At 42.4% G+C, this 144,179-nt stretch overlaps 1 long non-coding RNA gene across 1 annotated transcript; it reads left to right on the forward strand.

The window, feature by feature from the left end:
• Positions 1 to 5,371: 5,371 nt before the first annotated feature.
• On the forward strand, positions 5,372 to 93,000 carry LOC120516696. The gene is made up of 3 exons (XR_005630889.1): positions 5,372 to 6,102; positions 25,939 to 25,993; positions 92,873 to 93,000. It is a non-coding gene; the product is annotated as an uncharacterized LOC120516696 (long non-coding RNA).
• Positions 93,001 to 144,179: the final 51,179 nt, after the last annotated feature.

Consider the following 144,179-nt stretch of genomic DNA (forward strand, 5'->3'; position numbering starts at 1 on the left):
TTTGGTGCTGCCACATTACAGTACCTGGGCTGGGGGGGTGTATTAAGTGTGGGGTCTGCATGCTCACCTGAGGGCTGCTCATTTTTTTTTTTTCTGTGGGCAGACACATTGGGCAGAGTGGTGGCTCTGAGGTTAGGGATCTGCACTGGTAATCGGAAGGTTGCCAATTCAAATCCCGTAAACGGCAAAAGTGACTCTACTTCGTTGGGCCCTTGAGCAAGGCCCTTAACCTGCAATTGCGCCATCTGTCTTGGGTATGACGTTAATCTGCATCCAGCCCTGCATGTAGGCCCTCAAAAACCTGGGGGATGGTGGCAGAATTGGCACTCCAGCATCTGAACTAGTGTGATGCTGAGGTGTCACCCGTTGCATGGGTACACTCGGGTCCTAATCTGGGATTTGGAGGTGGTTTGTCATGTGGTGGGTGCAGCAATGCGTCGTATCAGTGCCTGCTCCTAACCTCTCTCCTCAGATGCATTGCCTTCTTCCTCACCCGCTCCTCAATGCCACTCAGGTTTTCTGTAGATCCCCCCACGCCTGGCTGCTTTGTCCCAATTGTCCACACATATGTAGTGGATTCACAAAGTATTCAGACTCTATCAATTTTTTTTCAGATTTTGCTATGCTGCTAAAATGATTGAAATTCATGTTTCCCCAAATCAGGTATCACCCAACACCCCGAAATGTCAACAGGATTTTAGAAAAGTTTAAAGATTTATTAAAAACTAGTTGTGCTACCGCCTAAGGTGAGATGTAATCCAAGTAATCAAAGTAGACTTCAGTGTTAGGGTTTGCAGTGCACCATACAATGCGTATGTCTCTGTTATATGCCACGTGGCATGGCATTCGTTAAAGCAGTGTTAATGTTTGTGGTGAACCATCTGTTGGAATGACAAATGCAATGCATTTTACTACCAAAAATGTTTGTTACTCACCACCCAAGGTCTGTAAGTAAAACTTTTCTTTATGCAGTGACTTTAAACAAACCAGAACTTTAAGTTTAAATACTGTACATACATTTAAGTTCTCCCACAGATAAGTCGGGGCTTGATTTTACCGTATAATTTCCGGTATTTTATAATGTCGGAATGCGGAAAAGCCCAACTATTGGTCCAAGAGATTATGATATACTAACGCCCATCTGAGAGAGTAACCACGGAGTACACGGCCTTTATTTGCTATGTATTGTGCCTACGTGACCACACAGTAATACTCAAACTTTTCCGAAGTGACGTTTGCACTGATTTGTGCTTTTTGTATCTCACACCCTCATACACCTTTATCGTACGAACATCCCTTATCTACGATGGAGCGTTTGAGCAGAAGAAAATATGAAGCTGGTTTTAAATGAAAAGTCATTGAAGTGGCGAAAGAAATTGGTAACTGCGCTGCTGCAACAAAATTCGATGTGTCTGAGAAACTGGTGCGAGATTGGAGGAGGCAAGAAGTAAAAAAAAAAATTAAGTGTCATATTTTTGAATGGCCGTACAAGTCGGGGTCTGATTTTATGATCGATTATTCGGGTTTCGAGACCCGACTTATACGCGAGTATATACGGTAAGTGTGTAAAATTTTCTGTAGCTACTGGTGAGTAAGGCAGGATCAAGTACAGACTAAAGGCGCTTTTCCACTGCATAGTACGGCACAGCACGGTTCAGTACAGCTCACCTTGGTTCGGCTCAGTTCGGCTCGGTTTGCGTTTGACTGCAGTTTAGTACCGCTTTAGAGTGGGCGGGATTATTCACGTGTCGTTATAGTAGCACCGCCTCTACTGCCGTGACACCGTGGAACTTTTACAACACGCAGACGCAGACAACGACAACACTTTAGCTCGACGACGCGCAAGGGTAAGCATCTAAAAAAAGCACATCACTAGCTAACTTTTATCACTGTTGCAAAGCATAAAATGAACTTAACTGCCAGTGTAATATTAAAATGCTGATTCTGTATATTACAGATCTTCCACATTTTGCAAAAAAGTCGCCACAACAGACCATCTGTTTGGACATTTAACCGTGTCTCAGAGTGGTGGGATGTGATTGTTCCCGGTTTTACAAACACTCAGTGGCTGGAGAACTTTCGAATGTCTGAAGAAACATTCATCCACTTATGCAACAAACTGCGTCCAGCGATGGAGAGACGCAACACAAACTTCCGCGTGTGTGTACCTTTAAAGAAAAGAATAGCCAGTGACGCAGTGATGACGATTTTCTCCGGCCAATCAGTGACCAGCAGAGTTTACACGTCACGTTTTGGTAACGGTTCGGCGCGCTTGGAACCTCGGCTGAGGTGGTACTAAAATAAGGACCAGGTACCAGGTACTGTTCCCAGTGGAAAACGCCCCAAAAGTGAGCTGAACTGAACCGTGTCGTGCCGTGCCGTACTATGCAGTGGAAAAGCGCCATAAAAGCGTGCCAAAAGAAATCTCTCAGTCCCTAAGTTTATTTTAAAAGATTTAGTGAAAATTCAAACATGAGAATAAAGAAAAAAGGTTGTTACGCATGTAGAATAAGACAAAATAAAAGGGGGAAAAATGGTTTTTCTATAAACTTAGCTTTTCTTGTCTTTTCTATACTTAAAGATGCTTTACTTTGCCTTCAGTACGCTATAAAAATACGGCGCTGCTCGTTCAATAGAGTGTGTTGCGTCACATACTATCGGGCACATTAAGGCACAGTTTAAAACCATGTGCCCTCCATGCCTTACCATGCAAGGCAGGTCACTAACTGAGACTAATCTGTAGTCAGAGGAGCAAAAAGTAGTTAGAATATAGCAATTCAATTCAACTTGTGAGGGTTGTAAGAACCTCCCATAGACTTTTTTTTGGCTGCTCCCATTAGAGGTCGACACAGCCGATCATCTTCTTCCTGTCCTCGTCATCTTGCTCTGTTACCCCCATCACCTGCACGTTCTCTCTCACTACACCCATAAACCTTATCTTAGTCCTTCCTCTGTTCCAGTTACCTGGCAGCTCTATCCTTAGCACCCTTCTCCCAATATACCCCTCATCTCTCCTCTGCACATGTCCAAACCAACGCAATCTCGCCTCTCTGACTTTGTCTCCCAACTGTCCCACCTGAGCTGACTCTCTAATATCCTCATTTCTAATCCTGTCCATCCTCGTCACACCCAATGCAGATCTCAACATCTTTAACTCTGTCACCTCCAGCTCTGTCTCCTGCTTTCTGGTCAGTGCCACCGTCTCCAGTCCATATAACATAGCTGGTCTCACTACCATCCTGTAGACCTTCCCTTTCACTCTTGCTGATACCCGTCTGTCACAAATCACTCCTGACACTCTTCTCTACCCACTCCACCCTGCCTGCACTCTCTTTTTCACCTCTCTTCCACAATCCCCATTACTCTGTACTGTTGATTCCAAGTATTTAAACTCCTCCACCTTTGCCAATTCTACTCCCTCATCCTCACCATTCCACTGACCTCCCGCTCATTCACACACATGTATTTTGTCTTGTTCCTACTGACCTTCATTCCTCTCCTCTCATATCTCCACCTCTCCAGGGTCTCCTCAACCTGCTCCCTACTATTCCTACAGATCACAATGTCATCAGCAAACATCACAGTCCACGGGGACTCTTGTCTAATCTCGTCTGCCAACCTGTCCATCACGATTGCAAATAAGAAAGGGCTCAGAGCCGATCCCTGATGTAATCCCACCTCCAACTTGAATGCATCTGTCACTCCTACCACAGACCTCACCACAGTCACACTTCCCTCGTACATATCCTGTACAACTCTTATGTACTTCTCTGCCACTCCCGACTTCCTCATACAATACCACAGCTCCTCTCCTGTCACCCTGTCATATGCTTTCTCCAGGCCCACAAAGACTCAATGCAACTCCTTCTGGCCTTCTCTAAACTTCTCCATCAACATCCTCAGAGCAAACATTTTATCTGTGGCGCTCTTTCTTGGCATGAAACCTTCCTGCTGCTCACTAATCATCACCTCACTTCTTAACCTAGCTTCAAGTACTCTTTCCCATAACTTCAGGCTGTGGCTCATCAATTTTATTCCCCTGTAGTTACTGCAGTCCTGCACATCCCCCTTATTCTTAAATATCTGCACCAGTACACTTCTTCTGCACTCCTCAAGCATCCTCTCACTTTCCAAGATTCCATTAAACAATCTGGTTAAAAACTCCACTGCCATCTCTCCTAAACACCTCCATGCTTCCATAGGTATGTCTTCTGGACCAACAGCCTTTCCATTTTTCATTCTCTTCAAAGCTGTCCTTACTTCCTCCCTGCTAATCCGTTGTACTTCCTAATTCACTATCTCCATATCATCCAACCTCTGCTCTCTCTCGTTCTCTTCATTCATCAGCCTCTCAAAGTGTAATATAATAAAGCTTACCCGATAATTTTTCTCTCTAGGTGGCCTTTTCAAACCGAGACACCTGTTTTTATTGCTTCCTTTCGGCATCTGTCATCGAACTGACCTCTCTTATAGTCGAAGTGTTTTGCTGGGAAAATGCAGTGGTCGTCGCTACCTTATTGGACTAGTTTAGCGACTCTAACTTAGTCAAATGAGGGCTTTAGAATCCTGACATGCGTGTCAATTTATTGTATTTTCCCTTATCCATTGCCTAGCACACAGAGTTACGTATCATTAGCATTACAGCTATAAAGCTCGTTACCACTACTCGAGCGAATTCAAGAAAGTCACTAGCACGATGCTGTTGGCAGCATATAATTTTGGATAACCGCATAAGAAAAATATTTAGATTTTTAGTCCCTTATTTGGTATTTTTATTATCATTTTAGATATTTTTTGTCTCTTACACATGTTTCACCAATTTTAAAAATCTTCTTCCTAACCCTAGCTACCAGACAGACACAGAGATAGACAAACACTTATCCTTTTATTAAGGCCACAGTAACTGTGGCCTAAAAACAAATGAGGAAATAATACCCATTTATTTGAAACTTATTTTACTAACATACCTTTAAAGTGGAGAAATAAGAAACTAACCCAGCCTGATGCTATGGGGTTTGGAGTTTTAACGTCAGTCAGCTTAAAGCATGATATGTATGGCAGTTGAACACGTCATTTACATTCTAATTACAGGACGATTCCATATTCTATAGAACGGATGACAACACTTCTAACATAGAGCATCTTTTATGGGGGCCAGGCTTCTTAAACTCTGCCCATGATAGCCGGTGTCAAAGGTTGCTGAAGAAGGGGACCAATGCCTTGTCAGGGCCTCAAAGGCCTATTCACTTGGGATCCCTGACTAAATTAAAAATCACCAGGATGGTGTACAGGAAGGCTTTTTTGCGGACAGCATCTGAATATCTTGGTTAGGCTCGGTTTGTGATGGCTGCAGTACGTAAAGAGGGGCGAAACTGAGCACGTTTGCACAAATGTAATACCAGGAGATGGCCTCCAAATACAATACCGTCGTTGTCTGTCTACCTGTCAATAAGGAATTTAAAAACAAGAAGGGCTCCACGTATACTTTCGCTTTGTCGTGGTGCTCCAGGACCCTCGCTGTCCTCTGTCGATCACTTCGCGTCCGCTTTGACAGTTCGTGAAGGCGCCGCCGCTCCGAGGGAGTTCCCAGCTAGTTCCGGGGGAAAGCTTCTGGGGCCACGCCCCTCCCCCCTCTCTCTCTCTCTCTCTCTCTCTCTCTCTCTCTCTCTCTCTCTCTCTCGCACGCGCGGACCGGCTTCGACAGTTCAGCCTCACTCTGGGACGCGCTGGGGGGATCCGATGACGTCACCGACAGGCTCCGTTTTTTTCTATTCTGGGAAGTGGTGCCAGGAATAACCCTGTCTGTCTCCAGATCACAGGCTGCCTCTGAACTCTGGCTTTATCCAAAAAAACTTCGCAGCGGGTTTCCACCCACGAACAGCCCTGCCTTCCTTTCAGAGGGCAAAAGCACTTTTATCGGATCCGCAGCGCGGACAGGAGGATCCTCTCAATTTTTGTGGGGGGCTAGTTGTGGGCAGCCTCGTGCCTGTCATCTGTCACTTCGCTGTGAGTTTAGCTCGTAAGAGGAAGGCTGACAGTGTGCGCGCCTGGATCATGCAACCGGCTGAGCACGAAAGCGCTTAACGCAAATGTGACGAAATGGTAAGCACTGCGCTTATTTGTTTTGGTCGCTGTTGTGTCTTTTCTTTTGAAACTGTTCGAGGAAGGCGAGTGACATGGCATCTAGTGGCCGAGCACCGATGTTTGCCAGGTTATTGGGATAGATGGGGAATACCCAGCCGCTTGCATGCAGATTAGCGTCGTTGCGTAACATCCTGAGGAATTTGCATAGCTGCCTTGGTGATAAGAGGCTGCGGGCGAGATGCAGGAACTCGGGCGGCACTTCTTAACCTGAGCCAATAATAATAATAAAAATAATAGTAATAATAGTAATAATACAGCAATAAACCCCAATGCGGAGCTCCCGTCAGCGTAGTGCATGCTTCTGCATTGCCAGGCGGACCTTTGATTTGGGATGTCACAGTCCCCAGTAGCAGCGCGCGGTCACCGGTAGCGGCGGCATTTGATCTTGCGCGTGCGTGCACCGGCTAAACGCTGGGAGGGGGTGCCGCTCTTACGCGCGCGTGCTCGTGCACATATATCTGTGTGTGTGTGTGTGTGTGTGTGTGTATATATATATATATATATATATATATATATATATATATATATATATATATATATATATATTTTTTATATATAATATGTGTGTGTGTGTGCTTTCGTGCGCGTGTGTGTGTGAAAGTAGGTGGGTGGAACGTTGGCCCGTTCCGGGAATGTTCCATGACGTGTTTGACTACAGGAAGGGGGTTAACAGGGGGTTCTGCATGCCATCAGATTTGAAGGATGTGCACGCATAACATGCCGGGTCGACTTCTATTTTTTTTTTTCGTTCCCTAAATGTAGTAGAATAAGTGTCATCAGTACGGTGCATACGCCTTCGGACACGCACACATCCATTCTAGCACGCTGGACTGGGGATCGGGTGTCTCCCGTCTCTCAGGATCCATTGGTAATTTTTATTTATTTATTTATTTATTTATTTTGTGCTTTCCCATTGCATAATCATCAGCGTGAAATGCGTGAAAGCTACGTCAGCGGAGCAGGCACAGACACGCACTGGCAGGCTGGCGACATTGATCTGCCAGATTCAACTAAAGTGAATATGCACGTATCCTGTATAATCATTTTTCACAGGAATTTCGGAGCCACTTTTATTATGCTTGCGGTGTGGCGTAAACCTTGAGGTCTGTGGTTTCAAATCCTGCTACTGACTCTGTGCCACCCTGAGCAAGTCACTTCACTTGCCCGTCCTCCGATTAAAAAAATATAACTAATTGTATCTCAAATGTTATTAGCCACCTTGGATAAACAATAATTATTGTTTCAAGCACCCAGTGACCCCAGCAGCTCAGTTTAGATGCTGGATCTCTTGTGGTGTTTATAGCGCCCCTTCTTCACCAGCGTATGAACCCACCAAGTTCAATTAGCGTTCCTCCAAGGAACTTCTTTGCCATTTTCAGGTGGTTTCCCGTGGGCAGGCTGTCCTTGAAGGCAAGGTGGCATAATGTTTAGTGCTACTCCCTTACAAATCCAGTGTCCTGGTTTCTGTGTGGCGTCTGCAGTGTTCTCTCCATGTCCCCATGATGTTTCCTCTGGGTATGCCACTTAGTTCCAACTTAGCCCCTAGTAGTAGAGAGTATGGGTGTGTTCCTCTCCAGTGCTGGTTTCTGCCTTGCAGCAGGTGTTGCCTGATTTGAGTAAGCAGGTCTGAGGATTTTATGTTATACCATACGAGGTGGGGCCCAAAAATTCCTGGAATTGTTAAAAAAAAAAATCCTTTATTATAAAAGCCACAGTATTTCCCTTTCAACCACCTTTGAAATGCTCTCCTTGTCCCAGCGCTTCTCCGATTCCTAGAAACATTTCCTGTACTCATCTTCTCTTACTGTGTCTAGAGACCCCTGCATTTTTTTTTTCCTGGATTTCTTCCATGGTAGCAACCCCTTCATTCTCAATTTTAATATTCTGCAACAAAAAACAAGTCCCAGGGGACGTGATTCGGTGAATACCCAGAGTGCACAGCAACGGCAACGGTGTTTTTTGATCAAAATCCGTTTGACTGATAATGTGGGGTGTCATGGATTCATCACTTCTCTGGAAGTTTTTTTGTTGATGCTTTCTCATGGCCGCCTCAGCAGTTCAATGTAATGTCACTAATTAACAGTCCGTCCACGGGGAACAATGTTGAAAAACCTGATCATTGCTGTCTCTTGAAAATCTCCCATGGTGCTTGGAAAAAATCACATCACCCAAGTCACCTTCATGATTAAATATGCACTCGATCGACTGCCTTTCTGCTTTTTGAAGACCAAGTAACAAATCAACAGCCACCTCGCATTTCTCAGAAAAGTCAAACCGGAAACTGATGTGAATACACTGAAGTGGGAAGTTGAAACATTACAAGTCAGAGCTCAGAAACTGCGATACCGTGTAATTATGACATAGGAGACATGTTGCATATTGATTAACACACACAAGTAAGAATTTCACTCTACTCTGTATATCTGACAATATTGTCCCCTGTGGTGCCTATAATACTGCGTATTGTGAGAAAGAAAGGCACACACACGCAAAGATGAAGACTTGGGGCACCAATGGCGAACCCTGTATAACTGAAAAAGCTTTGTAGAAAACTGCGGTGGGTTGGCACCCTGCCCAGGATTGGTTCCTGCCTTGTGCCCTGTGTTGGCTGGGATTGGCTCCAGCAGACCCCCGTGACCCTGTATTCGGATTCAGCGGGTTAGAAAATGGATGGATGGATGGATGGCTTTGTAGAAAACTATGGTGACAGCTGGCGTATTGAGAAGTCTTTTGCACGACTGGCTGCCATCTTGTTGGCGGCTCATTTAAGTTTGTTAGCAGGAAGAGGCAGATTCAGTTTGGAAGTGACATCAGTGATCTTCTCATTGTTGTTCCTTGGGTCTGGAGGCAAAAGGAAAGGAGAGGCATTAGGTGACAGCACCAACCCTTGACTCGGGGTGGAATTACCATTAGATACTGTATATTACATATCTAATTACATATTCCATATAACAGCAACATTTATTTATATAGCACATTTTCATACAAAAAGTAGCTCAAAGTGCTTTACATAATGAAGGAAAAGAAAGAAATTAAAAGAAGACAACATTAGTTAACATAGAAAAGGAGTAAGGTGGTCCAGTGGACAGAAAAAACAAAAGAAAACTCCAGACAGCTGGAGAAAAAAATAAAATCTGCAGGGATTCCAGACCATTAGACCACCTAGTCCCCTCTGGGCAGTCAACTCACATAAATGAAACAGTCGTCTTTGTAGTTAGGGTTCGCATGAAGTCACTAGATGTTGATGGTCATACAGACTTCTGGCTTTTAATCCATCCATCATTGTTGGAACATCACAATGCTTTGAGTTGATGGTGGTGGCTTGGGACACCGGAAAAGGAAACAGAAGAGAGAGTAGGGGTTAGTACAGTTTTTAGAGCCACCATGAATAGTTATTATAATGAGTTGGATATACAGAGTATCAGGATTTTAATTACGGTGAAGTTCTGAGAAGGCCATGTTAAATTATATATATATATATATATATATATATATATATATATATACCAGTAATGTCGCGCTGCAGAATTCACTTGACTTGAGCATTGCTAGCTCTTATCGTCTTTCTCTGTACATTTAGTATTCATTTGCTCAGAGGTTAATGCGCTTGCTGCTTCCTGAGCAGCTCTTCTTTTCTCCACCCTAGTAGCCTGCTTCTTCTCTTCTTTCGTTGGCATCTTTTTGCGTTAAAACTGATTAAGTCAGTGTTTGTGTTGCAATTAGTAATGTATGTTTTCCTTAATTTTTTTAAAAGTCTTTAATCTGCCTCAAGAATGATTTAAGATGTAAAGAGGTTTGGGAAGTGATGGCGAGGGTGGTAGGGATGAGAACGGCGCCCAAACGCATGCACAATGCAAGCTGCTGCCGAGAGATGATTCTACGATAAAATAAAATAAAATCAGGAATAACCTTGGCAATCAATCATCACCCTGAAAGTGGACAGTAGATGTCACGTAGTATATGTGTACAACAACAACAACATTTATTTATATAGCTCATTTTCATACGAAAAGTAGCTCAAAGTGTACCAAATTTCAGGTCAATCGGTCAAACGGTTTGCGAGCTACGGGTGATTTAAAATCCCGGACAGACAAATGGACAGCCACGGTATCGTATTATATTACATATATATATGTGTGTGTGTGTGTGTGTGTGTGTGTGTGTGTGTGTGCGCGTGCATATATATGGGGCACACCAATTCTTCAAACCAGACACAGAAAGACAAAGACACAAGATCACAAGCACAATACAGGCTTTATTCTGCTGTGGGAAATGCTTCCCAACTGATTCCCACCTTTCCAACACAGTACAAGTAAAGCAGTCAGTACTTTTCTTCATCACTTTTAATCTGTCTCTGTCCTTCTGCCTCCACTGCTCCTCTTCCAGTAAACTTCATCCCTCTTCCTTCCAGCTCCTTTTATCCTGCACCCGGGAGTACTTCCGGTGGCCTGTTAGTGTGAGGTGGTAGCCCAACAAAGTAGGGCTCCGTAATCCTTGCAGCAGCCCCTTGGTGGCACTTACAGGACCCAACAGGGTTGTGCCGAACTCCATCTTCCATGAAGACAATCCGCCACCACATACACACATACACACTACCGGTCAAAAGTTTTACAACACCTCTTCAGTGTTTTCAGTTTTTCTTTCGGTTTAACCAGTTGAAAAGTAATAAATGACCTAAGATGATGAAACGTAAGCAGTAAACTGCCAGAGCTTTAAAATTAAAGTTTAGGTTAGGAAAAAACTGATAAAAATGTTAGAATATTACAAATGGGCTATCATCAGAGAACAGCTAATAGAATGCAACCTACAGATGTTGTGCAGCAATTCAAGTCAATGAAGCCTTGCAAGTTGAAGCAAACATTTGCACAGGTGTCGTAATGTCTTTTGGTTGCTTAAAAGCCTCCTGGTGTCTTAAAGCAGAGTTAGAACAGACAACGGTGTTATTACACCCTCTGAAGTAGCACTTGGACAATATCCCAGTGATAATGGCAAGAAAACGGAAATGAACAAATGAAATTAGACCATTATTACCCTCAGACATGTAGGCCTTTTATTAAGAGTAATCCAGTGGTATGTCGTGCACAATCCAAAGGAAACTGGAATCTGAAGGAAACTCTGATAGGAAGAGAGACAAAGTCACAAGCCAATCAAAAGACAAGTTTTCTGAGGGTCACCAGCTCATGTGACCACAGGCGCCTCATAGCATATCAGCTTAACAGCGCGCGTCGAGAAAAGCAAGTGTCAGTTTGTAGTGTGAAGAGGAGACTTTGTGCTGCAGGTCTGACAGGGCAAGTGGCAGGAAGAAAGCCATTCCTTAAAGGACACCATAAGCCTTATAATAGCGGCTGTGGACTACTGCAAGCTGGGCAGAAAGTCTTATGGACCGATGAATCCAAATTGGAAATCTTGGGTTCGTTTGTACACCGCCAAGTTGGTGACAGGATGAGCCCTCAGTGTGTGACACCAACTGTCAACATGGAGGAGGAGAAGGTGTGATGGCCTGGAGGAAGAGTTGGTGACTTGCACAGAGTGACTGGCATTCTGAATCCAAACAGTTACCTCGGTCTGGCTGTTAGATCAGCAAAAGGTGAATACAATTTTATACACTTAATGATTCATTGACTTACTTTTTATTTGCCATTGTTTATTTTTTCTATGCCTTGATTGATTTCATGAGACATTAAGACACTAAACTGGGTGCATTTCCATAAAATCGGAAAAAAACTAATTGTCCTGAACCCTGTGACCGGCGGTGTATATAAACTGTATATCTATATGCAGTACCCACACACACACACACACACACACATATTTATTATATGCACAGTACTTTTGTTAGCTGAATCAGTGAAGCCGCAAGTTGCTAGATTTTACCACAAGTAGCATGTTACTTCTGCAAATAAGCACACCTGGTATTTGTTAGTCCATTTTTGGCAACATTTTATAAAATTCAGAATGTTCAGAGAACAGTGATTATTTGGAAACTTTCATTGTTTTTTTTAGTGTACTTATTTTTCTTTGGGGAAGAATTCTCCGCTATTAAATCACACCTTATCTTTCTCAGTTGCAGTGGGTTGACAAGCAGCATTGTGTAAATATTTAAAATGCTTGTTTTATGAAGAGATTCTAAATATAATATATATGTGTGTATATATATATCTATATATATATATATATCTATATATATATATCTATATATATATATATATCTATATCTATATATATATCAATATATATCAATATATATATATATCTATATATCTCTCTCTCTCTCTCTCTCTCTCTCTCTATATATATATATATATATCTCTATATATATATATCTCTATATATATATATCTACTGTATATATATTGTGACGTGTCTTGCCATTGCATGGGCTGTAGGGAATGGAAGCAGTGTTAGGGTGGAGTCTTGGGGGAACACTGTAAGGGCTTGGGGCACCTCCCTAGAGAGAGAGAGAGAGAGAGAGTTGAGTGACAGGGATCCGGGTTAATTAACGGTGCGTGATGAAAAGGGGAGGGGGTGGCCAGAAGTGGTAGTTGGGGAGGCTGGAGCAAAAAGGAGGACAGCATCAGGTGGTAAAAGGAAGTGAACGGTTTAAGAGAGGTAGATAGGACGAAGATGATTTGTCTTTGTTATTTTGGAGGTGTCTCTGTGACCCAGACAACGGGCGGCGGTAGGGCACCGTTTATATCTCGGCATATTCAATAAAAAGCCAGTCGGCATTTGGAAGACTTCCACGGACAAGCGGCTCCTGAGTGAGTTTATTCGAAGGGACGTCACAATATATATCTATATCTATATCTATATCTATATATCTATATATATCTATATCTATATATCTATATATATCTATATCTATATATCTATATATATATATGTCCATATACACTGCTCACAAAAATTAAAGGAACACTTTAAAGAAACACATTAGATACATCAGATCTCAATATGAAGTTGGATATCTATACAAATAACGACAAGTCTTTTAATGGAAATAAAAGTTTTCTGCCTACAGAGGGCTCAATTGTGTAGACACCCTAAAATCAGAGTGAAATGAAGATGTGGCAGGCTAGTCCATTTTTCAAAAACGTAATTTCTGCTACTCAAAATGCTTTTCAGTATCTTGTGTGGCCCCCACGAGCTTGTATGCATGCTTGACAACATCGGGGCATGCTCCTAATGAGACAACGGATGGTGTCTTGTGGCATTTCCTCCCAGATCTGTATGAGGGCATCCCTGAGCTGTTGTACAGTCTGAGGAGCAACCTGGCGCGCCTAATGGACCGAAACATAATGTCCCACAGATGTTCTATTGGGTTTAAGTCAGGGGATCGTGAAGGCCATTCAATTGTTTCAATTCCTTCATCCTCCAGGTACTGCCTGCATACTCTTGCCACATGAGGCCGGACATTGTCGTGCATTAGGAGGAAACCAGGACCTACTGCACCAGCGTAGGGTCTTACAATGGGTTCAAGGATTTCATCTCGATACCTTATGGCAGTCAGAGCACCATTTCCTACGCAGTAGATGTCTGTGCGTCCCTCCATGGATATACCTCCCCAGACCATCACTGACCCACCACCAAACCTGTCATATTGAACGACGTTGCAGGCAGCATATCGTTCTCCTTGTCTTCTCCAGACTCTTTCACGTCTATCACGGCTGCTCAGGGTGAACCTGCTCTCGTCTGTAAAAGTACAGGCCAGTGGCGGACTTGCCAATTCTGGTGTTCTTGAGCAAATGCCAGTCGAGCTCCACGGTGCTGGGCAGTGAGCACAGGGCCCACTACAAGACGTCGGGCCCTCAGGCCATCTTCATGAAGTCTGTTCCTGATTGTTTGGGTAGAGACATTCACATCAGTGGCCCTCTGGAGGTCATTCTGTAGGGCACGAGCAATGCTCAGCCTGTTCCGCCTTGCACAAAGGAGCAGGTATCGGTCCGGCTGATGGGTTGAGGACCTTCTACGGCCCTGTCCAGCTCTCTGAGAATAACAGCCAGTCTCCTGAAATCTCCATGTTCTGGAGATTGTGCTGGGAGACACATTAAACCTTCTTGCTGCAGCACGTGTGGATGTGCCATCCTGGAGAAGTTGGACAACCAGTGCAACTTCTGTAGGGTTAAGGAATCGCCTTATACTGCCAGTAGAGATAATTACTCAAGCCAAAACTAGCACGAGTGGTAAACCAGCCAAAAAAGATCAAGAGGGAGAAACTTGAAATGACCTCCACATGTAAAACCAGTCCTGTTTTGAGGGTTTTCTAATTGTTGCCACTTTAGTGCACCTGTCGTTAAGTCCATGAACACCAATACAGCTGAAAGTGATTAACAATGACCTCAGCTGCTTAACCAACCAGAAAATTATCAGACAGGTTTAATTGATTTCATGCCAGGCCCAATAAAAAAGTGTTCCTTTAATTTTTGTGAGCAGTGTATATATATATATATATATTTATATATATATCTATATATATAAGGAAAGATTGAACTCTTTGGTGTGAATGCCAGGCGTGACGTTTGGAGGAAACCAGGCACCATCCCTACAGTGAAGCATGGTGGTGGCAGCATCATGCTGTGGGGATGTTTTTCAGTGGCAGGAACTGGGAGACTAGTCAGGATAAAGGGAAAGATGACTGCAGCAATGTACAGAGACATCCTGGATGAAAACCTGCTCCAGAGCGCTCCTGACCTCAGACTGGGGCGACAGTTCATCTTTCAGCAGGACAACGACCCTAAGCACACAGCCAAGATCTCAAAGGAGTGGCTTCAGGACAACTCTGTGAATGTCCTTGAGTGGCCCAGCCAGAGCCCAAACTTTAATCCGATTGAACATCTCTGGAGAGATCTTAAAATGGCTGTGCACCGACACTTCCCATCCTACCTGATGGAGCTTGAGAGGTGCTGAAAAGGGGAATGGGCGAAACTGGCCAAGGATAGGTGTGCCAAGCTTGTGGCATCATATTCAGAAAGACTTGAGGCTGGAATTGCTGCCAAAGGTGCATCGACAAAGTATTGAGCAAAGGCTGTGAATACTTATGGACATGGGATTTCTCAGTTTTTTTATTTTTAATAAATTTGCAAAAACCTCAAGTAAACGTTTTTCACGTTGTCATTATGGGGTGTTGTGTGTAGAATTCTGAGGAAACAAATGAATTTAATCCATTTTGGAATAAGGCTGTAACATAGCAAAATGTGGAAAAAGTGATGCGCTGTGAATACTTTCTGGATGCACTGTATAGATATACTGTATATATACATATATCCATATCTATATCTATATATATCCATATCTATCTATCTATCTATCTATCTATCTATCTATCTATCTATCTATCTCTCTCTCTGAGGACACTCATTTTTACTATACGTCTAACAATTTTAAAGTTTTAGGTTTTCTTTTCTTACAGCTTGGCTACTTTTAACTTGAGAGCTCTGGCGAGGTCTGTTATTTAAGACACACAGCTCAAGGTTTTTAAATGGAACTGCACATTATATGAATAAGTGGAAGTGAACAGAATTTACTTTGTTTTTAACTGGGGTGGCACAGTGGCAAGTGCTGCTGACTTGTGGATCCACAAAGTCCTGGGTCCACAGCCTGTGCCCATTTATTATCTATGAGGATTTGGCGCATTCTCTATACTTTTGTGTTAATTTTACTTGGGACACCATTTACTTTTTAGGTTTTCGATCGTTCAATCACAGTGGTATAAATGATGACGCCAAATGCTTGGGGTGCCAACCGGGCAGAACTACTCTGAGCCTCATGTTGGTGAAATAAAGTTTTGTGGTAAGAAGAGAACAATGAAGGTTATTTGCAGGAAGGAGATTATGGGTTCTCTTTCTGGGTGGAGAACGTTTTGAGTCGTGAGAAATGTGCTGTATAAATGTAAAGAATTATTATTATTGTAGTGCTGACTATAACTCTGCTGGGGCCTGGAGCTGACATGATGAGCATTCGTGTTTGAAAGATAAATGGAAGGTGCCTAGCAAGTACATTGGTTTCCTGGACCTCTTCAGGTTAAATGTTTTATGTTACCAGTATGTTCATAATTAACAATTTAAAAACAGCATAAGTAAAAAAAATCATGAAAACTGTTAAATCCAATTCACGATCATCGTTTAGAGAAAATTCAGCACTTAAGTCCCATAATTTGGGTTTAGATTACCATCAAAAACCCCGATTAGAAACAAAAAGAGCCTTACAGAATCATAATTAAAACAAACAAAAAAAAAAAATTTAAGATTTATTTTTGACAAGAAGCCAAAGAAGCACTGTGGAGCACAAAAAAATCCAAATCAAAGTAAAAAATCCAGTAACCACGAAAGCGCAGCAAAAGAAATGAACCGTGGGGGACCCGCCAGATTGATTGGGCAGAGGGCAATGATTGGCAGGCGGCTCCACCTTGTTGGGGGATCACCCACAAAACACGTGGGACGTAACCAAGGCATTTTATAGTCACAGACAAAACCAAAGAATCATGTGTATAATAAACTAAAGAAACGTTAACCCTTAAACTGCCACATACTTGGGTGGGGGGTTAATGCACAGCCACCACACACACCAAATACTTTTTTGCTGCACTTTTTAAGGAAACGTCACAATTCACCAAGAGAAAGTGAAATTTTAATGGAGCACATATTTTGTTTTTCATGCAAACAGCATCACAAGAACTGCGTAGCTGTAGATTCCGTGTCAGGTGGAGTATAAATCTGGCCTTATACTAAACTGCAAGGGCAGCAGGTTTGCCAGACAGAACTAGTCACATGACACTCTCAGACACGCCCAATCACTATTCCTCCCGCCTTCGCCATTTCCAACGAAAATATACAAGTGTGGAAACTTTTTGTTCCTCGTATTAACCTAACATGCCCAACGTAACCTCCACAAGGACAGAACTACTGAGAGTGGGTTCCACTGATCGGGGGGCTTGGTCTGCTTCTGTAGTGTAATGTTGTGACACCTTAAATACTTAAGGGACCAGAATATAAGGAGCCACATCGCCTCACTTAGTATGTCAGGAGAGATGGGAGAGGAGCAGGACAAAGCTCACCTGGGGGAGGTTTGAAGAAAGAAAGGCAAAGACTGGTACATTGTGTGTGCTACTTCGAAAAAACCTATTGTAAGAAAGAACACAGACAACTGTGAAGCATTGGGGCACCCATAGTCAAACCCCATCTTATATATAAACGTCTACACGTGGAAGTGTGTGTGTGTCTGTCTGTCCGTCCCGGAAGTGCGAGGCTACAGCATGAAGCTCAAAGAAAGTGACTCTGTCACCATAGTGAAACCGCCGAGAAAAGAGAACTCGCTTAGCCGCTAATACACAAGCGAGGTGAGCACATCGGCAAAAAAAAAACCTCAGAGGAGAGAGAAACTCGCTTAGCCTCTGATAGACAACGGAAGTGAGTACATCAGCAAAACAAAACTACCAAGAAAAGAGAAACTTACTTAGCCGCTGATACAGAAGCGAGGTGAGCACATCGGCAAAATGAAACCTCCGAGCAGAGAGAAACTCGCTTAGCCTCTGATAACAACGGAAGTGAGTACGTCAGCAAAATGAAAGTGCAGAGAAAAGAGAATCTCGCTTAGCCGCTAATACACAAGTGAGGCAAGCACATCGGCAAAACAAAACGACAGAGGAGAGAGAAACTCGCTTAGCCTCTGATAGACAATGGAAGCAAGTACATCAGCAAAACGAAACTGCAGAGAAAAAAGAAACTCGCTTAGCCGTTAATGCAGTACCGAGGCGAGCACATTGGCAAAACGAAACCTCCAAGGAGAGAGAAACTCGCTTGATTGACCACAGAGGCGAACACATCGGTATAACAAAACCGCCTAGCCGCTAGTGCACAACCGATGCAATTGATTAATTGAAATGCCAGAATCCATGGCTTTTAGGAGCCCGGGCTTTTTACAGCACATGCTAAAACAGCTAATATAATATAAACAAAACAGAAGTTTAAAACTCATTGAAAGGAAAAGAAGCAGATACGAGTCTCCAAATAGACTGCCTCAAGATGGCGGAGCTTTTGGTGATGAGGACTTCAGACAGGAAGAGGTGGATGCCAGGGTGGTAAAGCCATCTTTCTTCCGGTCAACACAGGGATGAAGAGTTAAGGTGTTAGTTAACAGCGCCCTCTTGTGGTCCAGCGGGAAACTACTTCTATCCGAGCCCTTAAACTGCCCCCACGGCGCACGTGGGTGACACTATAAAGGAACTGCCTTCCATATAAAAAGGTTATTTAGTAATGCCAAGGACTTGAGGTTTTGTGACGCCCGCTAGCGGCCACACATGTTATAAAGCCGGAGGTGAAGAATGAAAATTGAACAAATAACAACAAAGAATCAAAAAAGGGAAAAGAAGACAAGCATCTCATGTGTATACCATATATATTCGCAGATAAGTTCTCCCGCGAAAAAGTCAGGACTTGATTTTACCGTATAATTTCTGGTATTTTATAATGTCAGTCGTATAAGTCGATTGCGGAAAACTCATGCTATTGGTCCAAGCGATTACAATATGCTAACGCCCACCTGAGAGAGTAACCACGGAGCACACTGCCTTTTTTTTCTCTTTATTGTGCCTACGTGACCACACGGTATTTAATACCCAAACTATTCCGAAGCGACGTTTGCACTGTTTTGTGTTTTGTATCTCACACCCTCATACATCTTTATCGTAAGAGCATTCCTTATCTACGATGGAGCGTTCGATCAGAAGAAAATATGAAGCTGGTTTAAAATTAAATGTTGTTGAAGTAGTGAAAGAAATTAGTAACTGCGCTGCTGCAACAAAATTCAATGCGTCCGAGAAACGGATGCGAGATTAGAGGAGGCAAGAAGATGTAAAAAAAAAAAAAAATTTAAGTGTCATATTTTTGAATGGGCGTATAAGTCGGGGTCTGATTTTATGATCGATTTTTCAGGTTTCAAGACCTGACTTATACGTGAGTATATACGGTATTATGTAGCATATTACATAAAGTAAATGAATCAAAAAGAGACAAGATACCCACCATGATATTTTGTTTTCCCCGGGGGAAAAATATTTCTACCCAATGAAAGAAGTCCGCACCATGCTCATGGCGTGTTTATTGATGTGTTTAGTTTGCTTGGAAGTTTGCAATGTGAAACGTCCCTGAACTAAATGCAGATTGAAACAAACGAATGAAACATCCCCTGATTCGGAACAAAACAAATGGATTAGCGGTGTGAACAGGCCTAAAATGTTCAAGGACGTCAACACAGTATGATAATTGTGCAGTCCAAGTATGATCTGCAAGTGACATGAAGAATTCTTATTTCTGAAGGCCATAAAATAAATAAATAAAAAGTCATTCTTCACATCCCACCCTTGGGACTACACTTTGTTTTTGTTAGAGACCCCACTTCCTAGTGAAGAAAACTGAAATATTTTGCTCTAACATCTTGGCAAACGGATCTGATTTATGAGGATTACTTTTTATATATCAGGTCAGCAGCCATGCATCAGTGCTTTTTTTTGCAGATGATGTTGTCCCGTTTGTTTTATCGGGCTGGGAACTCCAACACAGATTGGGACGGGTTTGTGACTGAGTGTGACGCGATAGCGATGAGGATCAGCACCTCCACTTCTGAGTCCATGGTCCTCAGTAGAAAAAAGATGGACTGTCCTCTTGGTGTATGGAAGCGAATTAATACCTCTAGTGGAGGAGTTTAAGTATCTTGGGGGAAAGGGATGGTGAGATCGACAGATGGATTTGGGCAGTGAGTGCAGTTATGTGGTCGCTATACTGATCCGTACTGGTGAAGAAGGAGCAAAGTCAGAAGGTAAAGCTCTCGATGACCTACATCCCTACCATCACCTATAATCATGGGTAATGTCCAATCACGCGTACAATCAGCCGAAATGGCTGTGGCTCTCCCTTAATGATAGGGTGACAAGTGTAGTGATCTGGTAGAGGTTCGGAGCAGAGCCGCTGACCCTCCGCATCGAGGGAAGCCAGTTGAGGTGAGTCGGGTATCTGATATGGATGCCTTCCTGTAGAAGTTTTACGGCATGACCAGCAGATAAGAGACCCCATGGAAGACATAGGGTCCCCAAAAGGATTCTGTCTCCCTTATTGCCCTTTAGTGTCTTAGGATCCCACAGTATAAGTTGGCAAGTGTGGTTGGGGAAAGGGATGTGTGGGCCTCACTGCTAAGACAGTTTCCCCTGTCAACACGGTCTTGGATAAGTGGTGGAAAAAGAATGAATTAACTTTTTATATATTTAACCATTATATTTAACCATTATTCCATTACTGAGTTGTTTTCTGAGGACTTCACGATGGTTAAACAATGTCAGTAGGATATCTCTGCTTTTTCTTCACTAAAGATACAAATCCTTTCACTGAACCGGTCACCGAGGAAGCTCCACTCCTATCAGGGAGGGAGGGATACTGCGCAATGGCAACGACGCATAGAGAAGTGGGCAAGCTGCAGCACCTCAGCCTCACTGTTTGGTTACTATCAGTGGCTTTGAGCTTACAGACAGGAACTAAAACACCTTAATTCCGGTGTCAATAAAGGGAATTTCACTGATGTTTTCTGAAGTGAAATACTATGCTTTCCAAAATAAAGCCCATACTAAACCACAGTTGACGCGCAACCTCCGACATGTTGTATTGTGTCATGTCATTTTCTAACCAATCTAATCCAGACCAGGGTCCCCTGGGAGGGGGGCTGGAACTCACCCCAGCTAGGATTGGACACATGGCAGGCAGAAACCCTGGAAAGGACTTCACAGTGCAAACACTCACACCCACACTAACAATTCACCCAACCCGAATGTCTTTGTACTGAGGGAGGAAACCCATTCAGACATATGGAGAACATGCAAACATCTCGCAGGGAGGACCTCCTTACTATGAGGTGGCAGCACAACCACTTCTTCATCGTGACACTCCATGCTCTAATAATATACATATTATCCTTTCTTATCCGTAATTAGTAATAATGATTCATTATATTTATGTAGAGCTTTCCTCACTACTCAAAGCGCTTTACACAGTAAGTGGGGAGTCACTTCAGCTACCACTAATGTGCAGCATCCACCTGAATGATGTGACGGCAGTCATTTTTGCGCCAGTATGCTCCCCACACATTAGCTGTTAGGTTGTGAAGAGGTGAGAGATAGTTAGCCAATCATAGACAGGGAATGACTAGGCCGTGGTGGACACTTTAGCTTAGACATCGTGATAAACCCTACTCTTTCTGTCCAGGGATCTTTAATGACTACTTCGGTTTTACGCCACTTCCCAAGGAAAGCGCCATTTTTATAGCACATTATCCCTGTCACTGCACTCTGGCAAGTGATCTATTCATTGGTATATAGGAACTACGTATATTATTGCCAATAAATCTGATTATTGGCATCTAGAACTGTGTCTGTGCTGTTGTGTCCGGGGTCTGGAGTACTGCAACTCCCCCTAGTGGTTCACAATAGACAGCATTCAAAATAAGTTTAATTGATATTATAGTCAATTCTCGTTATCCACGGGGGTTACGTTCCATTAAAACGCTACAAATATGGAAACCACAGAAATTGAAGCATTATAGAGAAACCACCAAGGGAGACAGGATTAGGTGGACCTTCCGGCCTTCCACTCTCTCCTACTTGAGGCTCAGTAACGATCATTCCACAGGTTAACCAACAGAAACCTTGTTATGACTTCTACTTCATCGATCACCTTCTTGGGATCCACATTCAAATCACAAGGTAGGCCACCCCCTGCTGACCTCACCAACACCTCTTCCAGCAGCAACCCAAGGTTTTCCATGGTTCGTCTCCTGTCCAAGTACCGGCCTGGCCCGAGCATGTTTAGCTTCAGGGGGATGACGTGTTCTGGAGCACATGAGGTATGGCCGCTGAGCTATGCTGATGGCATATCCTTCTAATCATACCTTAATTCAAACTCCCAAATACAGTAATCCCTCCTCGATCGCGGGGGTTGCGTTCCAGAACCCCCCGCGATTGATGAAAATCCGCGAAGTAGAAACCATATGTTTGTATGGTTATTTTTATATATTTTAAGCCCTTATAAACTCTCCCACCCTGTTAACATTATTAGAGCCCTCTAGACATGAAAAAACACCCTTTAGTCAAAAGTTTAAACTGTGCTCCATGACAAGACAGAGATGACAGTTCTTTCTCACAATTAAAAGAATGCAAATAGATCTTCTTCTCTTCAGGAGCAGAGAATTTCAGAGAGAGAGAGAGAGAGAGAAAAGCAAACAATCAAAAAATCAATACGTGCTTTTGTGCTTTTAAGTATGCCGAAGCACCGCGACAAAGCAGCATTTTGTTGAGGAGCAACAGCCTCTGTGCAAACAGCCCCTCCCTCAGGCAGAGAGTGAGAGAGACAGAAAAAAGCAAACAATCAAGCACCGCGCGGGAAGCATATCGTATATCATTGAGGAGTTTTATATAATACGTAATACATGCTCTGATTGGGTAGCTTCTAAGCCATCCGCCAATAGCGTCCCTTGTATGAAATCAACTGGGCAAACAAACTGAGGGAGCATGTACCATAAATTAAAAGACACATTGTCTGCAGAAATCCGCGAACCAGTGAAAAATCCGTGATATATATTTAGATATGCTTACATTTAAAATCCGCGATGGAGTGAAGCCGCGAAAGTCGAAGCACGATATAGCGAGGGATCACTGTACAGTCTTGGGTGCCCGTAGCATTCATATCACAACAAACTCTGGCTTGAATAGTTAACACATTCTCCTATGGCACCCGCGGACGATTGTTATGGCACTCTGGTTGAAAACCCCTGTTGTAGATCCTCAGATCCTGATTCACAGGTTAAACTAGTTGATTGCTATTTCAGGTTCTGCTTTGGATTGCTTTGCCTGTTATCTTCAGGACAGGAGCTTCTCTCTTTCAGTTGGAAAATTTGTATCTGATACTTTTGCCGTGTCATGTGGAGTTCCGCACGGTTCTATTTTGGGGCCTGTTTTGTTTTTTTATATATAATGTAGTCCCACTGGGACAGGCTATTAGCGGTTTTAATAAGATGTCTTATTCTCATGCCGATGATGTCCAACTTTGTTCTTCCTTTGAACCTGATGACCTTGAGAAATTGTAACTGAATGTTTGACTGCAATGAAGTGTTGGATGGCCGATAATCGTCTTCAACTAAGTGAGGATAAGACTGAGGTGTTGCTAGTTGCTCCAGAAAATTTGTTCTTTAAGACTAAGCACAGGCTTGGAACCGTTCCTTTTCCTATGGAGATAAAACAAAATCAACGGGTGCGGGATTGCAACGTTGTTGTGCAATGTGCCCCAGTGAGATTTCGTTGGGCAAACAGAGTGAGATCTGTTACAGTTCACGAGAGGATGGGCTAGGAGGCCCTTAAATGTCTGGGGCTGCATGCACGTATCACTGAATTAGGGGCGAATCTCCTGGGGAGCTTCGATTGTCATGTGAACTTGTAGTAGAAACCCTCGAGGGATCTGAAGGGGACCAGGAAACAGCTTACTGCTAGCCCACCCTGTTGATTCCTGACCCACCCATTTTGCAATTACTGGCGTTTCCAATTCACAAAATGAATCACAGTGTGTGTGGTGTCAATCGAGGGATGTAGGTATAAGCCATCAAATCCCAATCGTTGGGGACCGGGCCTTGCAATTGTTCCCCATGAATGAGGAATTCCCTACTAAGTGTAGATCTGCTGAAGTCCCTGTACTTTGTACATACCGCCTGTCTACATACTGTACCACTCGTTGTTCTTTCATATAGCATGGTGTAGTGAGGTCTTCGGATCGGTCCTGCTGAGGTCACTCACAGCCTCTTGTGCAGTGACTAGAAGGCGATCAATGAAGTAGAAGTCATAACAAGGTTTATATCGGTGAACCTGTGGAATGATTGTTACTTAGCCTCAAGGGGGGGAGAGTGAAGGGCCGGAAGGTCCACCTGACCCTGTCTCCCTTGGTGGTTTCTCTATAATGCCTCAGTTTCTGTGGTTTCCATATTTGTTGTGTTTTAATGGAACGTAACCCCCATGGATAATGAGAATTGACTATAATATCAATTAAACTTATTTTGAATGCTGTCTATTGTGAACCACTAGGAGGAGTTGCAGGACACAACAGCACAGACACAGTTCTAGATGCCAATAAATAGATTTACTGCCACTAATATCTTAATACCAGCAATATGATTCTGCCTTTCTCCAATCCACCCAGGTGATCTTTTTCCGACTCCTCTCTAAACTCTGACTCTCTGGGTGAAGCAGAGCAGCTTCCTTTATACTGGACACAGCCATACGTCTAGTACCATCACATTGCATCCAAGAAGCGCTTCTGGGTCAGGCTGGACTTCCCCATAATAGGAGAGTCTGCCACCAGTTGCTCCCTCTAGTGGCACCCGAAAACCCCAACTAGGCTCCCCACCAAAACTACAACTCCCATACAGTCCTGCGGGTGTTCACACAGGATGCATGTCCGAGGGATGTGGCCACCCAGTGTACTGGGGAAGCAGTCTCCCCCTGTCCATCCATTATAATGGCCTCCCAATCAGGAAAGGTACCACTAACCAACCTGGTTGGGATGCCTGTCCACCCTCATCCTTCTATTTAAAAGGCCTCCTGGCCAGATAAAGAAGCCATCCCTCCCAGCGAGGATGCCAGCCAGCCCATGCTGTCTATTGCACTATGAAATAAAATAGTAATAAATAATATACTAATAAAATGAAGAGAAGCGAATTTGAGATGAGGTCCTTTCTTACTCATTTTGTAGCTACATTGTCAGATGTATTGCAAGAGACTGAACTTTGTCCCCACGGCCTGAGGGAGTGTGAATGCATTGACGTGCTTTCTTACTTGAGCTGCACAACAGGAAACACTCATGGCCTCCCCTTCTTCCTGCATTGAGAAAGTAGTAGTCTGTGTCTTGCTCACTCCCTCACTCCCCTCTCTCTCTCTCTCTCTCACTCACTCTCTCTCACTCTCTCTCTCTCTTTCACAGTTTCTCACTCCCCCCTTTTCTGTTTCTGCAGCAGCACTGCCAGCTGAGACCTACTTTCATCTCAGCTCCTCTGCAAACAGCTTCTTTAAGCGCCGCTGATGCGGCGACTGATGTTTCCATCTCTCTCTCTTAGCCGGCCAATCACAAAGCAGGGCTTACAGATGCTAATGAAATATGATCAAATATATAATATATGTATATATTTTTTTTTATTTTACCCCGCTGAAATGACTGACGAAATTGGAATAGCTCTCTTTACAACTGCCAACGGGGCCCCGGTGAAACTGGATGGTAGACCACTAGTGTTTCTTGGGAAGGCCTATATCCCGTCTCTTGCTAGCAGGTGGGAAGAAAGCACGCTGAGACCCTCAAAGCCTTTTTTTTTTGTTTTTTCTGTAGCAGGAATACCGCTGAATAATGATGGAAATAAGCTGTGGTGGGAATCGATGGGGTGGTGGGCTTAACTCTTCATGAGCTCTACATGTTGTAGAACTTAGTTGTTTATAGATATGTTATTTGTTCTTCGCCCAAATGCCCAAACAATCCGTGGAAGCTTTTCATTTTCTGAAAGTACCCTAAAACAATTGAGCCCCTTTTTGTTCGTGCTTAACCCCATTATTTGTGTAACATTCCAACTGGCTTTACGTGCAGTGGCATGTTTGAAAGTGTGCAGCAGCCGAGGTGAACTGTGAGGAACTCTTTGCCGTGTGTGAGGGGGTGGGCTTGGCGCCGGGGGAGTTGACCTCTTCTATTTAATTAGTAAAATTTTTGTTGGTTTGTTTTTATTTTGTAGGGTCAGCCAAGCGAGGATGAGCTCTGATTAATTTGGGACTGCTGGCAACAGACAGGTGGGTCGCAGATCTGTATTCTTTTTTTTTTTGTTTGTTTTGTTTTGTGGTGCTCTTATGTGGTACCAAATACCTTTTTTGGATTAAAAAAGGTTGGAAAGGTTTGATGGAATGATGAAAAGGTGGTCTCCCTTTTTGGTGGGCTGCACACCAAAAAGAAAACTTATGATCAAATGTAAACTTTGGTTGATGTGATTCTTTGAAGAAAAGCATTGTGCTTATAATCGCCTGTTGACCATACTGCTTTGTCTCCGGGCCTTTAGCTTTAGATTCATTGCTTTAAGTGTGGATGGCAGATTTGCCTAATAAAAAAAAAAAATGAACAGTCTGTGCAGTGTAAGTGTGTTAGGATTGCGGCCTGTGTTTCGGTAACGCTGAAGCCTCAGCTTTCCGTTTCTACTGCCTCTCCTGAAAGAAAGGAGTGAGATGAATAATCCTCCACAGTGTACTACTGCTATGCTGAGCCCTCTCCATTCACAATGTGACGGCCTGCCAGCTGATCAAGTCGCCCCGCGAATCGCATCGTAGTCAGAATACAAAAGTGTCACACAGGTGGTTGGCTCATTGATTCAGCAGCAGTGTGTGGGAGGGCATCTTTTTTTTTTTTTTGAAGCAGTGTGTAAATGTCACGGGTTGCAGAATGTGGAAGAACAAGCTGCTTAACAGGAACTGCAGTCAGTTCTGATTTATTACATAAGTGCAAGATATATTTATACCTTCTGTGTACTGGATGGAGGAGAGAAAAAAAATACATAAAAATTCAGTCAAGCAGCTAGTGCCGGTGCTGCGACACCTGATTTCTTTATCTCTCAGTTTCTTCTGAATGTTTATAATAGCTAGTTTGAGGATCTGAGGCAATAAAGTCGCTCTCAGCCTTGGTTCCAGTTTGCTTTGTTTCTCGGTTTAGTTGTGGCACCTAAGGCCAGATGGTGGTGTGGCTTGTCCAACCTGAGGGGCTTTCAAAATGCAGGGCCATTTAAGACGGGGTTGACTCTTTTACTTAGGGTCCTTACCTACTGAGCTGGTTATGGATGGGTTGACTTATGGGATTAACACTAGAATCCCTGAAGCCTACGAAAAAACTCGTAATGCCGGGCCACCTTAAATTCCCTCACACCTCCTTATCAGCGTCTTTTGTTTTGCAAATGCGTCGATCAGCTCCGGCAGCAGGCAGCCTGCTATCCCATCCATCCCACCGACGCAGCTGAGGTTTTCCCAGCTTAAGTGTGTTTATCTGGGTGTGAGCTGCCTGGAATTGTAAAGGGTAAATAATATCTTGTTATTTGGAATACATACATTTCATGTGTGTTCCGTGTCTAAAACGATCTGCGTAGGTGTAGGATGACAGGAAATGTCAGGCAAGAAATGCTAAACACCTCACTAAAAGAGAAAGTTTTATCATGTTATAGTAATATTTGACAAAATTCCGACGTGAAGTGTATAATGTGTGAAGACTGAAATCCTTGTGGTCCGTTTGCTGATACCATTCAGTCCGTTTACTTGCACAAGCATAAGGTGAATAACCCAGTTAATAATCCATGGTCACATGTGCAAGTAATCCTCTGTAGTTTTCATTTGGCAAAACACCGCAACGTCATTAAACTGTGCAACAAACAGTTAAAAATCGTTAGCGGCCCGAGTGAATTTGAAATAAGCATGACGTCTGTGATAATTTTCTTGTGTTTAACACATATGTTTAGTCAAATTGATGCTTCATTTATAGGATTCTGTTACCTGGATTGCATGCAGCACATTTCCTTTCTGCTTGACTGTGCGACTGAGCCCTTCAAAGGACGCAGTGCGTATGCATCTTACCTAATGCTGCATTCCATTTATTTCAGATGTCAGAGCTGGGAATGACGTCACGTCTGAGTAGAACGCTTTCCAGTAAAACATTTTGAAAAACAATACAGATGCCTCCAGGAAAACATATGTTGTACTCATTCTTTTGGATTACAGACAACTACTGAACAACACATAATATGGTATTTTGCACATCCAGCCACCATAGAAACGTGTCCACAGGTAGAAGTTGGATGGGACTCTGTGTGACTGATTTAAGGAGACACAAATAGGTAGAAGTGCTAATAAACACTTTAATGATGCGGCTTCCACTAAACATTGCAGTGTACATCGCCATTTTGGATTGACATTATAATCTGACGTTGGACAAGCTCAGGTTTGAAAGTCCAGTAGGAGCAAATCAAACTACTGGCGGCATTCCAGTTGAAAATTCTGTCTAGGAACTCAAATTCCAACTTTCCATTTCAAATGGAACGCAGAAACAGATCAGGGCTGCTGGAATAATAAGTGTGTAGGTATTGTTTCCTTCATTAATCTCCTTAGCGACTGTAGAAACAGTGGTAAAAGTATTAGCCCCAAGTGTCACTCAGACAATGGTATAGACACATCTCGCATAAGCGTCAGGCCTGAACGTTACCTGGGAAATAGTGTAGACGTGTCTTCTCTTAGCTTCATAATGGCGTCTCGTAAGAAAAGCCTGTCATCAGCAGTGACGACAAGGTGAATCGATCTTCAGGCAGTGAAACCAAAAGTGACATCTGTGTCATTCGCAATTGTGCAGTGCGCTATTCATAATATTATTATTATTATACTTTCTACACTTCTGACTTTTGTGTATTTTACAGTAGAAATATGAGATTTAATAAAGATGTAATTTTTCAAGCCAAAAAATGCAATGCTTTTTACACATTTTTTTGAGAAAAAATGTACCGCTAAAAAGGTTAAGATATGCGTTAGGTTACTTGTTACTTTAAAAAGTAATCGGACTGCTTAGCGCACGTTACCCTACTGCCTTCGAGGTTGTGTTACTCAATCTAGCACTGTACATTCAGCTTATCAAGATAAATTTAGCAATTTCTAAAATATTGAGGTGGATTGTTTCAGCAAGGAGAAGGAATAATGTGATTGTCTGAACATTTGACTCTGGAAATGTATTTTGTGGACGCTTCTACCCGTGGCCACTGTGTGCGAAGCAAATACATGTTCAGTCTGGTAGAGTTCAATGGACATGTGCAGACTACAAAATTCTTAGTAGTAACCTGGCCAAGGGTTTACATGGTCTCATATCTGGATTTTTGGTCGGGAAATTTACCTCTGTTAATCAAGTTTGTCATAGACCAATAACCCAATTTCTCTAATCGGAATAAACATTCACATGGCATTTTAAAAATCCGGTTTCTGTGAGTAATCAGGTTATTGAAGTGCACGTAAACATAATACTTGTGTTGTGCTGCACCAGAAAGAAGGATGTTGGAAGAATGGAGAAGGTATTTGGAAGACAAGGCATGGACGATACATAAGAAGAAGACAGAATATTTGAGGTTTAAATGATGATCAGGATTCAGAATTTATCTTGCAAGAAGAGCTATTGACAAGAGGATAAGTTTAAATATCTAGGATCAATGGTAACCCAAGATGGAGAATGAGATGAAAAGTTTAAATATCTAGAATCAGTGATAACACAAGATGGAGAATGAAATGAAATCCATCCCACAGAGTGCAGTGTGAATGGAACTATTGGGAGAAGGTTTTGGAAGTATTTCAGGATCAAAGAATTAAGGTGAAGGTTAAAGGTGTGGTGGTAAGACCAGCAATGATATATGGAGCTGAGACATGGGCAGTAAAGGGACCGCAGGCGAAGAAGTTGGATGTGGCAGAAATGAGAAGGTTGAAATGGACGTGTGGAGTTACAAAAAATGACAGAATAGGAAAGGAGGTGATCAGAGGTACCATAAGAATCTAAGAAAGCACAGGAAAGTAGGTAGACATGGCATGGACATTTGATGAAGAGAGACATTGAATCTGTGATGGGAATGGAAGTACAGGGGAAGAGAAAGCGAGGGAGACCAACACAGAGGTAGACAGATAAAGCAGAAGAAAATCTGATGGAAAAGGGTTTAGCCAGGTGAGGAGGTGCAGGACCTGAGCTGTAGGAAAAGGCTGATCGGGCACATCGACCCCACATAGAAGTGGTGAAGGATAATGAAGAAGAAGATGTGGAGCTAAGAGTCAAATGCTTAAGATCTTATATTCCTTGTGTTCACTAGGCTTCATGCCTAGTATATATACTGTACTGTATATGTGTGTATGTGCATGTGTGTGTATAAATACTGTATATATATATATAAGACTAGCTGTGTAAGCCCTTGCTGTAAAACCCTGGGTTCCTAGAAACCATGGATTCTGGCACTTCAATCAATCAATTGCATTGGATGTGTATTAGTGGTTAAGCGGTTATGGTTCTCTTTTTCCGGCGGGTTTGTTTTGCTGACGTGCTCACCTCCGTTGTCTATCAGCAGCTAAGCGAGTTTTCTCTCTCCTGGGAGGTTTCGTTTTGCTGATGTGCTCGCCTCGCTTGTGTATTGGCAGCTAAGTGAGTTTCTCTCTTTTCTCGGTGGTTTCACTTTGGCGACAGTGTCACTTTCTTTGAGCTTCATGCTGTAGCCTTGCACTTCTGGGCCAGAGACACAGACACACACTCTTCAACGCATCGATGTTTATATATAAGATTATGAAGTTTGGTCTTAATGTCTGATGACTGTTACAAAAGCTAATTACTGGTGGTCTTCCAAATCCCAGGACGAACTGTACTAATCATCTCAACGGCTCTCATTATGCAGAATGTTTTTGTCGTTTACTTTTTTCGTGAGCAGGGTCGATGTTTTAGTTTTGTTTTCATGGGCGCCGACTCTTTATAAACATGGCGATGGGGGATTGCAAAAATCTTATAGATAATAATAATGCTCCTTAAACTGGCATAGTGTAGGACACACAGACGTGGTAAAATAAAATTAGATGATCAAAGTGACAACAGGACTGTCGATCTTGAGCGCATTGCTAAAGGCTGATTTAATTTAAACTATACTTATCTCCCAAATGGTTTTACATTATAGCTTCACAAATGTAGTTCTCCAGTACATTCGCTAAAAAGAAAGCCCCGTTGAGAAGGGGATTAGTTTAGTGATGGGAATGTGCAACACATGACATCACTAGCGCGAGCACTTAACTAAGTTTGGATTAATTTTAATTTTAGGTTTGAAACTCTTAACATAAATTTTCTTAATGGTTCTCTGATATTCTCTGGCTTGTAATTTTTGATTTATGTTTAACTTTTTTAGCTTGTCAAGAAATTGGTTTGTCTCTCTGTAGTATCGACCTTACAGTATTACACATTGCCTTCAGGGGATTTTTTGGATTTATTTATTTATTTGAATTATTTATTTCATCATCATGACTTTAGTTTGTGTCATGCTGAGTCGTGTCATGTGACGGTACCATTTATGGAGGATCTGCTGCAAGTATGGTGACGACTCCACGTAGCATTACTTCTCGCTTGGATAAATCTTTAGTTCTTTAGCGGTAATTAGTTTGCTTATCAAGTAGACCAAGCGTTAGTTTTCATTGTGGGTTTTTGATCTCTTTTTTGACTTTGGTACTTTGTTCACAGGTGTATTGTTTTGATATTCCGGTTTTGACCCTGCCTTGCCTTGATTCTCACACATGTTATGATCTCCTGGTCTTATTTCTTCTCTCCTCAATGATCCCTGGAGACACTGCCTCATATCAGACCTTGCATGTACAGTATGTGTGACCTCGCTTCATCTCTTGACCCCTTTCATTCCAGTTTTGTTGCTGTCTTCTGCTGAGACAGAACACTCAGGATGTTGTGACAGCGCAGACTTCCTGCCCGGTTCATGCCAGTGAGTCATCGCCTCACACTAAAGTTCTCAAAAGCTGTGTGTGAAACCTTTAAAGGAACACTCCACCCAAAGATGAAATGTTACTTACCCCATGTAGTTATGGTTGAAAAGAATTTTATTCTCATCTTTTCGTGCAGAATGGAGATAACACATTTTCCAAAAGATTAGCAACAATGTCGACCAGTGTTGGATGACAATATCAGAAATAATCTCACATAATCCACATGTAAGCATTCCTGTCATAGACTCACCAAACACATGCACTTTTACTAAAATGCTCTTAAATAAACCACAAGCTGTCGTGATCGAAAATAGGATGCTTGCTAATGCAACTGAAAATGTGAATAGAAGACCCACCAGTCAATCAAATACCCAGTGATGAAGACAAAACTATCATCACACTGTGGCATCTTCTTCTTCATGGACTTAGACATGCACTTTCTGGCAAATTTTAAGTCAAGTTTTCACGTGAGCTTTTCTTCATGCTGGTAAATCGTGGAGCTTAATGCTGAACACTTGGTTTTGAAGAACATGTTTCCTTACACAGTTTCGCTGTGGTGGCCGTGTAGCATCCATTTATTAACAGCAGGCAATGCTGCCTTACGGCTCTGGAGTGCTGGTTTTGAATCGGTTTCTTCAGGTTTTCTGGTGGTTTTGTTCTAACATCCCAAAGATAAACTGTTAGGTGTGTGTTACGTAAATCAGTGACTCTGAACTGCACGCCTTACATCTGGGTGCTTGGCTTTTCATTTACAGCCCAAAGACATTCTGGCATCACGTCCAGCGCTGATCCCCCAACTCATACCAGTAGATGGAGTGCAAGGCTTTGGCTCACCACAGCAAAGCCTGTGTAAGAATGAATGAATGAATGAATGAATGAATGGAGGGAGGAAGAGGAAAAAAATAAATAAAACTGATAAGCAGAGACAGCAGTCACCACAGGTGTACACGGCAGCACTTCTCTACAGCCCTGGTTGATAATCTAATATTAAAAGGATTTGTAACAAACGTGTAATTGTTAAACTAGATTAGGTAATTCAGTCCTATTTCTAAAACGTACAGGAGTTCAAGTCGTTTTTCAATATGCTTTGAGGATGGGTATTGATTTTTTTTGTAATGCGTTTAAAACCTCCTTCACTTTTTTGTCACTGCTGTAGACAGACCACAACAAACAAACATGTCTCCAGTCTATGTTGTGTTGTGATGGCAGCTTTTACCATTCCTTTCTCTTCTTCAGCGACTTACAGAGAGCCCTTATATTATACAAAGGTAAAAAACAAAATGTTGCAGATGCATCTTGTAGAAATGCACACACACACACACACACACACACAAACCTGTTAAACGGTCTCAACTAGAATGTGTAAGTGTACAGAAATACAAACTCGGTTACTATGGAAACCCTAAGTGTGGTCGTGCCCTCCTCTGAATCAGCCGCAAATGAAAAGAGTTGAGGCTCTGAAATAAGCCTGAGTTGGAGAGATGGCTGGATTTTGATTCTTTGACTTTAAAGAAACCTACAAATGGTAGAAAAATTAAATTTAATTTAGGAATGGGGAGAATTGCATGGGAAGTAAGAAGATAATGAGAATTAACATCATGTCTAAGATGTGATATTCTGTTTTTGTACAATGTTTCCAGTAATGTGGGAAATTAGAAATGTGTGGCTGCACGTGGCACTGTCCTATTTTTTCTTTATATTTAATATAGATTGTAGTTCATATCATTCTATTAAATACTGTAATTTCCATCTATTCATTATATAGTGCCTTTCATATCTATCTACCTATCCATCTGTAATATAGTGCATTTTGCTATCTATCTACCTTTCCTGTCCTTCTATCTATAATATGGTGCCTTTCATTATCTATCTATCTATCTATCTATCTATCTATCTATCTATCTATCTCTATCTATCTCTCTCTCTCTCTCTATCTATCTCTCTCTCTCTCTTCTCTATCTATCTATCTATCTATCTATCTACCTATCTCTATCTATCTATCTATCTATCTATCTATCTATCTATCTATCTAGACCATTGGGGCACACAAATGAACTCCACCTGATTTCTTTAAATTGTGAAAGACTGCACTCTTTAGTGTGACAGAGGGAATGATAGAGGGACTGCAAGGGTCACATACTATGCCAATTTTTTTGTGGTTGGGGTGCAAATTACAATATGATTCAGGAAAACTGTGAATTTAATTTTATTCTTGGAAATTAAAAATTATCAATATAGAAAACCCACACAAATAAGATCAATGAGGGGACTCTTTTGAAGGTTAAATAAAAATACTGGACAGTGCTTAATCCTACAGCAAGATGATAATCCAAACAGACTGCTGAGGCAACAAACAAGTTTATCAAAGCTAAAAAAAAATGGAAAATTCTTGAATGGCCAAGCCAATCATTCGATTTAAATCCCATTGAGCATGCAAAGAAAACCTAAGGGGACAAGCCCCCCAAATCAAACAGGAACTTAGGTGACAACGTCCTAAATATGACAACGGCTTTAGAAGACCTACCATTGCTGTGCCTGCAAATCCCCTCAAATGAAAGTCTGCAATGTGCACTTTAATCACGATGTCTGATCTGTTTGATTTGTAATTTGAAACTGTGGACCCACGGGGGGGGGTAGGGGGGTGGGGGTTTGGAATCAAGATAAAATGGGTCTTTGTCCCAAATATCATGGGGGGCACTGTATATGTTCCTGCTGGTTCCTAACTGCTACTGTGAGGGTCTCATGTGGCCAGAATTAGGCCTGAAAGGCATAGATTATCCTAAAGTTTTATTTCATACAAGTGTTTTTACACTTATTACGTCACTTTCGGATAACTGAGATTAACTGGCACCCTGTCCAGGACAGTTGTCAGCTTTGTGTTCAGTGCTGCCAGGGTAGGCTTCAGCCCCCCACCATTACCCTGAACTGAATCAAGTGTGTTTGAGAATATTTGGTTATTTTTGGATTCACGTCCAGAAACACCATCAGCAGCTAAAAAAACTTGCACTGCTAGATTAAAGAAACCTGTCCTATCCTGTAAGTACAGTCGTGTGGTCGAGTTGAGAGCAGAACATGAAGAAGCTGGCACTGCTGATAGCTCAAAAGAATTCATTAAAAGATATTTGAGGCCACATTCAATCTTTTTTTCAAGCCTGTTACTAACTTAGCCTAGAATACAAAGTTGGTGTCCTCAGTGTATCTTCTATTCAATAATAGTAAAGGTTCACGTTCACGAATATCACATCTTTTCTTCTCCCATATATGCTTCTCTTCCTCCATCATCCAAAATGACCTCACACTTAGCAATGCTGCATGGAGCCAGAAACATTGGCAGCAAGCAATGGGGACGCTGAGGAGAGCGATGGCACGTCTTGCTTTAAATAGCTGCTCAGTTGACTGGGGCTCAAAGTTGGAAAAACTCGCCAAGTCCGTACTGAAGGTGTGCCCAGAGCTGGACCTAATGCACCATCTGTCCATTTCAGGGCTGCTTTGATTTGCCTGGCAGCCAAAGTTAAAGTGGCAGAAAACTTGCTTATTTTTTTTAAAGACCTCATATTAATGCTGTTCTTGTGTAAATAAATAATCTGAAGGGAGAGGCAATTTTAGAAATGTAGTCATATTTACTCATTTGGATTTATGAACATTTGCTCCTACTTAATTTTTCAGATTTATGAATGCGTATTTCTTTATTCATTCTCTGATTGGATTTTGTGAGTAGGCCGGAGCCTGTCCTCCTGTAAACTCATGCAAGAGACAGGTTCTCGCCATCTAGAGCAGGGGGTCTTCCAACTCTGGCCCTGGACCACTGCTGTGGCTTCAGGTTTTCATTCTAACCCTTTTCTTAATTAGTGACCAGTTTTTGCTGCCAATTAACTCCTTTTCCGTTCCTTTTAATTCACATTTTTGTTTTTTTTAAGATTCATTCCTCTTAATTACTTCATTTTTTTTTAAAAAAGAAGCGAGATGTAACGTGAGACATAGACAAAAGAATCAAAATTGAACAAAACACACATTAAGCGAAAGTTAGAGTCCCAGCCAAGGGGAGGATTCCTGTCAGAAACATAACTGGGAAAAGGGTTAGGGTTAGGCATGTTAGGCATTACAAAGAATTTTGGCAGCCTAAAGCTTGATGCCCTGACATCGTTTTGGATGACCTTTAAACCCATCACCATTTTTAGACAATTTCAATGCCACGTCTCCTTCTGAATAATTGCATAAACCCATGGGCATGGGAGACACGAATAACACAATACTCGTGCGGGTCAGGAACAAAGACAGCATTGTGGTAAACAATAATATCTATCAAAACAGCATCTATGTGCATGTATTTTGTGTGCTTTGTTATTACCGCTTCTGGGCTGTTTACGTTTGTATACTTAGATCGATTTTTCTTTAGGGTTTCGGTGGTGATGATCAATAGCACAGATCTCGGTTTTTGACTTTGGTTGACACCTCCTCTCTCGATCATCCCAATTTTGTCAATCAGCCTTTCCTTGTGCAAGGTATAATATGGCTTGTCACAGAGTGGACGCTTGGTGGCGCTGTTGCTCACCTTTACCCCAACAGACAGAACGCAAGACACGGGATAAAATCACTAAGAATCAATTTTAATTTCTTCTTTTTTTCAATGTTGTGCCCCAAAGCACCACAACCACCACAATGAACAATAAATCAATAATCCCTAATATAATTCTCTCCTCCCAGCAGCTCTGTCACACTCCCTCCCAACTCCAGCTCTCCTGCTGGGTCTCCACTAGTCCTTTATATAGTCCTTGACCCGGAAGAGCTTCTGTCCTTCCATCCATGTGATTCACCAGCACGTCTGTGTCAGATGGAGACTATATTGGAAACAGAAGTCCTTGTGTCTCCCTGCAGCGTCCCCTGGCGGCACACACGGTACACAGCAGGGCTGTGATGCCGAACTCCATCTCCCATAGTGCCTTGTGGGAATCCAGAGCACCGCTAAGCTGCAGGGAAGTCACCATCTAGTGTCCTGGGGGTTTCGGCCGGGTTGAACTGCCGGCCGTCCATCACAGGCCGTTTGAGTGTGGATTTGGGTGAGTGAGTGAGTGTGTGTGTGTGTGTGTCTATGTGTCTGTGAGTAGTGCACTTTTGCCCACCCTAGCTGTCTCCTGCCTTGTGGCCTTTGTTGGGTGGATAGGCTCCTGCTTTCAGTAATCCTGAATTAGATGAACCAGGTTTAAGAATTTTGTGCTAATATGAGGAGGAACCATATGGATGGGAAGATAGATAGTACTTTATTTGTCTCCAAGCTTCAATATTGGTGACTGTGGGATGATGAACATAAGAGTTCTATCACTTCTCCACATAGTCTCCATGCAGGTTGTTGCACTTGTATTGCTTCACTATCTTCCTTATTCCTTTGGAGAGGAAGCTGTTTGGCTGCTCCCAAATACAAGTCTGCACTGCCACCCTAATCTCATCATCAGAGGTGAACCTGCGACTACATAAAGCCTCTTTAAGTGGCCAGAAGATGTGCTAGATCAGAGCAGTAAGGCAGATGTGGAAGATGTTCTAACAACAGCTGTTGCATTGTCCCCACCAGGGCATCTACTGTACTGGGGTCTTGCATTGTCATGGAGCAACAAGTCTGTTTTGGGTTACAACTTCCACACTCTGTTGCTTGTGCAAATCAGAAGGCTGTTTGGGTACCCAAAATCATCAGTCACTATGCCTTGTGCAGATCCATAGCTGATCTCCAAATGTCAACTAATAGTGGGCACCATGATATGTCGGTCTTCTCTGATGAAGGCATTCTCCATATCAAGGTGGGCTTGTGTGCACAATGTTGATGAATTCTATCAGATCGATCTTCGTGCTTTAAACCTTTCTAACTGTTCATAAACTTTTTATTGAGTCATTTACTTGCTCAGTGTGCTGGACCAGGAGTTGGTTCATTTGCCAGACGATATCCGCAAGATGTGCTTGGTCAGACATCCTGCCGACTACACTATCTATGGTCAAAGTAATGTACTGCAGGTCCCTGAAGAAATACTGGGGCTTCAAGCCAATTGTCCCTGTTTGAGTACCCTAAATGAAACAAATAGAGACGCTATGTGTGGCTCGGTTACAAGCAATTGCAAAACAAAATAATTCAATCCATTCTGGCAACAGTTTTTGAGGAACTCCATCCTTCAGCTCGGTCGAGTCAAAACTGACTGTCACTCTCTGGCAGCAATGGGATTTCGATCGACCAGATCGCTCTTCGCTGGTTACACTTGCGCTTTAAATCTTTCTACCTGTTCATAAACTTTTTATTGAGTCATTTACTAGCTCAGTGAGTTGGACCAGGAGCTGGTTCATTTGCCAAATCACATCCTTTAGATTTGCTTGGTCAGACATCCTGCCGACTACACTATCAATGGTCAGAATAAGGTACTGCAGGTCACTGAAGAAATATTAGGTTTTCAAGCCAATTGTCCCTGTTTAAGTACCAAAAGTGAAACAAACAGAGCCACTATGTGTGGCTTGGTTACAAGCAATATCGAGCAGATCGATCTTTGCCGGTTATACTTGTGCTTTAAACCTTTCTACCTGTTCACAATCTTTTTGTTGGGTCATTTACTAGCTCAGTGTGTTGGACCAGGAGCCAGTTCATTTGACAGATCTCAACATTTAGATGTGCTTGGTCAGGCATCCTGCCGACTACACTATCTATGGTCAAAGTAATGTACTGCAGGTCCCTGAAGAAATACTGGGGCTTCAAGCCAATTGTCCCTGTTTGAGTACCCTAAATGAAACAAATAGAGCCGCTATGTGTGGCTCGGTTACAAGCAATTGCCAAACAAAATAATTCAATCCATTCTGGCAACAGTTTTTGAGGAACTCCATCCTTCAGCTCGGTCGAGTCAAAACTGACTGTCACTCTCTGGCAGCAATGGGATTTCGATCGACCAGATCGCTCTTCGCTGGTTACACTTGCGCTTTAAATCTTTCTACCTGTTCATAAACTTTTTATTGAGTCATTTACTAGCTCAGTGAGTTGGACCAGGAGCTGGTTCATTTGCCAAATCACATCCTTTAGATTTGCTTGGTCAGACATCCTGCCGACTACACTATCAATGGTCAGAATAAGGTACTGCAGGTCACTGAAGAAATATTAGGTTTTCAAGCCAATTGTCCCTGTTTAAGTACCAAAAGTGAAACAAACAGAGCCACTATGTGTGGCTTGGTTACAAGCAATATCGAGCAGATCGATCTTTGCCGGTTATACTTGTGCTTTAAACCTTTCTACCTGTTCACAGTCTTTTTGTTGGGTCATTTACTAGCTCAGTGTGTTGGACCAGGAGCCAGTTCATTTGACAGATCTCAACATCTAGATGTGCTTGGTCAGGCATCCTGCCGACTACACTATCTATGGTCAAAGTAATGTACTGCAGGTCCCTGAAGAAATACTGGGGCTTCAAGCCAATTGTCCCTGTTTGAGTACCCTAAATGAAACAAATAGAGCCGCTATGTGTGGCTCGGTTACAAGCAATTGCCAAACAAAATAATTCAATCCATTCTGGCAACAGTTTTTGAGGAACTCCATCCTTCAGCTCGGTCGAGTCAAAACTGACTGTCACTCTCTGGCAGCAATGGGATTTCGATCGACCAGATCGCTCTTCGCTGGTTACACTTGCGCTTTAAATCTTTCTACCTGTTCATAAACTTTTTATTGAGTCATTTACTAGCTCAGTGAGTTGGACCAGGAGCTGGTTCATTTGCCAAATCACATCCTTTAGATTTGCTTGGTCAGACATCCTGCCGACTACACTATCAATGGTCAGAATAAGGTACTGCAGGTCACTGAAGAAATATTAGGTTTTCAAGCCAATTGTCCCTGTTTAAGTACCAAAAGTGAAACAAACAGAGCCACTATGTGTGGCTTGGTTACAAGCAATATCGAGCAGATCGATCTTTGCCGGTTATACTTGTGCTTTAAACCTTTCTACCTGTTCACAATCTTTTTGTTGGGTCATTTACTAGCTCAGTGTGTTGGACCAGGAGCCAGTTCATTTGACAGATCTCAACATCTAGATGTGCTTGGTCAGGCATCCTGCCGACTACACTATCTATGGTCAAAGTAATGTACTGCAGGTCCCTGAAGAAATACTGGGGCTTCAAGCCAATTGTCCCTGTTTGAGTACCCTAAATGAAACAAATAGAGCCGCTATGTGTGGCTCGGTTACAAGCAATTGCCAAACAAAATAATTTAATTCATTCTGACAACAGTTTTTAAGGAACTCCGTCCTTTAGCTTGGCTGAATCAAAACTGATTGTCTCTCTCTGGCAGCATTGGGATTTAGAGACTGAAAGGGGCGGAATCATTTGCCCTTGCTGGGCAGAACTAAATGAATGAAAGAGTTGGGTAAGCTGAAAGCAGTCATAATTATAATTGCATTTTCCTGTCTGGAAAATTATAAAAATGCTACCCATTTTAAAATTTCAATAACAAAAATAAGAAGAACGAGTTTAGCAATGACCCTATAAGACCTGAAAACACCCACCATTTGAACGGTTAATTGGAAAAGTACATTTTGGCCTGAAAAGTTGTCGCACACTTAACACAGAAGAGGAAATATGAAATGTCCAGCATGACTGTCAATGTACACACACACACACACATACGTACGTATGCCTGCAAGACCTTTCATTAGCTCTCTGTTCAAAGCTGCCCTCTCCGTCAGCATCCCCTAAGGTCTACTGTGCCTACCGAGACCCCTGTGCTTGGGTTTCTTGATGATTGCTTGCTTTGTTTCCACACAATGCGGCCCTATTATATAACTAACACAGCACAAAGGATTCCAGTCGAGAGCTGCATGCCCTGTTTGTCCTCTCATGAACTTCTGTACATTAAACACCACCCATAGGGATTATATTAGCGACTGGAGGAGAGCGGGAGACTGGCCACGTCGTACATTTTAAACATGTGCGGTCTGTTGTGGGATGATGGGGATCGTAGCCAGGACTTTGGCAAACTCCCTTCCGCCCGCAGGTATCCTTGGAGAACGTTTAACTGGCCTCTTCATATTTGCAACCATATGTAAAGCTTATTGATAAATGTGACAAAATGCAAACTGTGTGTGTGTTTGTGTGTGTGTGTGTGTGTGTTTGTAGTGCTGGCATCTGCCTCCCCGCTTGCAATGGAGGACTTGAGGCTGCCCATACAAAGCTTAATTCACAGGGAAAGTTTTGGGCTAAGCGGAACAACTATTTCCTTTTACTTCGCAGTGGCATCTTTAAGGCAAGTATGGATGTTTTAATGCTCCCAGTGCACTGTGGGTACAGCATTGAGCTAACAGAAAAAAAAACTGAGCTTTAAAACCAAACAGAGGAAAAAATAAAATGATCCATAAGCTTGCGCATTCAACTCTTGCCCACTCCTCCTCATGCATTTCTTATGCACAGTTTATGGGTTTCAAGTTGAAATGATGATACCTACGATGGACCGACGCCATGTCCTGAGTTTGTTCCTGCCGTATGTGGGGGATAACTAGTAGCCCCCAAACACCCCCATACCCCACAACCCTATTCTGAATTAAGCAGGTTTGAAAATGATATGATAATAAAATCGGAAGTCATCTGTCCATCCTACTACCCACGTTTAGAGTTCCCTGCAGCATCAAATTCAAGATGGGCACGAACAACGTCGGCTGCTCTCATTAGGCCAATTTAGAGCTATCCTTTGTCCTAAACTGCACATTTTTGAGATTTGGGATTTAATTAGATGAGGGGAAAATCAACATAGACACTGGTGAGATGTACAGTATAAACTCCACCCAGGCAGTGACCAAGCATGAACCTGACCCATAAAGTAGCAGCACTAACCACTGTGCTGAAGAAATACTGGGGCTTCAAGCCGACTGTCCCTGTTTAAGTTCCAAAAGTGAAATAAATAGAGTAGCTATGTGTGGCTCGGTTACAAGCAATATCGACTAGATCGATCTTCACCGGTTACACTTGTACTTTAAACCTTTCTACCTGTTCATAAACTGTTTTATTGAGTCATTTACTAGCTCAGTGTGTTGGACCAGGAGCTGGTTCTTTTGCCTGACCATGTCCACTAGATGTGCTTAGTTAGACATCCTGCCGACTACACTATCAATGGTCAGAATAAGGTACTGTAGGTCCCTGAAGAAATTTGGGGGCTTCGAGCCAATTGTCCCTGTTTAAGTACCAAAAATGAAACAAACAGACCCGTTATGTGTGGCTCAGTTACAAACAATATCATCTAGATCGATCTTCATCGGTTACACTTGTACTTTAAACCTTTCTACCTGTTCATAAACTGTTTTATTGAGTCATTTACTAGCTCAGTGTGTTGGACCAGCAGCTGGTTCATTTGCCTGACCACGTCCGCTAGATGTGCTTGGTTAGACATCCTGCCGACTACACTATCAATGGTTAGAGTAAGGTACTGTAGGTCCCTGAAGAAATTTGGGGGCTTCATGCCAATTGTCCCTGTTTAAGTATCAAAAATGAAGCAAATAGAGCCGCTATGTGTGGCTTGGTTACAAGCAATTGCAAAACAAAATAATTCAATCCATTCTGGCAACGGTTTTTAAGGAACTTCGTCCTTCAGCTCAGTCGAGTCAAAACTGACTGTCTCTCTCTCTGGCAGCAGTGGGATTTAGAGCCAGAAGACTAGAAAGGGGTGGAATCATTTGCCCTTGCTTGGGGGTCTTCTCGCTGCTGTGGACTGAGAAGGAGAGTAGAAGGTTAGCACAAGTGCCCCCTCTCAGCCGAGGGTGGTATTACCTGTTTTAGACGAGCCTGGAAGGTAATCCACAGACACACATCTTCTAATCATTATCATCTCAATGCACTTTTGACAAAATAATGAAAGGGAGAAGAATATACTCTGCGTGTGACACTCTCTTCTTTACGTGGAAGAGGTGGAGGAGGCAATTAAGTGCTTTGCCCTATTTCTCCCTAAAGCAGAGAGAAGGGCTGGCAAATTGAATACAACCACAGGTGCCAGTCAACATTTCCAGTTTAGCAAGGCCTTGAGAAAGAGCTTCTCCCAGAAACAGACCATTCATACATTGCTAGGGAAACTTTCAGAGGGTGGGTCGCTTCAGAAAAAAAAATTGGGGGTGGATTTTGGGGTGGGGTGGGACGAACTGCACTGTCAGAGACGTCTCAGCCTTGGAGGCAGCTGCGGCAAATTGCTTCACCAGAATGTGGAATCAAGAGAGGAGGATCGTGTGGGTGGAGGAGAGAGAAATGGATAAGAGAGCTGGCTGTGCGTGCATGTACCTGGTGGAATAAACAGGTAATTGTACTGCGGAAAAGAACACAGGCTGCCTTTGTTGCAGAAAGATGTTAAAAAAAAAAAAAAACCACGCACACTCACACACACACACACAAAGTGTCTGCTTATTTATCAGCTAGGGAATGGTGTAAAATAACAGGTCTCTGTCTTACTTTTATTGTCTTTGTTTTATTATCTAATGGACTGGATGACTTCTGACTGAAACTCTGTGCCCTTTTCCTAGTTGTTCTCATGAATGAGCTATTGTAGTTTTACCTTGGTTAGGAGATGGCACCTGGATGTATCACCGAGGTGTGGATCACATTGTGCTGGTCATAAAGAGGGTGGATGCAACACCCTCGGCTGGTCAATATGATCCTACCTGATTATAAGGGCATGCAACTTGACCAGTAGTGGAGCCCCGCGGCTATGCAGGCAAAGCCTCTTCCTTGCAGCCGGTGTTATTTATTATAAATTAAGAGTGCTGTCCTGTCATCTTCATGGTGTACATTTTCTCCCCGTGCCTCACTACTGAAGCTTTCCCTTTCACTGATGGACAGTAAATATGCCACTTGAGAACCATCGATAAAAGCCTGTGGACAGGCAATGTCATCTGTCGGCCAAAGGGGTGGGCTTGAAAATGTGCAGGATAAAAGGTCACTGATTGCCACTAATGATGTGGAACGTCACTGCTCGACTGCCGCTATGGTTACAGCCGTACCAGAAGTTGTCAGTCAGTCATCTTCTAACCTGCTTAGTCCTGAAAGGGTCTGCTGGAGCCTATCCCAGGTAGCAATGGGTGTAAAACACGAACAAACCCTGGACAGGGCAGACCCACACACACCAATCACAGACTAGGGCCAATTTCGGCTCGCCAATTCACCCAACCAATTCAGGTAGTTGTGAATATTCTGTCATGTGGGCAGGGGACAATAATTGTAGGTCATCTATTTATTTTTAGCTATTTCCAGAAGTTACCTTTAAGTACTGACATCATGAATTATATTAAACCTGTTTGTGGTGTGTATACTATGTTGGTGTACTTCATCCACAAAGTAGACTATAAGCTAATCTCTAAATGGATTATCTCACAGACTTCTCTAATGTCATTAAATGTATAGTGTAATTCTGTGTAAATAAATAAACAGAATGTCATAAAGGATTTGGGACCAAACAAGTAAACAGAATGTTATAAAGGATTTGGGACCAAACAAGTACCCCGTATAATAAAGGTAATTAAATAAAAAGGAGAAAGAAAGTCACAAGTAGGACATTGTGGGTCCTTGCAAGTGTCAGTCTCGAAAGATATCTCGATCTCGAAAGTATGTTACCTAAGCAAAGATGGAACAAATAGGGGCCAACCTCCGGTGCCTTCACAGTTCAAACAGTTCTCTGAGCAGAAGGGGTCTTCCATATCAGAGCCAGGTTGCCGCTCTATGTGACTTGCATGTATGACATTGTCCATGGCCAGATACAGTGGGTGCAGAATCCTTATTGAGAGCAGGGTCGGTAATGACTCCGGACTTTTGGTCACGTCTCATCTTATGGGGTTACCACTGTGAAAGGAGCATGGCCAGTGTTGAGGATCTGAAATTAGCATCATAGTTTGTCCCAAAAATCGTTATCCAGTCTTAATGGGATTTAGTTAAGGATGGTGTAATAGTCTCATCTTTCCACATACCTTCCGTATCAGAGGCAGGTAGCCATTCTAGGTGACTTGGATGCGTGACGCTGTCCAAGGCCAGATACAGTGGGTGCAGAATCCTTATCGAGAGCAGTGTCGGTAATGACTACAGACCTGTCTCATCTTATATAAGTCCTACGGTGGGTGGAGCACGGCCGAATTTAGCATCATTGTTTTGCAGTCCGAAGGGGGTTTAGTTAAGGACGGTGTAACTAACTCATCTTTCCACATACCATCCATTATCAGAGCCAGGTAGCTGCTCAATGTGACTTGCGTGTGTGACACTGTCCATGGCAGGATACAGTGGGGGCAGAATCCTCATTGAGAGTGGTGTCGGTAATAAGTCTGGAATTTTGGTCACGTCTCATCTTATATAGGTACCACTGTGGGAGGAGCATGGCCAGTGTCGAGGGGCCGAAATTAGTAATATAGTTTGTTCCAAAAATCATTGTCCATTCTGAAGGAGGTTTAGTTAAGGACAGTGTAACAGTCTCATCTTTCCACATACAGTACCTTACATTTCAGAGCTAGCTAGCCGCTCCCTTGACTTGAGTGGATGATGTTGTCCATGATACTGTGAAAAAGTATCTGCCCCTGCCTGATTTTCTCAATTCTTACATAATCTTCAGAGTAAATGTTTAATTAATTACTTTTATAAAAGCAATCATAATAATCAGACCCCAACTTATATGCCCGTTCAAAAATTCAACACTTATAAATATTTTTTTTTACATCTTCTTGCCTCCTCCAATCTCGCACCAGTTTCTCAGACGCATCGAATTTTGTTGCAGTAGCGCAGTTACCAATTTTTTTTTCGGCAGTTCAATGACTTTTAATTTCAAACCAGCTTCATATTTTCTTCTGATTGAACGCTCCATTGTAGATAAGGGATGCTCTTACGATAAAGGTGTATGAGGGTGTGAGATACAAAAAACACAAATCAGTGCAAACGTCGCTTCGGAATAGTCCGGGTATTACCGTGTGGTTTCGTAGGCACAATACATAGAAAACAAAAGGCTGTGTGCTCCGTGGTTACTCTCTCAGGTGGGCGTTAGCATATCGTAATCACTTTGACCAATAGTGTGAGTTTTCTGCATTCGACTTATACCACCAACATTATAAAATACAGGAAATTAATGGTAAAATCAAGCCCTGGCTTATCCGCGGGAGAACTTAAACGCGAGTATATACGGTATATTAATTTGTTAAAGAAAGTTATGCAATGCTTAATGGGAAAAAGTCATGAAAAAATAATGACCACCTTGAACTCATTCAGTGGTTATTCCCCCTTCAGCAGCAATCACGGCACACTGACATTTCCTGTCATTATTGATCTGCCCAATTGTACCTGCTGCATGAAATCTTCCAGGGCTTTCCATTATAAGTAGATATTACTGAAGCACTTGATCACATTAAGAGAATGCCAAATGGGGCCGGGTGGTCTTTTGGCCTTGGAACCTCTTGAGGTTGATTTTCTTCTTCTTCCTCTTTTCTCTGGCCACCTCACCACAGCATATGCTAATATGACCGATCACACTTTAGGTCTTACCAATTCAAGAATTAAGAGGCTTATAAAGTAGGGATTGTTTATCTGTTATAAACTGTTTTATTAAATTTGTGCTAATTGTAATACACTTTGAGTTACACCTGTGTATAGAAATGTGCTCTTCAAGTAAATATTCTTGTAAGTGCAGCCACAACATCTCAGTGGATATGGTCTGGATTTTTAATAGGTCAAAATTCTAATGAAGACTTGTTTGCATGTCTCAGATAATTGTTTTTCTGCATTACCAAGCTGCACTTTAGCTCAAGGATGCATAGCGAGTTTATATTTCTTCAGTGATGGCAAGTTATTTAGGTCCTGAGATAACAGCGCATTCCCAAATAATGACACTACCATACCTGATTGATTAGATTAGATTCCTTTATTATCATTGCACAAATTACAACAAAATGAACTGCCAAATCTTATTGGTACTTTCACATATGAAAAGAATAATTTACAATATACTGTATATTGTGGAAATGAACACAGATACCATTGTGAAGGTTGTGGGAAATACCAACGCGGTACCCCCGTATACTTGGAAAAACAATAACCCAAATACAATGTATTTTCAGATGGAGCTCATGTATTGAACCACAAGTACTAAACAAAATGGGGGTTAGATAGTTCTGAGACAGGAAGGGGCGTGATCAGGAGAGCCGGATCAGGAAGTGATGTCATCAGGGTGGATATCCTTCTATAGGTGTGCAGGGAAAGAAAGAGAGGAGGTGTTAGCTGACAGTGCCAACCCCTGGTCTGGCAGACAGTTACAATCATTCAAGCCCATAACCGCCTCCCATGCACTCGTGTGTGACAATATGTATATATACTGTGGACTCTGGCCCGGACACAGGCAGACAGACATCATATTTTCACCACACACCGTTTATTTACAATAATATTTACAATGTAACGTGCACTCACAACCCCAGTGCCTCCAGCACCGATTCCCCCAATGTCCAGGCCACACAGTCCTGTGCCTTTCTTTCTCCTGGCCGCCTCCAGTCCTCACTCCAGCTCCGTCCTCTTCCACCCGACTTCCGCCAATGACTGGAGGGAGGTGGCCTCTTTTATAGGAACCCGAATGGGCTCCAGCTGCTTCCCGGCAATCAGTCCTAGCCACATCCTGTTGTGGCGGAAGTGCTGGGCTCCAGGGTTCCTCAGGCACCTGGGCGCCGCCTGGCGGTGCAGGGTTGGGCTTCCAAGCCCTCTACCCGTGGCCCCCAACATAACCAGGACGGACGCCCCCTCGCAGTCTGGAGGAGGCACAAGCCCTCCTCTGGTGCCCCGGCCGGGGACCACACGGGATATTACGGCATCGGGGCGCTGCCTGGCGGTGGCCACGTGTCCCTACAGGGCTGGGCTTCCAAGCCCTGTACCCGAGGCCCTCAACATAACCAGGACGGACGCCCCCTCGCGGTCTGGAGGAGGCACAAGCCCTCCTCTGGTCCTCCTGGGCATCCCGGCCAGGCTCCTGCCCCGGCTGGGGACCACAATACATACACACACATACATACATATATAAATAAAAAATAGCTAATAAAGTATTGCACCACCAGTTATTGCACAGATAAATGAATTAATAAAATTGCCATTGAAATTTAAACTTATGCTCGATGTTCTATTAGTGTTATTGTGCTCTAGTGATGAAAATCACCTTTGATCCAAACAGATTATTGTTTTCTATTTATATTGTTCAGTTCACATATAGCTCTACAATTAAAGCCTGTTCTTAAATCTGTGAGTCCTTGCTATAATATATTGCTCGGGTGGGATATGTCTCTTAATATATTGGTTGCTCAGCTGAGACAGTGACTGCTGAATGGACCCTACAGTGAGGGCAGAGAGCAGCCAATAATCCTTTGGGCACTGTTGATGACTCTTTGAAGGGCTCTGCTGTCTGCTGCTGCGCATCTGGCAGACTGTACAGAAGTGCCATATGCCATTACATCATTGTGTTGTGATGTGGACTTCCAAACATGTCAGGTGGGTGCAAGACCTCCAAAATGCTTCACAAAAGGCAGGCCAATCCAGAAGAAGCTCACCCCATTCCAGCTAGTGTTTAACTGCTACCTGGAGGCTTCGGAGCTAAGCAGGCCTCAGAAATAGATAGATAGATAGATAGATAGATAGATAGATAGATAGATAGATAGATAGATAGATAGATAGATAGATAGATAGATAGATAGATAGATAGATAGATAGATAGATAGATAGATAGATAGATAGATAGATAGATAGATAGATAGATAGATAGATAGATAGATAGATAGATAGATAGATAGATACTTTTTTAATCACAATAATCTAATTACATTTTTTAATTACATAATCTAGCAGCAGTATACTGATACAAAAAAAACAATATTAAATTAAAGATTAATAAAAAAATGCATGTAAAAACAGACAATAACTTTGAAAATAGGAGCAGGCTTCTAAAATTCAAAAATACTATGAAAGTTTCAAAACATATAAACTACCCTACAAGAATGGGGATAACCTTAAACCCCTAGCTTGTAGAAAAAAGGGAAACACATGATCGTTGCAAGTGGAAGATTTATTAATGAAAATACTCCAAAAGAGCAAGGAAATAGCTGCCTAAACGGCAATCCTGTAACAAGCATTTACATTTATTTGTTAAGCAGATGCTTTTATTCAAAGCGACTTACAAAAGAGGTCAACATATTCGAGTAAGCATCAGTCTGGGGAACTGTTTAGGAAACAAGCGTGACAGGACAAGGGTGTGAAATTGATCATAACAAGTGAAGGAGTCAGACCAAAATACAAGCGAGCTACAATTCCTAGGTTATAAAAGCTTAACAAAGCCATTGTCAGGTTGACAGAAATTCATTAAATAAAAGAGTCTTCAAACACTTCTTAAACACATCGAGGGGGTTAGAATTTTGAGTCATAGTGGTCAGCTTGTTCCACCAGTTAGCAGTTACACATATAAACAGTCTGGATTGAGATTTGATGAGGCGTCGTCACAAGATGCTGTTCATAAGTAGACCTGAGTGGTCGAGAAGAAGCATAAGACCTCACTAGGGGAAAGATGACTGCAGCAATGTACAGAGACATCCTGGATGAAAACCTGCTCCAGAGCGCTCTTGACCTCAGACTGGGGCGACGGTTCATCTTTCAGCAGGACAACGAAACCTAAACACACAGCTGAGATATCAAAGGAGTGGTTTCAGGACAACTCTGTGAATGTCCTTGAGTGGCCCAGACTTGAATCTGATTGAACATCTCTAGAGAGATCTTAAAATGGCTGTGCACCGACGCTTCTCATCCAGTCTGATGGAGCTTGAGAGGTGCTGCAAAGAGGAATGGGCGGAACTGGCCAAGGATAGGTGTGCCAAGCTTGTGGCATCAGATTCAAAAAGACTTGAGGCTGGAATTGCTGCCAAAGGTGCATTGGCAGAGTATTGAGCAATGGCTGTGAATACTTATGTATGTGTGATTTCTCAGTTTTTTTATTTTTAATAGATTTGCAAAAACCTCAAGTAAACTTTTTTTCACGTTGTCATTATGGGGTGTTGTGTGTAGAATTCTGAGGAAAAAAATGAATTTAATCCATTTTGGAATAAGGCTGTAACATAAGAAAATGTGGAAAAAGTGATGCGCTGTGAATACTTTCCGGATGCACTGTAGCTCCCCTGGTGGGATGTAAAGGACCTCCTGAGTCATGATGTTTATTGACAGTCCTGGGACTTGTCCTCTGGTCTACGAGGAAGAGGTGGTTAGCGATCGCTTTCGCCCCTGTCATGTGCTCGACAGTCCTACCTTGACAGAGTTGGTTAGGTGCTCCCCAAGCACTCGTGTGCAACACCAGCAATACTAATTATTCTTTTGTAAAATGGGTGACTTTCATCCTCTTAAAAATTATTACCAGGAAAGAAATAGTAAACATTTTTAGAAATATTTTTTTTCTGTTTTGTGTGGTTTAACTAATTTAATCTTTACGAGCTGAGGGCCTCAGTTTATCTCTCAGACATTTTGCTGCAGACTTCAGGTACCAGTTTAGTTGTCCTTGTGTTAAAATCGTCAGTGCGACTGTTATTACGAACATTATTATTAGAAATAACTTTTATTATTATTAGATTAGATTATTATTATTAGAAATACATTTTTCTGTTTTGTGTGGTTTAACTAACAAAATCTTTACTAGCTGAGGGCCACAGACATTTTGCTGCAGACTTCAGGTACCAATTTAGTTGTCCTTGTGTTGAAATCCTCAGTGCAACAGTTATTACGAACATTATTATTAGAAATAACTTTTATTATTATATTTAGGTTATTTTTATTAAAAATATTTTTTTATGTTTTGTGTGGTTTAACTAATTCAGTCTTTACGAGCTGAGGGCCACAAACATTTTGCTCCAGACTTCAGGTACCAATTTACTTGTCCTTGCGTTAAAATCCTCAGTGCAACAGTTATTACGAACATTTATTATGTTAGTCTTAGAACAGTTGTTATGTTGTTACTCAGCTGATTTGCTAACAGACTAGAGTTAGTATTTATCATAAGTAGAATTCTTCCGGAACATTCCATGTTTCCTTTCTAAAAGCTGATTTCGGTGTCACTCTATTGGAGATCCCAAAATAACATTTTCTACACTATCTGTTTCTGATAAGCGTCGAACTCTAAATAAAGATTGCGTCATACTTTTCCCCACAGAATGGCAGTGTCTGTTGCACACATTTCACCAGCTAACATGTGTTTGGCTGTAAAAATACCCTCAGTTTACAAATGCTGGGCGTAAGACTGGAACACACTCTGAGACTGAGGCCAATCCATCAATCAGTCTTTATTTTACATGCAGCATTTTACAGTGGATGTGATTATCAAGCACTTTAAAAATGAATTTAAGATACAATACAGATGGGGGGCTGTGATGGTGCGGGTCGGATCCACACTCCAAGTTGCTCTGGGGGTCCTTGAATAAAAGCTGCTCCAGAGAGCACACCACCTCAGACTGGAATGGCCGTTCACTTTTTCCAGAAACATCCAGCCAAGACAATGCTGGAGTGGCTTTGGGACAAGTCTCTGACTGTCCTTGAGTGGCCCAGATTGAAACCCCATAGAACATGTATGGAGAGGCCAGAAGATGGCAGTTTACAGATGCCACCCATCCAATCTATTGGAGCTTCAGAGGATCTGCCAGGAAGAACTGCCCAAATGCAAGTGTGCAAAGCTTGAAGAGCCTCACCTAAGAAGACTCAAAGCTGGAATGGCTACCCAAGGAGTTTTTACAATGTACTGAATTAAAGGGGGTGGCACGGTGGCGCAGTGGTAGCGCTGCTGCCTCACAGTTAGGAGACCCGGGTTCGTTTCCCAGGTCCTCCCTGCGTGGAGTTTGCATGTTCTCCCCGTGTCTGCATCAGTTTCCTCCCACAATCCAAAGACATGCAGGTTAGGTGGATTGGCAATTCTAAATTGGGCTTGGTGGGTTTGTGTGTGTCCTGCGGTGGGTTGGCACCCTGCCCAGGATTGGGTTCTGCCTTGTGCCCTGGGATTGGCTCCAGCAGACCCCCGTGACCCTGTATTCGGATTCAGCGGGTTGGAAAATGGATGGATGGTTTTTTTTTTAATTAACTTGCAAATCTTTCGGCAAACATATTTTCACTTTGTCATTATGGGTTATTGAGTGTAGATTGATGGGCCAAAATGGCATATTCATCCATTTAAAACTAAATCTACAACATATTGTGTGCAGAAAGTGAAGAGCTCGGAATACCTCTGGAATCCACTGCATTATTCATTTAAGTAAACACTGTACATGTCTTACATATTTTACATCTGTGTTATATTTCAAAATGTATATACGGTAACAAGTCAATTAAATTTAATGGAACCGATCAATCATTTGCACGCCTGGACTGGGATGGTACGATGGCACAGTGATTAGTACTGCTACTTTACGGATCAGGTTCTCATCCTGTGCTTGGTCACTGTCTGCATGGAGTTTGTACATCTTTCCCGTGTCTATGTTGTTTTTCCTTTCCTCTGATTACATCCCAAATCTTAAAAATGTGCAGTTTAAGACAAAAACTGGCATAATGAGAGCAGTTGATGTTGTTCATGCCAAAATTGAATTTGATGCTGCAGGAAACTCTAAACCTGGGTCATTGGGTGGACAGGTGACTTCCTATTTCATTATCATGTCATTTTCTATCCTGCTTAACTCAGACCAGGGTCGTGGTGTATGAGGGTATTTGGGGGCTACTAGTTAGCATAGCTCTGCGGTGGGTTGGCACCCTGCCCAGGATTGGTTCCTGCCTTGTGCCCTGTGTTGGCTGGGATTGGCTCCAGCAGACCCCCGTGACCCTGTGTTCGGATTCAGTGGGTTGGAAGATGGATGGATGGATAGTTAGCATAGCTTCTCCCCGTGTCTGCGTGACAGCCACAGCTCACAGCGCCATATGTTTTATGTTTTGAAACTATTGTATTGTATGCGTTTAAATTAAATAAATATTCAGTCCTCAAAGAGTTACGATCATTTTCAAGTTGATGCTCAAGTTTTTCGTCCTGTGTGTCTGCAATACAATGAAATTCTTATCAGAGTAGAGAGAGTACAACAACAACATTTATTTCTATAGCACATTTTCATACAGATGTTGTAGCTCAATGTGCTTTACAGGATGAAGAAAGAGAAAAAAGACGAAACATATAAGAAAGTAATATTAGGCAATACGAATTAACATAGAATAAAAGTAAAGTCCGATGGCCAGGGAGAAAGATAAAACAAAAAAAAAAAAAAAAAACTCCAGACGACTGAAGAAAAAAAAATCCGCCGGGGGTTCCGAGGCCACAAGACCACCCGGCCCCCCTCTAGGCATTCTACCTAACATAAATGACCTCAATCAGTCCTCTGGGTTTTCATGCTTCACATGAAAGAACGTGATGATGATGGTCATGTGGACTTCTGGCCATCAATGTAGGGACATCACGGTGCTTTGATCAGTTGATGGTAGCACAGATCACCATCCACAGAAAACCAGAAAAAGAACAGAAGAGAGAGCGGAGGTAGTACAGATTTTGGAGCCACCAAGAATGATCATGATAATTAAATGCATATACAGAGCATCAGGATTAAACTAAGATGAAGCTTTGAGAAAGCCATGTTAAAGTAATGTGTTTTTAGCAGTTTTTTTCTAAATTGCTCCACTGTATCAGCCTGGTGATTTCCTGTTGGTAAACTCGTATTCCAGATTTTAGGTGCTTAACAGCAGAAAGCCACCTCACCGCTTCTTTTAAGTTTAGCTCTTAGAGTTCTAAGCAGACACTCATTAGAAGATCTAAGGTTACGATTTGGAGTGTAAGGTGACAGACATTCTGAAATATAAGATGGAGCAGAGATCATTTAAGGCTTTGTAAACCATAAGCAGGATTTTAAAGTCAATTCTAAATGGCACAGGTAGCCAGTGTAGTGACATCAGAACTGGGGTGATGTATTCGGATTTTCGTTTCAGAGTTAAGATTCTAGCAGCTCCATTCTGCACTCATTGCAATGGCTTTTTCTGGGTGGTCCTGAGAGGAGTGCGTTACGGTAATCTAGTCGACTGAAAACAAACGCGTGAACTCATTTCTCAGCATCTTGCAGTGTTATAAGAGGTCTAACTTTTGCTATATTTCTTAAGTGAAAAAAATGCCGTCCTAGTAATCTGATTAATATGTGATTTAAAATTCAGGTCAGAGTCAATAATTACCCTCAGAGAAAATCCGGGCCCCGAAGATGTGTGGGCCCTTATGTATGTGTGTATATTATTATTTATTTCTAACAATCGTAGATTACATTGTGTGAACGATAGGGGGCACTCTCGCTCCCTTGAACCCCTGTCCACGACTCCAGACACCAGGTAAAAGTCCAAATGTTGACTTTATTTTTCTCCCACAGTGCACAAAGCACACTCTTCTCCACAATACTCATATAATTCACAAATACTCAATAATAAACAAATAACCAATCCTCCAGCTCCCAGACGCGTTGCCACCCTTCCACCCAGCTCAGCTCGTTGTCTGGGAGTTCCCATAGTCCTTTTATAATCCCTGACCCGGAAGTGTTTCTGCCCAATAGTCCACAAGTCCTTTTCCCTTCCGGGTCAGGGTAAATAGTCCTTTCTTCAACCCGGAAGTCCGTCGCTCTTCCTGTGACGAACCTCCGGGTCACAGGGCACGAAGAAGCCCTCGGTCCTCCCTGCAGCTCCCTCCTGTGGCCCCCACGGCATCCAGCAGGGCTTTGCATAAAAACTCCAATGTCCATGATGCCCTGCTGGTCTTCTGGGGACCTCCACGCTGCAAGGAGGGCTCCACCTGGCGGCTTGGGGGTATTGGCCGGCCATCCATTACAATTGATACATTTAGAGAAGTATGTATAGGTATAAATGTAATCCATCTTCCAAACCACTGAATCCAAACACAGGGTCATGGGGGTCTGCTGGAGCCAATCCCAGGGCAGGGTGCCAACCCACCGCAGGGTCAATTTAGAATCGCCAATCCACCTAACCGGCATGTCTTTGGACTGTGGGAGGAAACCAGAGCGCCCAGCGGAAACCCACGCAGACACGGGGAGAACATGCAAACTCCACGCAGGGAGGACCCGGGAAGCGAACCCGGGTCTCCTAACTGCGAGGCAGCAGCGCTACCACTGCGCCACTCCATGTAAATGTAATATATTTATAATAGTAAAAGACGTTTATAATAGCATTTATTGTCTGCTGAACAAAGGTGCTTTCCTGGCAAAACTCTGAATTACATAATCAAAATTAATCTGCTGCTAAGTACCCAGTGACCCACGTGCCTTTTTAATTTTGAAGCTAAACACACTTGCAAAATGTTTCAAAATTAAACATAAAAATTAAATTAATTAAATAAATAAATGTTCAAATTATAATAAAAATTATGGGACATGTTGGGTTAATGGGCCCCCTTGAGCTTCATAAGCCCCGGAGCGATGTACCAGCTGCACCCCCCTCTCCTCGGGCCTGGTTACCCCTAAATTCTTTACCCCCAACTTGACTTTTAATCCTAATGCATTAAGTTTATTTCTAATAACCTCATTATATTCATTTTTGCCAATCACTAAATTAGCACTAGATTAGCACAATGCCAACAGACAACGAATACAACACCAGCACCTTCATGCAGTGATCAGTAACCGCATCGAGAAACAGAGTACCAGGAAGAAAATGAGAGCAAAAAATCAAGGGTTGACAACTGTGTGAATTCAGCAGCCGAAGTGCTGCATGCGTCTTAGCATGCGTTATTAAAAAGTGACAAAACGAGAGAGTGAAGAAGAGGACCTGCCACCTAAAATCCTGACAACATGCTAACCGAACAGCAGCGGCTTGTGTAGCTGAGGAGCAAACCATCACCATTCTTAAGGCACGTGTGCCCATTTAGGAAATCGAAGAAGGCAGAGGAAGATCTGCTCAGTGCACACATTGACGTGACACAGCCCCGGAGATGTCAGAATGCTGGGCTGACGGCTCGTGCCACGCAGAGTCCACAGGCCCTGATAAAGGCCCAGCCTAGCGTGTCGCCATTAATCAATCAGTGTGTGGGCAGACTTGACTAATTTAAGGAGCACTTGCCATCTGACGTGGCTCACTCGGAGACTTGCATTCTGTTTGCACCTCTTTTTTTTTTTTTTTGCTAAAAGAATGATATGCCAGGCATGCCCCCCCACCCCCCTCCGCCTCCCCTTTTAAAAATCATGACTTCCCCCGTAAATTGTGATGTTCTTTTTTTTGCATGATAAGCTATTTTTTTTCTTTTGCTGTGCCTTAATCTAGTGGGTTAGAAATTGGGCCAAGTTTCGATCGTCAGTGTCTACCCATTTTCATTCTAGTTTAGAATTGAAGTAAAACAAAAAATCATTATTTAGGGGGGCATGCACACTGTATTTTTGGTTTTAAGGGCACTGAGATTGATGGATTGATAGACAGCAGCCATACCTGATGCACTTCAGAGCAGGTCATCTACCTGCAGCTAAGCATGGTCAGGCCTGGCCAGTATTGGGATGGGAGACCATCTTGGAAAAGCTTGGGCTGCTGCTCGCCAACACCTGAATTTGGACCCCAGTGCAGTGAAGAGGTCACTGTTATAAATATAGTGCAGCCTTTCAGATGAGATGTAAAGCTGAGGTCCTCACTGACTGTGGCCATTAAAGACCCCTCGACATCTTTTGTAAAGAGTAGGCCATCACGGCCTGCTCATTCTGGCCCCCTAATCATCCCCTGTCTCTAACTGGCTATCTATCTCTGTCACGTCTTTAACACCTAATAGCTAATGTGTGGTGAGCGTACTGGTGCAAGAATGGCTGCCATTCTGTCATCCAGGTGGGTGCTAATCATTGGTGATAGTCTATGAAAAGTACTCTGAGTAGTGAGGAAGGAACTACATAAATATAATTAATTACTGTTGTTATAGAGAGTGGTTGATGGACTGGCATTCCCGAGGAGTGAGGGTGGTTCTTTGCCCGATCAGGATGCCATAGTGGATGGATGGCCATTCCAGCCAAGTTGATTGCCAGTGCCTTTCTTTTCCTGGCTGGGAAGCCATAATGGGTGAGCAGGGAGAGAGATTGTCTATCCAGATCAGTTCCTTCTCCACTACACTAGATGGTAACATCCTTCAGGTGGATCTCCCAGGTGCACACCCGCAGAGCAACATGGGAATTGTAGTGACAGTGTTGAGACATGTTGAGTGTCTTGGGGACCGCCAGGGGGTGCTGCAGAACAGGAGGAGTCCTCAATTTAAGGAGGGCGCGGACATGCTTCCTGGATGCAGTATGGTGGCATCCGGAAATACTCTCGGGTCAGGCATAAAAGAACCTGCTCGACCATATACTGGAGGGTCAGGGTCACCAAGGCAGAGGGCGACACTAATTTGGAGGAGGAGAAAGAGAGATATACGTGTTATCTGTGGTTGTGGAAATTTGATCTTCCTCACTTTTGAAGGTACTGTGTTTAATAAATAAAATCCTTTATTTGAATCTGAGAGTGTCTTAGGTGTGTTGGTGTCTGGGGTTTGGGGCTCAGCAGTGCCCCTACTGGTTACAGTAGATAGACAGAAAGATAATGAAAGGCACTATATAAATAAAATGTACTATTGTTATTATTGGTTAGACAGATAAATACATACAAGATAATGAAAGGCACTACAGTATAAAATAGATAGATACATAGATAGCGTAGTTGGCAGGATTAGATCTATCTATGTTAGGCCCTTGTTATAAAGTGACTGTTTAGTAGTTGCTAATATTTATTTTGAGTTGTTTCAGATGTCATTTTTTGCGGACGTCGCTATGTCTTAAATCCTTTACTGGGTCGCTTCAGCAGTTGCATGGTGTGGAGTTGGAACTTGCGTCCCTGGTGATCATTACTTTTGTAATTTGACCAATGAGAGGAGACCTTTCAGTCCATGAGGCTCGTCTCTTTAGCTAAGCTGTCCCAAAAGCTCATCCAGATCCTTCTTAAAGGTTGTCAGGATCTCTGCTTCAGCTCCACGTCTTGGTAGCTTGCTCCAGATTCCCACAACTATCCTGACTTCAGCCCTAAATGCATTTACTTTTAAATTTCACTGCTGTTGTCCATTACATGATTCTCCATTAAACTGAAAGAATTCTGATGGATCTCCTTAATGAATGACTTTGAGAATTCTGAAGACTTGGGTGAGGTCCCCACGCCGTTTCTTCTGCTCAACACCACACATTTCTAATTCTCTATCTGTCACAGTAGGACACGTCCTTAAGTCCTGGGATGCTCCGGGTTGCTCTTCTCTGTACACTCTCAAGTGCTGCCATGTCTTCCCATAACAGATTAAAAGGTCAACCTTTTGTGTGCTTCCTCATCCAAGTTTACGGATGCTGAAACCCTTTTTGTCGATAATTCTTTAATTTCTGAAACTACGTTTTCTAGAAGGATTTTCTCAATTCCAATTTGTGCTTGAATTTTAACTGTGATTTTTTGGACTGCTATTTTGGCTTTGGTTGTAATATGGCGGATGTTTTGGTTTTCAGCTCTTTTTTCATTTTTTGACTCTTTTTTTTTTTTTCTCGGTTACTTTTCAAACAGTCTTGCTAGTCATCTAGGATGATAGCTCCATTCTAGTGTCACCATTACTTCTTGAGCCCCATGTAAGTGAGGCACATCACAAGTTACATGAATCCACAGTCATATTCAGACAGGCATAAATTTGGATGGTTAAGTTCACTGGTGGTCACGTGTGCATAAAATCACAAGAAATGACATCATAGCATAACATTTTCAAAGCAGTTTATTTAAATTCAGGTTCATGGGGGGGCCAGAGCTTGGCACGGCAGAGTGTGGTTTATAAATTAGTAAAGCACTAATGTGGGCCATCTGCCACCCCTCAACTCTGCCACTACCTACCATTCTTCACAGCAGTCTGCATGCGGTTTCATCCACCAGAATCTCAGCAAATCATCAAACTCTGAACGAAAGAAGAAGAATTAGAAGAAAAAATGATAACATTAGAAAATGGACAAAACTCCACATCAAGCCCACAATTGTGTTAAAGAGTGCACAGAATGCCCAGTGGGGGAGAATAGCAGGAGATGTCATGGCTGCTCAGGTGAAACAGTAAGCTGATTTATACTTGACCAAGAGGCGAACATCAGCAGTAGTGAGAAGACTGACAAATTCATAAAGGGAGTAAATTGCAAAAGCTCATAAGATGAATGTGTAGTCTGAGAAGTGAACTAAGAGTGGAGCTGGATGGAGAAGGTCCTTAAACTGGAAGCGTAGGCTGAAAAATGGATGGATGTCCAATATATTGGCATAACCCCATATGAAGTAGAAAAACATCTATGTGGGGCAACTTCTCTCTCTCCGGCAGTTACTCTTTGTTGGGTGAAGTCTGCATTAACATTTGTGATGTACTATCTTCTGGAATATATTTAGTAATGCGTGAAGTGATAAAGTGTATTGCATTTTTCATTCCAACAGATGGCACATTGTAAACATTACAACTGCTATTAAGAATCCTAAACTATATACTGTATAACTGAGACAATAGAATAACAAATGACAGCACAGCCTAATAAAGAAAATTTAAAAAATAAATCTATCTATCTATCTATCTATCTATCTATCTATCTATCTATCTATCTATCTATCTATCTATCTATCTATCTATCTAATCCTGCTGACTACACTATCTATCTATCTATCTATCTATCTATCTATCTATCTATCTATCTATCTATCTATCTATCTATCTATCTATCTAATCCTGCCGACTACACTATCTATCTAATCCTGCCGACTACACTATCTATCTATCTATCTATCTAATCCTGCCGACTACACTATCTTATCTATCTATCTATCTATCTATCTATCTATCTATCTATCTATCATATAGTGCCTTTCATAGCTGTCAGTCTGTCTATCTGTCTGTCATGTACTGCCTTGTACTGCTGAAGTTATCAATGATAAAACATTCAAATCAGCCTTCAATTTCAAGGTTTACCATTAATTTGCTGTTGCTTGCCCTGCAGACTCTGCCTGTTCTCCCTGTGTCTCTGTCTCCATTGCTTTTCCACTATGTAGTCTGGTCCTCTTCCCATATCCCCAGTGAAGTGCAGTTTACTGGCCTTTTTTGCGAGTGTAGTGTTGGTGTGTAAGTGGGTCCTGAGGTGACCATGTGTCTCATTCAGGCCTGGACAGGCGGCGACACCACACTCCCCTGGATTGGATTGCATTGCATGGGTTTGAGATGCTGTGCATGAATGTAAGTATATTTTAATTCAAATAATGACATAATGAAGCCGTGTCTTTTGCACAGCTCCCACATACACTGTGTACTGTACTTTTTGCATGAGGGGGTGGATTAAATAAAGAAAAAAAAAAGGAAAAAATAATAAAGAAAACCAGATCTCACTTCCAGCGAGTGCTTCGAGTTGAGAAGCTGATGAGTAGAAAGGAGCAGGCGGCTTTCACACTCGAGGCCGGCACTACAACATTCTTCCTCTTTGGATGATTTGAGACTTCATAGTGAAATCAGAAGAGCGCCTCTGGCTTGTTTTTTTTTTTTTCTTTTTTTCTTTTTTCTCTTTTCTTTTCTCAGCTGCTAGGAGAGCTGCCAGTCTGTGAACGTCTCTAGGATCCAGACGAGCATTTATTTTTTATTTTTTATTTATTTATTTTTTTTTACCTTTTCGTTGCCTCTTACAAGTGTAGTGTTTAAATGAAGTGACAGCCATTGAAGAAGAGATGCTATATTCTTGTGATGTGAGAAGGTGACAACTACGGCTGCTGAGCACAGACTGTAAAAAAAAAAAAAGAAAGCAAGCAGTGTGAAGGTTGGAGGGTTTAAGCAAACAGTAGGTTTTGTTATTCAAGTCTGTAGCCCAAAATCTTCAGCTGTCTGGCAGTTTATTATTCCCACAATGGCGCTTTCTATATTTGCTTGAACAAAACGTCCAATTTAAAAAACAAACAAAAATAAAAGGTGGAATGCAGAGTTCTGTTTGATGGATTGTCTTCAAAACACGCATTGTGTTTTCTGATTTATCATTTCCTTTTGTTCTTTATATATATATATATATATATATATATATATATATATATACTGTATATATACTGTATATATAAAAAAAACAAAAAACCAAAGAGCCGCCGTAACCAGACCTGATAGCGCGGCCTCATTGGTCGTTTTTTGCCCCGTTGTGCCCTCCTGGAGTCGGCCTGAGCCACGTGATAAATCATAAACTTTGATGAGAGTCATAACCACAATAAGAGCAGAATATGAACCCTCCAGACCGAGTCCTTTCTCTGCGCCTGCCAGCAGATATTTGTTTACTTTGGCGGCAGCTCGCGGTGTACGGAGGGCATTGTGAGGGGTTTTTGTTTACCTCAGTTACAGTAACCTAACCAACCAATTTTCATTCAAGATTACAGTCAAGGTAATAAATTATGCAAACTATACTTACTTGCTCTTCCTCCCAGCCTTTTCCTTTTATTTTTTTGACACTTTTTTTTTTTCCTTTCTATTTGGTATAAAGGCTGTCTCTTTAGGCGTTGACGTGGATTCTGTCATTGCTCCGCAGAGAGGATGAATTCTTGTGAACTGCTTTGCAGGCATTGGAGTGGATTGTTTGATGTGGCATCCGTCACCGTGTCCTGGCTGTCCACATTTGTGGAAAACCCGGAGTTGTGCGGGGCGCCTCAGGTCAACTCCCCCAACTCCCCCAGCCACTGTACATCACACACCAGTTATTTTGCCGTAGCTATGCATACGGACAGGCTGTGCTTTAATATGGTGCAGCAGCTCAGCTAAGCAGTGCTCTCACAAAGTCTCTAAATGAATAAGTGTGCCTATTGTGTTTTGCGTATGTGCCTGCTCTTTCATGTGTATTGTAATCCTATGGTGTTGTGCCGTGTTAGCCATTATGAATGTAGTGAAAAGTCAAGCAAAATGACCCCTGTTATTGGCTATCTAAAAAGATTACAATATGCAAGCTTTCGAGGCAACTCGGGCCCCTTCTTCAGGCAAGGCAATGAAGGGGCCTGAGTTGCCTCGAAAGCTTGCATATTGTAATCTTTTTAGATAGCCAATAAAAGGGGTCATTTTGCTTGACTTTTCACTCTGTGTATTGTAACAAAAAGACACTAAAAGATCACAAAGAGCTGGGGGCACAAGATGGAGAACTTCTCTCTCCCCAGTTACTAGGGATCGGTAAACTCTTTATATTTTCATGTAAATTTTGCAATGCTTTAATACATTATTTCTCTTATACCACAAGCAAGGTGCTTTTTGGCCATCTGAGACAACAGAATAACAAATGACAGCAAAGCCTAATAAAGCAAATGTAAGAGGAAAATATCTATCTATCTATCTATCTATCTATCTATCTATCTATCTATCTATCTATCTATCTATCTATCTATCTATCTATCTATCTATCTATCTATCTATCTAATCCTGCCAACTACACTATTTATCTATCTAATCCTGCCGACTACACTATTTATCTATCTATCTATCTACAGTGACGAATTATGGGGTGTCGACTGGGCTGTCCCCATTTGCAGGAAAAGGGTAACAAAATTGACGCCCAAAAAGAGAAGCAAAGAGGCTTCTCCATAACACTTGGGTTAGTTCAGTTACAACAAAGTAAGAAATTATGAGCAAGCAGTGGAGCTCAGAGACAGAGACATGAATGTGACATTCATGTCTCTGGTGACTCTTCTTATGAAGTCAGTAGATGTATTGGAAGAGCATGGATGGGTCATGAGGTCGCTGGAGAGGGGTGTGTAGCACTCCCGATATCTATACAAAAGGACGAAGGTCCAAGTCTTTAGATTCCTGGTGGTTCCTGTCTTGCTATACGGTTGCGAGACATGGACGCTGTCCAGTGACCTGAGATGAAGACTGGTCTCCTTCATTTGTGTCTCGTCAGAGAATTTGTGTTTTTCCCAGTTGATTCTGGGGTTTGTCAGCCGTGTGTTCTGCTCCTACTCTGTTCAATGCTTGTATGGACTGGGTGTTGGGCAAGGTTGTGCGGTCCAGCGGCTGAAGGGCATCTGTTGGTGAAGAAAGATTTACAGATCTTGACTTTGCTGACGATGCTGTGATCTTTAAGGAGTCAATGGAGGCTCTGATCAGGGCACTCAAGGGACTGAGCGAGGAGTCTGAGTGTCTGGGCTTGCGAGGATCCTGTTAAAAACCAAGAGCCAGGCCTTTAATGACCTCTTGGGCACGGCCATCAGCAGTGTGTCTGTTTGCGGGGAGAGTGTCAACCTTGTCGAGAGGTTTGCTTACCTTGGCAGTGACATTCATGTCTCTGGTGACTCTTCCTATGAAGTCAGTAGATGGATTGGGAGAGCATTGGCGGGTCATGAGGTCGCTGGAAAGGGGTGTGTGGCGCTCCCGATATTTATGGAAAAGGACCAAGGTCCAAGTCTTTAGAGTCCTGGGGCTTCCTGTCTTGCTATATGGTTACGAGACATGGATGCTATCCAGTGACCTGAGATGAAGACTGGACTCCTTCAGTACTGTGTCTGTCCTTGGGTACCACTGGTTTGACTTTGTGTTGCTCATGGAGTCCCGAATGAGGCACATGACCTGCATTGTGAGGGAGCGTCAGTTACGGCACTACGGCCATGTGGTGTGTTTCCCCCAAGGGTGATCCGGCTTGTAAGATCCTTATTGTTGGGGACCCGAGTGGCTGGACCAGGCCAAGGGGTCACCCACGTAACACCTGGCTGTGGCAGATAAAGGGTCATTTGTGGAGGGTGGGACTGGACCGCGTGTCTGCCTGGGGGGTTGCCAACGGGGATCCCGAGTTATTTTGTCGTGCAGTGGGTGCGGCAACGTACTGTACCAATGCATACTCCCCGACTTGACTTGAGTGGAGCTCCTTTCCTTAGGTGGTTTGAAGCAGAAGTGACTTGCTTTAATGGGACCAGAGGGGGCAGAGTCAGTTGCTCTCACTGGGAGGTTTTTCTGCATTGTGGTGAAATAAGAACACAACACAGGTAGCGGCAGAGACCCCCTCTCAGCTCGGGGTGGTGGGACAGGGAAGAACTCGGAGGGTGACCCTCTGATGCACAAGCAAGGCAGCTTGCTATATGTACTGTGGGAGTAAACCACACAATACAACATAATAGGGTTGGGGTCTTCTCTGAGTACCCCATTTAATAGGTCAACCAAATTTTGCATACATATATTACATCCAAAACTGAAGCTTCTATTAATTTTTGGGCCACTTCTGCTAACTGAAAGTGGTACTTTACCTGAAAATTAATACGGTAGCAAGAAACCATAAAATTGTCAAAAATAACATCTTATACATGTAATAATAATATGACCATTTTCTTTGGTTTACTTATATAAATGACTCAACCCTATGTCTGAGTATATGAGAAAGTCGAGGGCAGGTCACTCCCGATTTTTTTTTATAAGATATGACTCTATAATCTTAAAAATAACCTAGGTGTATAAATAGAAATACATTTACACACTTAAGGAATTTAAAAAGTAAAATCACTTTTAACTGTTTTAGGGCTGCCCACCAGAAGCACAAGTGTAGTCTGCCCCATTTGCGACGCGATAAAGAGAAAACGCATAAGTATATGTCTCCACTAACGCATACTGGGCTTGTGTTGAGGTGCCAGTTAACTTAATGAGTCTTTGGGTTTAACCAAAGTAAGCAATAGGACCTCCACACATGGAAAAAGTGCTACCTCTGTGCAGACAGGGAAGCCAAATTCTTGCAGTTGTAAAGCAACTAGTGCCATCGTGGCACCTTTTTTTGAACCAACCGATCAGATGGAGTGTCTGTGATATAAGGGAATAACCCTTCTGGCATGGGACACTATAGATCAGGGGTCGCCAAGTCCGGTCCCAGAGGACCACCGTGGCTGCAGGTTTTCATTCTAACCCTTTTCTTAATTAGTGACCATCTTTGTGGTTAATTAACGCCTTTTCCATTCCCTTTAGTTGACTTGTTTTTTAAGATTTGTTCCCCTAAATTTCTTCATTTCTTTCCTTAAATGGCACCCAAACAGAAATTAAATGTGAAGTGAGTGAGCCAACAGAAGACCAACTAAGTCAGGGCCTCAAACTCCAACCAATTTCACTCCAACCAGTTGCTTAATGAGGCGCCGAGTCTCGTTAATTAAACTCGTTCTTTAATTTCATGGCTTGTTGCTGCTGTCATGGTGCCTTAGCAGACATTTCCGAAACTGTTGATTTTTCTCTTTTGCAAATCAACATTCCTTAGACCTTCACCTTTCTTTATTTTCAGATATTGTATGATGGACTCCAGTTGTTTTGGCTCATTTTGTATCTCATTATTGCTTGGCTGCTAATTAAGGGAGAAAAAACAAACAATTATGGGGTCTGAGTCTTCAAGAGCAAGTCAAATAAAATGAATTCAAAGGAAGTTAATTATCAGCAAAAACAGGTCACTGATTAAGAAAAGGGTTAGAATGAAAACCTGCAGCCACGGAGGTCCTCCAGGACCGGACTTGGCGACCCCTGCTATAGATTGTGGCCCACTATGCAGTGTGAAGAAGCAAAAGCCACACATACAGGGGATTCGGAAGGTACTCGGACCCCCTCACTTTCTGAGCAGATATGCTTCTCTTGGTAAGACTGCTCTCTGTGTAATGAATACGTCAGTTCCATCATGCTTCTTGGTAGGCTGGCATGATGTCACCTTTTTACTTTTGTGTTTTCTTATGAATTGTTAGGACTATTACTTCCCGGCTTCATTTTATTCCCCCAGTTGATCTTTATGTGGCTGCACAGAACAAAGTGAAGGCATCCTAAATTTAGCAATTCCCCTGACTATGTTTTGCCTTGCTGTACGCTGCTTAGTTCGTTTTTGGATGCTACCGTCAGCAAGAGCCACAGCTTCGGCTCTGAATGCGTCATTGAAAATTCTTTGGGTGAAAATTAAAGGAGAATTCCATAGTAACTCTGGCTGGGCCCTCCTCATTTATTTGCTTTGAAATGCCAGTATCGAAGTCGGGTACTTTGCCAGTTGGGAGCAGCTGAGCACAGATCAGCCCCCTCAGGGCTTGATCTGAGTCAGACAAATACGGAACCATGTGCATCATGTTCCCCCGTGGCAATGTGTTTACGATTCTACTGGCTTCCGTTAATTTCCCTTCAGTGCAACCCCTTTGCTGCCCCTTGCCACCTTAGAGGTTCCCAAGCATAATTCCATGTTTAGCACAATGTTAATTAAACTCTAATATAAGGCACAAGAACTGAGCGCTGGTCTCAGGTGGTAAGGGGAATACACCTTTGTGAAGAAAGCCTTTAAAGGGGACGAATGACATATTGTGCCTTTACAGGGAACTGAACTTGCACCCTTATGTGAAGCAACATGTCAGTGGAATTCCTTTTATAAAGTATAAAAGATTTTATTATATACAATAGTCATAAAAGAGGGCTATATAGAGGGAGAAGGCAAAGTAACATATAAAATCAACTGAAAGGAAAACCCTCTTTGCCACGCTGCGCCATGCTAAACATGTCTTATCTATTTGGTGCCCATGCACCCACTGTCAAAAACACATAACACAAGCGTACAAGTAAAAGGTTATCCCTGACTCATTGCCAAATGTTTCTATTAAATGTAAAGGGTAGTGGTGGCTTGCTGGCTAAAGGACCTGTGCTGGTAACTGGAAGGTTCCTAGTTCCAGTCCTGGCAGTACCAGAAGGAATGCCTCTCTGTTGGGCACTTGAGCAAGGCCCTTAACCCGCAGTTACTCCAGGGGTGGTGTAAAAATAACACTCTGACCTGACGTGTTTCTCTGTGGGTGTCTCTGCAGAGTAAGTTGGGTTATACGGAAAATTCCTAATGCAAGAAATTATGTACGGCAAATAAAGTCAATTATTATCACCCGGATGACTGACTCTTTATCTGATTGAACCCTGGCTTCAACCTTAAAGGCTCCATTCTGGATCAATCCTCAGAGCCAATTACAGGTCCAGGAAGGTCTCCTACCCAGAACTCCCCCTGGAGGCCCCAAGTCTCCCTACATCCCTGACTCCCAAAGCACACTTAATCTTGTGCTGTCCAGCTTTAAAAATTTTTTGACTAAATTCCTAAGCAGTATTAAGATTGGGATTACATGTTTTTGAGACTCAATAAGTTCAAAAATGGATTATGATTTTGTCTAGAACCTGTTTTGAGAATGTTTATTATGTAATCGTGTTTTGTCATAATGCCATTTTTATTTCCCGTTGAGGTGCTGATATGTTAAGCTTCTATTTTTGCCATTTCCATCGAGATTTTGCCCAAAATTCCCTGGGATGTGCTCATTTGTGACATCAACATGGCGACAATATAAAGGTCACCCCAGGGTTTTCTAGGGTATCCAAGCTTGATGGATGTATTGCATTAAATGATCATTATTTAGTCCTGCTGGTTTTTCGCATCGCCACTATTGTTTTTGACTATAAATATTTCAATCACATTTTGACAAAAGATCTCCTTCACTGCCAATTTTGGCTTATGAATCTTGTGGTCAATTTTCATTTCCTTTCCTCTGTCTCTTGCAAGCCAGTATACTTAATGTCTAAAGGAGCGTATGGAGAAGTATGAGAGTGTTACACCTTCCTTAACTAACCCCACTTTGGTTTCTCTCAGAGTGGAGGATGGCTTTCGGGATGAACAGTAACGTTACTTCTGGCGTAGTGTGTTTTAAACTCAGAGTTTCAAGCACTTAAGTCTTGAGAAATTCCAAAAAGGCCCACTAGAGGGGGAAATCCCATCAGAAACCCTGGCTAGTAAAATAGCTGGCCATGTAGAATCTTTATAAATAAGATTTATCAATACAAAAATTCTCTGAACAATAAGCAAGTATAAAAAGGCAAAGAGGAGTTCCCTGAAAAAACAAGGCAATCCAAGTGAACAAAGACTCAATTGAGAATCCAGAAAAAAAAAAAAATTAATTATCACCAAGCACAAGTAAATTGTAAAGCACGAGAAACTCACCAGACCCCGGAGCATTCAATGAACCACCATGAACTGTTGAGAAACCCTCACTTTTATAGGACTGAGTGCTGTCCCTGGAAATGTTGGACAGGTGGTCCCCACCCATAAAACACAAGGCAACTACCCAAGGACAAAATCAATAAACATGGAACCATGAAAATAATTAACCAAAGTAACATTAACATAGATAAATACCTACAAAAATGAACAAAAAGGACATTTAAAACTAGGACTTGAACTCCAGCCAGGGGGAGAAGTGTAACACCGCAACTTTGGTGCCTTCCATTCCTCCCCAGGGCCCTTATAAAGTCAGCTGCCTTTGTAAACCCTACTCGCAGCGGGGACACTGCGCTCGATGGACTTTAATGACACGCTGGTGTCGAAGGATAATTGTGAGCACAAAAATAATCAAGAGACGGCAGCGCTTAGCAGAAAATCGTACTCAAAAGAGAAAGCCGGGTCAGTGCCAAATAGACAGACGATAAGGCAATCAAAAACGAGAATTTGAGTCATAGATGAAAAGGAGTTCAAAACCGACGAGCAAAACCCATTGCTACTTGTTATATAAGCTAACTACACTAGAAATCGAAACACATTAGTTTTATCCAACCGAGAGATAACGTGTAAACTGATCGCCACCATATTTATATCAGTGTAAGCTGTGACATACTCGATTCGCCGAGTATGGCCACAAGATTCATTCACTGCATCGTGGAAACAAAGAATCATTTTTCTTAATTTACATGATAACAATAAACAAACTTCTTAAATGTATTCACTAGGTAAGAAACTATAATGTGAGCCAAATTACACGTGTGAAACCTGGTAATTTCTACACAGACGCAGAGAATAATGAAAAATACCAGAACGGACCTCTGGTCCTATCCATTTCTTGGTTTGTGGGCTGATGTTCGTTGTTTATTAACCAGAGTACAGCCAAACACCCAAAAACTCTTCAGCAGAGCCCCACCTATTCTACACAGGGTCCTCCAGCATTGAAAGAACGTGTTCGTTAACTATGATATAATTAATTCAAGAATGGTGATTGATGCATCACAATGAAACAAGATTTTCTGCTCACTTCATTGTCCAGCCACCTGGAGTCACTAAAATGCTGACACCAAAAGTCTGCGAAGGACTTACAGAAGGTTGAAATTTGCTGCAAAGTTAAGCCAATTTTCAGAGCAAGTTTCTCTTTTATAAATTCTAACCTCGTGTAAGAAATGGCTCACACAATGGTCAAGCATGCGTGTCGGAGGACATCCTCGCAGGCTCTGTCGATATATGTAATAACTTGCCAAGGTGAGAGAGGGCACTGTAATCTCCTTTTCCCACAGTGCTGAGAAGATGCCCAATGAAGACACTTAACCCCGCGCCTTCCAGTTTAGCTGCCCTACAACCTCCAGCATCCCAGAATCGGGTACCATTACTGGCTTGAGCAGCCCACTGGACAGAGCTCCGTTAGAGTGACAACACCTCTCATTACTATTGAATTCTCTGTTGAAGAGACAAATGCCAACAAGTGTCATTTTGTTTTAATTTTTATTTTTTTAATTACCTGTCTCAGGACAATAAAAGGGATGATCTGGTTGCTCCCCCACAATTTCCTTGCTGCATCCTGAGCTGTCATTCCCACACCCAGCCACAGTTCTCTTCTGAGTTTAAGCAGTGCTTATATTATAAGTAACAAAGATGGCGGTATGCTTACTTTGCTTTTCGATAAAGGTTGAAGTACCATGAAGGTAATATAGAGGCCGAGAGTCCTAGCACTACACGTTTTGTTAATGTGGTGAAATCAACAAATCGTCAGGCGTACCATACTGCATAATATTGTGCTTGATGGTTTAAAATTACAAACACAGAATTTCCAAAATCGAAGAATATCAACTGCAAGTTAATAACGAGCCCTACACTCTACAAAAACATTGTTATGTAGTCCCACAAAGCAATCAATGCTTAATTTGATTGAGTTTTAAAGAAAATTCCAAACGTCTTGCATGTTTTCATCAAATGCTGTCTTCCTAATTCTACGGTGGTGCAGTGGTAGCACTGCTGCCTCACAGTGTTCCTTCCTGCATAGAGTTTGCAAAGCTCTTTCAGTGCAGAGAAAAGCTCTCTCTCTCTCTCTCTCTCTCTCTCTCTCTCTCTCTCTCTCTCTCTCTCTCTCTCTCTCTCTCTCTATATATATATATATATATATATATATATACTGTATATGTAAAGAATTATTATTATTTCTTTGCTTTGAGTGTCAATGGCAAATCCATAAATTAACATATCTCGCAGTGTTTGAAACGTGTTGAGTGGAGGGCCAACCAATCGTATGAAGAGAAGTGCAGAGACAGTGCATGCCAGTAACGAGACTCTCATTGGAGTAGATTTATTTGTGAAAACCTACGTTTGCACGCACTTGATTAAACTGGATTGAAACTACGAGCATGCATTAGAGGCTGCGGTTTTTCGGACAGTTTTTCGATGAGTTGCTGATGGAATCCATGAATCGAGTCTCTTTCAAATAACTGTAAACCATTTGCTGCGGCCGAGGTGCTGGTATGCTGTACCGGCGCCAGGGTTGCCAGATTTCCAGAATCACAGATTGGGACAGCCACCATTTCAAACGACCAAAAAAAAAGATGTTAAAGAACTAAGAAACACAAAAAATAGATTATTTTAAGTAAATTATAATTATACATTGTGAAAGAGTCTCAACACACTGGAAAGGTTTGGGGCAGCCACTAGTGTATTGTCCCTGGCTGCTAAAAGTTTAAAGAAAACAAGGAGTTGTTGTTCGGCTGAGTTCCAGGATTGAACTGAGCTGGTTTGGAAAGATGGAGGTTTTATATGGTGTGAACCGGAAGTGATGTCATTTGAACGGAACAGGAAATGACATCATTCTGGGCACTGGAACAGGAAGTGACGTCAAATCAGGCAGGTTTTCCTGTATTTGGTCTGCAGAGATAACAGAAATAGGTTTAGAGCACCTCGCCACCCCCTGGCCTGGCAGGTAATTACCTCCACTTGGTCCACTCAGCTCGCTCCTAGTCGCAAGTATGTGACAACATATAAAAACATGTATAATATAAACATATAAGTATATGTAAATACATATATAGAAGAGAACATATTACCTCACTTATCATTTCTGTTTCTTTCAAAATTTAGGTACGGGTATGTTTAATTTAACTTATGTTTCGTATAATATGACACGATATATGTAAATAGAATTTAGATATGACCTACCGCGATAATCGAGAAGTCTTCATCAGTACCACTTCACTTTCAAAACTAATTACACACAAGTCATGAGCAGCCATGATGAGCATGAGAAACATACAACGACACAAACATACACGATTCAGTCATTCGGATTCAGCTGACAGTTATAAATTTCATTCATAAAAGGTAGTACGCCAGGCTGTCTACAAGAATTTAGCGAGCCTCTCGTATACTCAGATATGGGGATGGATATTTGAGGAGTAAACCGCAAGACAATGATTATAGTTTTATATTATGTACAGGAACCTGTAGTTATGTATTATGAACTGTCAACAACAAATCAAACCAAATTAGTCATATACTGAACAATTGCTATAAAAGTCTAGTTGAATAAATTGAATAAAAGGCCTTTAATGACCTCTTGGGCACAGCCATCAGCCGTGTTTCTGTCTGCGGAGAGAGTGTCGACCTCATCGAGAGGTTTACTTACCTTGGCAGTGACATTCATGTCTCTGGTGACTCTTCCTATGAAGTCAGTAGACACATTGGGAGAGCTTGGGGGGTCATGAGGTCGCTTGAAAGGAGTGTGTGACGCTCCTGATATCTGCAAAAGGACAACTGTCCAAGTCTTTAGAGTCCTGGTGCTTCCTGTCTTGCTATGTGGTTGTGAGACATGGACGCTATTCAGTGACCTGAGACAGACTGCACTCCTTTGATACTGTGTCTCTAAAGGAAAATCCTTGGGTACCGTTGGTTTGACTTTGTGTTGCTCACGGATACCCAAATGTGGCACATTACCTGCATTGTGAGGGAGCTTTAGTTTCGGCACTACGGTCATGTGGCGCGTTTCCCCGAGGGTGATCCAGCTCATAAGATCCTCATTGTTGGGGACCCAAGTGACTGGACCAGGCCAAGGGGTCACCCATGTAACACCTGGCTGTGGCAGATAGAGGGTCATTTCTGGAGGGTAGAACTGGTCTGTCTGGGGGGTTGCCAACCAGGATCCTGAGCTGTTTCGACGTGTAGTGGGTGCGGCAACGCATTGTACCAGTGCATGCTCCCCAACTTGACTTGACCTGAATAAATCGGACTCTGTAGCTGCATGGAAAAAAAAAACTGAGTATATGATCAGGTAAAGTAGCACTTCCGGTTGATGGATTTGGCCCAAAAGTTAATGCAGATCTACAATTTTGGTGTAACATCCACATGCCATATTTCATCCATCTGTCTCATTGTGATTTTGAGTTTTGACATAATTCCAAAAAAATGGTATTTTCTGACTCAGAAAGGTCTAAAATGTCAGGATTTATTAAAATCTCAGGGTCGAATTTTTTCATGATTACAATACTCTCCCTATACTTCATATACGAGAAAGTAATGGCTCATTTATACTTCATGCTCAGAACGCTTACGCGCACGCATCATGGCTGCCAGGTGTTCCCAGCATTTATTTGATGCATCCTCTGAGCAGGTCCTCAGAAATTAACGCGATGCATGCGTGAGTTGTAGTACCAGCAAAAAGTCGGGGGGCGCAGTGCGATAAAAGTTGTAATGTGACGTCAGAGTCTCTGTTTACTATCTACATGTGACGGAAAGCCTCTATGCGGATCCAACGGGATCGGTGTAACCGCTTCGATGTTTGATGAATGGTTCGATGCGGTGAAGCAAAATGCCGACATATAAATACATTTGTAGTGCTTTTATATTCAAGCATCGCACATTCCCGATCGTAATGACACGATACATTTTAAAAGTCTCACATACCGTCTTCTGTGCGGTCTTTTTTTTCTAGGGCTTCCTCCGGACCTGACAGCAGCGGCAAACAGCAATCACCACACAGAATACATTAAATGTATGATATTCCAACTCTGTCCACATTTAGAATCCTTAGATTTATACTTGACATCACTTTCATGATGAAATGCATTGAAATATGTATGTTACATTTTACAGATAAATTCTTAATTTCATATAAATAATGAATACTGTTAATAATACACACATGAGGGTGACATGGTGGCGGAGCGGTAGCACTGCTGTCTCGCAGGGAGTCACGTCGCTGGTATTCCCTGCCTGGAGTTTACATGTTTTCCTGCTGGGTTTCCATGATGTGCTCCGGTTTCCTTCCAAAGATATGCAGATGTGGTGACACTAAAATGACGCCAGTGTATGTGTGTGCTTGTATTCATCTTGTGATGAGCTGATGCCCCGTGTAGGGATTGTTTCTGCCTCGTGCCCAATGCTTACTGGAATGCGCACCTCCCTGGATTGATGGATTTAATCATTAAACATCCTTTTCAGAGATATTGCGGTAAGGTGTTCCAGGCAATTCACAACACAGCGAAGCCAAACCTGTTTTCAACGTGATAATATCTCACACTGCCACCTGGTGGATTCTTCCAGATTTACGTAAAGTACGTGCGTATAGTAAAGTATAAACAGCAAAACGCTTGCATAGGAGGAGCGTCTCCTGGAGCATCACGTCGCGTGAAGTATAAACCTGGCCTAAAACTTGAATTAAGACATTTTTTTTTTCTACATACAATTTTTGTTTAAGTGGGATTTTCAGAGGCAATGCAGGACTCAGGATTTGTCTTTTGAACATCTGGCAGCACAAGCTGTCACAAAAAAAGCCAAGAGTGCCACAATGTTTTATACATGAGGCGCCGTATTAAATCCAATGATCTCATATCATCTACTGTCGTTATCTGCTCTGTACTTGTAATATTTCTTTTGCACTATTATATTGTATTGAGGAAATACTTGTGTTCTGTTCTGTGTATTGTATTGTATTTATCATTTTTGACACCCACTGCACGCCCAACCTACCTTGGAAGGGGTCTCTCTTTGAATTGACTTTCCCGAGATTTCTTCTGGTTTTTTTTTCCTACTAGGGTTTTTTTGGGAGTTTTTCTTTGTCTTCTTAGAGAGTCGAGGCTTGGGGGGCTGTCAAGAGGCAGGGCCTGTTTAAAGCCCATTGCAGCACTTCTTGTATAATTTTGGGCTATACAAAAATAAATTGTATTGTATTGTATTATGCCCTTTTGCCTTTGTGCCCTGCCAGCTTCCATCCCTGGCAGAATCGTCTTCTATTCTCCACCTGCTAGTGAACCCTTCTGTTTCCTCCCATATCCTAAAGATGTACTTGCCCAAGTAGTAGTATTGCCATGTGTACGGAGTTCATTTTCAACCATCATGTAATGTGCTGCCACTCTCCAGTGCCATGATAGATTTAATTTAGGGAACTGAAAACACATATCAGCTTGCTTGATATTCACTTACACACTCATTTTCATGGAGCCTTGTGGAAAAAATCTGCGCAAGGCCGCCACTTCTCACACTGGTTGGGTTCCTATCATCTGCCCAACGCTTCCAGGATAAACTCCAGCCCCCTTGTGGCCCTAAACTGGATTAAACAAGTTTCGTATGGTTGAATGCACCTTTCATACTGTATGCTGGCATGAGCCTATGGCTGGAATGCTTTCGTTCTTAGCTTTAAATTTGTCATTTTCATCAAACTAATTTGGGATTTGCACCTTTCACAGCAACACAGATTCATCCATCATCCATGCTTTCCTTATAAGCAGTGGCAGAAAGCCAAATCCTATCCTGGGAAGAAAATATTACATTACATCTTTGGTGGTATGGCCTATGTAGGACCCTGGCCTCCATCCAGGAACCTATGAAGTGAGCAAAGTCTGAACCCCGCTAATTCCTTCTCAGGGCACACACCCACAGCCTCTCACAGTACACCAGGCCAAATCTGAGGCACTAATCAACATAACAGCATGCCCTTCAGCCATGGCAGGAAATTAGAAGTCAGCACCACGCAGAAGGCACCGTAGCCCGCAATAGAGTGACTGTCCAAACACTGCGAAGTGGCAGCCATCACTGCTGTGGCACCTTTTCTTCAGCAGCAGATTTTGAAACTGAAAAACTCCCATTGTTGTTGATTATTGATTATTATGGGCACTGGATTGTGCCAACTCGTAAAGGCAGCATATACATTTTGGCTAAAGTTTTAGCCCCCATTTTAGTTTTATGTTTTGAACCAGAATTTTTAGGTTGTTTTTATTCATTTTTAAATACCTTGCAGTAAGCACTGCTATAGTCCCCCATTCTGTTAACTCCTGTGGCGGGCAGCTGGATGCCCCGACAATGGAAGAACTGGGGGAGAGAGTTTTTCAGGACATCTTCTTTTACTCTTACCAAGTTTCCAACTGTGTCCCCGTGTTCTTGATGAACTCATTTTAAAATAACAGTCTCAACCCACTGGACTAACTCCCTTCATTATTTTAAACACTTCAGTCATATCACTTCTTAATCTTCTTTTGTTTAGATAGATAGATAGATAGATAGATAGATAGATAATTTATTAATCCCAAGGGGAAATTCACATACTCCAACAGCAGCATACTGATAATAACAATATTAAATTAAAAAGGGATAACAATGCAGGTATAACAGACTATAACTTTGTATAATGTTAACGTTTACCCCCCGGGTAGAATTGAAGAGTCGCATAGTGTGGGGTCTCCTCAGTCTGTCAGTGGAGCAGGATGGTGACAGCAGTCTGTCACTGAAGCTGCTCCTCAGTCTGGAGATGATCCTGTTCAGCGGATGCAGTGGATTCTCCATGATTGACAGGAGTCTGCTCAGCGCCCGTCGCTCCACCACGGATGTCAAACTGTCCAGCTCCGTGCCTACAATAAAGCCTGCCTTACTCACCAGTTTGTCCAGGCTTGAGGTGCTCCTCTTCTTTATGCTGCCTCCCCAGTACACCACCGCATAGAAGAGGGTGCTCGCCACAACCGTTTAATAGAACATCTGCAGCATCTTATTGCAGATGTTGAAGGACGCCAGCCTTCTAAGGAAGTATAGTCGGCTCTGTCCTCTTTTGCACAGAGCATCAGTATTGGCAGTCCAGTCCAATTTATCATCCAGCTGCACTCCCAGGTATTTATAGGTCTGCACAGTCACCTCTGATGATCACGGGGTCCATGAGCCTCCTAAAATCCACCACCAGCTCCTTGGTTTTGCTGGTGTTCAGGTGTAGGTGGTTTGAATCGCACCATTTAATAAAGTCCTTGATTAGGTTCCTATACTCCTCCTCCTGCCCACTCCTGATGCAGTCCACCATAGCAGTGTCGTCAGCGAACTTTTGCACGTGGCAGGACTCCGAGTTGTATTGGAAGTCCGATGTATGTTGGCCGAACAGGATCGGAGAAAGTCCAGTCCCCTGCGGCACTCCTGTGCTGCTGACCACAATGTCAGATCTGCAGTTCCCAAGACGCACATACTGAGGTCTATCTGTAAGATAGTCCATGATCCATGGCACCAGGTGTGAATCTACTCCCATCTCTGTCAGCTTGTCCCTAAAGAGCAGAGGTTGGATGGTGTTGAAAGCGCTAAAGAAGTCCAAACTGTAAATGCTCAGCTCTTTTAATCTTTCTTTATAAATTATCCCCTGTACCCCTGGACTAAGCCTAGTCGCTCTTCTCTGGACCTTTTTCTAGTGCTGCTATGTCCTTTTTTGTCACCTGGAGACCAAAACTGCCCCTAGTACTCCAGATGAGGCCTCACCAGTGTGTTATAAAGCTTGAGCAGAACCTCCTGTGACTTGTACTCCACACATCAAGGCATGACATTCTTCATGGCTTCTGAACACTGTCGGGAAGTCGATAGCTTAGAGTCCACTATGACTCCTAAATCCTTCTCATAAGGTGGACTCTCGATTTTTCCGACTGCTCATTGTATATCCAAACCTAACATTTTTATTTCCTATGTTTTACATTTACTGACATTAAGTTTCATCTTCCACAAATCTGCCCAAGCCTGTATGCTATCCAAGTCCTTCTGTGATGATATAACGGATTTCAAATTATCTGCTAATCCACCTATCTTGGTATCATCAGCAAACTTAACCAGCTTGTTGCTTTATATTCCTATCTAAATCATTGAGAAGTCAAGCAAAATGAGACCTTTTATTGGCTAACTAGAAAGATTACAATATGCAAGCTTTCGAGACAGCTCAGGCAAGATGTGATCGTAGAACAAGGGGCCTGAGTTGTCTCGAAAGCTTGCATATTATAATCTTTCTAGTTAGCCAATAAAAGATCTCTTTTTGCTTGACTTCTCACTACATTCATAATGGCTAACACGGTACAACACCCTAGTACTATCTAAATCCATCCATCCATCCATTATCCAACCCGCTATATCCTAACTACAGGGTCATGGGGGTCTGCTGGAGCCAATCCCAGCCAACACTGGATGCAAATCAGGAAACAAACCCGAGGCAGGGTGCCAATCCACCGCAGGGCGTACTATCTAAATCATTTATACATATTAAAAATACCAGTGGCCCTAGTCCTGACCCTTCTGGACACCCCCTCTTAATGCCACCCAATTCACCCCATCACCCTCTGCTTCCTATGTCTGAGCCAATTCTGCACCCATTCTAAAAACATCACCTTGAACTGCCCCCCTACTCTTTACGAAGGATGCCCAGGGATCTTTAATGACCACACAGAGTGGTTTAGTTTTTATGTGTAATTCGAGAGATGGCACCATCTTTACAGCATGGTGTCCTCTGTCACTGCACTTGGGGGGCATTGGGATCCTCATTCAGACCACAGGGTAAGCGCCCCCTGTTGGCCTCGCCAACACCTTCTGACAGCAGCAATTTCCTTGTTGGTCTCCCAGTACTGGCCGGGCCTGAACTTGCTTATCTGCAGGTGGGTGACCTTCTTCTGAAGTGCATGTGGTAAACCGAGTCACCCCTTCGTCAGCACAGTGGGAGTTGATCGGGTCATCGTTTTCTGTTTTTGGGATGTCCATCTTGTTGCCAGTAAGACCATTCGACAGCAATTTGCGCAGTGAACAAGCGTCCGTTCTCAATGGTACTTTGTCATTCATTTTTGCCGAGTTTCCCAAACATCTTATAAGTCCTCTCTGGGTTTAAGGGATGTAATGAAGTACAAGCTTTTAATAATGTCAAAAAAAATCTCATTATGTGAGACATTTCTCTGCTGGCATAGAAATAATAACCTGAAGAAACTGATTTGCATTTCCCTTCATGGAGGTGACGCTGCTTTGCATCGTCTGTATGGAGAGATGGACGGTTTTGCATTTTAGCTCCTATCGCCCTGCAGTTTTTTTTTATTTTTGTCTGAGCCAACATCAGCCAAGATCTGCCATTCATCCTTCAGGACTTTGCACATTTTCAGTTTACACTGCAGAAAGGGTTTTAAGTGAAATGACAAGGAGTTTGTGCATTTCAAAACGAAAATCTAAATTACCATCAAAGTGTCCTGGGATTGGATTTTGGCGCCTCGGTGACTTTCTCACCGTTTCACAATTACGACAGTAGAAAGGAACAGCATCTTTTCATTTTGTAAAACTGCAACCGATTCTGTGTAACGCTCAACCACAGCAGGCAGCACGCTGGTGCAGAGGTTAGTGCGGCTGCCTCAAGGATCCTGAGATTTGCGGATTCTAATCCCACTGCTGACACCACTGTGTGACACCGAGCGAGTCACGTCACCTGCCGATGCTCCAATTGGAAAACCCAAAAATGGAACCAATTGTATCAAATGTTGTAAGTTACCTCAGATAAAAGGCATTGGACAAATAAGTAAATGTAAATGACTCCTCTACACCTTCACTCCATGTCTAGCGGGCCTACAGGGAGTATTCAGACCCCTTGTCTTTGTGCACATTTTGCCTTATTCTTTCAATTTGTTTTTTTCTTTCCCTTTTCATCGAGCAACACTTAATTCCCCAGGATGACAGAGTAAAAAAATAGGATAAACTGCAAATGTATTAAAAATGAAAAAACTGGAATATCATGTTGACGTGTGGGAGGCTATTGGGCATGGAGGAAACGCTTAAAAACTCACCCAATACATCCATTAGTATTTTATTTTAATTGGGGGGGCTGAAGTAGCTTTGCACATCTAAACCTTGAAATAAACCAGGCTGATGAGCAGCGTTTGGAGGTCTTCTTATCTCAGTAGTTGAAGTAAAGCACATTTCCAGGCCATAAACTAGTAAAAAGGGTGAGACGCACAAAGCAGAACGTTATGTAGAAGAGGCAAACACATCTGAGTTTACACAATGTCCAGCTCTGCCTAGAATGGCATATCTTGTAAAGAACTGCAAAGATTTATTTTTATGTCCGCACAAGGTCATTAGCAGCAGTGGCGTGTGCGGCTAAAGCTGCTCACAGTACAGTCAACCTTCTCTCTGAGCAGCAGCAGCAGCCTGCACTTCAAGGCTGTCCTCAGAGAAGGACGACAGAATGGCCATTGTTTTACAGAAAATCCTGACGAGCTGCCTTTGTACTGTAGAGCATATCATACAAAATGATGTTTGCAGAGTAAGTTATTTATTGACTGCAAAATGTTATGCTTTGAAAAAGTGAAGCACACTATGGAAAAAACAGGTAAATAGCTTGATAGATAGAGAAATATGGAAGGCACTTTATCAGATAGACTGATAAATGGGAAAGACACTGTATAATAGATTTGTAAGGTATTATAAAAGAGATAGATATGAAAGGCACTATATAATAGACAGTTGTGAAAGGCACTATATGATAGAGGGTGGCGCAGTGGGTAGCACTGCTGCCTCGCAGTTAGGAGACTTGCTTCTCTTTCACTTTTGTCTCCGTGTCCGGTTCGAAGCTTAAAAACATCTGAAAATATTTTTAATAAAGTTTTGGTATCAGGCGTGACGTCAGCAGAAGCTGTAACGCTCCACCTGAGAGAAAAACTGTAAGGCTAGTCGCCAGCATTCAGACATCAATTCTGATTGCTTCACAGCCGAACAGGACACGGTGAAAAAAATAAATAAAAAGGAGACTTGGCTTCGCTTTCTGTGTCCTCCCTGCCTCTGTGGAGTCTGCATGTTCTCCCCGTGTCTGCGTGGGTTTCCTCCCACAATCCAAAGACATGCAGGTTAGGTGGATTGGTGATCCTAAATTGTCCCTGGTGTGTGCTTGGTGTGTGTGCCCTGCGGTGGGCTGGCACCCTGCCCGGGGTTTGTTCCTGTCTTGTGCCCTGTGCTGGCTGGGATTGGCTCCGACAGACCCCCGTGACCCTGTAGTTAGGATATAGCAGGTTGGATGATGACTGACTGACTGTATGATTGGAAGTTAGGTGGGTATTAAAGGCACTGTATAATAAATAGATTGAAGCTCTATATAATAGATTTGAAATGTTCTGTATAATAAATATGAAACTCTCTATATAATAGGTTTATAGGTAGATATGAAAGGCACTATATAATAGAGAGATGTGAAGGCACTATAGGGTGGTCCAGGCCTAGTTATGCAATTTTCATTACGCTATAACTTATTTCATAGAAAATCACCCGAAAAATCCCGGACCATCGAGAAGTGTGCGAACCGACGACATGAAGAATCGTCTTTGTGCCGAACTTGAATCGTCCCCGCATAAATCAGTCATCCAAACGATCTGGATCTGCATAATTAGATCTGGACCACCCTGTATATGATAGAACAATACATTATTATAATAAGCACTATATGATTAGAAGTTAGGTGGGTATTAAAGGCACTGTATAATAGATAGATAGACACACTATACAATAGATTTAAATGTTCTTTATGACAGATATGAAACACTATATGTAATAAGTTTATGCAAGGCACTAAATGACAGATATTGAGATATGAAAAGAAGTGTATAAATGACTACGGCTATCTTCAGGTGCTGCTTGTTCGTTGGACTTTCTGCCATCAGTTTTGTCTTCAGCAAAATAAAAAATAAATATGGCTGTCCAGCGCTGTTTCCTGCCTTGCATTCAGAGTTGCTGAAATGTACGCCAGCTTCCCAAAACCCTTGTGAGGTGCTAATGATGGAGAGCAGAACCAAAGAAAAGTTGGGGTGCCAGTCGGGCCACAACTCTTACTGCCAAAGTTCAATAAAACTGGACAAAAATGGATGTGTAGTGGTGCAACAGAAATATGGCCCAACAGCTGCCTTCCCAGTCTCTCTAGCTCCTTGAAGGTATGGGCTCTTTCGAGCAGGTCTTGGTCGGGGAGCTCCACCATATGGGACTGTGTGAGATGGCTTCTACCGGGAGCTGCATGGTATTACTTCAAATGTTTGTGATGCACCATCTGCTGGAATGGCAAATGCAATACACATGTCTCTGTTATATGCCATTTGGTATGGGGTTCAAAAAACCAGTGTTAATGTTTTTGTGCCATCTGTTGGAATGATAAATGCCATGAATATATGTCTGTGTTATATTCCATTTCATGTGGGATTAGTGAGAGCAATGTTAATGCTTGTGATGTGACTCCTTTTGTTAAGGTGGAAGGGCCTATTTTATGATACTTGTTTGTGATGCACCATCTTTTGAAATTATAAATGCAGTGCATAATTCACTTATATGCCATTTGCTATGGGATTTGTAAAAGCAGTGTTAATGCCTGCTGTACCATCTGTGGGAAAGAAAAAATGCAATGATTTTATTATCGCTAAGTGCTAATGCTTGCGATGTGTCATCCGCTGGAATGACAAATGTGATGCATATATCTCTGTTATATTCCATTTGATGCGGGATTCGTAAAAACAGTGTTAATGTTTTTGATACGCCATCTGTTGGAATGACAAATGCAATGCATATGTCTCTGTTATATGCCATTTGGTATGGGATTAGTGAAAGCAGTTGTGACAGATAGAGGGCGCTATCATCCTCTTGAACACTCAGATCATACGCCAGACACCGGGTAAAAGTCCAATAAGTTGACTTTTTATTATTACACAGTGCACAAAACTCCTCTCCACAATACTCATAAACAATAAACTATAATCCACAATAATACACTCCACCACTCCCAGACACGTTGCCACCCTTCCGCCCAGCTCAGCTCGTCGTCTGGGGATTTCCCAGAGTCCTTTATATTCCCTGACCCGGAAGTGTTCCCTATCCTTCACTCCATGTGACCTCCTATCACTTCCGGGTCAGAGAAACAGTCCTCTTCTTCATCCCGGAAGTACGTCATTTCCCCTGTCTCTTTGTCTAGGACGTACTTCCGGGTTATAGGGCACATTTGACTCTCTGGACCTCCCTGCAGTGTCCTCTGTTGGCCCCTGTGGTATCCAGCAGGGCTGTAAAGGAAAACTCCATGGTCCATGATTCCCTGCTGGTATTCGGGGCACCTCCATGCTTCAGGGAGAGCTTCACCTGGCGGCCTGGGGGTATTGGCCGGGATGACAAGCCGGCCATAGACCACACAGTATTAATGTTTGTGATGTGCCTCTTTTGTGGAAGGTTATGGTTCGTTAACAGCTTGGCCTGCCAGTTTCACCTGAGAAATGGTCTAAAATTAGAGTTTTTTTTTTTTTTACACAATTGATTGCAGCAAAGCAGCAAAGGAAGTGAAAGAGTCAAGAGACCGACCTTCCTTGAAGATTTTCTGCTTACATTCAAGGTGGCTTTGCCTCTTGTCAAAGTGACATTCAGCCCCTCTAGTGGCCCGGTTACAGTGCCAACATGAAGCTGCCCATAAATTTAAAATATGGGCCTGATAGCAAACCACCCGTGAAAGAAGAATGATTAATCCTAAGGGGGGGTCTAATTGCAAGTGTGCCTAGTCAATATGGCTCTGCCGAGGTGAGGGCTTCTCACTGCAAGAGCCCACTCTACTGATGTATTTTTCATTAGCAGAGTGGTGACGGTGCCATAAGGCATAGAGATGCTTCAGGAGCAGAGCGACCCTCATTGTCTTTTTACAAGTAAATCACGTCCAAGGCTTGGAAAACACGTCGTCCATTAGCTGAAAGCCTGAATGATTTCTGTGTCATGCTATGTCACTCTGACCCTAATGACTGCTCTAATTGGTGTTTTCTTGGATTCCCCTTTTACTAAAACCAGCAGATCCCGTAATGAGCACTGGCAGCCGCTGTGCCTTCTTCTGTTTATTCAGTCTCAGTAAGGCAGAAAAGCACACTGCAGCATAAGAGGCGGAAAACGCCGGACACCTTTAGAACAGGGGACAGTGCCACTTGAGGGGCTCGCATGACACGCTCTGCCAGTCGGCAGGGCGGAGACGCCCACCACAACTCAATTAAGTTACCATGGAGGCTGAGAGCCTGCCAGTTGGACCATTAGACCATGCTCAAGGGGAAACAGGTGCAGGGAGCAATGCGAGCTGAAAAGATTAAACTTGAAAGCACCAAGAATGACGAGCCGTGCTGAAGTGACCGCCAGGACGAGAGGAGAGGAGAGGAGTGCGGAGAGGAGAGGAGTGCGGAGGTTTCTGTCATTAAGCAAACTCCTGTTCCTCAACTTGTTATGCTACATGAGTGGCAACCGAGTTATTTTTTGACTTGTTTTTGTGCTTAAAGTCCCCTCTGAAAATATTGCTACCCTTGATAACGATGGATAAAAAAAAGGACTGTATATAAGAGACCGCGCCATTACTGAGCTATACTGAGACGTGCAGCAGGAGATATTTTTATAGGGAAAATGTTTTCATGCTGAAAAGGAAAGAAGGTTAAAAACACAACTGTTTGACCTTCATCAGGAAAGAGCAGGTAACATATATAAGGGGTTCACCAAAAATTCCTGGAATCTGTAAATTGCACGGGAGTAGGGTGTAGTTATCGACTGTGCCACTAGGTGTCTTGTGCCTACAAGTCCGGTTAACCCAGACTCAGTTTAAACCAATCTTACCAATTTATTGTCCAATGTCTTTGAACCTACTGGCACCATCCGCCATCTCTCCTCAGCTGGATTCACTACAAGTACCGGGTCACAATGGTTGCCCTCCAGTGTGCCCCCCCCAGCTGGTTTTATGACTGGATGCACCGTCGCAAGTTCCATACGGTGCATTTGGTGCTTACGGGCTTACGACAACGATGAGATGTTCTTCTTGCAATGACTTTGTCTGCAAAGAACATTCAACAACTGAAGTGAAATGGGATGGATGTGACAATCCTGCAGTGGATGAAAGTGCGACCGGTGACGAATGAGCACTGGAGACGTGGATCAGGTTTATTTTCAGACTGTGTCATAGAGTAGGGAGCAGGTAGAGGAGAGGAGAGGAATGAAGGTCAGTAGGACCACCACGACAGAATACATGTGTGTGAATGAGAGGGAGGTCAGTGGAATGGTGAGGATGCAAGGAGTAGAGTTGGCGAAGGTGGATGAGAGTAACAGGGAGTGTGGAAGAGAAGTGAAGAAGAGAGGGCAGGCAGGGTGGAGTGGGTGGAGAAGAATGTCAGGAATGATTTGTGACAGACGGGTATCTGCAAGAGTGACAGGGAAGGTCTATAGGACGGTAGTGAGACCAGCTATGTTGTATGGGCAAGAGACGGTGGCACTGACCAGAAAGCAGGGGACAGAGCTGGAGGTGGCAGAGTTAAAGATGCTAAGATTTGCATTGGGTGTCACGAGGATGGACAGAATTAGGAACGAGGACATTAGAGGACATCTTCATTCATTTTAAACAACTATCCTTCCCTTTGCAAAATGAGATTTTGGATTTGTTTGTTTGGGTTAGCAGTGAAAGCACAACATTAATAACTTATAGCTTGTCATATTGTAAGGTATCACAACATAACAGGCTCAGCTTAGCTTGAACTTGAACCTGAGCAAGTAAGGATAGATAGATAGATAAAAAGCATATTTTAAATGACATAAAAAGCATTATGTAGGAAAGATATGCTATATAAATATATACTGTAGATTGCATGGTCTGTAAGGGACACAAACCCCAGGAACACCAAGACCAAAGGCACTCCCAGATTCAAATAAACTATTTTTACTTAACAAATCATTTTATCACGGGTTCTGTAATGCCTCAAAAGTACAAATATTTTCTTTCCTTTTTTTCCCTCCTCTACTCCTTCCCAGATGAGTGTTGTCCTTTTCTTCTCCCATCTCGAGCTCATCTAGGTGAGGCAGGTGGCTCCTTTTTACCAATCTGTGCATCACTGTGACTTACTGTAGCGAGACAGGCAGAATTTCTATCTGACAGGGAAGCCTCCTCCAAACATCACCCTCCAGCAGCCTTTAAGTACCCCCACTAGGGGGACCCTCCATATAGTCCAAATCGGAGCTATGCCAGAGGGATGCTGCCACCTGGTGTACTTGGGGAACACACGACCCAAGGCGGCAGTCACCCCCTGTCCTTCCACTAGATTATCCTCCTGACATCCATCCAATCCGTTCATTTGTGATCTCTCAGCCAGGTAAGAAGACACCATTCATCCCAGTCAGGATGCCAGTCCATCCATTATGTCAACCACAATAGGTATCAAAATCATTACATGATTAGATAGATAGATAGATAGCGTAGTTGGCAGGATTAGATAGATAGCGTAGTTGGCAGGATTAGATAGATAGATAGATAATACACTACATAAAACAAAGACAGATAGACAGATATGCTTTTCAATTTGTTCCTCATTACTGTCTTTGAGAAGCTTGTTGCTGCTCGTTTTGTCCCTAATCCATACTACAGATCTGAGCCACGTTCTTACAAAATGCCTTACACTGGAGCAGAATATATATATATAGGTTTATTATTTTTTCAATTATCTTAAACACATTTTTCCCAAATTATCTGAGAAATTAGGCCCAAACAACTCAGCTGCGTCCACAAAGAGAAGGCAGCAGATCAGCTGCACCGCAGAGCTGTTAAGTCCTGCACACACTTAGCATGAAACCAACTGGATTATCAGCAATGAATTGGTTTGCCACCTGTCATGGCATGCATTATGTCATCCTTAATTTCTTGTTCTCCCTAAACACTCATCGTTCACACTGAGCAGAGCTCCAAAATGCTTCACTTCATGAGGACAATACAAGCCACTGGGTCACCCTGCCTTCAGGGGCTCCAGCAGACCCGGGCACTGTGCGTGTTCTCTTTGGAGTTATTCTGCTGATCTGACAATCAAATGCTTTTCAAATTTCGCCCATACATATTTCTTATATGTAAATAATAACAATTTGCATAAAGAGGCCTTAGCTGAGCAAAAATATGTAAACATCTGTTATCACTCAGCATATCTGGAGCTAATATTAGAACCTGGGGCTAACCACAGAATTTCCAAATTTTGTGCTGCGTGAGTTAAACTGCACAATGTAGACAAGCCTTTTAAAGCTTTGAGTCAACCCTCTCCATATACATTAAAGTACACCTTTATATGGAGCAGCGCGTATCTGTCCATTTAGACAGTAAGGCTGCGCATGTGGTGTCATTCAGTCCACACCATACATCTGCTGGTCTGTTATGCACATTCACCACACGCAGCCATGTGAATTGGTTAACTGGTCACCAGTATGACAACATTTGCAAAATTGGAAATCTCAGTCTTAATCAGTTTATTATTTTTATATACACTTTTTCCCAAGACTCCGTTTAATCCCCCAATCACAAACAGAACTGATTGCTCCTGTGTGAGTGAAAATGCCCTGAAATGAATTGGCGTCTGCTTGTGAGCTGTTGCTGGCAGGATAGACTGTGCGTTTTTGGAAAAAAAAAGCAGCTTTGGTAATCAGCTGGACTGATTAATGTATTAAGTGGCATTAACCATTTTTATTCACATTTATTTATTTGGATTCTGTAAAATGGTAAATTTCACCCAGGGACAAATAATGTGCTGTGAACACTGGAGGGAGCCACTGAGCACCAAACCCTAAGTCACATGTTCAAATAAATGGATTTTTATTCTCCAAGACACCTTTAAATGCTCTTTACGAACCGTGCCACACAGCACTGCTTCACAAAGTGAAAAAAAAAATCATCCTCATTCTTTTCTCCCATTCCACTCCTCTTCATCCAAACAAGTGCCCTCCAATTCTACCTGTGTGATGTGAGGCGGCAGGCAGGAATGCTTCCATTGTCAGGACAATGTCTGAAGGGAAGTGCTTCCAGGTCACGGGAGGGTTCTCAAAGTAGGAACGCTCATACCCTGCAACTCCACCAGGCAGTAGCCATGGATCCCAGCAGGGCCGTCCCACAGGACTATGATTCCCAGCATACCATGTGGGCAGATATATGGAAGCAGCAATACAGAAGTGGGTAGGGTACCTACGGGGTAGGTATACACTCCAGAACAGTTATTTCCCATGGACCTACCATTATTGTGGCCTCCCACAAGGGTCTTGTCTCCATTCTTCAAGGAACACCAGTCCACTTATGTCATCTATCTATCTATCTATCTATCTATCTATCTATCTATCTATCTATCTATCTATCTATCTATCTATCTATCTATCTATCTATCTAATCCTACCGACTTTATCTATCTATCTATCTATCTATCTATCTATCTATCTATCTATCTATCTATCTATCTATCTATTATAAGTACATTTCCAACAATAAGTTTTGTCATTCCACTCCCACATTACTAAGAACAGCTTTAAGGACTCAAGTCTGCTGTCTGTCTCGGCTCTGCTTTCCTTTTCTGTTCGTCTCTGATGTTCACAAGTCCTGCCGGGATTGTTTTATTGATCTGTTAGATCATCAGACTGTTGAGCTTTCAACTGCTTCCATTTTCTTTGCGATGTCAATTGGCTACCTATGTTTAGAAACAACTGAATTTTGGGCACAGACGGCAAACTAATTTTGCAGTTTGGAATATCGCGTGCACCTAGCAGGACAGGGCGTAAGAGAGAGGGACTAGTATTACGTCAAAGATGATTTTGTGGCTGTAGCCATGGCCAGGAGGAGCGGGCATCAGGTGTCCGCTCAGAGGGTCTTAACTTTTAACCACGATGCTCTCCAGGTAGTGGGTCAGCAGTGGTGGCCAAGTTACTGCCGACTCCTCCAAGCTTCTACTTTGTAGTTGTTGTCCCCTCTCTCTCGTGCTCTAATTTATGATTTAGGGACATCGATGGTGTGATCACATATTCTGGTATCATCCAGAATTATCAGGATAAATATGTTTTGTAAAGTAGCAGAAGAGAATGTGGAATTTGTTATATTTTGGCATGAGTAGTTTCAGTGGTTGTATTAAGTATTTGATTGTGTTTACGAGGCTAATGTGACTACATTAAGTAAAGGCCCTTCGATTGTGATTGGGCCTGAGCAGTGAGAAAATGAAGATGTCAGGTTCATTTTGCGATAGTACCGTCTTGTAAAAAGTCAAGGACGACACATGTAGGGCTTAAACGTCACACAGTTAAGGGTAATTTTCATTCATCTTTCTTGCCTAAGTTTTTGTTCAACAAACTGAATATTTAGATGAGACACGAACTGAAGTATGAAAGTGAAGAAATATTTTTAGAGGGGCAGGCTAAGTAAGGTAATGGATGCGTTGCATATCGGTTAGAATATGCAGCCAACCGATTTGAGGATCGTAGGCAAATGAGTCTCAGCGGTTAGCTGCCTCTCAACAGAAACACCTGCTGGGTGCCACGCCGCGACCTTTTTACTTTCTGTTCAAGCCAGAAGACTCCATCATTGTTTTTTCACTTGACCTTTTGTAGATAGAGATATATGTGACGATATTAGAAGTGATTAGTAAGAGACTGTAGGAATGTAAAACACATTTGTTCTCTGCTTTGGCACTGTTAAAACATGTGACGTCAACTCGGCCTAAGCGTAAAGGCCCATAATGGCAGATTCCACTTTACAGTTGACAAGCATAACTTCATAGCGGGGTCAGCCGTGGAACTGACCCTATGAAATCCTGACTGTCAGCTAGGAGGAACTGAAACAACAGGTTATATTACACACTGAGAGGAGGCCAAAGATGATAAGCAGGCATTTGAAGGAGGCCAGGAGAACAAGGACTGAGCAGTGTGTGAAGTGCTGCAAAGAGAAGAGGAGGGTAGTCGATGTGTAACCCTAACACCTACCCCTAAAGACAACGTCACATTAAAAATAAACTCACCGGACAAAAAAAAAAAAGTAGTCACCCCGGTTAAATTTGATCTAGTAGTGCGTAACTTCCTGTTTACCCTCCACACAACAGACTTCCAGCAAGATAAACACGCTTGGCATCTACAGAAATTTTCAGATGGCTCATCCGTCATAAGGAAGAGGAGGATGCGCTGATAGTACGTTGCCGCACCCACCATACAATGAACCACCTTGGGACCTGACTCCAGCGGGTGACACCTCAACACCACACTGGAACAGTGGGAGGTTTTCTTATGGTAGCTAGAGTGCCAATTCTGCCACCAACCCTTCAGTTTTCCCTGCAAGATGGAAGAGCTTGATGAAGATTCACATCATACCCAGGACAGAGTAATTGCAAGTTAAGAGCCCAACGGAGTAGAGTCACTTCTAGCGTTTACGGGATTCGAACTGGCAACCTTCCGATGGCCAGCGCAGATCCCTAGCCACCAGAGCCACCACTCCGCCCGTCAAAAGGCTGCATTAATAATGGAGATGAGTCAGAGTACAGGAACGATGTGGAGAACTTCATCTCTGCAGGGCAGCGACAACAACTTGCAACTCAACATCAGTAAAAATAGAGGTGGTGGTGGACTTCTGACAAGCCAAGAAGCCTCCGCGACCAGTCACCATTCATGGGGAGGACTTGGGAGGAAATGGTGCAGAGCGACAAGTACCTGGGCACTCACAGGAATGACAAACATGGTGGCGCTGGACAACAAGGGCCAGAGCAGACTGGACTTGCTAAGGAGACTCGTGGGTTTTTAATGTGGGTGGCAAACTTGTGGAAATGTTCTACCAGTCCATAGCAGCCACTGTGGCGTTCTATGCTGCAGTCTCCTAGGGAAGCAACTTAAGCTCAAAAGAAGCACAAGGTCTGAACAAACAAGAAACCTGACTGGTCTGACAACACAAGAAGGGCCAGAGCAGAGTGGAACTGCTAAGGAGACTCAGATCTTTTGATGTGTGCAGTGAATTGATGGATATGTTCTACCAGTCCATAGTAGCCACTGTGGTGGTCTACGCTGTAGTCTCCTGGGAAAGTAACTTGAGCTCAAAAGACACACAATGTCTGAACAAACTTATCAGGAAAGCCTGAACCATCACTGGGCCAACCATGGACACACTGGAAGCTGTGGATGGAGGCAAAATTGAATGCCATCATGAAAAATCTCCTCCATCTCCTCCAGGAGGTGCCCTCTTGGAGCATTTCTAGCCAGCATGGTTTGCTAAGGGCCAGTTTATACTTCACGCTCAGAAAGCGTATGTGCATGCATCATGACTGCCACACGTTCCCAGTGTTCTTTTGACGCGTCCTCTGAACATGTCCTTGGAAATTAACGGGACGCATGAGCAAGTTGCAGTTCCAGCAAAGATGCGGATTGTGTGTGTGTTCGAGTTTTGGTGATAGTAGGTTTGCAGCTCCAACAGGATCAATCTGCGTGCTTCGATGTTTGATGAATGGTTTGTTGCGGTGAAGCAACTCATCAAACTTAAATGCTGACATGCAAATGTCGTTATGGTGCTGTTCTTCATCTATTTCTCGGATAGCGTCGCTTATTCCCCATCGTAATGACGCAATATATTTAAAGGTATCACATGCTCTCTCGACATTCTGGGTCGCTGTTGCCATCTTTTTTTTGCACCTTCGCAACAACATCAGAATAAAAATAATTTTTATTTTTAATGTCTTTCTTGCCTCAACTCACAATAGAGTAAAATCATCGTGATGATTACTTGCACTGACACCTGGTGGAATCCTCCAGATTTGCTTAAAGTACGTGCGTAAGTATAGACAGTACACTCCATACATAGCAGCAGCATCCTCATGTTTATGCATCATGTAGCATTAAGTATATTCCCAGCCTAAGAAGTGCCTCTGGGGGTCTTTTCTGCCCACTTCTCTCAGGCGATGTACTTGTTAAGTTTATTTTTATTTATTTATTTACTTATTGATTGAATGGCTGTATTCTTTGTCCTGTGGATCTGTATTCTTGTTATTTTATGCTTCTGAATTTCCCCTTGGGATTAATGAAGTTTATCTAATCTAATCTATTCCTTTGTGGGACTGAAAGGTAGCTGCAATTCTGTCTGGCATGGACGCCAGCACTTTACGAATGTAGCTGATATCAGTTTTCATCTACTCTTTCAGCACCAAATTGTGCAGTATGGCCGGACTGCTTTCACTCATATCTTCAAATAGTCCTACAGATTTTCCATGGGATTTAAATCTGGGGATTTTTCCAGGCTTCAGAATGTTCTTCTTTCCCATCACATGCAGTTTAGCTACTGGGGTAGCCATTCTGTGTTTACAGTTGAGATGAAGCCTAAAATATAACACTATTTGTTCCAATGCTGCTGTTACACAACTCGAAAGGTTTGTAAGTAATCAACAACAGTTGGGACACCTGTAGGAATTGTATGATGTCACAATGTGTGATACATGGAGACAGTCCCTATTTGTGAGCAACACCTTTCGACTGCAATTCTGGTGACAACTAGCAGTTGATTATGTCATACAACACTACTAGAAACATCTATCCATCCATCCATCCATCCATCCTTACTTGCTCAGGTTCAGGTTCAAGCTAAGCTGAGCCTGTTATGTTGTGATACCTTACAATATCACACACTATAAGTTATTCATATTGTATTTTTGACTGCTATCCCAAACAAACAAATCCAAAATCTCATTTTGCAAAGGGAAGGAGAGCTGTTTAAAATGAATGAAGGTGTCCTCGTTCCTAATTCTGTCCGTCCTCGTCATACCCAATGCAGATCTCCGCATCTTTAATTCTGCCACCTCCAGCTCTGTCTAATGCATTCTGCTCAGTGACACCGTTTCCAACCCATATGACATAGTTGGTCTCACTACCGTCCTGTAGACCTTCCCTTTCACTCTTGCAGATACTCATCTGTCACAAATCATTCGTCATACACCACTGCTAGAAATATCCATCTATCCATCTATCTATCCATGAATTGGTATGCTTTGAGAGACCCACAAAGTTGGCAATTTCCTGCACAATAAGCTCTTATTGCGAATCATTCACTTTTGCTATGTGACCCATTTTTCAAGGAGACAACCCAACCCCCATGGCACACCACTACTTCTTCACTGTACAAACTACGTAGCACACGATTTGGTGTTCATACTTGGGTACCTCTTACATGGGTGGCGACTAATTTTTTGACTGGTGAGATTAACAATAATTAATTATATTTATATAGTGTGCTTCTCACCTACTCAAACTGCTATTATGACCATAGTCAATGGGGAACCACTTCAACCACTGCCAATGTGTAGCATCCACCTGGATGATGCCAGCCGTTTATGCTCCAGTATGAATACCACACATTAGCTATAGTTGCTGAAATGTTATGAGAGGTAGTTAGTCAATAAGGAACTGATTAGGGGGCTTGAATTGACAAGGGCATGGTAGGCAATTTAGCCACAATATCAGGAAACACCTCACTCTCTTTGTAAGATGTTCCACTGATCTTTTATGACCACGGGTAGTCGGGACCTCAGTTTTACATGTCATCCAAAGCATGGTGGTGATTTTCACAACATGGCGTCCCCATCACTGTAGTGGGGCATTGGAATCCACACACAGGGTAACCCCTTTCCTGAAGGCCTCACCAACACCTCTTCCAGCAGCATTCCAAGCTTTTCCTAGATGGTGTCCCATCCAAGTACTGGCCGTGCCCAAACATGCTCAGCCTTTGTTGGATTACACGATTCTGAAGTGTAGGTGGAAAAATTTCTATCCAAAGGGGATTTTAAGCTTGACGACAGCAGTTGCTGATCTCGTTGCTGCAGTATGTCGGATTACAAGGGTAGAAACTGCAGGGTATGCCTGTTATGGTCAAGCCAGGGTTGCTACTTGGCTCCTGTTTAAAGTGCTTCTTTTTATCTTCTTTGTTCTTGTTTCTAATTATTTATTATTTTCTATACTTCCTGATAATATTGTTCTGTTCATTTATTTTTGTCTAATTAAGTATTTTCTCTTAATTTTATTCTATTTGGTTTCTACATATGTTAAACTGTTCTCTTATGTTTCTTGTATTTTGTAGGTGGATTCCCCAAGGGGAGGGCCACCCATTCATAACAGTAAAGGGACCGCCTCCATCCTCTGAAAAGCAAGCTGGGAATTAAAGTCCAGTGCGGTTCATTTCATTTAAGTGTGCTCTGTTGTTTGGTGGATATTGTAAGTATTTTGCTCCTTTTTTCTTTTTTGAATTCTGATAATTGGCTTTTGACTTTTTTGCTCTGGATTTCGGTTTCTCCTATGGATTGTGATTTATGGAATATTGTTTGCTTTGGATTGTCTTTTTCAGACCCTTTTATTTTTTCTTAATGAAACTTCTCTTTTATGAAAATCATTTGTGTCCCTGTTCTAGCTGGAGTTTTCATGGTTCTTCCTTTGGTGAGACATATTTCAACCCTTTTAAACTCTTATTTTAAATTTAAAAGTCTAACTTCCTTAGTACTAGTCGAGCTTTATATATATATATATATATATATATATATATATATATATATATATATATATAGAGAGAGAGAGAGAGAGAGAGAGAGAGAGAGAGAGAGATATAAAGATATATATATATATAAATAAAGAGAGAGAGATTTGAGAGTTATGTATTTTTCTCCATTTTGATTATTATTTAGTTTTTATGTGTAAGAATTTGTTGTGGGAGGTTCTCCAACAGGCGGGGCCACCTGTCCATCTCCCTCTAGAGACCACCCCCACCTCTATAAAAGCTGAGGAGACAGGCACTTGAGTGCGGTACATCGTATGCACTTGGTGTTGGTGCAGTTTGCTTGTATTTTTGCTTATTGTTATGATTGGTTTACTGGATTTTTGACTTTCTTGCTCTGTTTTTTCACCACACTGTATATTAGGTCTCTGTTTGTTTCTGAATTGCTCTTTTATAGTCCATTTCTTTCTTTCTTCAAAGAAATCTTTCATTTATGAAGGTTCCTTTTCATATCTTTGCCAAAGGTTTACAGTCTTCCCTTCTCTAGTTGGGACATTTAAGAATTTTATTTGAGCTTGAATTTAGAAGTGCATTTTGGTGTCAGCTGAAGCCAGCTAGTCTTGGTGGAACTCAGGCTGCTGTCGTGTGCACCACTTCTGTGCAGACTGGTGGAGATTCAGGCCTACTTTCCTGACTAGTTTGGAGGCCTCACATCACTTTGGCTTATCGAGTGAGTGGATGGCTACAGCCTTGGAGTGAGATTTCTTTTGTGGACTATTTTGGAGGTGTCACCCTTTTGTTATTTTGTTCTGCCAGAGCAATCATAATAATGCTGAATTAGATGCCTGTGTAGTGACTTTCCAGCCAAGCTTAACATTTCCAGAGTATCGCAAGCTCACCCTTTTTTCTGACAACAACCAACAGTATACTGCCCAACAGACCTGGTGACCTAGTAAAGGTTTTACAAGTATGCCAAGTTCAGCCGCAATCTCAGCCCTTTTTTGTTTTATCCATTCTATTGTGGAATATAAAACATGCAACATCACACAGACAAATCTCTCTTATGTTTGTTGGCTCCAAAACTCCCTCTTTCTTAATTCTTTGTAGCTTCATTATATTTATTACTCTCCCGCTAATTGGTTGTTGCTCTCTCACTTGTACATACTGTAAGCCTACCCATACAGTTTAAGATGTTTGATTTTGTTGGGGCGAGTCACAGAATCGTTAGACTGAGCTGCTGGGGATTTCACACTACATGACTAGCAGTCACATGAAGATTCTGTGACTGCCTCCGACTCACTAAGGTTACTCACAATCAATGAAGTCTGTGACTGGAAATCGCTGGAAAACTTGTGCAATGTGTCATGGCCTTAAACTGCTATTAACAGCGACAGCAACTGCTATTGGGCCTCTCCAGCTCCCTGTGATGCCCCACACCACCATAAGCCGGCACACGATTATACCATGAGCATCTTTTAGTTCATCACTGAGTGCCAGTGAGGAAAGGAGGGACACTGTGGAGTAGTGCAAAACAAATAACATCATTATTTTGTTCGGTACCAAACAATTGTAAGATCGTGTAGTTCTTCACACAATGAGCAATCAAAGTCGAAAAGTGGAACATTTAAAGGTAAAAAGTACACCGCACTGCATCACTCTTCATAGCCACCTCCCTGGTGCCCCATGCCATGAACTGCATTGAAGCAATGATCTCTCCCGTGAAGTCACAATCACTTTGAACCAATAAGGTTTGGGAGGGTCCCAAACACACCATACTTTGTACTACATCACCCTTCATAGCTGCCCACCCTGGTGTGCTTTGAAGCAATATGGTGAGGTCCAAAAACTCCTGAACATGCCTCACTTCACACTACATCTGCAGAGTATTGAAACAACAATCTCCTCCGTCAAGTCCAGAGTGTGTCGCTCAAAAAGGTGAGGGGGACCCACGTGAACTCCTGACTGTGCCACGCCATGCATCGCATCAAAGCAATATCCCCCCATGAATTCCCAATTGCTTTAAAGCAATAAGGTGGGCTGGGGGGGGATCCCCATGAATCCGCAAATGCACCTCACTCTGCGCTGCATCACATCACTCATCTTTGCACATCTCATATGTTACCGTTCCTGTTGCGAGGTGGGAACGCAACACATAAAAGTGGCCAGAGACCATCAGTGGCCAAGGGCCCAGATCACACTCGTTGATTCCTGAAAGAAAGTTCTAGTGGTTGGAAAGCCCCTAATGTTGCTGTTGGTTTTCTTGGTTTATTATTTGAGATGTTGCCCATCATTTTTGTGTCCTCCCAACTAAATGGTTATGACAAGTCAGTGGCCATGTCTATAAGACGAAGAGCACGCTTACATTCAGCTAAAACAGACTTCTGGGCTTTTTCATCATTTTCATTTGACTGCCATCAGATACAGAGCGGCCATAAATTTGCTTGTACTTTTTAAATAGTGCAGCGTTTCCTTTCTATATGTCCGTATAAATTTTAATTAATCCCTGATAGATTTAACTCACACCTGTTCATGTCCTCTATTCTACTCTTCAACACGCAATGACTTGGTCTCCACTGACTTAATAATAGCTTGATGTTCCAAGGCAGGTCGGTATCTAACGTTGTCAGGTCCCATTGGTGCAGAATTTCAGGGGACACAGCATTTATTTAAAATTCAGCAAGCAACCCAAAAACATAACCTCCTATTTCTGGATGGACGCTAAATGGATAACAGCACAGTGTGGCCTTGTCACTACCTGGTTGCTCGGCTTTAAATCTTTTTGTATTTGTGTGGTAATGGGAGTTGAAGGTGGGCAGTTTGTTATCTCGAATATACGAGGGGCGTTCAAATATAAACAGGGATTTATGAGCTATGCTTTACTTATTGAATACAATGAAATGACTTACACACTATTTTTCTATGTAGTCTCCTGCCACTGCAATCCACTTGTTCCAGCGTTCAGGAAGCTTTTTAATCCCAGAAGTCTTGACTGCAGGTTGACCTGTTCTTGCACAGCGTTAATAACCTCCTTATTTCTTCCCTCCTAAAAATTCCTCAAGTGGACCGACCTTTGTCGATTTTTCACAAAGCGTTCGACTCAGTTGATCGAGCTGCCCTGTGGGACATCCTGAGGGTTCGTGGGATCCCCTCGAGGTTGCTGGATATCATGGCCGGCCTGTAACCCGGTACTGTGAGTGCTGTGCAGAGTTGAAGTAGAACCTCTGCGTTTTTCCCAGTTGATTCTGGGGTCTGTCAGGGGTCTGTTCTGCTCCTACTCTGTTCAATGCTTGTACGGACTGGGTTTTGGGCAAAGTCGTGGAGTCCAGCGGCTGTGGGGCATCTGTTGGTGAAGAAAGATTCACGGATCTTGACTTTGCTGACAATGCTGTGATCTTCGCGGAGTCAATGGAGGCTCTGATTGGGGTGCTCGAGAGACCAAGAGAGGAGTCTGAGTGTCTGGGCTTGCGAGGGTCCTGATACAAACCAAGAGCCAGGTCTTTAATGACCTCTTGGGCACAGCAGTGTGTCTGTCTGAGGAGAAAGTGTCGACTTCGTCATTGAGAGGTTTACTTACCTTGGCAGTGACATTCATGTCTCTGGTGACTCTTCCTATGAAGTCAGTAGACGGATTGGGAGAGCATGGGGGGTCATGAGGCCGTTGGAAATTGGTGTGTGGCACTCCCGATATCTCTGCAAAAGGACGAAGGTTCAAGTCTTTAGAGTCCTGGTGCTATAAGGTTGTGAGACATGGACGCTATCCAGTGACCTGAGATGAAGGCTGGACTCCTTTGGTACTGTGTCTCTCTGGAAAATCCTTAGGTACGGTTGGTTTGACTTTGTGTTGCTCATGGCGTCCCGAATGAGGCACATGACCTGTATTCTGAGGGAGCGTCAGTTACGGCTCTGTGGCCATGTGGCGCGTTTCCCCGAGGGTTATCCGGCTCTTAAGATCCTCATTGTTGGGGACCCGAGTGGCTGGACCAGACCAAGGGGTCACCCATGTAACACCTGGCTGCAGCAGATAGAGGGTCATTTCCGGAGGGTGGGACTGGACCGTGTGTCTGCCCTGGGGGGTTGCCAACCGGGACCCTGAGTTGTTTTGTTGTATAGTGGGTGCAGCAACACACTGTACCAGTGCATGCACCCCAACTTGACTTGACTTGGACCGAAGAGATGATAGTCAATCTCTGAATGACTTGCACCAATCATACACTCTAGACCAGGGGTCACCAGTTCCTGTCATGGAGGACCACCGTGGCTGCAGGTTTTCATTCTAACCCTTTTCTTAATTAGTGACCTGTTTTTGCTGCTAATTAGCTTATTTTGAATTAATTTTCATTGACTTGTTCTTGAAGACTCAGACCCCTTTTCCTTAATTAGCAGCCAAATAATCATGTGATACAAAATGAGGCAAAACAACTGGTGTCCATCATACAATATCTGAAAATAAAGAAATGTGAAGGTCTCAGGAATGTTGATCTGCTCAGGTACATAAATAATTTAACAGAAAAGAGAAAATCAGCAATTTCAGAAATGTCTGCTAATGTATGTACCACAAGAGCAGCAACAAGTCATGAAATTAAAGAACGGGTTTAATTAACGACGAGCCTCGGCGCCTAATTAAGCAACTGCTTGGAGTGAAATTGGTTGCAGTTTGAGGCCCTGACTTTATTTAGTCTTCAGTTGGCTCACTCGCTTCACATTTCATTTCTGTTTGGGTGCCATTTAAGGAAAGAAATGAAGCAAATCAGAGGAACGATTTAGAAGTTCAGGGGAACAACTCTTAAAAATCAAGTCAACTGAAGTGAATGGAAAAGGAGTTAATTAGCCACAAAAATGTTCACCAAGTAAGAAAAGGGTTAGAATGAAAAGCTGTAGCCACTGCGGCCCTCCAGGACCAGAGTTGGGGACCCTCTGCTCTATGATACTGTTAGCCCAGGGTTGTCCAACTCCAATCCTGGAGGGTCGCGGTGGCTACAGGTTTTCATTCTCACCCTTTTCTTAATCAGTGGCCTGTTTTTGCTGCTAATTAACGTCCTTTGAATTAATTTTAATTGATTTGCCCTTGAAGACTTGAGCCCCATAATTATCTGCTAAACAATAATGAGATATAAAACAGGACCACCAAAATGTGACCATCATACAATATCTGAAAATAAAGAAAGATGGAGGCCTCAGGAATGCTGATCTGCCATCTTTGCGTAAAACAAATTAACAGAAAAGAGAAAATCAACAACAAGCTGTGGAATTAAAGAGCGGGTTTAATTAACGATGAGACTCAGGGCCTAATTAAGCAACTGGTTGGAGTTTGAGGCCCTGACTTAGCTGGTTTTCTGTTGGCTCCCTCGCTTCACATTTCATTTCTGTTTGGGTGCCATTTAAGGAAAGAAATGAAGCAATTCAGAGGAACGATGAAGAAATACAGGGGAACAAATCTTAAAGAAGCAATTCAATTAAAATGAATTCACAAGAAGTTAATTAGCAGCACAAACGGGGCAGTGATTGAAAAAAAGGGTTAGAATGAAAACCTGCAGCCACGGTGGTCCTCCAAGACCGGACTTGACGACCCCTGGTCTAGACTAAGAGCGAGAGAGAGAGAGACACTCATCCCAAAAACAGTTTTTTAAGTCTCGAATAAATCTGAGATGGGATGACTCCTTCATTTGTCAAAAATTGAATGATAATGTGCTGCGCGACACTACTGTGTACCTCCTGCTCCGACATGTTGATTACAACTGACAGAAAGAGCAGCTACTGTAGCACTACTAACGACAAGTTATGTGTGTGTTTGTCCGATGAGTCAGGTCTACCTCGCACTCTTTATAAGAACAGAGCCGGAAAATTCCTGTTTATAATTGAACACCCCTCGTACTTCACCCTTTTCAAGTCATCAATTTAACTTCTGTCGCCGTGACACCAAATGTGTGGCATTCCTTGAGCAATGTTTGCCCACGGACACGTGCCCCGAATAACAAGACGGAACAAATCTGTAAGGAGATCGGGAGACGGTATATGACCCCAAGACATAGCGAAAGTCAATACTGGCATTTCGGGAAATCACACCTCACGGCTCGAACTTATGAAATGTCGCAGGGTAGGAAAACGGTCTTAACTGGCTCGAATATTTCACAGCTTGCTCCTTCTCACAGGGGTAACTGCATTTTACCAATTTTTCCTAATTTAGGAAACCACTCCTAACTTCTCCAGGATTTGGTAGAGCTTCTGTGCTGTCTTAACTCATTAGAAGATGGCGTTCAGGCAGAAATTGTTATGCACATTCCAGGAAAGGAAAAACGACGGACTCATAAAAAGCTATCGATTTGACAGAAATAGAATCATATTCGCCACGTGAACGTTCCACCTAAGTGAAGAAGCCATGCCATGTCAGATGATTTGGGTATTTCACATCCAGCCACTTGTTGAATTTTGCAATAACTTGGAATGGCCTTACAATGCATGAAAGTAATATGCGAGATTTATACTTTTACCCATGATTCCTTTTGAGGTATTGTTAAAACAAAACAACATTCATGCATTTTGCTGGTTTTCCTGGCGGTGTTGGTGTGATTGACGGTATTCAACGCCCCAAGTGTGGATGGGTACACGTATGTGAATTGCAAACGATTAGCACAGTACAGTTCATTCTCGTTATCCATACGGGTTACGTTCCTGAAAACCCTGGGGTGCTGTAAACTCGTGACATGACTCATTGTGAAAGGTGAACTCCTGCTCCTCGCCAGGACTTGGTGTAGGACGCTTCATAACTTCTTCTCATGTCCTACTCTGAGGTAGGAGACATTCTTATCCTAGTCAGACTTTTGCTGCAGTTCCTGCAAGTTTTTCTGAGATGTTTGATAAATACGGACACAGATGTTCACCATGATATTGTTGACATGATCAATGAAGTGCCAAGAATGTATCTCCCAAAGAAATTACTTTCAACACAATAAACTGTGAATTTTGTATTTTGCCTGGTTTCACACCACTATCTTATCCTCCGGTTGGATTCTGTTTACTCAGTGAATACAGTTGGAAACGTAAGGGAAAGAATGACAGTGACAAGGTGCCATTGTGGGATTCCGGGCTTAGGCAGGATGCCTTTTGCTGTTGTTTCCAGTAGTTGCTTGTTTTGCTCACTGTTTCTTCTGTGCTTAGTGCTGAACTACATATGATTATGAGCTCTGACAGATAGGGGACGCTCTCGCTCCCTTGAACCCCTGTCCACGACTCCAGACACCAAGTAAAAGTCCAAAATTCGACTTTATTAAATCGCCACAGTGCACAAAGCACCCTCTCCTCCACTATATTCATAAACCAATACACTAATCACAATAATACAATCCTCCACTCCCAGACGCGTTGCCACCCTTCCACCCAGCTCAGCTCGCCATCTGGGAGCTCTCACAGTCCTTTTACATTCCCTGACCCAGAAGTGTTCCCAGTCCCAGTCCATGTGACCCTGTATCACTTCTGGGTCAGGTAAAAGTTCTTTTCTTCACCCCGGAAGCCCGTCGCTCTTCTCTTGACGAACTTCCGGGTCATAGGGCACAAATACGTCTTTGGTCCTCCCTGCAGCTCCCTCTTGCGGCCCCTGTGGTATCCAGCAGGGCTGAGGATAAAAACTACATAGTCCATGTCTCCCTGCTGGTCTTCGGGCACCTCCATACTGCAGGCAGGGCTACATCTGGCGGCCTGGGGGTATTGGCCGGGATGACAAGCTGGCCACATCTCGCAGAGCAAACAAGTGGTCCACCCCAATATGGCTTAAGGACATTAAGGATGGATGGTGTGGCCAGTAGAAGCACAGAAAACTCCAGTCGCAATTTCCAGTACAAGTAAAAGCTGTTTTATTAACTCAGTTACCTTCACAAGGTTTTGTTCTTATCATGGAATGGCTCCAGGAACATGACAGCAATGCTTCGGTGGTCCGCACAGTCCCTTTCAAACATCTTTGAGATATGGTGGAAATGGCCAGCTGTCCAATTTGAAGCATCTGCTCAATGCAAACATTTCTGCATGGCATAACATTCCTGAACAATGCATCCAGTATCCTGTAGACTCCGTGCCAAGAGAAATTCATGCTGTTCTGAAAGCCAAAGGAGGCACCACAGGCTATGAGACCTGATAAAATGTCAGCTGATCTTAGGGGAACTTGGGCTGAACATGCAGACCTTACGGGTAACAGTTAAAGCCTTCATGATCATGGGGGACAAATGTGCAGACCACATATCTGTACGTCTGTCTCTTATAGTGCCTTTCTCTATCTATCTATCTATCTATCTATCTATCTATCTATCTATCTATTATATAGCACCTTTCATATCTATCTATCTATCTATCTATCTATCTATCTATCTATCTATCTATCTATCTATCTATTATATAGTGCATTTCATATCTATCTATCTATCTATCTATCTATCTATCTATCTATCTATTATATAGTGCCTTTCATATCTATCTATCTATCTATCTATCTATCTATCTATCTATCTATCTATTATATAGCGCCTTTCATATCTATCTATCTATCTATCTCTATCTATCTATCTATCTATCTATCTATCTATTATATAGCGCCTTTCATATCTATCTATCTATCTATCTATCTATCTATCTATCTATCTATCTATCTATCTATCTATCTATCTATCTATCTTTCTATCTATCTATCCTAAAATTAATCTGCAAACCCCCGCCTATAAAGTGTTAAATTCTGCAGACCCCTGACCTGACATCTAAAGCGTAGACGAACTTCAGTTAGATGAGCAGACCCCACATCTAACATGCAAAACGATAAGGGGAATTGCAGCAGACAACACGTAACATGAAACTAAATGAAGACGGAGTTAAATGTGCACACATCACACCTTGGTGAATGCGGGGCTAATGTGCAGAGCCCACATAGAGTCAACGAGTGGCCTGAGAATTGAACGGGTCCGGCTGGAGTTGTGAGGCAGCAGTTTTTTTCCGCTCACTGTGCCACCGCACTTACACTTCACATTACAAGTACTTATCGATGTAAAGAAACGTTCTTAATCCAGTTCATTGTCGTAGGTGTCCGATGCCCCTCGGGGCCAGGAACCCGACCCGGACGGAGCGCCGGCCAGTCCGTCATAAAGTACTGACGCAGTAGGGGACAGTGCATCGCTTAGTCCAGATTTGGGCATTTACCAGGCAGTACCGGAAGTAGGTGTGCCAAGGGGTCGAGAACGGTGAATTTGTGGTTGCGCCTCGGATTTTATTTTAATTCATTTTGCTCTGTGTATTATTATTTTTTTTTTTTTTTGTATTCATTGCGGCCGCAGCCATCGTCGTGTCTCCTGTAGTCCTTCAACCCTAATCACCTGCCAGCGGTGCTTTGATGTGGCTGCAGACGGCCCGTCTTGAAGTGAATGACAGCGCCTCATTTCAAGTGAAAACAATTGGCTGGACGTGTGGTGTGTGTTTATGGGTTGGGGGAAGCATCTCAGTTGGAGAAAGTTTTGATGGATGACAAGACTACATCATTTTTAGAGGCCGGGCACTACCATGCCGAGTGTGCACCACTAGACAGCGGCTGCGCGCTACTTGCCGACCCGTGTCCCGATGTTCCCAAGCTGTCTCCTGTAATTTCTCCAGACTGCAGCTGTTCGGCCGACCCCGCTATTTGTGGTCATGTTCTGCCGAGCAAAGAAATCTCTGCTTTTTTTTTTTTTGACACCCGGCCTTTGCAGCCTGCGAAGACTCGATCGGAGCCGCTCGAAGTGCCTCTAAATGTGGGCTGTTGAGTAATCCCGCTGGGGGCCCTAGAGCTATTTTTGTTCCTGGATATGCGTCATCAGTGGGTATTTTCTCTGGTGACTACTTTACATCAGTAGGTCTCCTAGCATACGCCGCGCTCTGTCAGTGCCTGCCTTATGATTGATGGGAGGCACGGCTGCTGTTTAGCTTTATTAGTGACCTCAGAGGATGGACAACCGGAATTTCCAAGTTGTGGAATGCTGCAAATGGCTGGAGGTGTGGGGCTGAGACCGGGCCGAGCCAGGTTAGTACGGTAGCGTATGGACTCGAGCTGTTTTTTCCTTATCACTGTAGCTGCTGTGAAGTTTCTTTCCGATACCGAAGCCTCGGCTCCGTGCAAAGAGCCGAGTGGCATAAATGACATCGCGTGTATCTGTCTAAAGAAGGAGAAAGGAGGATTGTGTTTTTGTTGTTGTTGTTGAACCACGGCTGTTCCTGTAGCCGGTGACTGTAAAGGATCCTCCGTGCGATCCCCCTCACTCAATTTACGAGCTTCCAGTTGCGGCTTGAGGGGAGAATCGCGCTGTGCTACCCAGCCTTACGGGTCCGCGGCGCCGGAGAACCAACAGCGGAACGATGGGATCACCTTGACGGTGTCCCTGAACCTGCAGCGGCGGCCGCGGTCAGATGTGCACACGCTTCTTACCAGCTTTGTCAATGGCATGGCAGCTCGTGGTCATTTCTTATGTTAGTGCCAGTGCGCTATAGCTGCGGCTGATATTGTGGGCACCGGCAACAGAACCAGATGATATTGGAAAGTTTTTGCTTATTTGTGTTTTTATTTGTAGTCGAGTATAGAAATGGATAAGTCGCTTTGTCACGGAATAACTACTTTTGAAATTGGTGTGACTGACACAGTAGGGCTATTATTTTGTGTGGATTTGAAAGTGACTTTTGTTTTTTATCAGCAGTGCGGCGACTGAGAAATAGTTGCTTTGCTTGTATTGCTGGTGGCATTAATATCACTAAAGTATTAAAATCAAACAATTCCTGTTTTTAATGTTATGATTGTCGCTATTAATTGTACAGCGCAGTTGACATTTATCGCATTCTTCATGTCACTTGTGTTGGCAGTGTTTATGACCAGTGCAATATTTATGTTCTTCTGTTGACCGCTGATTTTAGGACTTCTTCTTTTTACCTAATATTGGGCTGACGCCTTCAGCCATGGCGACTTACGACATCTGAGAGATACAACTGGCTTCATGGCTTTTGTTTATTTCCAGCAGGAGCACAGGCAGGGGAAGTGACTTGCTCATGGTCACACATGGCGTCTTTGGCATTGGTACTGTTGGTATTATTATTACTGGGGTGGGCAGGGCAGTTGTTATTATTGTTAGTATTATTGATGAGGACTGGCCTCCTACCAAGGGCAGTGGTTATTATTAGTAGTAGTAGTATTGTTATTATTATTACTGGGGGGTTTGCATTCCACCAAAGACAGTTTATTATTATTATTATTATTATTATTGCAATGAACTTGCATCCTGCACAGGGCAGTTGTGTACTGGCATTCCACTAAGGGCAACAATTAGTATTATTTTTATTATGGGGTGGACTGGCATCCCACTCAGGGCAGTTATTATTATTATTATTAGTGAGGACTGACCTCCTACCTAGGGATTATTATTATTATTATTATTATTATTATTATTATAAGTAGTAGTAGTAGTAGTAGTAGTATTGTTATTACTCGGTGGGAATCGCATGCCACTAAGGGCAGCAATTATTATTATTATGAGATGCACTAGCATCCCAGCCAGGGTAGTAATAATTTATTATTAGTAGTAGTAACAGTAGTAGTTGTATTGTTATTATTGGGTGGACTGGCATCCCACCAAGGCCAGTTATTATTATTATTGGGGAGACCTGACATCCTGCCTAGGGCTGTGGTTAATAATAATAATAATAAAAATATTATTATTAGTAGTGGTAGTATTGGGTGAACTGGCATTCCTCCCAGGGCAGTTATTATTATTATTATTATTATTAGTAGTAGCAGTAGTAGTTGTATTGTTATTATTGGGTGGACTGGCATCCCACCAAGGTCAGTTATTATTGTTAATGATGAGGACTGGCATCCCACCTAGGGTAGTAATTATTATTTTGAGTAGTAGTAGTATTAATATTATTATTATTGGGTGGACTGGCATCCTACCCAGGGCCATAATTATTATAATTACTATTATTCTGGAGGGCTGACATCCCATCCAAGGCTGCTGCTTGTATTAATTTGCACCCCTTCACCTTGTGGACTCTCTGGGCCAGTGGTGGTCTCCTTCTCTCTCGACTGGCCACCTTTCCTGTCTTCAGCTAAATATCCTGCACTTTGGATGTCCTTTGTCGTCCGTTACCGTGATATCATCCAACTGTCTTTCTTCATTTCTGCCTTCCTCTTTTCCTCGTTCCTTCAGCTCTTCCAGGCCTTGCTGTCTTTTCCAGTCCTGTCAGACGTGTCCAGATGTTGACCTTGGCCTCTACTCTCACTCTTCTCTTCAAAGGCCTTTCCAATCTCTTAACTGCTCACCAAACGATGTCCACGACTTTTTTATGGCCCGTCATTTCAAATGCATTCAACTTAAGGAGGTCGACTTTCTTCCGAGTCCAAGACTCGCATATGCATGTTGCCGCATAGACGTGGCGCCTGTGTCTGTTGTTCTCAGTTTGGTCTTCCATGTTGATGGTCAGGCTTGCAGTGGCACTGCCCGCTATTCTCACTCTCTGTCACACTTCCACACTGCAATTGTTATCTGAGGTTGTCACCACACTCCTGTTATTATTCAGATAAGCTGGCACCCAATCCAGGGCAGTTATTATTGGTATGGAATGGCATCGCATCCAGTTCTTAATCCTACCTCGCACTCCTGAGCTCCTGCCTCCTCTTGACCCCATCGAGCGGGTCTGATAAACGTTACGTTGTTATTTTTATTAAATTTTTTGCTGCACGTCCTTCTTGTTGCGAAGCCGCTGTTGTAGCAGGACTGACGGGGCGTCCACCCGACTGTCGTTGTTCTCTTTCTACCGATTGCATTTGTGCCACGTGGCACTGGCCCACACGTTGCAGTGTGGTGAGGATCTCCTGAAGTTGTCCTTCTGCAGTCGCTGTCATCGGCGGGTAATTTGGAGACTGCCACACTGAATGAAGCTTTGCTGCTTCTTACGATACGCGTGGAAACGACGAGCTCCACGGAGAGCGACTCATTCACAGACTTCCGCCCCTTTACCTCAGCATTTTGGGGTGTCAAAAGACTCGGCCGTCGCGAGTCTCGACTCAATGTTTCATTGAAAATACAGAAGAAGGTTCTGAGATTTGAACCCACAACCTCAGGGCTTGAAATATGAAGTGCAAAGCATTCACGACTACGCCATGCTGCTCTTATATTTTTCTTAAAAACTAGGGGGCTCTGCCCTCTGCTCGCTTCGCTCGCCAACCCCCGGGCAGGCGCTACACACTTGCCACTTCGGTGCTGTGCCGCTCGCGTATGGAGAAGCGGATGTACAATTTAAACAGATTGTTATTTTCATGTATGCATAATCAAACAATTTTACATTGCAGTGAGTAATTAACATTAGTAAAAACTAGTAAAACAAAATAAATTGAAAGAAAATTATATTTCGTTTTGCATTCAAGGTATTGGTTACGTATTTTTGTTCTGTTTGATTTCAAAGTTAACATGCAAATACTTTTTAAAATTACACTTTTACTGCAAAACTTGTTTGAATTCACTTTTCGTCAAAATCGCTTTGAATTTTGATTCCGTGTTTGGATTTACATTGTGAAAAGGCAACGTATAACTGCCCGGGAGTGAATTTCATTTCTTTCTCTCTAATAAATAAACCGACTTTTTCGAATGTTTGTCCCTGTGATTTGTTAATTGTCATATTAAAAGCTATTCTAACGGGAAACTGTAAATGTTTTAATACGAATGGCATATCGAGATCTCCTTTGGTGTCTAATGTTATCCCCTGAAGATGTATTACATTACTTTTCTTGTCGACTGTTAAAATTTTACATGTCAGAATTGTTTGACCAATTCTGAAAACAACTAATCTTGTCCTGCTGCATAGCCCATCACTCAGACATAAATTACGCAATTACATTACGATACATCCTTCTTTCAACAGTAATTCGTGTGGTGGAAGACCTGACTGTGTTAATGCTTGTAGATATTCTTTGTGATATTGTAAGTTGATGTTTTCATCTTCTGCACCATCACCACGAACTGTTTCAACACAGTCTATTGATACGCATTTAACCAATTTGCCGCGTAACCGATCGACAATTTTCGCGTTAATTCATTTGACTTCATCGTTTCTCAGTGCTAGGATTGCCCGTGTACTCGTTTCTTCTGTTGATAACCCTCCGGGATGAAATTCTTCAATAAGATTTGGAAATAATAAGTCTTCTTTTATTTGGAAATTGAAATGAGGAAAACATAAAAATTCATAAGAGCTGATAGAGCAGGAAGTGTGTCTGACAAAAGCATTCACACGAATGAGAGGTGAGAGGACTGTGGATGTAGGGCCGTGGAGAGGAGGGCAGGACTTGAACAAATCTCTTGGCAATAGTCTCGTCTCAAGATTTTCTTTTATAATAAAGAGATTATTTCATTGTCACCTTTTTAATAACTAAAGAAGTTCTGTTTGTGTTATAATTGATTGTCTTGAGGAGCAACGCAAATAAGAATTTCAATGTACTGTGTAAACCTGACGTAGTTTGGTGGGAGTATAACTTTAAAGTTGTGTTTCGTTTTTGGTATTATAATTATCACTAAATGTTATTCTTACATTTGTGCCTTTATTTGTGTAACTTGTAGGTGTAATATCTTCAAATTGGGCAGCACAGATCCAGCGTCCGGGGTTCCTATTCAACACCTGCTTGCTGTGGGTGCAGAGTGTAGACACTGGGGGGAGCCACTGAGCCCCAGACTCTAGTCACAATTGACACAGAGTAGTAATTATTATTATTGCCATGGACTTGCACTCCACCAAGGGCAGCAATTAGTTCATCCCATAATAATAATAGTAATACTGACAGTGCAGTTATTATTATTATTATTATTATTATTGATGAGGACTGGTATGGGTTCAAATTAAGTGATTTTTATTCTCTGAGATATCTTTATGAACTGTTCCACACAGCACCACACCACAAATTGAATAAACTCTTCCTCGTCCTCTTCTCCCATTCTACTCCTCTTCCTCCAAACAGGTATTGTCCTCCACCTCCCGACTCTGACTCCTTGAGAGGAGGTGGCGGATTCATTTTAAGCCGAACCCAGGGTTTCCAAAGTTGGGACAATCCATCCCTCTAGCTCCCCTTGGAAACACCCACAGAACAGAGCAGGGCTGTCCAATGGGACTGCAATTCCCAGCATGCCCTGTGTGTGGATATATGGGGGCAGCAGTACAGGAGTGCTACCATCTAGAATACTGGGGAAGTATACACTGAAATAAAGTGATTTTTGTATTCTCCAAGATACCTTTACAGATACATGAAGTGTCCTGTACAGCACCGCACCACAAAGTGAATGAACTCTTCCTCATCTTTTTCTCCTGTTCCACTCCTCTACCTCCAAACAAGTGTTGTCCTCTGCCTCCCGATTCTAACTCCCTGAGATGAGGCGGTGGACTCCTTTTAAACCGCACCCAGGGTTCCCTAATTAGGGATGGTCTGTCCCTGGCAGCACCCATGGAACACAGCAGGGCTGTCCTATGGGACTCTATGGGACTACAATTGCATGTGGATATATGGGACTGGCATTTATTGGGGTGGATTGACATCCCATCCAAGGCTACTGGTTCTTCTTCTTATTTGCACAACTTTGTCCTATGGACCTTTTGAGGAAATGGTGGTTGCCTTGGTGGCACCCATGCTACACAGCAAGGCTGTCCCACGGGACTACAATGCCCAGCATGCGCTGCGTGTGGACATATGGCGGGTTGGCATCCCACAAAGGGCCATAATTTTTATTCTTATTATTAACAGGAGTGGCACCCATTGAACTCAGCAAGGCTGTCCCATGGGACTACAATTCCCAGCATGCTCTGTGTGTGGATATATGGTAGGTTGGCATCCCACCCGGGGCCATAATTATTAGTAATACTGGGGTGGACTGACATCCCATCCAAGGCTGCTGCTTCTTCTTCTTCCTAGTTGTACCCTTTCGTCCTATGGACTTTCTGGGCGAATCGTTGTATCCTTGGTATCACCCATAGAACCCAGCAGGGCTGACCCATGGAACCATGATTCCCAGCATGCGCTGTGTGTTAAATAAAGGTGGGTTGGTGTCACTCCCAGGGGAGTAATTATTATCATTACTATTAACAGGAGTGGCACCCATTGAAATCAGCAGGGCTGTCCCATGGGACTACGATTCCCAGCATGCTCTGTGTGTGGATATATGGTGGGTTGGCATCCCACCCAGGGCTGTAATTATTATTATTATTATTATTAACTGGCGTGTTGTCCTCTAGCGTATTGGGAGAAGTGTACACTCTAGAATGGTTACCCCCACTTCCCCCCCAAAGACCTGTTATTGTGGCCTCTCAGCCAGGTAAGGCTCTTCCCTCAGATCTTTCAGGATTGCCAGTTCATACACGTCATCCATTAGAAACGTCTGCATGTTCTCCTCATGCCTGCGTGGCATGTCCTCCTAACATGCTGATTTTCCGCCCTCGTCCTTCAGTTGATTCGGCAGTTCTAAACTGGGAGTGCATGAGGGGGTGACCTGCCCTCTCCCAAGTGGTTCTTCCATGGAGGAACTGTTTTTTGATTACCTAAAGACCCATCCCTATGAATCTTGATTTATTTAGAGTCGTAATAGGCCCCATAAATGAATATGACTCGATGATAGCAGTTTTGTGTAATATTGGTAAGTTCCTCTTTTTTAAAGGATTCTGTCACACAGGTGACGTTCTGGTGTTCTTGATCTGTCCGTATTCTGCTCGGTCGCCGACTAGACAATGACGATTTCTGTTCCGTCCACAAATCGGGGACCTCATCAAAGCCCAAAGAACCAATTTCATGTGCAAAGAAGCCTTCCCAATGTGAAACGGTTCTTCGTCAATCAAAGTGAAGTCCCATTACAGAACTGTCATTTTGAAGAGGGTGGCACCGGGTCCATTGTTGCCCCCAATGATGGTGAGGGCTGTGGCAGTCCTCACAACCACAAAATGGATGAAGCCTTTTTTTTTTTTTTGAGAATGTCATGCATTTAAGTGCAAACGGAGGTAGCCGCTTATTCTCTTATTATTAGTGCGGCACGTTGTGTAATATTTTTATTCTTTATGTTTTTTTCTTCTCTTGAACAAGTCCCCATACTTTATGATTCAGGTCGCCATGCCCTCAGGCCCATCTGTGTTGCTATACTTTAAAGCAAAGGCAGGCGTGCACACTTTGGCTCCCAGCAGCTTATTTTCCACTTTCCCTGCATTTATAATTCCCTCCTTTTCCCTGCAAGGCTAGGAAACCCAGTGGTGAGATAATGCGACCTTGAAATGAGTTCCCTTGGCTATGAATTTTATCAGCCCCCCTCCACCCACCATGCCAGTACAGCCTCTAGACTCTGAAAAGGATTAACCTTATCTTATTTAGAGTTTCTTTCTTTCTATTTGGGTGCTAAATGGCACTGATAGCAGCAGCAGCAGCAGCACTTGTGTGCAGTTGTGCCAGCTGTTAAGGACGCCTCTCTTGTCCCCACCGCCATTCCTTTGTTTCTCCTGAGACACAATTGGCAAAGTGTGAGAGGTAATTGGGGAAACATTCTGGCTTAAAAAGTAATGTAAGTCTAGTAATAAAACTTCATCAATATTTAGCATGCATTTGTTTTTTTGTTTTTTGTCAGTTCGCTGTTCCATGCTCAGCTGCATGCCAATTATGATTTTACATTGCAGTCCACTTTGACCTTAAATTATTTTTTTTCAGCTACAAATAAGAGTCCTAAATTATTAAATCAATATAAAGAGAAACATTGCAATCATGAAGAAAAAAAACAAAAAAAAAAAACACACACACTACACAGGCACACGGTGAGAAAACTGTGTTGTGAAAAAGTATTTGCCCCCTTCCTCGAATTTTCTCTATTTTTGCTTATTCATAAACATTGTTTCTGATCTCCAAGCAAATTTAGTACAATGCAAAAGACAACCCGAGTTAAACACACTATGCAGATTTTAAATGTATCATTTGATTTATTGAAGGAAAAAGTTCACAAACACCTATATCACCCATGGGAAAAAGTAAGTGCCCCCCCAAATAAAACACTTGGCTGTGCCACTTTTTGCTGCAACAACTTTCTGTTGGGAGGAGACCAGTCTCTAGCATTGCTGTGCAAAAAGTTTGGCCCACTCTTCACCACAGGATTTGTTTTTAATTCATTCACATTAGAGGGCTTTCAACTATGAAGTACCCATTTAAGGTCCTGCCAATTTATTATTATGATTACTACTATTATTATTATTGGAATAGAAATTATTATCATAATTAGAATAGACTGGCATTGCATCAAGTATACTTATTATTATTATTATTATTAACTGGCATCCCATCCAGGACAGTAAATATTATTATTATTCGAATGGACTGGAATCTAGGACAGTAATTATTATTATTGTTCTTACTGGAATGGACTGGCATCAGATTCCAAACAGCTGTTGTTGTTGTTATTATTATTATTATTATTATTATTATTATTATTATTATTGTTGTTGACTAGCATCCCATTCAGGATTGTAAATATTTTTAATATTATTGGCATGGATTGCAATCCCATCCAGGACATTCATTATTATTATTATTATTATTATTGTTGTTGGAATAGACTGCCATCCCATCTAGGGCAGTAATTATTATTGTTCTTACTGGAATGGACTGGTATCCCATGCAGATCAGTAATTATTATTATTGCTTTAATAACTATAGACTAGCATTCCATCCAGAGCATTAATTTTTGTTATTATTATTATTATGGGCTGGCATCCCATCCAGGGCAGTAATGATAATTTTTCTTATTATTATTGGACCACTCTGGCATTCCATCCAAAATAGTAGAATTGTTTTAGTTGTTGATGCCATGGGATGATCAGACGCTGAGCTCCTCGGCTTCTTCTGGTGTCTTTTCAGCACACAGTTCTTCTGGGTTGCCATTCATATGTGATTATCGCCTGTACAGCAGAATGTAACTCTTTCTCTAGAAAACTTTTCCTTGAACTTCCAGCCTAAACTTAACGCCTTATTTGAGGCTCCAAACAGAAGAAAAGCCCGATGGTTAATCTAAACGCAGTATCAGAAGCTGCCCTTTAGCTAAGCCGATACGCTGTATTTGTCGTCAGTTTCAATGATATGTAAAAAATCCCTTTGCTAATTCTTACAGCCTTTGCAGTTTGTCCGCGATTTAATATTTTCATTTAGTGACTATCGTGCGCATTAAGAGATCCACTTCTGTGGCTTTACAGTTTTTGAGTTCTTCCACCATCTGAATTCTAGACCAATGACGTTGTGCTTCGGTCAGCTCTTTTCTGGTTTTATACGAAAACGGCAGCGTCACTTCACATTGTTGATTTTTTCAGAGCTCCCATGTGAAAGAGTGCTTTTCACAGTTAAAAAAATATTTAAAAAGAAATGAGTGTTCCCCTTTAAGGATGAGGTGTCGACATTTCCAACCAATTAACATTTTTAACTAAACACTTAACAGTAAGGAATTTTAAGTTTCCATATTTGGTTGTGGCAGATCTGTCTTATCCTGTTTGCCCAGCCGTTTTGACCCCTGCCGGTGTAAAGGTCTCCGATTTGTGCTTAGCGATCCCAAATTTCTGCTATTTGATTCATAATCCGCCAGTTCTGCTTATTTTTGGATCAGCTTTTCTCTGGTTGCAGCTTTATATGTACAGCACTTTCCTTTTTGATAAGTAAGAAGCAAGGCTGCCTAATTTGACTGACTGCATCGTGATGTACACAAGAAAAGTAGACATTTTCATTCACAAACAGATTTTGCAGTGAGTGATTCATTATTATTATTATAAATATGTGTGTATATTTGTATGCGTGTATATCTACTGTATATATGTTTGTGTATATATATTATATATATTTTATATATAATATATATACAGTATTGTATATATTTGTGTGTGTATATATAAACATATGTGTATATATATATATATGTGTGTGTGTGTGTCTCCACACATACCGTTTAGAATTAAGGCCAAAAAGTTCTATCTTGGTCTCATCAGACCAGAGAATCTTATTTCTCACCATCTCAGAGTCCTTCAGGTGTCTTTTAGCAAACTCCATGCGGCCTGTCATGTGTCTTGCCTCTCCTTAGTGTGTGGAGACAACCAGGCACTGCTCATCACTTGTCCAATACAGTCCCCACAGTGAAGCATGGCGGTGGCAGCATCATGCTGTGAGGGTGTTTTTCAGCTGCAGGGACAGAACGACTGGTTGCAATCGAGGGAAAGATGAATGCGGCCAAGTACAGGGATATCCTGAACAAAAACCTTCTCCACAGTGCTAAGGACCTCAGACTGGGCCGAAGGTTTCCCTTCCAACAAGACAATCACCCTAAGCACACAGCTAAAATAATGAAGGAGTGGCTTCACAACAACTCTGTGACTGTTCTTGAATGGCCCAGCCAGAGCCCTGACTTACACCCAATTGAGAATCTCAGGAGAGACCTAAAAATGGCTGTCCACCAACGTTTACCATCCAACCTGACAGAACTGGAGAGGATCTGCAAGGAGGAATGGCAGAGGATCCCCAAATCCAGGTGTGAAAAACTTGTTGCATCTTTCCCAAGAAGACTCATGGCTGTATTAGCGCAAAAGGGGGCTTCTACTAAATACTGAGCAAAGGGTCTGAATACTTAGGACCAGGTGATACTTCAGTTTTTCTTTTTTAATAAATCTGCAACAATTTCAAAAATTCTTTTTTTTGTCTGTCAATATGGGGTGCTGTGTGTACATTAATGAGGAAAAAAATAATTTAAACGATGTTAGCAAATGGCTGCAATATAACAAAGAGTGAAAATTTGAAGGGGGTCTGAATACTTTCCGTACCCACTGTATATTATATTATAGGCTGGTAACAGCAGCGTGGCAGCAATTCTTTTGCCCCTGTTTGGGTCAAGTGAACAAGATTTATAGCTGCAATGCTGGTGACTGATAACTTTACATGGTGGGTAGTTGATGAGTGAAAATAACAATAAATTGTTGTACAAACCAAAGCCTCAACATGATTAGGCTGGAGCTGCTAGACTAGGCCAAAGCGGGAACGGCCATTTTTTCACCAAAACTCTTCGACTATAAGAGTGGCCAGTTTGACAAGCGACACCGAGGGGAAGCAACAAAAACAAGGCACTGTATCTGAAGAGGAAAAAAGTGCCACTCGAGGTCGGGATCGGGAGAGTATAATTATTCCAGACCAAGCGGACAAGCCACGGGTCAAATTATAAAAACGTGGGTGACTTATCCCGTTTTAGGCGGGTAGCACAGCTGGCATATTTATAATTCATTTTGTCCACTTTGCAGAGATCGGTTTTCACTTTAAAGTGTGAGCCTGTTTTCTGTTGATCAAATGCCAGATTCAGTCCACTGCGATTTATTTTTGTATAATAATAATAAAATGTGAAAACGCCCATGGAGGGGGAAAACTAGTTATAAGGCACTGGTAGAAAATTAATTTCTTAATTTTGTGGGATAGTCTCTCTGCCAGTCTGTATTTGTTATGGCAACCGTCATGTAAAGTGGCATTAATTTAATAAAAATTGAGCTTTATTTACAGAGAATATTTGAAAATGTAAAAAAAATAAAATAAAAATAAAAATAATGAATAAACCAAATGTTAAGGACAGGGAGAGCGAAATCTTCAGTGCAGTCGAGACTTGAATGGATTGCTGATGATGGCACCCTGGTCTAAATGGGTGAGCTGTGCGAAGCTCTGCTCACTAAATGTAGGCCTCTTCAAAACGCATCTCGTGATAGGAAGTGATGTTAAACATCCTGAGAATGAAGAGTGCCGAGCATCTTGCAGGGTCCTTGCAGCTGCACGTCAGTCTGTGTTTGCATTTCTGCAGGTTCGCCTGTGGTCTGTGCGGAAGTCGATGGCACTCTCGTCGCTCCTCTAGCAAAATGCATCCCGTGGCTCTAACACCTTCTGCCAGAGCAGATGTCAGTTCAAGTACGACTGCATACTTTTGCAGAGGCTCGGCCTGGGCTTGGCTCGCAGATGTCTTCTCTCATGACATCCTCTGCTCCTGGTGGCATTACGTGAGGATCCTGGCCTGGTTCTTTTTTTTTTTTTTTGCTGATTTCACAAGGGCACTTATCCAGGATGGCATGTTGACGATCCTGCTGGTGCAGTGGCTTCATTTGAACTTGACCACTTGTCCTGGTGTTCCAGTCTTGCACGGTTGGCCTACTTAAGTAAGATTAGTGCTGATCCCCACCACCACCGCCACCCCACCCCAGCATCAGTGACCGTAAAGCTGCTCAGAGTGCCCAGTGTTAGCAGAGCAGTATGTGAATCTCTTGGCTTCGTTGCCAGAAGCTTTGGGCATCAATATGACGTTGCTTTGCCAAGGCAGAGAAAGGACTGAATATTTTGCAAGGGGTACTTATCTGCTAAATTATGCATACTGTTATCATACCAGAAGGTGAAAACTGGCGTTTAGAGAGAGGGGAGTGCCGAAATCTGACTCTCTTGCTTTTTCTGGCATCTTTTAACATATTGATTAATGCGGAAAGAGAAATGCAGCTGGCCATCCACACACCCATCCATCCATCCATTATACCACCCAAGCACCCATCCATCCATTGTCACAAAAACGAGACATGAACAGATAAAGGTTTGGGCCAGCCACCCGTATAATATGGTATCCCGGCTGCAAAAGTCGTTTTTATCAGGTAAACAGCACTGAAGTGTATACAACTGAGTCCAGAACAAGACTAAGGGAAAAGGGGCAGGCTTTTAAAGGGGAAGACAGGAAGTGAGGTCATAAGGATCGGGCACACGTTCTTCATTCATTGGATCGAGCCCGGATGTGACGTCAGAGGGGCCGGAGCTGGTAAGGTCTAGTTCCATTGGCTCGGTCCCAGTGACCGTAAAGCTGCTCAGAGTGAAGGAGGCGCATGTCAGACTCAGGTGATGACGTAACTTCAGTTTAGACTTGACGTAGAAGTATAAATCAGCCTTAAACATCTGTTTGGGGACTGTCTGGGAACAGGCGTTACAGGACAAGGGATCACCACAACTGAAGTGTTCAGAAGAAAATGCAAACCAGTTACAATTTCCAGCTCACAAAATCAACTAGACAGAAATTCACCAAACACGAGTCTTCAAACGCTTCTTAAACACCTTGGAGGAATTGTTTAAATTGCTTCTTTTTATCTTCTTTTTTTCATACTATCGGGCACTGCCCCCTGCTCACTTCGCTCGGCCACCCCTGGGTTTGGTTAACCGGCTATACAATTTAAAGAGATTGTTATTTTCATGGGAATTGTTACATATGCATTAATTTTCACTTTTACTTTAAAACTTTAATAAAAAACAATATTTGCAATAAAATTTTCTTCAAGATCGCATTGAATTTTGATTGCGTATTTGGACTTATATCGTCACAGCGCAACGTATAACTGCTTGTGAGTGAATATCGTTACTTTCTCTCTAATAAATAAAACGACTTTCTTGAATGTTTGTCCATGCTCTTTCTTCTTTGCTTTGTTGTTGACGTGTCATCTTGAACATATAAAATTATTGTCCTGTTAAAATTTATAAGAGCTGAGAGTGCAGGAAGTGTGTCTGGCAAAAGCATTCACACAACTGAGGTTAGATGGCCGTGGTCTTGTTTGAAAATAGTTGTAAGTAGGGCATGACTTGAAAGAATCTCACGTTAGAAGTCTCCGCCTCATGGGACTTCATACCGTACCAGCATTTTTGGAATTTTTAAATTCTCGCTGGCAACACGAATTAGACGATCTAAAAATCCCTGACTTAAAGTTTAAATCTGAACAATATATTCAATCTCTTTTCACTGTTCTGTTATTTCACCAAGTAATAATTTCCGTTTTTGTTTGCAATCATATGATCTTTCCTCTCTTTTTTTGAGACTGTGGAATTTTCGTACTTCCATTATCTCTAACCTGCTGCGCATGTGTACCGTGCCAACATTTTTTAATTCTTTATGACGTTCTACTTTGTCATCTACTCTTTGTCCTTTATTTCCGGCCCCGGGCGTGATTAAATCTCTTCTCTTAGGATGTATGAACGCACGCTAAGGAGATGCGGTCGGATCAGCTGCTGGCGAGCTGCATGTTCTGCTTGTTGCGCTGTGCATTGATCATTTAAAAGCCTGTACAGCAGTTGACCTTTTTCCACTTTGCGTCGTCTCTGCTGCTCGCGTTGTGAATGGGGGGTGGGGCTGAGCGCATGCTAAGGAGATGCGGTTGGATCATCTGCTGGTTTGCTGCTGCTGCTGCTGCCGTGCGTTGATCATTTAAAAGCCTCTATAATAGCTGTCCTTTTGTCTCACTGCCTTGTCTCACGGGATGTCAAAGTGTCTTCTGAGAAGATCACGTCTTGTCTACCTCCCCAGATTTTTTTTTTATAATAGAGAGATTTGTTCATCATGTTATTGTTCTGTTGACTTATTATTTGTCTAATTGTGTATTATCTGTTCATTTAATTCTGTTTAGTTTTTTTTTTTTTATATAGTTTCTATGTGTGTTTTGTAGTTCTCTCATGTTGCATGTATTTTGTGGGTGAATTCCTCAGAGGCTGAGTCACTCATCCATCACCGTTAAGGGACCTACCAGCCCTATGAAGGCATCCTGGGAAATGAAGTCCAGGACGTATCATTTTGTCAATGTATTGTGTTGCAGTGTGCAAGCTACCCCTTGAATAAACTTTTAGCGTAGTCGACAGGATTTGCACTGGGGATGGATGAAGTGTAGTGGCTTGTTGGTGCTGTACTGAATGAGGGAAAGCTCAGCTGACATCACCAGGAAGGTTGAATGCCCAGAGGGGACTGGGCGGTCTCATGGTCTGGAATCCCTACAGATTTTATTTTTTCTCCAGCCGTCTGGAGTTTTTTTGTTTTTTCTGTCCCCCCTGGCCATTGATCCTTACTCTTACTCGATGTTAATGTTGATTTATTTTGTTTTATAATTGTGTCTTTCATTTTTTCTATTCTTTAATATGTAAAGCACTTTGAGCTACTGTTTGTATGAAAATGTGCTATATAAATAAATGTTGTTGTTGTTGTTGGTCCCGCACATAGGAACCTTGGAATTCTTGTATTGCTAACAGCGTAAAGGAGATGCCCTCAAGGGCCTTTGTAATGTCGACATTTTGGGTTTGCAGCTAGCAGTTACCACAGATAACTAGAGTGAGATGGACCATGAGATGTGTGTGTGTGTGTGTATGTTTGTGAGACCCCCACTCCAAGACAAAACAGGCGTGCTGAAATGGACTGGCAGTCTATGACTCTGAATTGGTTTCTGTGGTTTTGAGAATGTTTTCTTATGTTACATTACGTACACACAAGGTGTGATCCAAAGTTTTTGAAGTTGATCTGCTGAAGATCATGACAAAAACACCATTAAAATTCAATAGTTATGTAACTCAGCTTTCTGAAGCACAGTTTGGCATAGAAGTGGTGCCAAAGCTGTAAGGCAAAGGGATGTTAGTCCATTTCGGGACACAAGCATGGGCACATCTCCTGGGATACGGAAGGAAAATGGAAATACTTTGATCCTGGGTGGAAAATGTAGAAACTCCACACAGGGAATGCCCAGACGAGCGGCCCAAGAACTGAACTCGCGTTGGTGGATCGGTGAGGTAGCGTAATAAAACAGTTTCAGAGATATCTTGAAATGATCTGAAAGTTTTTAGCATGCCCGGGGTTGTGTTGACTTGTGCAGAACTGGATAACCGGTCTGTTTAAGGGCCTTAACAAGGCTGCCGACTTGCTCAAGATTAAACTTTTGATGCATCTTGAGGGTGTTTCGCAGGTCACCGAGATGCACACGCCCGTATGTTTCTGATGACCTCAAAGTAATTGCATCCTGTTAGCATTTCTTTGGGTGAGAACCAGAAGCCCCAGAGGAAACCCACACAGATATGCCCTATGTAAATCTGCCTTTAGTCATCAGGATTGCTTGGGTGTTTACCGGATCACAACGCAGGTAACAGATGACTAAGAGACCTGCTTACGTCTTGGCTGCTCACAGGGCCACATGCATTGCACGTTGGTACTTGTTTTCCCAGGTCTCGAGAGCATCACTTTATTGATCATAGCAATGTTCATGACCTAAAAATTATGCAGCTCAGTCTGGGCTGATGAATTCAAAATCTAGCAAACGACAGCAAAAAAAAAAAACAACAGAGTGCAATGACAAGAGTAAAGGATTCGCTTCTCGTGAAGGTGACAATAATCACCTTGTCACCTGGGCCTCACTTATCTGTGGGCTGCCTATTTGCATGTTCTGCAGACAAACTGTAGCTCTCTTTGATGATATTTTGATGTTTTATTTCACATCACGTTTACTAATAACAGGGGCATGCGGCTAGTCCTCGGCTTCACTGGAATCCCCGATAAGCCACTGGTTTTGGACAATTTAATACCACGGCCAGGCTGGATGAGTGACAAGCACGTCTTGAATGCGACATATGGACGGCTTATCCCAGCATGTCATTTCCTTTCCCTCAGGATAATGCATTTCTAAACTCTTTTCTGGCTTGCAGTATTTACAGTGATATTCCAGGTCACAAGGGGTCTTCTTTTAAGATATTCCACTAAGTCTCACAGGCAGCACTTGGTTTGATTCCACGTCCATGGTAGGATTTACTTTCACAGCCTTCTCTGTTGCTGCTCGCTGTAAAAATAATGAGGATTGAGGTCCCGTTTAATGAAATTGTTCAGCGGATGAAGTTTGGGCAGAAAACAAGTGATTGGCTGATGCCACAAAAAGGAATCTTCAGGATAGTGGAGCTCCGTAGTCCTTTGGAAGGTGGTCCGTGTCTGAATTCCAACTCCCGGTTGTCTTCTTTACCTGCATTGTGAGGGAGCGTCATGGCACTACGGCCGTTCCTCGAGGGTGATCCGGCTCGCAGGATCCTCATTGTTGGCTGGACCAGGTCAAGGGGACATCCATGTAGCACCTGGCTGTGGCAGATAGAGGGTGGGACTGGACCACGTGTCTCCCTTTTGCCAACCAGGATCCTGAGCTGTTTCGTCGTACGGTGGGTGTGGCAACGCGCTGCACCAATGCATGTTCCCCAACCTGACCTGACCTGTTGTCTGCTGAATTGTAAATTGGTGACACCAGAAGGCTCAAGGCTTTGGATGTCCGAGACGTAACCTCTGTGGTTTTCTCTTCCTCCATTCTAAAGGAAACAAATGAAACAAATGTTAGCAGTGGTGTGGGGTAATGTGTCTAGTCAGGCCTTCCCAAGGAAAAATAGCTTTTCAACTTGGAAAGGAGAAGAGAGAAAACAAAGAAAGGGATTTACCTTTTTGTTCAGCAGTATTGAAGGCAGGACGATGCTTTCACTAGCATTTTAGTGCTGCTTCAGCGGGGCGACTTGGCGTCTGTGTCGTTATGGAGGCTTACGCAGCTTCACACAGAACCCAGTTCCAATGTTAGCGGCTCGTTAGTTTAGTTTACTGCGGAGAGTTAAAGGGATCCCACAGGTTAGCTTAATGGTAGGTTTACCTTCAGTATGGAGTCATTGAGGCATCTCGCCTAGGGGTTCTCATTGTTAAATCCTGCCTGTTTTGGGTGTTTTTGACCTCAAAGAATCCATTAGATTTATATACTCTTCATAAATCCCTCAAGTTACGAGGTTGATTTTTGATTTGGGATGTTTTATCATAACAATTTTGTTCCTTCTAATGGCCTCATTTTGATTCTGGAGTGGGCGTGTCCTCATAGGTCACGACCCTGTCAACCACAGTGCAGTAGGATAAAAGGCCATCTAAGTGAAAGCTTCTAAATCTGACTACACAGAGTCCCAAACCCTTCAATCCTTTAAACCCTATTGTTTCTCTGGTTTTTGAACTGTTGCCAGTCGTTCTTAACTCTCACAGTTCTTGAGTTTGGTTGCCGTATAATTGTTCTCCCAGTTCTGACCCTCGCATCAGTCTTTGACTTTGTCTTTTTCTTCTGGTAGCCACCTGAAATCTTGTGCCCGTTATGGGGTGGTGCAGTATACCTAAACTGGAACAGTACAGATACAGTTACATTTTAAAACAGATACCAGCATTTTGGGATTTTTGGTACCAGAAGTGAACATCAGTTTTTCGCTCAATCGACACTCCCTATTACAGTTATGGAAATAAAAGTCCATCTCATAGATTTCATGAAACATAACTGCAAGCATTCGACATAATCGGACTTCAAGGGTGTCTGTCATAAGCAGGTTTTCTTTGTCAAATTTTTTATGTTGTGGCCGGGTGCAGGAGTGACAGGTCGGACAACAATGAAAAATTCGGACACCAACCAGGTCAACCCATCTAATGCGAAAGTCCAAAGCATAATTATGCCTCATGGCGATAAAGGAAAGGCCGCTTGGGCACAATAATAAACAAAACAATAAGCTCTTCGGTTATCAGAAGTAAGGGTCGTTCCTTGGAGCTCTGTCCGGCGAGTTGCACTAACAGGAAAGTGACGCCTCCTTCCAGGCAGCTCGGCTTCTTATAGCGGACAAACCAGAAGGGGCGGGGCTAAATGTCCTCACTGGGAGGTTTCTTGGAGCTGCGGAGAGAGAAGGAGACGAGATTGTAAGTGACGGCGCCCCCTCTTGACCTGGCAGGTTATCACATACCTCGGGTGAGCCCGTGAGGAGATCCTCAGAGATGCACCGAGTCAATTGTTCTTAATGAAAAATGCAATTTGTGCATTTCTGTTTTTTTGGCATGTAGATTCTGTTCTTTGATTTTTAACTTTCATTTTGATTCATTTTGGAAATGTTTCATTTTTCTGCCATTTGTGAATTGAGATGCATCACATTTATGTTGTCATTATTGGGACTCTAACTTTGTACTGGTGTTTCAGTGTCTCAGCTCTCATAGCATCGTTAAATTATTTATTGCGTAAACCATAATAATAGATGTAGGCCCCCTAACGTTGGGTTTGCTTTTGGAGTTTTCAGCTCTCGTTTTATTCCTCACAACTTGTGATTAGCTTCTTGCCTTTTAATTCCTTTTTGTTTTGTTAATTTATGATCTCCTGGTTTTGACCCTTTTTCTCTCTGACTTTGATACCATCTTCTGCCTGCCATATCTATTGACAGTTGCTATGCCGTTACCAGACAAGACGCCCGGCAGCGTGCGACACGTGACGTCATCACCGCAACTTCTTAAAGGTCAGCATCGTGCATTTGATGATAATATGAGATTTCATATTCTTCCAAAGACAAAAAAAAAACCACTTTTAGTGAACTTTGTTGTTAGTAGTTTCTGGTTACTTTATTGTTTTTCTGTTATTGACTCCATTTAACGTCTGTTAGCTACAAAATCCCAATGCTCTTTTGCCCACATCAGTTCTTGGGTCACCTTCTGAGCTTTGTCCTGACTTCATAGTTACGACCTTTAGCTTTTTTTATTTTTATTTTTTACTTTGCAACTTCTTCCGATTCCCTATCCATGTAAAACTGCCACCACATGTTTTGAAGATACTGCACAGCCACAACAGTCATTGGAAATCATTAAAGCAGGTGACACGTCTCGAAGGACCCCAGATTTGTATTTTTCAGCTAAACTGGTAGATACATTAAGCTTTAAATTCTGCTAAGCTTCATCTAAAAATGTTGTCATTCCAATAGGGAGTTTGGTTCCCTGGATGGCCAACATGGCTTGTGGAGTAATCTGCTCATTACAATGCTGAAAATTAAAAAATGTCCAAACATGCATAAAATCACTTCTATTATTCCCTAACATCAAAAAGTATACAGCGACCAAGAATGAAGTTTGTATTCCCAACCTAATTAGCTATTCCACTTGTGTTTTATTCCTTTTATATCTATGCATATGGCTTTAGAAATTGTTATTAAACTCTAAGCTAGCACAGATGATGTGTTTTTCTCCCAGAAAAGATGATAAGCATTTAAGAAAAGTTTGTAATCTCCATCTCTGATCACTATTTCCTTGTCACTTGCATCATGGCATCCTATGGAGAGGATGAGCACGATCTCGGGGTATCCAAGTTAAAAAGTAGAAATTCCCTCCCTGTAAGAGGGGTCCTTTAATCGGATTAGCGCTATTTCGGCTGTGGAATTGTCAAGTGGGGGAGGCAGCTTGATGGATGAGGTCTCCAGGATTCTAAACAAATCCAAATCCATATTATGCGATATCATTTACTGTTAAATTCTGCTCTGTACTTCTAAAATTTGTATTTTCATACTGTATTGAGGATTTGTTCTGTTCTGTGTATTTTATTGTATTGACCCCCCGTCTTTTTGACACCCACTGCACACCCAACCTACCTGGAAAGGGGTCTCTCTTTGAATTGCCTTTCCCAAGGTTTCTTCCATTTTTTCCCTACAAGGGATTTCTTGGGAATTTTTCTTGTCTTCTTAAAGAGTGAAGGCTGGGGGGGCTGTCAAGAGGCAAGGCCTGTTAAAGCCCATTGTGGCACTTCTTGTGTGATTTGTAATTGTATGACTGGAATGGCACACAATTTTTGAGAAGCAGTCTCACTCGCTCGTTATACAGTCCATCTTTACAGTTAGGAGTTGGTCTTCAGCACCCCAGGTCTGGATTAAGCAGGTTTGAGAATGTGATGTTTATGCCGGTCCTTGTACTAGTACGTTCTTTAAAATAAATAACAGAGCACCTATTAATGAAGTAAAGGCTGGCTACGTGAGTTGGCTAAAAAACACAATGTCAGTGGTGGAATTAAGGTTGCCTCATGTGAACATGTTCACAACGTATTCAATCTAATCAGATCATTAGCACTCAGCCTGCTAACCTAACAGCCATCTTTCGTGTAGGAGTTCGTTGGCTTTGCAAAATTAAAAATGGCTCCTGACGACGCTTACGCAACTGCCAACAGCTGTTGCCTCTGAAAGATGGCATAGCTCTTTGGAAACACTTTGAAAATAAAAAGGAGAGATGATGTTCAAGAGCAAGAGTGATACGATGTGCAAAAACACACATGGACACACCATTGTGTCAAAGAAGATGGCCTAGGCCTGCTAGGACTCTGCATCATTCGTGTTCAAGTAGTTAATATAATATGAAAAAAATGCAAGGAAACATCAGTTTTGAATAGCAAAACAGAAAAGTGTAAAATCCAGTTTATATGAAAATAAAAGAATCACAATAGGACCACCGCATTGCTCCTTACCACGCTGTTACGTTCTCAGAAATATCAGCACAGCTCTATAGTCTGATTTCTCTAATAAGAGGTGTGCTGCTGCTGCTGCGATGTCTGCTCATTTTGTGACAAGCATTTGCATCATGTTTTGAGTTTATTATTAAACTTTGTGTTTGATTGCCTTGTGTTTGAAGTGTCTCCCCGCTTGTATCAGTCCAAGTCAAGAAAATTATAGTGCAGCCTCATTTTATACATGGAATACATTCCTAGGCACGGCGTACATTGTGAAATTGCGAATGGAGAAATGTCCATAAAACAACCTATTACATTGTCCATGAAGTGCCGCAGATACGTTTAGTCTGTACCAGTTTTATAGCATATGCGTAGATAGCTTTAAATGGAAATGGACACCGGCACGCCCTTACCCTACAGGAGTGTGTCGGAGGGTCTGCTTATGAGGTAAACTGGAGGACGGTTGTGAGGGAGACACAGTTTCTAAGCTCTCTACTTCTTGCAGAACTTGGACGCAGGAGTAGCCGTCCGAAAAGCCGTAACAGCACTTCCAGTCCTAATGCAGAAGCCCCATCCCTTCTGGCCATCCTGCCAGACAAATATCTATCTATCTGTCTATCTACCTATCTACCTGACTATCTGTCTATCTGTCTGTCATATAGTGCCTTTCATATCTATTTACTGTATCTATATATTTATGTTACATGGTGCCTTCTGTTTCTATCTGTCTGTCTGTCATATAGTGCCTTTCATATCTATTTACTGTATCTATATATTTATGTTACATGGTGCCTTTTGCATCTATCTATCTGTCTGTCTGTCTGTCTGTCATATAGTGCCTTTCATATCTATTTACTGTATCTATATATCTACTGTATGTTACATGGTGCCTTCCGTTTCTGTCTGTCATATAGTGCCTTTCATATCTATTTACTGTATCTATATATCTACTGTATGTTACATGGTGCCTTCCGTTTCTGTCTGTCATATAGTGCCTTTCATATCTATTTACTGTATCTATATATTTATGTTACATGGTGCCTTTTGCATCTATCTATCTATCTATCTGTCTGTCTGTCTGTCTGTCTGTCATATAGTGCCTTTCATATCTATTTACTGTATCTATATATCTATGTTATATGGTGCCTTCCGTTTCTATCTGTCTGTCTGTCATATAGTGCCTTTCATATCTATTTACTGTATCTATATATCTATGTTACATGGTGCCTTTTGCATCTGTCTATCTATCTGTCTGTCTGTCTGTCATATAGTGCCTTTCATATCTATTTACTGTATCTATATATCTATGTTACATGGTGCCTTTCACTTCTATCTATCCATCCATCCATCCATCCATCCATCTATCTATCTTAGAAACAAAGCAACTGGAAGTTGGTGTTCATTCCTCGGACCGCATCTGCTGGAGCTAGAGTTCTCGCCAAAGCTTTCGAAACCAAATTGCTGAAACGATCCCACATAACTTTATTTGTTGTTCCTTTTTTTTTCGTTTTTCCGTACGGTTTGTTTCCATTATTTACTAATAAAACGTGGAATCTCAGTAGGAATCCCAGCACTTCATTTTGTCTTATTTCCTTTTGTTCCACAATATCCATTGCTTGAAATTCAACATGCCTGGGTACAATATTGTTATTTTCCAGGCGCCGCACCCTCAGGTTGGATACGGTAGAGAAAGCCATACATAACACCTTCTGTAAGCTATAATTAGAACACAGCACCTGTTTCAAAAAAATAAAAAAATAAAAATCTGTGAGATCTGCATTTGCGGGTTGCCGTATGGTGGACAGAACAGAGTAATGTCATGAGTAGCCTTTCTTGCTCTCTCTGATGCCACCAAGCACAGCAGTGAGTGTGAGAAGGAGAGAGTACTAGAGATGCTTATTTCCCAACTTTCAGGGGGAGTGAGACGGAGCGAGGCGACTGAGGGAAAGCACATCTTGTTACCTCTTGCACTGCTGTGGATGAGCTACAACGAGAGTAGACGTGTCTTGCTCCTTCTCACACCACTAAGTAGCATGGTGGGAAAGTATGGGGAGGTGTTTCTTACACCTTATAAGGGATAAAGCCTGTCACTACACAACTACACATCATGTCAGTTTTTGCATTTTGCATGTGTTTCCTTCTTCGTGAAGCTGAATTCATGTAGGTTGAGGTTCAGCTGTTGATGTGTTGTTCTTTGGACATCTTGTCTTCAGAATGGATTTGTTATCAGCTCTGATGACAATGTTACAGTCTCTTCCTCCTAGATCCGAATAATGTTAATTGAAACTCAGTTTCTAGTATTTATTTATTTAGAATATATCCATGGAAACATTTAATCTTCGTAGAGCCAGGCATGTTTTTTGTTGCCAATTGCATTTATAGTAGCGGCATATGATAGACAGATTGATAGATATGAATGCACTATTAGAAAGATAGATACATAGAGAATTTTATTTGTCCCCAGGGGAAAATGTGGCTTTTTTCAGAAGCTCTTCAAGTAAATAAATGCATACATTTGTAGATGAGTAAGTAAATGAATAAATACACACACACACACACTTTGGTCTGGACACACACCAGAATAACTATAAAGCAAGAAAATTGAAAAGAACGAAAAGATCTGACTTGGCTGTCACAGTCCCAATGAAGTGTTCATCACGCAGACGTAGTGCTCTTGGTATTAAATGAGCCCCCTGACACACTTCTGATGAATAACTCATTGGCTGAAAGTCCTCTGTGTTGGTGTCAGCAAGGGGATGTGCAGCATTGGTCATAATGGCGCTCAGTTTTAATTTCATTCTCCTCTTAACTACAACCTCCAGCAGGTCCAGAGTGCGTCCCATAACTCAGCCTTCCCTTTTAATTAGTTTGAGGATTCGGTGGGCCTCTCTTGAAGTGAGGCTACCAGCCCAGCACACTGCAGCATAGAATATTACACAGAGATGTAGAAGATGTCAAGGATGTCACTACGTAGATTAAAGGATCGCCGTCTCCTAAGGAAGAAGAGCCTGTTCTGTCCTTTCTTCTGTAGTTCCTCTGTGTTCTGAGATCAGTCCAACCTATCATTAATGTGGACCCTCAAGTACTTGAAGGAGTGGACCACCTCCACATCCACTCCTTCAATAGCGACTGGACAGAGAGGCTCTGTAGTGTGGTGAAACTCAATCACCAGTTTCTTGGTTTTGCTGATGTTCAGTTGCAGACAATTCTCAAAGTTCTCCACCGGACTCCTCTCCTCTATTTCGTCCCCTTTATCGATATCCCCCATAAGTGCAGAATCATTTGAGAATTTCTGTAGGTTACATGACCTGCTGTTGTATTTGTAGTCGGAGGTGTAAAGGGTGAAAGGGTGAAAGGGCTTATAACCCTAGTGGCTTTCCCTATAAAAATGAACATTCAGTCAAATTTAAAACAGTTTTGGATGAAGCTATCAACACAAACTAGATTTTAAGAATAATAACAAAGAAGAATTTTAGATCTCTTCTGGCTTTGAGTACCATATTTATTCACAGTTAAGTTCTCCCTCGAATATGTTGGGACTTGATTGTACCGTATAATTTCCGGTATTTTATAATGTTGGTCATATAAGTCGAATGCAGAAAACTCCTTCTATTGGTCCAAGAGATTACGATATGCTAACGCCCACCTGAGAGAGTAACTACGGAGCACACAGCCTTTTTTTCTATGTATTATACCTACGTGACTACGCGGTAATACCTGAACTGTTTCGAAGCGACGTTTGCACTGTTTTGTGTTTTTTGTATCTCACACCCTCATACACCTTTATCGTAAGAGCATCCTTTATCTACGATCAGAAGAAAATCTAAATCTGGCTTTAAATTAAACGTCATCGAAGTGGCGAAAGAAATTGGTAACTGCGCTGCTGCGACAAAATTCAATGTGTCTGAGAAAATGGTGTGAGATTGGAGGAGGCAAGAAGAATGTAAGTCTCGCATTTTTGAACGGGTGTATAATTCGAGTTCTGATTTTATGATTGATTGTTCGGGTTTCAAGACCCAACTTATACCTAAGTCTATACGATAAGTTGAACTGTGCAAAGCTAAGCAGGTGAAAAGAGTGCAACGGATCCTTAACTGGAACTCGGTTAAGGGTTGACATGGCCAAATAACTGTGTTACTCGTTGAGAAACCCACCTCTGTTCACCTGCTTTCTCAGAGACCAACATTCTCTCTTGTTTGTTTTTTTTTTATCATTTTATTAATTTTATTAACATCAAATAACATTCCATACAAGCAAGTTAAGTTTTACCAAACTAGGTTTGAAACAAATCAACCCCTACCTCCACCCCCCCCTATGAGAAAGAGAGCTAGGTGAGCAGAGTAAAACTTTAAACTAGTAAAAATAAGTAAATAGATAAACTAATAAATGAATTGAATTATAAAAGGGGGAGAAAGAATTGTGTAAAACATACATTTGCACCCAGGTCTTGTGTTTGTGAGGTTGGGTTTGGGGTGCTGTAACGCCCCCTAGTGGTCACAGCTTTCAGGTTAGAAACACGGCCTCCGTCAAAGGGGCTGCCTGAAAACCACCACTAATTCAGGCAGATGGAATTCTCCTGTTGCTAATGTCATAACTCTGCAGGACCCTGGATGCGGCCTTTAGTCTAAAGTATACAATTAAGCACAGACCTCCCTAAAAATTTTCCACTTACTGTACTTGGCAACTCTCTAATCTATGTTCGATCTCACAATTAAAAGCTAAAATCTGGCCCTACTGCTGCCCTAGTAGTCAAACACTGAAACAATTAAAGAGACAACCCTTAGGGTCATATTATAGTTTGACTTACAGGAATTTCCTACTTTCATATAAAGTTTGATAATGGGATGTGCTCGCAGCAGGAGTGGAAAAAATCAGAGGTGCGTTATGAGAGTTCTGCATTCCTTTCAGTTAGAAAGCTCGGCAAGAAGCCTCCACATGTGCAGGAAACTTGGGCCGCAGCTGTGCGCGTACTTAAAGAGTCAGCAAAGGGCTCTCGGTTTATTTGCTGATGTGTTTCTGCTCGCGTTCTGCCACTCTGAGGGCTGCGTGAGGTTTGAAAATGTGTGCGTCACTCATCTGCTTTTTGTTTGGAGAAATGAACCATGATGTTCAATTTGTTAAGATAATCCAAGAAGCGCTGGCCATCTCTTGAAGAAATTCTTGAGATGTGAAGTGTCCATTCCCTCCACCAGGCTTGTAAAGTTACTAAATCACAAAGTTGGCCCAATGTCTCATCCTGCTGGTTTTTAAAAGCTGTCGGGTTATCAACTCTATGCACTCGTCAACTCGTATTTCTGTCCTAATTTGTCCCTAAATCGTATTTTTCAAAATTTTGTATTTATAGTGTCTTTAATTCTGAACCCCGATGCCTAATTAAAAGAGCTATGGCTAGTGAGGAGTGAACCCCACTGAATTTGCTTCACCTTGAATTTGATGAAAACACGGAATGGTGCAGGAATTTTGTCAAACTCGGCAAAATGCATTGAAATCAGTGAGGGAAGGAAAAACTGAAGTGGATTACAGTGGCGCAATGGACTCTGGTGTCCCTGAGGTTGAGGGAAGCGTCTGCCAATGATGCTGGACCAATTATTGTTGCCAAAAATGGGACCTGAGCAGTTAGGCAGCGGTGCCTCCCTGAGATAAAATTATATTCCACGTCCACAATACTCCAATACCACCAGTCTGTGGTGCAAAAGACCAGCATTATATACTGGGGTGCCCCTGTTGTGCCCCGATCTAAGCTACATAGTGAAGAGCCTAACATGCTTAATCCAGAGTAAAGACACAGCATAAATTGAATCTATGCAGAACAAAAAAGTATTTTCATAATATTCTCATTATGGTCAGCTAATCTACCTCCCAGATAAAAACACCAAGAGTTGTGTATCAGCATAAACAGTTCAGATCGGGCCTTGCTGTAAAGTGTATTGTTGATTGGAGCTTTTTTGAAAGGGGTGTAAATCCGTCTGGAATATTGAATGGGTAGTGACATCACGCACGCAGGTACACCTCGTAAATTATTCATGCATGCACCAAGCAGATCAGGCAGCCACATAAAGTGTGAGGGCAAGTTCACTTACAGTACATATGCACAAAAATGTAGCACAGATCAGGTAGTGACATCCCCATCCAATTTTGGCTGAACCGGCTCTGTGATGTCACACTGGCTTTGAAAAACATTAGGGGGCATTTGAGATAAAAAAAAAAAACACACAGTAAATTTTTAGGGAAAAATTTGGTGAATAACCCAGCAAATTCATTGCCAAAAATGCCTTGTCAAATTTCAACAATTTATGATTTTTATTAATTGAAAAAAAGAGATAGTAGGTGTAAAGTCCTTCATCGGAGGCTAATCATGTTCAGGTCTGGCAAGTACTTGGATGGGTGACCATCTAGGAAAGCTTGGGTTGCTGCTGGAAGAGGTGCTGGTGAGGCCAGCAGGGGACGCTTAGCCTGTGGTCTGAGTGAGGATCCCAATGCTTTGGTTAAGTGGCGAGGACACTGTGCTGTAAAAATGACACAGTCCTTCAGGTGAGACATAAAACCGAGGTCCTGACACTCTGTAGTCATTAAAGATCCTTCGTAAAAAGAGTAGGGTGTACCACGATGTCCAGGCAGCCAAATTGTCTACTATGACGTAGTCGTTCTGGCCCCCTAATCATCCCCTGTCTCTAATTTCTTTCTCTGTCTCACCACTTCACCACCTAACAGCTCATGTGTGGCGAGTGTACTGGCACAAAAATGGTTGCCATTGCATCATCGAAGTCGATGCTACATATTAGTGGTGGCTGAAGTGACTCCACTCGCTGAAGTGCTTTGAATAGTAAGAAAAGTGCTTGTGAGGAAATGCCTCCCAATGTAGTGATTTAAAAGCACTTTGATCCCTTTTTGTTGGTTTGGACGCACTTTCCTTATAATAAAGGAAGAAAAAAAAACTTTTGTTACTTACCAGTTTGTTTCTCGGGTGTATAAGTGGAGCTGCCGTGGGTTGTCGGGCTTGGAGCTGACGGAGTGGTGGGTGTTTCCATCGTGCTTCGTCCTCGCGTTCTTGTGGTGCGGCCGTGGTGTTTGCATCAGACAGGCATTTGGGGGACACCAGTCGCGGGCATAAGTGAAGGACACGAGGCAGTGTGTCGGCAAAGTAGGCACGCGTGGCACAGTCGGCACATTAAAACGTTTAGGCTAGGGAGTGCGAGGGGTGTTTGACCCGGGTCAGGTGATGGTTGACCTGGGATAAAAGCCAGTCTGTTATCTAGTAATGGGGGAGTTCAATTCAGCCCGGGAGAAGGTCGATACTTGACCACAGGGGGATGTATTGGCAGGGAATAGACTGGTATTCCGATTTGTCAGCTTTAACCCCTAGCTTTTAGGTAGGGGGAGAAAGCAGACTAAATTTTTTTTTACTGAAGAGCTTATTAAAAAGGGAGTTGATCTTTATTTTTTTCTTTTTTTTCTTTTAAGTTTTTGGTGCATGCCATGTTTTGAAGACAGTTTTTGGAACGTTCTTTGTTTTTGTTTCATTTTAATTCATCATTGCAGTGTTTCTGTGCTTTTATACATATTTATATTTATTTATATATATATAATTATATAATTAATTATATAATTATATATATATATATTCTTTATGGACTTGTTTTTTTTTCTTCTTATTCAATAAATAGTTGTTACATCAGCCGGGTCTGCCTTCTTCATTGTCCCACTGACTCTCGCTCCTGATACTTTGTGTCCCCAAGTTACTGACTCTGAGGTATGACAGTGCTATATAAATGTAAAGCTGTGGTGGATCGCAGTGCTGAGCTGTGTTTCCCCATTTCTAAGTGAGCTTGTTTCGCCGAGGGGGTCCCACTGATTGAGCTTGCTTCAAAGGAAAACTTTTAAAAGATCTCACACTGGTTAAGAAATAAACTTATTATGACTGAACAAGCACCGCTGCTGTCGTAGGGGATATTTTTATAGGGAGAAAAAACTGTCGACACTGGTAAGGTGTTGGCCCTCAATATCAAGTAGAAACCCGAAGAAATTGCAAGTAGAGGAATAATGGGACTCGTCCTAATTTAGTGAAGGGCAATAAGTATAGGAATGAAGATATGGAACAAGATGATCTGCTGTGCGACTCCTAATGGGAGCAACCGAAAGAAGAAGAAGAAGAAGGACGTATAGGAATGAGTGTGGGCAGCTGGCATGTTCAATGCAAAGACATTTACTTTATTTCTTTGTAATGCTTCATAAAATACTGCCCCAGGGCACAGGGGGTGCAGTCGACCAGAGTGATTATAAAGAGATGGGCCCAAAAAAGGTTTCACAAAGATGTTCAGCCGAACGTAAACTTCATTATTAATTGATAAAAGGGAAAAAAGCCAAAGAGGCAATTATTTCGATTGATTTGTTGAAGCAGACTTGGTGGCTGAAGGAAGAAAGCCACACAGGGTATTTATAGAGTGTCGGGGTTTTAGCTTTGCTACCTTGAAAGCATTTCCCGTACATTTTTTTTTTGTTTAATTGGTTCTCTGCTCTTTACAAGCTGTCCAACTGAGGTGGTTGTTATTATGGCCGCAAATAACCGATCTAGAATCAGCCAGCTAATTACAGAGGGACCTGGATATCATAAAGGCTCAGGGCAGATAAAATTTAATGTTTGTGAATGGAAGGTATTAGACGTGGGAAGTGGAAATGTTAGATTTGAATGCACAACGGGAGGCCTGAAACTTAAAAGGACCCCTTATGAGAAGGAAGTGGAGGAGTCCTAGTGGGCTCATCACTGTCAACATCCAGACAGCGTACAGAAGGGTGTTAGGTTATATAGTGCCTTAATGTGTAGAAAAACAAGGCAATGGAGGTTATGCTTAATTTATACTAGTGGGTCTGCCCCCTGCTCGCTTCGCTCGCCAACCCCCTGTCCGCCACTTTGTGCCTCTGCAGCTCACGTATGTGGATTTCACTTTCACCAAACAACAAATCTTTTAATTCTCGTAGATACGCCTCTTCATTGGTAGGCAACACAACTTTTACCCGATGACTACACGAATTAGACGATCTACAAGTCTCTGACTTAAAGTTTAAAGCCGAACAATATCTACATACTTCTGTCATATCACCTTTGTTCATATATTCAATCTCTTTTCGCTGTTCCCTTATTTCACAGACTAATAATTTCCGTTTGTTAGTGCTATTGCGATATTTACTATCAGTTTTTTGACACTTTCAAATTTTAAAACTTTCATAAGCTCTAACCTGCTCTGCAAGTGTATCGCGCCAACGTTTTTGAACCTCTTTACAACGTTCTACTTTGTCTTCTACTCTTTGTCTTTTATTTCCGACCCCGCTTGCAGCTGAGAGCACAGGAACTGGGTCTGACAGTAGCATTCAAACGAATAAGAAGTGAGTGGACCCTGGGCGTGGTTGTAAATGTTTGAGAGGAGGGCGGGACTTGACAAAATCTCTTGGCAAAAAGTCTTGTCTCGCGGGACCTGAAATTATCTCTCTCTGGAGTTGAAATTATCTCTGAGAATGTCTCATCCCAGGATTTCATTTTATAATAGAGAGATAACGTACTAATGAGACTTCATCTGGTTTACTGTGTGCACTTTTGAGCTACCAGAAAGACATAGCAGCGCTCGAAGAAAACCCAGACAACAGCGACTAGGCTGACTCACAGAATGCACGTTATTAATTGTGAGTAGTCTGGATCGGCGGAATATGCAGAGTTCGCTGGTATCTTGTTTCCTGGTAATTCACTGTGGAACCAGCTTAGACAAACTTTTTTTTTTTTTCTCCCAGCACCCCATGATGCCTTGTGAGAACAGCATGACATCACAGACATTGGATGTGACAGTCCATCCCCGAGTATATACTGGAAAAAACACAAATTTTAAAAGGGTATGGGTGGCAGCATTTTAGGATTTTCAGAAACGCAAACCCAGAATGACCTTCCCAGATCCATGAGGCAGCGATGCTTAACGCTACATTTTTACGCCACGGGCTTGTCAATTGATTCCGTTTTGTGGCAGTAATGACCTGCGGAGCTGTAGCTGATTCGAGAGAGGTTTACTTGGCTGCATTTGTTAATGGCTGAACAAGCATAGCACTTTCTGTTTTTCTAGGCTTACCTGATAGACAGCAGTAGACACAGACCCAGCACGCTCCCCGTGTTTTCATCTTGATTTTACTCTCTCGACGTTACCTTTAGTGAGCCCAAATCGGCGCCACGGTGTGAAGACTGTGAAAACCATCATCTGCAGCTCTTCACACTTTGCTAGTCATCACCCTTGGAAACCAGAGTCATCCAGTTGTATGGTTTGTTTTTTTTTTTTTTCCTCTACATTTCCTCACTAATGCCCCTCCCAACACACACACACACACACACACACACGCACACACGCACACACACACTTTTTTCCCACCTTCAAATTTTCACTTTCTTCCCCAAAGGTTCCCGGTGGAAATATAAGTTACGTAGCTGAAAATAAGAAGTTCTAAGATTATCTCTGGTTGGCAAGTTCTATCCTGAGCTCTGACTTGCAGCAGCGGCCGTCGTCGCCGGGTACCCCAGGGGCTCGCGATCACAAGAATTGCCATCGCTGGAGTGGATTCTTCTGTGACATAAACAGGAATGAGATTTATTTATTTAAAAAGAGATACTTAAGTGTCAAGCGCTGCTGCCTCGCAGTTACAGTTGTGCTTGAAAGTTTGTGAACCCTTTAGAATTTTCTATATTTCTGCATAAATATGACCTAAAACATCATCAGATTTTCACTCAAGTCCTAAAAGTAGATAAAGAGAAACCAGTTAAACAAATGAGACAAAAATATTATACTTGGTCATTTATTTATTGAGGAAAATGATCGAATATTACATATTTGTGAGTGGCAAAAGTATGTGAACCTCTAGGGTTAGCAGTTAGTTTGAAGGTGAAATTTGAGTCCGGTGTTTTCAATCAATGGGATGCCAATCAGGTGTGAGTGGGCACCCTGTGTTATTTCAAGAACAGGATCTATCAAAGTCTGCTCTTCACAACACATGTTTGTGGAAGTGTATCATGGCAGGAACAAAGGAGATTTCTGAGGACCTCACAAAAAGAGTTGTTGATGCCCATCAGGCTGGAAAAGGTTACAAAACTCTCTCTAAAGAGTTTGGACTCCAGCAATCCACAGTCAGACAGATTGTGTACAAATAGAGGAAATTCAAGACCATTGTTACCCTCCCTAGGTGTGGTCGACCAACAAAGGCGTGTAACAGTTGGCGAGGTCACAAAGGACCCCAGGGTAACTTCTAAGCAACTGAAGGCCTCTCTCACATTGGCTAATGTTCATGAGTCCACCATCAGGAGACCACTGAACAACAATGGTGTGCATGGAAGAGTTGCAAGGAGAAAGCCACTGCTGTCCAAAAAAAACATTACTGCTACTCGTCTGCAGTTTAAGTTTGGATTGAAATCCGGTGACTGGCTTGGCCATTCATGAATTTTCCACTGTTTAGATTTGACAAACCCCCCCATGTTGCTTCAGCAGTCTATTTGGCTCGTTATCTTGTTGAAGGATGAAGTGCCATCCAGTGAGTTTGTTGTCATTTCCTGAACACGAGCAGATCAGATATTTCTACGCCCCTCAGAATTCATTGCAGTTCCATCATCAGTGAAGAGAAGTGTGCCAGGACCTGTGCCAGCCATACATACCTAAGCCAAAACACCCCCAGCACTGCCATGTTTAACAGATGAGGTGGTGTGCTTTAGAAAGTTGCTTTTGGTCTCCACACTTTGTTCTCACCATCACTCTGATGAGGTTCATCTTTGTCTTGTCTGTCCACAAAACCTTTTCCCAGAATTCTGCATGCTCTCTGAAGTCCTGTAGTCTGACCATCTTGTTTTTGTGGTGTTCATCTTGCAGTGTGGCCACCTCTGTATTTCTGCTCATGATGTTTTCTGTTGATAGTTGTCTCTGACACATCCACATCGGCCCCCTGAAGACTGTGCCTGGTCTATCAGAGAGGTGTTTGTAACTTTTTCTTGACCATAGTAAGGATTCTTCCCACTCAACGCTTTAGAAGTGGTTTGCTCCCCTTGTCCTGATTTTTGCCTCAACAATAAGTCTTCAGAGAGTTCCTTGGACTTCATAGCTGCAGTGTGAATTGTGGGGCCTTCTATATACAGGTGCAAGGCCGGCTTCAGGGTACATTAGCACCCCCAAGGCATATGCAGTTGGTAGCATCCAAAACAGAGTCCGTCTTTAAAATCCCTGTTTTCAGATCTTTAATTAAAATCAATGAGTGATGGACCCCTTGGAGATCTTCGCCCTTGCAATTGTATACGAAGTCTTTGAGTTTGTCCCCACTGGAGGTCGTCGCCTTTGCAGGCAGCTTTCCGTGTATGTTGCCCCTGCATTGTGTATCCTGCTTTTGACACAAACGCTGCCTTTTGCTGTGAGTAGGACCTGAGACCTGATTACATCACTAGGGTATCCCGCATAATTAGCATTTCATTTCTAATCCACTCAATCCATACCAGGGTCACAGAGGGTGCTGGAGTCTGTCCCAGCTGGTATAGGGAGCTAGGCAAGGACAAACCCCGGACAGGGCGCCAGTCCATCGCAGAGTTCATAATCTGTAAATGTGTGTAAATATGTAGAACATAAAAGTTGATAATCAGTGATGATTATGTTTGTGACGTACCATCTGTTGGAATGACGAGTGCAATGCAATTTATTATGACAAATGTTTGTGACACGGCATCTGTTGGAATGACAAATGCAATGCGTTCATCTCTATTATATGCCATTTGGGATTCATAATGTTTGTGTTGTGCTACCTGTTGGAATGATAAATGCAATGTGTTTTATTATGATATTTGATATTTGTGATGTGTCTTCCTTTAGAATGATAACTGCAATGCATATGTCTCTCTTATATGCTGTTTGGAATGGGAGTCATAAAAGCAGTGTTAATGTTTGTGATGTGACATCTGTTGGAATGATAAATGCAATGTCGTCTATGTCTCCATTAAATGCCATTTGGTATGAGATTCACAAAAGGAGTGTTAAGGTTTGTGATGCACCATCTGTTGGAATTGCAATTGCAACTCATTTTATTCTGACAAAGTGGTAATGTTTGTGATGCTCCATCTGATGGAATGAAAAATGCAAAGCATTTTATTATTGACAATTGTTTATGATGCTCCATCTGTTGGAATGACAAATGCAATGAGTATGTCTTTTATATGCCATTTTGTATGGGATTCATAAAAGCAGCATTAATGTTTGTGATGCGCCATTTGTTGGAACGAAAAATGCAGTGCATGTTATTATGACAAACGTTTATGATGCACCATTTGTTAGAATGACAAATGCAATGCATATGTCTCTGTTATATGCCATTTGGTATGGGATTCTTAAAAGTAGTGTTCATTTTTTCAATATGTCATCTGTTGGAATGACAATGCAGTGCTTTTGATTGTGACAAATCTTGGTGATGTGTTGGAATGCCAGAAACACAGCAACCAGACGGACGCACAGATACGCAGACACACAGGTGCTTGTCCATTTATTAAGGTGGATAAGCACAGAAGTAGGTAACACTAAACAGATGCACTTTAGCAGTCAGTGTCACTCTCTTTGGTGTCTGCTGTTCCTGTCATCAATTGTCAGTATTCAGATACAATTAAGTGAGTAAACGCAACTGAAAATGTGTCTAAAAATGTGGCAAAAAAGCAAGTAGTTTTTAATTTTGTATAAATGTAAATGTATGAATATGTGAATGCAAAGAGACAATGAAAAAGGACAGCTGATTAAACAATAAGGTCAATTAAAGGTAAAAATGACTCCGGTTGGAACCAAAACCTGCAGCGGTAGGAGCCCACCAGGGCTGAACTTGAGAAATCGTATCGTACTGATCTCACTGACTGCTGGTGTTATTTAAGGACCTCAGCTGTCTGCAGCTCTTACCTGTATAAGATATATAGTGCCTTTCAAGCTAAGCACTGCACTCTGAACTCTGCCTGTGTCAGTCTTGGGTTTCGTCTATTCAGGCTCAAGGATAAGACTGTGTGACAGGACATAATCAAGGCAGGTAAAAGCCCACATAGCGTGAAACTACTCCAAAACCAGAATGATTATTTGTTACCAATGTGTTATTTCCACATCACTGGGTAAATTGCCATTCAAAGTGAAACTAAAGGCCTCCCTTCTCATGTAGTTACCTACAGCTGCCATGCTTATCCACTTCGAAAAGCCTTATCTCACTTTGCATTTGCAGCAGACTTCTGTTATCACTTGAACATTCCTCTTTACTGCTGGCATATTCTCCGAAACAGATATTTCATAAAGTACTCACATGGAGCCTTCAGACTCTTGTGATTTAAGTTGAGACGTCTAAGCTTCCTATTTTATTTTTCTTCATATTTTTGTCAGTTTTAATGGAGTGCATATGTCAAATTATTGGACATTTTCCCTCCGGTTTTTCTCATTTTTTGGTCAATTATTCTTATTTGCCTTGTGCACCCTTTTGACCCTAAATCGGATTAAGTGGGTCAGAGAACCTTCTGTTATGTTCTGAATAAACATTTTGTGTTATTGCAGAAGGGTTCCAAATACAAATTCATGGTAATGTTTACTACAATAGGTGTTACATCAAATAAAAGAATGATCCTTGACTTCATAATGGTGACGGCGGTGAATGGCTCTGCATTACGTAATTTCTGAAAAACTAATAATGGTTCTGAGCTAAACTAGCTGGAGTACATGGTGTTTTCCAGTAATTCTTGTATTACTACTCTTAATATTTGTATTAGGGGTTAAATTTCCTCCTGGGGATGAAAAAACTGCATCTGTTATATAGTGCCTTTCATATCTATCTATCTATCTATCTATCTATCTATCTATCTATCTATCTATCTATCTATCTGTCAGCCTGCCTGCCTGTTATATAGCGCCTTTCATCATCTGTCTGTCTGTCTGTCTGTTATACAGTGCCTTTTATTATTTGTGTATCTGCCTGTCTGTTTGCTATATAGTCCCATTCATTATTTATCTATCTGTCTGTTATATAGCGCCTTTTATTATCTGTCTGTCTATTATGTAGCGCATTTCATTATCTCTCTGTCTGTCTGTTATATAGTGCCTTTCATTGTCTTTGTCTGTTATATAGTGCCTTCCATTATCTGTCTGTTCTATAGTGCCTTTTATTATTTGTGCATCTGTCTGTCCATCTGCCTGTCTGTTTGCTATATAGTCCCTTTCATTATCCATCTGTCTGTCTGTTATATAGTGCCTTTCATTATCTATCTTTCTGTCTGTTATATAGCACCTTTCATTATCTATCTTTCTGTCTGTTATATAGTGTCTTTCATTGTCTTTGTCTGTTATATAGTGCCTTCCATTATCTTTCTGTCTGTTATATAGCGCCTTTCATTATCTATCTTTCTGTCTGTTATATAGTGCCTTTCATTATCTTTCTGTCTGTTATATAGCGCCTTTCATTATCTGTCTGTCCAGCTGCCTGTCTGTTTGCTATATAGTCCCTTTCATTATCTATTTATCTGTCTGTCTGTTATATAGTGCCTTTCATTATCTATCTTGCTGTCTGTTATATAGTGCCTTTCATTGTCTGTCTGTCTGTCTTATATATTTTTTTAAATGTTCACCTGCTGGTGAGCGAGTGTCTCAGTAATCCTCTACATGCCCTCTCCCTCAATTTCTCTGCTATCATGAATTGAGAATTTCTACTTTTTGTGCCTGTTTGAATTCCATAATTGCAATAATTCCTTGTTGGGTTGGCACCATGTATTTCCTGATTTTGTGTGATTCTACGAGTATATTTAATCCCATATTAATAAACTGGATGCCTTGTTTAATAGTTGAATCCATGGACCAAGGGAATCGTCTACAGTAGGGGGGCCAGGGGACACTGACATTCCTGCTGGTCTTTGTATAATTTACAGGAGGCAGCTCCAGCGGTTTTATTCGATAGTGATATAAAGCTGATTCACAGTCGATTCATTCAGCGTTCAGTTAAAATTGTTCTAAGTCGACGCAGTATTGGCATCAAAGCGTAAGATTTTAAGAGCTTCATCGTAAAATAGACTTGAAGAAATGTGAATCATCAAGAAACAGGAAAACTGAACAATACTGTGCCCCAGTCATTCTTTTTCTACCATATTCTGAACAGCGACTCAGGATGACTTGTCTTTGTCGTACTTAGTAACAACTAGCCACGCTACCTTTCAGAGACATGTAATAGAACAAATGTAAAAATATTTGGTTATCCCCCCCCCCTGCATGCACCTCCAGCTCAATTTTCCTCTGTATAGGGTGGTCCAGATCTAATTATGCAATTTTCATTACGCTATAACTTATTACGTTTATTACATAGAGAATTCACAAAGAACTCTTTTTGTTGCCGATAGAAGGCAGCACCTGCCCTGCATTCCAAAATGGCGGAGAGGCGGTTGTCAGTCGAACAGCGGGTGCGATGTGTTGGCCTTTTCATAATTGCATGCTTAGATCTGGACCACCCTGTATTTGTGTGTGTCTGAGCCTCTCTTCTGTCGAGTGCCTTCCCATAATGCCTGCTTCCCCTTCTCTGTCATTATTGTCAATGCCCCTTTCTCACCTCCCGTCTTCTTTTATACTCCCCGCCTTTGAAAGCGACTCTCTCGTCGTGCCATCCTAAGCTGTTTCTCCTCGTCATGTGTCTCACAAACACACCTGCTCTTTCGATTGCGGCACCAAAGCCAGTCAATGTGCTGTAAGACGGGGTCCCCAACTCTGGTCCTGGAGGGCCGCAGTGGCTACAGGTTTTCATTCTAACCCTTTTCTTAATCAGTGACCAGTTTTTGCATTGAGTTCATTTTAATTGACTTGCTCTTGAAGAATTGGACCCCCGAATTATTTATTTTTCCTTAATTAGCAGAGGTTTACTTACCTCGGCAGTGACATTCATATCTCTGGTGACTCTTCATATGAAGTCAGTAGATGGATTGGGAGAGCATGGCGGGGGTCATAAAGTCGCTGGAAAGGGGTGTGTGGTGCTCCTGATATCTGCAAAAGGACGAAGGTCCAAGTCTTTAGGTGCTTCCTGTCTTGCTATATGGTTGCGAGACATGGACGCCATCCAGTGAACTGAGATGAAGACTGAACTCCTTTGGTACTGTGTCTCTCCGGAAAATCCTTGGGTACCGTTGGTTTGACTTTGTGTTGCTCACGGAGTCCCGAATGAGGCACATGACCTGCATTGTGAGGGAGCGTCAGTTACGCCACTACGGCCATGTGACGCGTTTCCCCGAGGGTGATCCGGCTCGTAAGGTCCTCATTATTGGGGACCCAAGCGGCTGGACCAGGCCAAGGGGTCGCCCACGTAACACCTGCCTGCGGCAGACTGAAGGTCATTCCCGGAGGGTGGGACTGGACCACGTGTCTGCATGGGGGGTTGCCAACCGGGATCCCAAGTTTTTTCGTTGTGTAGTGGGTGTGGCAACGCTCTGTACTAGTGCATGCTCCCCGACTTGACTTGACTTGAATTAGCAGTCAGTCAATAATGAGATACAAAATGAGGCAAAACACGACCAGCACACTGTGTCCGTCATACAATATCTGAAAATAAAGACCGATGAACGTCTCAGGAATGCTGATCTGCTGAGGTCCATGAAACAATTTAACAGAAAAGAGAAAAGCAACAATTTCAGAAATGTCTGCTATTGCACAATGAGAGCAGCAACAGGCCATGGAATTAAAGGACAAGTTTAATTAACAACTTGCAACTGGTTGGAGTTGGAGGCTCTGACTTAGCTGGTCTTGTGTTGGCTCCCTCGCTTCACATTTCATTTCTGTTTGGGTGCCATTTAAAGAAAGAAATGAAGCAATTCAGAGGAACGAATCTTAAAAAACGAGTCAACTAAATGAATGGAAACAGAGTTAATTAGCAGCAAAAGTGGCCAGTAAGAAAACCTGCAGCCATCGTGGTCCTCCAGGACCAGAATTAGGGACCCTGCTCTAAGGTAGGGGTCACCAACTCTGGTCCTGGAGGACGACCGTGGCTACAGGTTTTCATTCTCACCCTTCTCTTAATCAGTGACCAGTTTTCTGCTGCTAATTAACTTCTTTTGAACTAATTTTAATTGACTTGTTCTTGAAGACTCAGACCCCTTAATTCTTTCTTTTTCCTTAATTAGCAGCCAAACAATCATGAGATACAAAATGAGCCGAAACAACTGGTGTCCATCATACAATATCTGAGAATAAAGAAAGGTGAAACTCTCAGGAATGTCGATCTGCTCGGGCCCATAAAACTTTTTAACAGGGCTCTTAGAAAGAGAAAATCAACAATTTCAGAAATGTCTGCTAAGGCACCACGAGAGCAGCAACAAGCCATGAAATTAAAGAACGGGTTTAATTAACAATAAGACTTGGCACCTCATTAAGCAGCTGGTTGGAGCGAAACTGGTTGGATTTTGAGGCCCTAACTTAGTTGGTCTTCTCTTGGCTCACTCGCTTCACATTTCATTTCTGTTTGGGTGCCATTTAAAGAAAGAAATGAAGCAATTCAGAGGAACGAATCCTAAAAAACAAGTCAATTAAAATGAATGGAAACGGAGTTAATTAGCAACAAAAAGTGGTCAGTAAGAAAAGGGTAAAAATGAAAACCTGCAGCCACGGTGGTCCTACTTGGTGACCCCTGCTGTAAGGGACAAGACGCACACGCGGACCATAATGTTTTTTTATATAGTAGTTATGCAGATGAACAAATAGTGTTGGCTTTTTCAAAGCTTTGGTAACAAGTATCATGTCAGTAGTTCATTTCAGAGTTACTGTCACATGTATGTAGTGCAGTGAAATTCCTATCTGCATGTTTGACCAACTCCTGGTCCAGTGGTCCAAATCTCGATGTGGTGGTTAGGCTTAGGGTAGGGGATACCAGCAATGCTGCCACACACAGCTTCACTGGCACCAGTATTATACCTAATTCAATTTCAATTTTTTAATTGTCATATGAAAAATTGACAATATATACATATAATACAGCCCTTTTTTTTTTTTGTGACATTGTCGGGCATTCAGGCCATTCGGAAAAAAATGTATTTAAACTTTCTCTTCTTTTTTCAAGTGCTGAGTTTTGTTCCAATAGCTCTCGTGTTCTAATGCAAAGAATTGGGGTGTGTGATTCGACTGGGCATAATGTATATATAATCTCATCTGTCCTAGTTTGATTCTCCATCAGACATAGATGTTGAATACATCGAGCCTTTACACTGCTTTTAGTCTCACCGATATAGATAAGACCACAGGTCGTACGTTGAATGGCATAAATACAATTGACAGTGTTGGTGGACAATAGGGTTAGGGTTAGGGTGTACTATCCATCCATCCATTCCTCCATTTTCTAAACCCGTTTATAAAATGATAGGTAGTGGTGAGTAAAACAGACGAGTTTTCTTTCATACAAAGTTACGTGAAATGTACGCCACAGTTAGTTTTACGACATGATTTGTTTATTTCTAGCAATTCGGTTTGTTTGACCACCCTCAGACAAAAACTCAATGTATTCGCTGTACTCCTCATTTTTCTGCCTTTGGGCGATCCTGAGCTGTTTCGTCATGTGGTGGGTGCCACACGCTGACCAGTATTTTGATCATGTCCACCCGGGGGAGTAAATGCTAACATTAATTTTATTAAAATTTTTTTCATTTTTATTACTCTTTAATTTAATATTGTTTCTTTGTATCAGTATACTGCTGCTGGATTATGTGAATTTCCCCTTGGGATTAATAAAGTATCTATCTATCTATCTATCTATCTATCTA

This window comes from Polypterus senegalus, chromosome 16 (genome assembly GCF_016835505.1).
Source record: "Polypterus senegalus isolate Bchr_013 chromosome 16, ASM1683550v1, whole genome shotgun sequence".
NCBI lineage: Eukaryota > Metazoa > Chordata > Cladistia > Polypteriformes > Polypteridae > Polypterus > Polypterus senegalus.